The sequence below is a fragment of the Salarias fasciatus genome, chromosome 5 (genome assembly GCF_902148845.1).
Source record: "Salarias fasciatus chromosome 5, fSalaFa1.1, whole genome shotgun sequence".
NCBI lineage: Eukaryota > Metazoa > Chordata > Actinopteri > Blenniiformes > Blenniidae > Salarias > Salarias fasciatus.
In genome coordinates, this window is record NC_043749.1 from 16704088 (window position 1) to 16839157 (window position 135070).

The window sequence follows — 135070 nt, forward strand, 5'->3', positions numbered from 1 at the left end:
TAAGAGCTCTGCTTCCACCAGGCTCTTCCTTCCACACCGAGGAGAAGAAACACTGAAGGCATTAACGTGAAGGGATGCGCACGAGGAGTGGCTGCAGGATAGGAAGGTAAGTGCTGCAGACAGGGAGGATTTTAGTTTATCAGGGGATCCAACAGTTTTCACTTTTCTATACTTGCAACGAATATTGGTGCATTATGATGTGTTGCAAATGTGCACACATACTGTGTAGGTAATGTAGCATGCAACAATTCTCTTGACGTTGTTTTGAGCCACATACACTGACTGAACACATTTTTATCACACTGGTGAATTATTTAATATATTCTGAAACAATGTGCTGAATGACTATAGTGCAGCTAAACATAAATGAATATAAATTTAAAACACATGTTTGTCTTATTTGATACATTTACAACATTTAAGATAAAGTTTTGAGCATTTCTTTGATGTTTTTAGTTATGTACTTATAGACTGTTTTAGAGAAAGGAATAGACCTTTTCAAATATGAAATATTCTTCTTTGAAATAGGCTGGATTATTTTTGAATTTCATGAATGAATTGCAATTGTCCTGATTAAAATTAAAGAAATATTTAGTTTATATGCAATAAATCCAAAAATATCAAATTTTCACTGTTAAATATTTGAGAAATGTGCATGCTCATTTTTTTAATGTGCATCAGGTAAAGTGCACTAATGGCAAGACCAGAAGCAATTACAGTTTATGACTTTTGCTTTATTAAAGTTTTCTTCTTTAAAAAAGGTTCATAATGTGAAGTTAGATTAGTAACATGTAGTGAAAATCTGCAGTTAAATGTTCACACATTGACTTGGTTTTCTGTAATAATACAGAATTACATTGATTAACACAAATAATTTCTGTCTTATTTCACTCTCTCCTTTGACCCTGAGATTAAAAAACAGTGAAACAAAAATGGTAAGGCTTGAACAGGAATAAAAAAAATAAAAATAAAATAAAAGCAAAGATAAAAGAATAGCAGACTTGTATTATAACAAAAACAATTAGAATTCAATATCAGTAAGAAAATACTAAGAGTCATATATAGTTAAATATACCATGAAAGGGTGACAAATGAACAGCAAAATAAATAAATGAGTAAAAATTAGTGAAAATCCTGATTAGAAGGTGGTGCCTCAGCTTGGTTTTAGAGATGCCAATATTTTGAGCTGCCCTGCTCTCTTCAGTCTTCAGGCAGGTCAAAGTAATGACAGGCTGCCTCGCTGTGGGCCTTCACTTTAACTTTAGCTTTGACATAAAGACCAAGAACTGAAGACCTGGGAAGACTAAAGCATTTTCCATAGATCGGTAGAACGAAGACCATTAAGTGAAAATGTAATTGGGGAAATTAAAGTCTTGACTGATCACACATTATCTGCTAGTCATGTGACTAGTCACTGTAATCCACAGGTCTGCTTTGAATGGATTACACACAAAGGCTATTTAAACGAGAGACGGGCTAAGCAATGGCTGATTTATGATGTGAAGAAAACAAAGCTACATTCATTTAAATGGCCATTTTCAACATTTCAGTTGTTTAATTTCTTTCCTTTTTTTTTTGTACTTGGGGGGAAATGGTGAACAATCTACATCCAGTGGAACAAACATAGATCTAATAAAGACACACAGTTGAGGATATGTAAGTTAGATAGTACATATTATATACTGTATTTAACCAACTCAGGAGTGGATCTGATCTGAGGCTGAAGGCAGGATACAGTCTCACCAGTCCATCACAGAGCAAGCACAGGCAGTCACTCGAATTGTCACATTAAAGTTTAATTCTGCAGTCACATTGACTACATGTGCTTGGTCTGTGGGAGGAAACTTGAATCCCCGGAAAACTAAATCACGTGCACAGGTAGAACATGTAAACTTCACACAGAAAGTCAACAAGACCAGACTCAAAGTGGGTATTTTCTACTACAAGACTGAATACGACAGCTCCTTAATCATAAATGTTTCAGAAACAGTCATTTATATGTTTCACATGTACATTTTTTTTTTAAATAAAAACATGACAACTGTTAGTTTTTAACAAAATCACATTTTTGTGAGATCAACACATTATATCATAGAAATGCACTCGATGTCTTATTGTTCTTATTTTCTTTAAATAGATAATTAAATATATATTATGTTATGATGTCATTTTTTAAAAAAAGGTCCCCTTTCTCTTTTTCAGCATCAGTCGCCAGGGGGCAGCATCACACAAGCTGAAAACAAGGCAACCCAAACGCCTCCTCTGGCTGTCAGTGTAAGAAAGATGTCAACATATGTTGGATGATATTAAGAGTTATGTTTCAACTAATACAGTGTTGAGATGAATATCAGCTATTTATTTGTCATCTGTTTTTTCATTTCTTTCTTTATCTGCAGTAGCGAATTGAATCTGATGTCAAAAAGGTAAAACTCAGTGTAAGTGCTCAGCCCACAATTCTTAATACTCATAAAATGATCATATGTATAATTTTTAGAATTTTAAATTTAAAACGTGTGCATATTCTCTAAGTTTTCTAGAGTTTAAAGTCATAAATTATTTTTTTGTGTGTGTTTTGTCTCTGCTTTTATGACTTTAATCCACATTTGCAGAGGTGCAAAGTCCTGCCAACGAACACTGAAAGAAAAACTGAGGAGTCTGCAATGGTTTTGGTATGTATCTATCCGTCCATCCATCCATCCATCCCTCCATCCATCCATCCATCCATCCATCCATCCATCAATGCATGCATACAGTACATTTGAGGAAACGGCAATACTAGGACAAAACCTATGTATACAAAAACAAGCCCAGTTCACACTGAAAGTTCCCAACCAGACTCAAACAGGGGACATTTCCACTGTGAGGCCAGAGTGCTTACCACTGCACCATCATGAGTTCCCATACAGCCACTTGTTTTCTGCACTAATTGACAAAAATAAATGCAGTATCGACTCTCAAAAAGTCAAATTAGGCTGCACGGTGGTGCAGTGGCTCCCGCTCACATTTCACTGAAAAAAGGTCAGGGTTCAAATTCTGTCTGGAGGCTTTCTGTGTGGAGTTTGCATATTCTCCTGGTGTGTGTGTGTGAGTGGGTTTCCTCTGGGTACTCACACAGTCCAAAAATCATGCACTTTGGGGTCCTGAACAAGACCCTCAGACCCTACTAACTTCACCCAAGTGTTATGTGCCTGCTTAATAATGGGTCAGTTCAGTAAAGAAATGTCACCAAGGGGATTGATATAGTATGTCAAAAGATTTTTTTTTTCATTTGAATGTTATATTAATGAGGGTTCGATGAGGACCTCTGGCATGTTTTATATTGCATTTTACAAGTGTTAAGACAGATTATTGCCCCAGTATAGCTCGAAATAATTAGGTTCTTTAAATTAAAGTGTTGTCTGGCAACATCCACCAGTGAATCCATCCAATCTTATTACTGATTTATCCTAACTGGCGTCAGAAGGGGATGAAGACTATCTCTCTTTAACAATGCCAAATAAAGGCCTTAATTTTTACACACAGTGATGTAAACTAAGTTTTTTGGAAGTTTTCAATCCCATTTAGCAAACCTTTTTAACCCTGCAGCATGTCCTGGCCGGTACACCTGTGAGTTGTCACATTCGTAGCCGGCATACAATAACCTGATTAGATGGATTTTGTTTAGGCGTCTTTGACGGAATTAGGTCCTCACAGGAAATTGTGTGTGGTAAGTCCTGAGCGAGGGTTAAGGTGGAACAGCAAAGGACTGTGACATTAATTCCCTGAGCTGTGCTGATGCAAGCTCCTGCTGGATCATGGACTATTTAAGTCTGACAGCCCCTGTCCTCATTAAAGCGCCCATCGGCTTTTAAAGGAAGGTTTCACACCTAAAAGGTTTGATGGGAATGCTCCTAATGGTAACCAAAGATTTCGAGATTATGGGCTGTCTTTTCAACAAAATCTATTTTTTGTGATCACAGTCTCAGGACAAAGATAACATATTAACAAAACAATAACAAAAAGTTCTTTTTTTCCTACTGAATGGTGGTAGGTCAGGTCGGTCAGGCACTTGTATGAAAACAATGAACGCTTTTAGTGAAAAGTTTTATAGGATGATATTGTACTGACCCATACAGTGCTTTCTATATATGAAATATCCACTATAAAGTACTCAGAACTTACACAATTGATTGTAATGGAACAGCTCTCAGGCTCTATTAGAAGGAAACCAAAAAGTAATACTCAAATAATAGTGTTTAGCTTCATCAACATCTATTTCAGGCATAGCAGGAGTCACTCACTAGATGAAAAGTCAAGAATAAAAAGAGGCTGCAGCAGCGGTGCAGGGTTTAGTACTGTTGCCTTAGAGCATGAATATTTATCTGGGGAGTCCAATTTCCATCCACAGTTCAAAAGCATGCGTTTGAAGTTAAATGCTGAATCAGATGTGACTGGTGATCTGTCCAGGATGTACCCTGCCTTCAGCCATAGTGAGCAGGGATAAGCTCCAAGTCCCAATGACCCTAAATTGGATTAAGCAGTATAGGAAAATGATTCATGTTGCCAAAACACTGCATAAACATCAACAAAAAACAAAAACAAACGAAAACATTTACAAAGATTTAAGTAGCTAAAGAGTGAAATCCTTCATTGAGAAGCTGGTGGAGGCCGACAGAGCAGTAATTGAAAAACCAGAAAACAAATCTATGTTTTATAAGAGAAACTAAGGGTAATGGGTCTTGTGCAAAATATACAAGCAGAGTCATCCCAAAACAGCTCGCACCAGTGATGTGTGAGAAATTGATGCTTTCACCAATTTTATTTTATCCTTCTATGGGGGATGAGAATCATAAATGAATCTATACATCTATGTTGTTTGATTGGTTTGCTGTTTTCTGCAGCAAATATAATCAAACAAATCTGCTTTCCAAAATCTTATTTACTACCCCGGTGTCTTGACTACTAGTGTAGGAGAAGAAGACCAACGTCATAATTCAGTGACACTGTAAGGCATGCATCGTGGATTACTGGACTGTAAACATGTTAGATGTTCAATTTCTGCTTTTTTATTGTGTTTAATTATTTTGATAAGGTTCATTAAGACAATGCTGCAAAACTGGTCCAAAACACTATAAATAGTTGAGTCTCCCATTTGACCAAAGCCTAAATAATGACAGTAAACAATAAATAAACAGTCACCACAAAGCTGTGGACTTTTAAATTTATGTTGTCATTGTAATTAGACATGCTCAGCATTGCTGCCTAGTTGGTTCCTAGAACTTAGGGAAAGACCTTGCATTACCGTAAACAGTATTATCTGACTGGTGACTATGCAAATGAACCTGACTTCACTCAAACACAGTTGTTGTCATGTATGCAATTATCTGGACTTAAGAGCATTTGTTGAAACTCACATGGACCTCTTATAAGCTCCGACTTGTTTGAAGGAAGGTAAAAGAATGGGAAAAATGAAAGAGGAAATATTCCATGAGGCCCAGTGAGGGCCTGGTAGAGCGGGCTCCCTGCCTGCAGTGAAGGGAGCCATATTTGATTGGTAGCCATTGGCAGCCTCATCTTCAGAATGCACTGCAAGAATGCTCTCTGCCTACTGACTTCCTGTTTCTTTTTTCTTTTTTTTTTTTTTTTCTTTTTTCCCTTGTCCTGTTCGGCAGCTGGGGCGTGCAATATTGTATGATTGTAGCCTTTTACTATCCGAACAGATTTTAATGTTAGCAGCAGGACGAGACTGAGTCTCCTCCTGCTGCTGCCTTTATTTAAAGCTGGCATCCGGCATGGCTGCCGGACAGGACCGGGACGGAAATGCTCAGAGAGCAGGAACAGAAAGAGAGAAAGATAAAGAGAGGGAGAACGGAAGAGGGGGGGGGGGGGGGGCACAACCTATGTACAAAGTCACAATACAAAACAGTGTTGTCGACGCACCACACGCAACCTAGAACAATCCCAAACCCCCAATCTAGACAACACCAAAACAGAGCCGACAACCAACACAGAAAATTACAGAACCATACATACATTTTTTTTTTCTTTTTTTCCGAACCATATTAGTGAACAGACCAGGCCACAAAAATAAAAGGAGGTGTAGGGGAGGAAGGAAATGCAAGGACACCACAAACCGTTTTTTTTTTTTTTTTTTTTTTTTTTTTTTTGAATATAGCTAGTTGTAACTAGTAGTAAACTCGGGGCGTGCATCAAGAGAGGTCAGCTACAGATCACCATTATTCTAACCACCACAAGAAGACAAGGTAACCGAGTATGTGAAGAGTGATTAAAGATCAACGTGATCATGTGAATATGATGGTGACAGTGATGGTGATAGTGATCATGCATATATGACCTCTGACCTCTGAGAAGGCCAGAAGCAGGCCAGAGAGGCCCTCAGAGCCCAGACAGCCCGCGGACATCACAGAGCCCGGATCCAAGCCGCCCCCCAAGGCAGACGCCCACGCTCCAGTCCAGAAACGGGGCAGAGGAAAGCCCCGGCCGGGGACCCTGGCAGTCCCGGGGCCCGGGACTTCCTGTTTCTAGAGTTAGTCATTGTGATGTGCTGCGGGCACATCGTGTTTTTTTTTTTTTACGTACAGTTTCGCTGTTGTTTTTTTTTCGTTCAGGTATTTAGTTAACATTGATTCTGTTTTGTGTTTTGTTACCTTTTTTAAAGTAATTATCTTTTTTCTTTTTTCGGGCTTTGATTGGATCGAGTCGTGCCGCCGTGCTATAAATAGGTGCGTGGAGGCGGCGCTCTTGTTCGGGTCTGTCTCTCTCTCTCGCTCGCTCTCACCTCGTTACACCTGCCACGCCAGGTGCGCTCGCCGGCGCGCCTTGGACTCCGGCTCCGACAGGCAGTATGGTGCTGGCCAGGTCATGCTAGCCGACTAGCCGGTTTCGTGTCTTTTTCCTTTTTTTGTCCTTTTTTTGATTGCTGTCGTTGTTTGTCCAGGTGTGACCAGCTGTCCTGTTTTCATCTTTCCTTTTGTTCGGGTTTAGTTGGGGTTTTGTCTTTAGTTTGGACAAGGGATCAGCTGTGACGGCTGCATAGCAGCTGGACTGTGAACTCTACTTTTTCTTAAGTTTGGCTGGCGCATCTGGGCCTCCTTTCGTTTGATACTTTGTTTCTTTTTGATTTAACTTTTTGGGCACGGGTGATGAGGGTTCGTTTCTTTCCCCAGAGCTTCTTCAACTTACAGCTCGGAGACGCCAGCTCATGGGAAAAGTTGAATAAACACTTGAACTCTCATCTTTGCTTGTCCTGTGTCCTTAAAGAATATGTGTGACTCTCCGGGTCATAATAGTCATATTAGGGAACAACAGTCCCCCAAACACATTTCAATGGTTGTTTGCACTAAAGTCATTGAACACAAGGTGGCAAGAAAGAACTCATGTATGTCTGACAGACTTAAAGGTATAATGGACGATTTTCTCGAAAAAGTCGAAGCCAAACGTGTGTTACTCGCTTTTTGAAAAACGCGAATGCGCCAGACCATCCAACCTGCTCCACTGCTCCCACAAGCGCGTTTTGAAGGTGTTACGCAAGCATTTCTCCAGCGTGATTGACATGTTGGAGGACCAATAGTTGAGATTTGCATCACGCAATTCATTGGCTAAAACATCGTCCATTATACCTTTAATTGAAAGAGGAGAGATATCAGTCGGAATGGGTTGATGGATGAAAGATCTGCATCAATGTTCTCTCGTCATTGATGTTGTTTTAAAGATGTTTGAGTGTTGGGTACCTCAGACCTCAGAGGAGAATGCACTTTACAGTCAAAATCCTCCTGTTCTTTAAGTACTATCACTTCTCCTTTGACATTCTTTCATTTTCACCTTTAGATAATTAAGATCAATAGAGCAAATAACGCTTTAATTACAGAAACTACCTACACCAGCTGGCATTGCCCATTGCCCATGCTCTGCTAGGAAGCATTCCAGTTCAAGTCGTTAAAGTTGCTTCACCTTTTTAGCTGCATCGGAAGACTAGTGGCTAAAGATCATAGCACTTAGGGTAGCTAACTGAAGCATATAATAAAGATAGTAATAAGATTGGTATAAGATTGGTGTTTTGTATCTAAATCACTTCCTTCCTGAGACTTTCTGCTTTTGTTGGTGTTGTTATACAGTAGAAGACCAGTGTACCTCGGATTTGTCGGGCACTGTCATCTTCTGCCCTTGTTGGACCGGTCCATTTGGAGTTTCTGGGATATTGTTCAAGTCCAATGTATGTTGATGTCTTTTTGTGTTCTTGTTTATTGCAGTACCTGAAGCTGTTTTAGAGAATGGTGCATTGAGGTATCTGGAAGGATTGTCCACAGTTCTTCCTTCCAGTTCCTACTTCCCTTTTCACATCTTGGCAAGTCGGTCCCACGTGGCGCGAATAGGAGATGAGCCATCAAGGTAAGGATATCAAGTCAAGTCAAGTCAGGTTTATTTCACAAGTGCTGTAATTCAGCAACTGACATCTATTGCACAAACTGTGTGTGTGTGTGATAAAGTTGACTCATTGATCAGTCTGGAGTGTGGACGATTCAAAGCTGCTCCAACAAAAGGTCACACCAGAACAAAGAGCATGTTTGTTGGATTTTAACTTGACTGAGTCTGTGCCATTGCTTAATATAACTGAGATCTTTGCTGCTTCAGTCACAAATTATAATGTACGCACTATATGCATGAGTATTGACAACAATTTAAGAGTCAACTTGGTTAAAGCAGAGAGCTATTCCATGACTACTGGGTGAAGCCATTGGACATCCCCCTTTTTCGGACAACTTTATTGAGCACTGTAATCCTAAAACTTGATGTCTAAGTGTCTTTTATGTCATGTTCCCATTCTTCCATGTCAGAAATCTGTTACTTTTGATTTGTATGTCTGTCTGGTCTGTAAGGAATAGTCTGATGTTGTGTCATATCCAGATGATGCCAAAGACCGCCAGAGATGCCGTTGGACTGTTCCTTCAAGCTGGGCGATCTTTTTCTAGGAGAGTAGGGAGGATTGTACGGTAAGCAGTCGCCAACAAGTAGTGTAAGGTTGTCTGTGGGTGTCAGGTACAAAGTGCTGCATTGTTAGGCTTTTAGTTCTGCATGTTAAGATGTGTTTAGACAAGGGATTCGGGCGCCAAGTGTGACTTGCCTTAGGCTGAGGGCTTAGCAGGGATTCCTTGTGTTCAGCAATTTTCAGGCCATGCAGGAGTTTTACAATTGGCTGTCATAGACGTTTCTTAGGAGGTAATGGAAGTGTTTCAGTTATCTCTAGCACTTTGAGTCTGAAACTCAGATTTTTCAGGCTAAAGCGTTATTAGGAAGGAGATCATGTGTCACTCTTTCATCTCTGACACCATACCTGCTCCAAACGTTTTGAAATCTACCTGTATCACCTGAAGGCTCTGGAGGATATCTATTCCCACAAGACTGCTTTGATCTCACTGTATAAAAATGAGTGTATGGAGCTTCTGTCAGAACGATCACTACCTCCTTGTTTTTTCCCCCGTCATCTCATACATTTGACCTCTCACACAGTCCAATTATGTTTTCAGGTGCAAGCAGAGGCTTGGGAGTCAGAATTCAATGCCTAATCAGAAGCAAAGCCATGTCAGCATGTTTGAAAGTGGGATCGTATTTCAGCATGCCTGGACACAGTACAGTGAAAAGTGCACAACCCCACAAGTGAAAGATTATTCACGATTAAGTAACCCGGTAGGTGTTGCACTAAACTGTAACCAATAGAAACACTGAAGCACATATGTCCAAGGACACTTTTGCTGTTGTGTTGACTGTGGATTCTTTCTAAAAGGTGCGGATAACTTGTTATAGGACATTTAAGTGTTATTTTCCAATGTCTCTGGTCGGCACTCATAAAGTTCAACTGAATGAACTAGACTGCCTACCAACTAACCCCTGGATAACGGCACCGTTTGGCCTACTCCTGTCACAAGGGGTCGTCGGAGCTGGGGGTCTGAACTCTTAGTGCCTTCACTGAAGAACTCAACCATCACACTGACAGTTAAACACAGCCAGTGAAAAATGATACAGGACTTGATCAGCCTGTTTATTGATACTAGTATTTTCAGCTGAAAACACCAAACACACAAGTGTAGCGCCCTCTGCTGACCAAACTGTAAATCACTATCCCATGAGGGATTTTTCACCACACTCAGCCTTTATTTACTTTTTTTTAACCCCATCTTTATTGATAAAATCAACTGTTGCTCACATGAACTTGATCTTTTTTCTACAGATAGGACAGTTTGTGACTCTGGACACCAAAGACGTGAGAGGGTGGTGCCCCTTGAAGTTCTGTGACAAGGAGCGCATTTTCTGAAATGTCGAGGACTTCTTGTAGAAAATAGTGAATAATATAAATCAAACAAACATTTAACCCTTCTGCTCACAACTTCATGTTGCTGGTGTCTACATGACAATTTTGGGAATACATTCTTGGGAGTAAACGTGAGTGAGTAAAGAACATTATCGCAGTAAAGTAGGCATCGATTTAATTGGATTGCTCCGTAGTAATGAGTGACCCTCAAGCTTATTACAAGAACAACGCCACCAAGTGGTAAAACTGTGAAGTCTGAATCTGATGCTTTGTTTTGTAAACACTATATGTTGTGTCCCTCCAAACATATTGTCACAACTACTTCATAGTTTGATAATGAAAAGAAAATGCCAGCTATATTATTTAACAATTACGAGCGTCTCGGGAATTGACAACACGGACAAATTCAATTGTAAATTTTTTATTTTATTTTATTTTATTTTATTTTATTTTATTTTTTATTTTATTTTTTTTTTTTTTAAAGAAATTGTGAAGCAAGTCCAGTGTATTGTGATATTTCATTTTAAAATATCTGATATTACATTTTTATGATTTTCTTTTGAAAAAATATGGAAAGGGTTTTAGGAAAACTAAAAGTAAAAGTGCAGTTGCAACAGTTTTTGTTGCTGTTGTTGTTGTTGCCGATTAATTTGTTAGTTTGTTCGATTGTTTTCACTTTTTACTGTTTTTTTTTTTTTTTTTTTTTTTTTTATCACACTGGCCCCAAAACTATCTAGTATCTAGTAGTTGCTCCAACCATTATTTCTTGGTGTAAATAATGGATTTGACTTTATAGCAGTGTGATGCACTGGCATTCCATTCATGTGTGTTTATAGGAGTTTCATGAGTAAAAGTGTAAGAATTTTCAGGCCGTTTGAAATGAAATGCCCTGGATTGCAGTGGAAACGGAGTCAGAAGTAAAGCTCTGGATGGGTTCACATCAAGGATGCAGGATATTGTGCTGTAATGAGGTGACTCTGATGTAACGCAGCGAGGTATAACCGGTAACTGGGTCTGTCGTAATGGGATCATCCTGTGGATTTAAAAGTTATTTGAAGTACTGTGCACATTAAAGCAAGCATAGAGACAGCATCGCTCATCTCGGTCTTGAAAAATGCCCATGAAAATACAACTAAAATTCTACTTTCTGTCCATAATTATTATTTTTACACACCGAAACATAGCACAACTCCATATAAAGTAGTTACAACATGTAAATACGCATATAAGCAGTTGAATAATAATAAAAAAATAATAATCATTTTAATCATACAGCATTTTCGATCAAAGTGCAGTTCATAAGGATTAAAAACAGGCACTAAAAACATCAATAATTAACAAATGTATAAAAACTTACAAAAACATTTAAAACACATCAATAAAACAAACATTTTTAGACTCAAATTATATCCATTGAAATCAACTAACATTACAACCCGTGATAGAAGTCTTTCAAGTAAACAAATCCTGCAGCCAGGCATTTGGACTGAGCATCAGATCACTTGTCCACGTTTTAAATTCCTGAATTAAATAATTGGGAATTTTTTTTTTGACTTGTCAATAGTGAGTGTGTAACTTTTAAGCATTTTTGGAAAAAAGGTTCCATTCTATGACTGCTACGATGTGAGAAATACACAGAAATACAGTGTGTCATAAAATAACAGGCTTCATTGAGCTAATTGGCGCATGTCGCTGTTGGTGCACTAATCTGAATGCTCCACATAAACAACGCGGTTGTTTACTGGTCACTAGCTGACTGCCGGGCCAAAGGAGAGAGTGTGAGAGGAGGCTCTTCCCACGTTGTCCTGTCATGACACTGTGGGGGACGAGCCTGATTGACACCTTAACCCTCCCCGGGGGATTTGCGGGATTGCGAGTGGAGTGAAGGATTAGGATTTCGGTGGCACACAGCAAACAGTTGGTCTGTGGGTCAGTGTGTCAGTGTATCAGTGAGTCAGTAGGCTTTTTATTTTTCTCGGAGTAGGTCAGATATTTGCTTTCCATGAGCGAGGTCAGTGCAATTACTTCCTGGTGTCAAAGTGTACTCACCTGCTCACATGTTGTTGTGGATGTGCGCTCCTGCTCCTGCTCTGAAACATTCACACGTGCTGCTGCACACCCGGCCGTTTTCCGCCCTAAACATCAGGTTTCCGAATGGTGTTGGATAGAATGGCTCAGTACACACTATATTATGGTATAATTGTTTTAATACTAATTATTTCATGTTAAAGGATTATAGTGACTAATGAAATATTCTCAAATAATTTGATCGCCACTCAGAAGCTATTTTATCTCACCAGATGTCTTCAAACCTGTCTTTTTTGATGGATTAGTTATATAGCTTTAAGAATTTGAAAACTTCCTTCATGAAATTCCCCCAAGCCCAACTGAGACTCAGACTGGGACGTTCTCACTGTGAGGATGGAGTGCTAACCACTGCACCACCTGCAGTTATCAGAAACTGCTATTTTAATCCAGAATAGAACATAAACAACATTACAGATAGTTGACATGTGAGGACTAAAAGGAGGTGAAGGAAACCTGGAAAAGTAAGCAATCAAATAAAAAAAGAAGGGTAAAAGGAGAAGAGGTTTTTTTTTAATGACTTTGATTACAGAAAATTTGAACAAAATCAGTTAAGTAAAAAAAAAGCTATTTGATAACCATGAATTTTAGAAACACAAAGTGAAGTGGAATATAGATGCATAAACGCATAGTCTACTGTATATGAACATATATATGCAGATACACATACACAATATAGCACATGCATACATTACAGTCCTAGAACTCACATAAGACACCTTCAAAACACCACACACGAACAAACTCCTCGACGTTGTTTGTCCATCTGTAAAAGTTCAAATCAACCTTTAACCTGCCTTTCATCAGCCTCACAAAGAACACACTAACATTACAGTGCAGAGATTTCTCTAATTTGTTTATCTGGTTGAGGCGTACTTTGCTCGTCCTGGAATCAAATGAAAAAGTTGGCATTTTTTGTTTGTTTTTCTTGCTACAGCTGTACCTGTGATGCACATCTTTTTGGAGAAGACTTAACCAACTCCTGGAACATTGCATGAAGCAGTTGGAGGAGAGCTGTCAGTCTTCCGCACTGAGTGTCTAGATAGCCACTGAGTTCTCTGTTCAGAACGTTCACCAGCAACCTGAACATCACTTTCCCTGTTATGGTGTTCAGTTTGTTCTCTGGGGATTTTTTTAAAAACACCAAAGTGTTCTTTAAAATCAGGAACAATGAGAATCTCAGGAAAACGCTCATTGGTCAGTGAAAACATAGTGTCCAGCACAATAGTCTTTAATTAAGAAAATGTTAATTTCAGGTCAGTTTAGACTTTATTGAATGTCAATACTAGATACTCCAGATCATTGAAGCAGCTGTTTGGAGATTCCAGTATTCTCCTTGTGCCTGCTTGGGTTTCTCAGCTTGTTTAGACCCCTCACACAATCCTAATTATTGGGTTAATTGATGAATATAAATTGTTCTATGATTGTATTTCTCTTTGTTTTCCCTATATGGACTGGTGACCTGTGACCCCATTTTCTCATATTTACTTATTTGTGCTTTTGTCTATATCCAACATGATAAAATAACCTTTTCAACCTTCCCTCGAAAGTTTTTTTTTCTTTTTTTTTTGACAGACTCGGGTCATTAGAGCAAAGGTGAAGGTGTTTGACTGAGTTGTCATGACTGTGTCCACAGTTCCTGACCTTGATCACTTCAAGTTTTCTCCTTGTTGTTTTTAGGACTGTGAATTCTCCAAGGGACAAACTTCCATTCAACTGCTTCGTCCAGTCCTTTCTTTGGGTTGGGGTGGGGGTGGGGGGGGGGGGGGGGGGGGGGGGGCGACAGACCAAACCCAGACTGACCAGAGGCAAATAACTGCACCAGAAATGAAGACACGCGGAAAAAGTATGTGGAGCCTTTGGAATGTACTAGTTTTTGACATCAATTGGTTACAAAATGTGAATCAATATATACTTGAGTCACAAGTAGATACAACATGGTTAACCAATACCACACAGTCAATCCAGCAGTGGTGGCAAAATGGCCAATGGCCAATGTACTTTACAGTGCCTTGCAAAAGTATTCCCCCCCCCCCTTGACCTTTTACCTAATTTGTTACATAGCAACCTCTAATTTCAATATTTTTTTCCAAAACAGAATTTTATTTGATGGATCTGCACAAAATAGTCCAAGTTTTGAAGTGAAATGAGAAATATAAAATACAAAAAAGAAATTTTAAAAATGAAAAACTGAAAATTGCCATGTGCATATGTATTCACCCCCGTTGTTATGAAGGCCCTAAAATGCTCTGGTTCAACCAATTACCTTCAGAAGTCACACTATTAGTGAAACACAGTTCACCTGTGTCCAGTCTAAGTGTCACATGATCTATCAGTATATGTACACCTCTTCTGAAAGGTCTCAGAGGCTGCAACATCTAATGAAGAGGCGCCGCTAACCAAACACCACTATGAAGACCAAAGAACTCTCCAAACAAGTCAGAGACAAAGTTGTTGAGAAGTACAAATCTGGGTTAGGTTATAAAAAAATATCTAAATCTTTAAAGATCCCCAGGAGCACCATAAAATCCATCATCATCAAATCGAAAGAACATGGCACCACACATGGCCGCCCACCCAAACTGACAGACCGGGCAAGGAGGGCGTTAATCAGAGAGGCAGCCCAGAGACCGAAGGCAACCCTGGAGGAGCTGCAGAGTTCCACAGCAGAGGCTGGAGTATCTGTCCATACAACCACAATCAGCCGTACACGCCACAGAGCTGGGCTTTATGGAAGGGTGGCCGGAAGAAAGCCATAACTTTCTGCTAAAAAAAAAGAAGGCACGTTTTGACTTTGCTCAAAGGCACGTGGGAGATTGTCAAAATGTGTGGAGAAAGATGCTCTGGTCAGATGAGACTAAAATTGAGCTTTTTGGCCATCAAGGAAAACGGCATGTCTGGCGCACACCCAACACCTCCCATCACCCCAAGAACACCATCCCCACAGTGAAACACGGTGGTGGCAGCATCATGCTGTGGAGATGTTTTTCAGCAGCAGGCACTGGGAAACTGGTCCGAGTCGAGGGAAAGATGGATGGTGCTAAATACAGAAATATTCTTGAGCAAAACCTCTATCAATCTGTCAGTGATCTGAGACTAGGACGGAGGTTCACCTTCCAGCAGGACAGTGACCCCAAGCATACCGCCAAAGCAACACTTGAGTGGCTTAAGGAGAAGAATGTAAATGTGTTGGAATGGCCTAGTCAAAGTCCAGACCTCAATCCAATTGAAAATCTGTGGTCAGAAACTATTGCTGTTCATAAGCGCAAACCATCAAACCTGAAGGAGCTGGAGCAGTTTTCCCTTGAAGAATGGGCAAAAATCCCAGTGGCAAGATGTGGTAAACTCGTAGAGACTTATCAAAACGACTTGCAGCTGTGATCGCCCCAAAAGGTGGCTCTACAAAGTACTGACATTCGGGGGGGGGAGGGGGGGGGGGGGGGGGGGAGGGAACTTATGCACAATGATGTTTTCTGTTATTTTGTCTCATTTGATGTTTGCTTCACAATAAAAAACATATCACGTCTTCAAAGTTGTGGGCATGTTCTGTAAATTAAATGATGCAAACCCTTAAACAATCCATTTTATTTCCAGGCTGTGTGTGGGGTAACAAAACACGAAAAATGTCAAGGGGGGGGTGAATACTTTTGCTTGGCACTGTAGATTCTTCGTGATTAAACTGACATTTCAGACCAGCGCATCAACTTGAAAATGAATAAAGACCTCAAATGGCCTGAAAAAAAAAAAAAAGGAAAAAATATTTTGGTGCCAGGCTGGATTCAGACAGATTATAGTCCATTTTGGATGGTGAAACTTCAGCAACACTGTTGGCTGCACTGGACGTGTTGGGACATTTTCCCTGGAAAGAACATTATGTTATGACCTATGCTTTGATATGATAAGTAATTAAACACTGAAATATATGTGTATTTATATATTAATAATCATCTTTTAATTGTAATTTAATAACACTATGAATGATGCAGCGTCATGTGTTTCTTGATAGATAAAATATCAAAAACACAGCATGACTGTTATTTCATTTCCACTTCATTTAATTGTCCTGACACCTAATCTTCAAGAAATGAAACCAGTATTGATGATTTCATCCTTTCATCCTCAGATTCCGATCAGTCCAAGATGCAGGTGCGTGTTGTGAGAGTGACGGCATGCCAAGAGAATGAGACAACTGTTTACCCACCAAACACAGACGGTCCATAAAGCCACTTCTACTGTTTGTATGAGCAAACACACCCTTTGCCTCAGAGACAGCACCAGCGTGATCGCATGGCAGGTACATTGTTTCTCATGCAGGTTAAAATTCAGATTTTACGTTTCACACCCCAGGAAAAAAAGTGTATGTTTATTTATATGCAACATAGTTTACGTAATTAAATTGAAAGAAAGAAACGAGACAACCTGAGATTCATAAACCTAAAATGTCTTTCATAGTAAATTTGAGCAAGTGCTATTCCAAGCTTGCTTCTAAAAATTGTCCAAAAGTGACCCGCCAATGCATTTTACATGTAGCTATCATGGAACTAATACCTTTGCTTTAATTTGTGTTTGCATGGTGCAAAGCATTTGGTCTACATTTTTCTTGTGACCATTCTTCATCTTCAGGTGGCTGTGACCACCTTTCCAGTCTGATATCCACTGAAATCATGCCTGTTATCATTGACACAAGACTGAATTTGTACAAAAGCCAAAATTGTGAGGGTAATTTGAGATTTAGGTGATGAGAGAAATGAGTTAAATGTGTTTTCTTTCTAATTACAACAAGTTAAAGTAACAAAGGCAAACGGCGCCCTTTCTTATTCTTCATTTCAGCTTTTCTCAAGACTGTGTGTTGTTCTGAACACTTCTTAAATGACGATCTAGAGATCTTGCAAGAAGAAGAAGTAGTTTTAAACTTTTAACTTATGAAAAAAATAAGTCGAAGAGATACTAACTACAATGTAAATATGATTATTTTAACTTCACAAACATACTCATGGCATTGGGCTTATCCACGCCCCGTCGTTACTTTTTTAAATTGCGGGGTTGCAGGTTCAGTTCCCTGTTTTGCCAGTCCTCAATTGCTCCCTTTATTAATGGCACCACTTGGAATTAGTATGAATGTGAGAAACTGCTGTAGCAATTAAAAAATAAGACAAAAAAGAGTGAAACAGTTTGATCCGTTTTATAATATTTTCATTGTTTATTAAAATATAAAACTTTAAGAGTTATAATCTCAATTCCGCATTTCAACAATAAACTGCTATTACAAATCAGTTTTCCACATAAAATATAGAGACGTAGCATCATAGAAAATAAAGACAATAATTAGATTGGAACAGAATTGAAATATCGACTGCATTTAAGCCAGGTGCCTGGATCCCTGCGAGGACATACAAAACCACACATTTAAACACTACTAAGGAAAATACAATGACGTTTGCTTTCTGTAGGCCGTCTTTTCTTTTTTTTTTTTTTTTGGTTTTTTTCATTACAATGTAGTTCGTGCTCACCTGAGTTAGAAGTACAGTAGACCCATTAAGCAAAGCTTTCCTTAAAATACAGTAGGGCGATAAAGTGCTTAGTAAAATGGCACCTCAATGTCGCAGTCACAGCTAAGACAGGAAGTGCTTTCAAAAGAAATTACACAATAATACATACAATAAACAAACTGCTGTACACCGGGGCGGCGCGGTGGTTAGCACTGGGGCCTTGAGGCAAAACGAGCTGGTTTTAGATTCTCCGGGACTTTTATTGAGGACTTGTTCACTTGTTCTCCTTGATCCTGGATTGGTTTGATCTCCCCTGGCTTGAATAAGGCGGATACAGAAGATGAATGGTTTTAAACAGCTCGTGTCAATGCAGGTGCAGCTTTTAGAGACAACAGAGAAGAATGAAAACTGTTTCATAACATATTCAGCAACATCTTGGTGATCGGCGTAGATGAGAAAAAAAACTCGGACGAGAGTTTCCGACCTATTTTCCCAGATTGCATCGAAGAAAAGCTGCAAACACCCGTTCTTTTTTTTTTTTTTTTTTTGATTGTCCAATATTTATAAGAGAGTGCAAATAGTGACACACACACACCCACACACTCAAGCCTCAAAGAAAAAAGTGTCTTATGATTTTATTTACCAATCCAATTTTGGCAACCTCGGGAGCAGGGGAGTTCCTAATTTACCATCAACCCAGAGAACTTTAGACTTTGGGAGCTATAAATGCCAACGTGCAACAGCACATGCTTGCTGACCCACCAGCCCCACAGACCTTCACATCACCCACGACTGATGCAATAGCTGAACGTTTGATCACGCTGCTGAAAAGTGACCCTGGGTTCATATGCTGTCAGAGCCACAGCTGCCCGATCGATCAGCTGACCTGTGTAAATTTACAGTGGAGATGCTGATTAAACATATCTCAGCTGCGTGCAGCCGAGATATGAGCTGTGGGCTGCATAACGCTCGCAGACGCCGGGGCGGACTCTACCGGCTCGATCCATTTCGGTTCGCTGTTTGTTTTTCTGTGCTATAGTGAGAACAAAGTGGAAATGTGACATTGCTTGTTGGATTTGAAGGAAAAGTTCAAATCAACAGTCCGATGTGGGCAGTCACATGTCCACATCACACAAGAGCTCTGTTAGCCAACAGGCAACACGTTTCAACTGGAAACATTACCATTTCACCGACACCCTGATCGTATTTTCCACCGCATGTACTAAAGTTGCACTTGTCAAGTTAAAGAAGAAGGCACACTTAAATCTAGGGGTTTCTTCCTCATTTTGAAAGCCCTGCTTTAAAACTGCAGCATTTAAATAGACTAAGAGAAGTCCCACAAAATCATGGAAATGCAATCACACATGCATCTGACTCAGATTCTGTATCTGCAACATGAAGCAAAGCTTGGAAAGAGTTGGAAACTAACAATTTGTAAAAGACATAACATGAGAATTTGGCTGACTCCCAGCAGCTTTAATAAACTACATGTACATTAATGTCTTTTAACCTAATCAGCACTGGCTGGATGTACATATCACCTGTGTAAATCAACTTTCTCTACTGTGTTGAATTTGTGATTTAGGAATTATTCTGCTCTTCTTTCCATCCTCTTTCTGAGAACTATAACTGTGTATCTGATTGTTTGAAACTTTTTTTTAAATAACTGTACAAATATAGTTGGTTTAATTGTTGTAATTCTAGATAAAGCAAACTTGACTGCAACCTTTGCATCTGAGAGTAACAAACTCTTATTTCTTTAAAGCTGCTAACTGTAAAATGTAGATAATTTGATACCACATCAGTCTTTGTAAATATTTCACCAGAATTAAACAAGACAATTTCACATTGCCTTTGATGTAATGAACATTTCTCAGTGTGTGGCCTATGATATCTCAAAAGTTAACATACCCCTCAATGTTCATGTGTGTTCTGGGTGGATTTAACACAAAACAGTCTTTCACTCTGTCCTTTATGTGCACCCACAGGACTCCACTATCATGTCCGGCACGTCGGTTTTGACGATGCTGTGCTGAGAGTTGAAGTAGACCATGGACAGGGGCCGGCGCTCGGTGGGGATGCAGCATGACGTCGTGGCTGTGTTGATGCCGTTGACTTTGAGCTGGCTGAAGACCGTGGCGTGGAACGAGGACGCGATACCAGGAGACCCGGACAGGTGCTGGGGGCACTGGCCCATGCAGTAGTTCATGTGGTAGCCCTCGGGCGCGATGATCCACTCGTCCCACTGGATGTCCTTGAACTTGATGTAGAAGTCTTTCTTGCAGCACACCGTCACGTGGTCGCCGCAGCGCAGCGAGCGCTTCCTGATCGAGTGCTTGGCGTGGTTCTCCCGGAGACGCACCTGGGCCACCATGAAGGGCTGGTAGGTGGAGTCGGCGGGGCCGCCCAGGGAGCACAGGTTCTTCCCGTCTTCTTCACAGCTGACCTCCAGACGGAGCCGGTGCTGGCCCCCGTCCAGGAAGGCCTGCAGGGTGCGGGTGATGGGGAAGGTGTGCCAGTTACTCTCCTGGACCTCCAGCATCTTCTCCATCACCAAGGTGCGATTGGAGGCCGAAGTCCCGCCCTGCGCGGAGAGGAAGACCCGGGCGTGGAGGCGAGAGTCGCGGTACGGGTTCTCCGAGGAGCGAGCGTAGATCCACAGGGAGGACTGGAGGACCTGGATACTCTGGCCTCGTTCCTGCAGAAACTGGAAGGTAAGGCTAAGGCTGGCCTCATCGCCAGTCTCTGTCTCATCTACAAATCAGATACAAATTAAAAACAACACATAGGACGTTAATATCAGCGTTTCAGACAATATCACATTTTCATATACTGCTATATTTAAGCTTTTTTCAGTTACAGGGAGAATCAATATGTACGACACATTCCTCTAAAAATGCAAGTCTAAAAAATTCTGTATGTTGAGCTTGTGTTGCAACTGACATTTGTTATAAGGTCATAGAGGCAGACAGTCACATGTAAATATTTAGGCAAATAAAATTTTGATTTTTGAAGTGAAACACCGAACAAACCCTGCAGCAAGAAGACTTCCTAAACATTGCTGACTTGTTGCTTTATTGTTCATATAAATTGTGGCATGAGTAAATCTTTGGACACTCAGTGAAGTTAGTATCACTCCAAGTGTGATATCAGCTAATTCCACACGTTTTTAGGTCACGCTGTTCTTGCTTTAGGCTTTTTTACCCAACCTTGAAAAAAGAAAATAGACATGAAACTGCATGCTCAGCATATGTGAGGCTTACCTACAGATTTTCAGACCTACCCACAAGTTGTATGAGAACTTTCTACCAAGAGGCTTTACCTCAGAAGTGTTTTGAAATCTCCTGTGGATGTTTGTGTTGTAGAAGCAAGTTCCCATTTCAGTTTCTGGACTGACATTAATAATAAAATAAAGTACCACATTTTGTGGGATGAAGCCCCTTTTTTTTGCTTACTTATAATTATTTTCACCCGCATGATTTCAGTACCAGGGGAATCATCAAGGAGTTGCACCACTTCTCTCACTAGATCTTTGTATCCTTTATCTCTTGCAGTCATATGAGTGCTTTTGTTTTACCTGTCTGCACAGCAGATAGGGGCTGAATGAGGTTGTCCACATATCGTCTGGACCACCAGCGCTCCCCTTATCCGCCAGCTAGAAGAAAGTGCACGCTGCAATCTGTTTATATCCTTCCCCTGCTCTGAAAGCATCACTTAACTTCATCCTGAGATCATCGTGTGCTCTCCTGGTGTCACTGCAAGGTTAAAGCCGATGTTCCCAAGGCAGCTGGTTGACCTACCTGACACTGCCCGACTGTGTTAATCAGACTTAACATCTTTCTGAATTTCAGAGACTTTAGGAAACATACATGCCACAACTCCTGGGAAAACTAGGTGTCATAAAAGTTTATGAAAGATAATGCTTCAATAACGGAAAAAGCTCCATTTAAATAATACTCACTTCAAAGATCAATCAAATTTGCACAGATGTGGCCAAATATATGTAACTTGCCTATAACCAGCGGTGGAATGTTATCTAATCACGTTTTCTAGAAGAGTTCAGCATCTTAAAGTGCTTCGCACTGAATATTTTACGCACGCATAAGACGCGCTCATTCAATGTTTTGGTAAAGTAAAAATAATACAATGCAAACAGTGAATACCGAACTTACTTATATCTGCAAAGCTCACTATTTCATAGCCTTGGTCTTTGGTCGGGATTTTGTTTTCTAGTTCAAGAGTGCCATCCTGTCTTACGCGCCCCGAGTGCAGTTTGCGCAGCGCAGTGAGGAGAGCCGCTCGCGGCACCGTTTGAGTGATGTTTGGCTTCTCTTTCAGGTGCAGTTTGTCCAAAAGCTGCTGCTTAGCAAATTCAATCATCAGCCTTTCTTCTGCGTCTTTGTCCAAACCCGTCATTGCGCAGGACGCGCAGCCCGAGGACGCACGCACCGAGAGCGTCTGGAGCAAAAAAGGTGCCAGAACAAGAAAAACGGAGAGTAGTGAAGTCGGCGCCATCCTTTTTCTCTGAATAAATCAAAAAAGTTTTGCACCCGGAATTACAGTTGAGAGATTAAAAGAAACTTCTCCCTCCAAAAAGAAAAAAGAAGAAGAAGAAAAAAAAAAACGCTTCCCCGTGAGTTCCTTGGAAAAAGAGAAAAAGTTTCAGAGGTGTTGTCAGAGGTCCCGGCTGACAGGTGGAACGCCGTGAGTGAAGGAGGTGAAGGGAGCGGAGTGCGTTTTCACTCTGCTGATGATGAGGATATCTGGGGTAATCCACAAAAACTGGTGACACGTTGGAAGGATGCACCAATGAGCGCATCGGGGCACCGTGGAAATCACTGGCAAACACTCTATTCCTCTCACGGAGCGCACGCACCCGCACGCACACACACACACACACCCACTGACTCACAATATCTCCTTTGAATGTGATTCTTTTGTCAGGGACACACCTGATAGGTGATCTCACTCGCCGCCTTTGTGTCAGAAAATGCGTAAAGTGACTGATTTTGGCACATTTTGTGCAAACAGTCTGGACACTGTTTGGTGAGTTTTCGCGTTTGGCGCGACAGGTAGTTCCTGTGCCACGTGCCATCCAAACTTCATCTGATCAAAGTTGATATCGGTCAACCTTTAACCCAGTTACAAAATGAGTCGGACTCTTTGGCACTTAACCATTGAATTGTTGTTGAAATGGTGCAAAAAAAGCGCTGGAGGCTACGAGGCGGGGATCCTGACGCGGTATTTCAAACAAGCCCAGTCACGCCTGCTGCACGGTGGCACAATAAATCATCCCGCAAGAGTGAGGTGAGTGAGAAAAGAGACAAGCGGGATTAATGAACCCTGTCTTCTGGCTGCCCGGACAAGTTTCAAACCTTTTTGTTTCTCATGATGTTATCCAACACACACACACACACACGACGCAGCTGACTTCACTTTTAATTTGATGATCGTTTTGTAACGCAAACGCAAAGAGTGCAATTAGAGCTTTTACAGCTGATTTATGATTGAAAAATTGGCCAATTACAGGCCAACAAGATACAGTTCATTCCTCCGTGTAACTGTTTGTGTATATCACTGGTTGTGACATGCAAACAGAGGGGAGAAAAGATTCAGACTCGGATGGAGAACTGATCAGAGACAGAGTGCACGGACCTGGACACTAGTTGGAGTCAACCACATTAAAAAATAAAAAACAAAAAAAAAAAATCTGTCGAACTTGTATGTATGTGTGCGTGCAGGTGTTTGGTAGTTTCAGGGTTAAATAGGAGTTTGACCGTCAAGACATTTTCGTTGCAGAGGAGTACTCGCCTGCCGACCCGTGGAGAATTGAGGAATGACAATTGCTTCACAATTTGACTTCAACCAAATAATAACAACCTTTTTGGCTGTGGGTGCAAAAAATCAACAACACTTATAACAATAACTACTGTTGCTCCTTATTTTCATGGGTAGTCATATTTTTTTAAATAGTAATTGTTTACTTTGATTTAAACCGGGCAATATGTAGTTTGTTTTTTTTTATTTTTAGGGAGCGTTTGAGTATGTTTGAGTTTGACAGTCCTGACATTTTGAGTCTCAGTGAGTATTCCATCATCACCAGCTTAGTGAAAGTAAAGTAATTTTCAAAAAAAGTAAATTACAGCGTTAGCAAATATTGGGGACTTCGCTCCAAACATCAAAGAATCAACCAGGAATTTTTCAAAGATGTTTTCCTGTAATTTATGAAAAGGATTCACAGACGATGTATGGATTCCATTTCAAAACACTGCTATCAGTCACCAGGAAGGAGAAGAAAAAGGACTTCAGTGCATCAAATATCTAAACAGCCAGTCATTTGGACCAGAAGTGTTCAAGCGGTGACCCACGACCAACTTCAGTCAATGATTCATAGTTTGCCTGTAGTAGCTGGCAAATATAATGGAATTCGTCTCTTACATGAAAATCGCAACTGACTGTATAATGATTCAGAGTTACGACCTGAGGCTGTGCTTGTGTTTACCTTCTGAACAAGACAAGGCTAACCACAGAAACATGCTGCTGCTATTAACCCAAAATAGCTGAACTAAATAGATAGCATGCAAGTGCAAAACATTTCAGACAGCTGCAGTTTATATATGTTTCTGTTAGTGGCTCTCAGTGAAAAAAGGTCTGGATACCCTTAATTTAGACTGCAGCTTAGTGTACTGAGGCTACCAAACATGAATAAATAAATACTAATGCTCCTAAAACATATTGCACAGAGTGGAAATATCAAATAGAGAAATTGTAGCGTGACACAAAAAAACCCCATGAAACACCCACACTAACATTTCAAACATGTTTAAAAGCAACAGTAAAACCACAACAAGCTGATATTAGAAGGTATTTTCTAGTGATTTGAAATTGAGGTTTAAGGTGAAGTCAGGATACTTTTTTATTTTTTAAAAGAACTGCACAGATCTTGTCAGAATGTTCTTCTGAGTTTCCGCAGACAGGCCTCTGCCAGTGTGCCGTGACTTATAATGTGGCTCGCATCTGTGATGTTAATACAGGAGCACTGATTAAAGTAATAACAGGAATGTATTTCACATTAGAATTTGTAGCCATCCAGCTGGGATTGTCTCCAGCGCCACACGACCCTGAAAAGGATAAGCGGTATAGAGGATGGATGGATTCAGCCATTGGGCTCCTATTTTCAGTTTCGAGTTTCACTGGTTCAGCACCATCTCAAATTTAATGATCAGGTGAGATTATGTCCCTTTTAAATGATGCCACATTTTAAAGAAACATACATTTGTGGTTCTTGGATTGTGTGGAGAAGACACAGAGAACGCTCCACATATTGCTGCGATGGAGGCAAACCCAATGCAGTATCAATACAGCATTCTGCAAGCAGTGGGATTCCGATACGACAGTCTGGAAGCAAAATAGCCTCCAGGATGACAGCGGTCACCCCCGCAGAGTGGATTTATCTGAGACCACCTCCAGAATTTGGAAGTGGAAAGGATGGAAGAGGCTGCCAGTCGTCCAGACCCATTTAGAAGTTGCGGGATCGGCCTGCGTGTGCTGCTGGCATCAGACTGACCAGCACAACCTTGTTGGCTGATGTAAAACAAACGCTGGTCAATAAATAAGAAGCATCGCTCAAGCAGTGTGGGAGCAGGCCGGTGACCACCGTGACGAGGAACTGTCCGGCTGTTGTGGCTGTATGTGGTTCTTCCACACGCAATGCTCCTATTAAATTCATTTATAGATGAATTACCAAAATATTTTGTTTTTTTTTAAGACTTCACTCATCCAAGTCCTCAAACCACACCAGACGAGTCAACAGCAAAGAAAAACTTAAACCATTTGGCTTTGGTAGAGACGGTTTGGCATTTTTTTTATGGTTGCAGCCAACATTCTTAGCTCTGCTGCTCATCCCACAGATATGTGGTGCTTACAAGTGTTTCATCATTTAAAATGGCAGATAATCAGGCTTTCCAATGGTAGAACTTTTGTTGCCAAGATGCATTGATCCAACAACAAAATAATAGACCAAACTCAAATTTAATGAGTTTTTGTGGTTAATTTAGCTTTCTTAAGTCACCATGGTTTAGAATGCTGGGAGACATTTTTTAATGCATTGATCTTTTGTCGTGTCCTCACACCTCCCACTCACATGTCACCATTGATTGTCAGTAATATTTATTACCTCCGCCAGGAGGTTATGTAATCACGTCGGTTTGTTGGTTGGTTGGTTGGTTTGTTAGCAACATTACAGAAAAAGTTAAGGACGGATTGCAATGAAACTCTGTGGAAAGGTGGGTCTTGGGCTAACTTAGAATCCATTAAATTTTGGTGATGATCTGGATCACTGTCTGGATCCAGGAATTTTTTTAAAGGGTTCTTTATCATTGAGAGATAGAGCAGTCTTTGACATAGTTGGGCATAACTCAACAGTAAATGACAAGGCAAAAAATTACAGTGTAAGTTCTTCAATGACTCGAAGAGATATCAGCTGCTGATCCAGATCACAGAAGTATTACGGATACCAGGATCCACAACAGACAAAAATAGGGGGATTCCGGAGTGTCACTCACTGTGAGGCAACACATTGAGATATGAACATGCAACAAACAGCTTTCTCTCATACATTGTTTGTGTTGGGGAGAAATAAAATGTTTTTTTTTTTTTAATTATATATGGTGTTCTTATTGTTTTTGGTGAGTGATTTGAGCTGTGGCGGAGGTCTGCGCTCTCTGAATGCCAAATTCTAGTATATTTATTCATTTGGTCGCTCTTATCATTAAAACAAATTCGGTTCTCAATGTGTTTTTTGATTCAAATGATGTTTTTACCCTCCACTCATTACTTTTTTTAAAATCATGAGATCTTTTCAGAAATTAAAATGAAAAACTATTCTCAGGAAGTGTTAACCTGCTACTGTAGTCTCTAAAGCTCCCTGAAGCCACCAAAAAAAAGAAAAAAGTGTTTCCTTTTTACTTTTTACCTGCTACTTTTTACACGCTAAAGGTAAAATTGAACGTGCAGTGCAGAAATAAGGAAATCTCACAAACAAGAATCACTCATACTTATGTTCACACCTACAAGTAACTTAAATCACAATTTAATATCAAATGCATGTTTTTGGCCTGTGCGAGGAGGCCAAACTAAATGTAGAAAACCCTTGAACACACAGTGAGTACATGTACGGTCTGCACAGAAAGCACAGCTCGGATTTGAATTAGAAATATTCTCACTGTCAGGTGAGTGCACAAATCATTAACGGAGGAAATAAACACATCAGGATAACAATACTGTGTAGTACTTCATATGACTGTATGATATTGCAAGTGTTATGACCCCGACCATCTCGTATTACATACTGTTTTGTATTGCTGTGTACTTTAATCACACAATAGTAGGAGAATAACGTGTCCTGTCAGTAACAAATTATTACTTTTTACTTTGACCTGTAAGCTGGTGTATGTCCATTTACCAACTGTTTCATCAAAAATGTGTCAAACATATGGTCAGTGGACCAAAAGTGGCCCCACAGAAGATCACAGAGAGGCCATAACTGCTTTTTTTTCCAGATTCAAATAACTGCTAGTATTAATTCGTCCACTAGGGGGCTTGATGCACCATTTTTGTGACATTAGCAGACAACATTGAGATCCTGAACTGCACAGCCGAAGTGCTGCAGTGAAAGCTAGCTCTTTTCAATCAGTGTATTTCCGTTCCTGAAAAGTTAAATTTGCATGCATGGTATGAACAGGAGGGTTTCACAAATGTGAGTTTAAAAGTACGGCTGAAAGATCTGAAGGTTTGTAACAGCAGTAATGGACATTTAGGGGTCAGGGGAATACTTTTTCCCACCAGGATTTCTTCCTGTGAATTGGTGAGAAGGAATTGTCAAGAAAAAAAAAAACATAAGTGAAGCGTAAAACCTGGAATAATGGCATTAAAACACGGTTTAATTGCAAAATTTGTTGAAGGTGTCTAACAACCAATGATTGTGGAGACTTTAAAGCCACAATGGGAAGAAATATTTGAGGCACTGTTGTGATGACTTATGCCAATACCTTGTTAAATTATTCTCTGGTTATTACATTACTAAAGTAGCATTAAAATTTCATTTGTCAATATACATTTTCTTATGTTTGGAAGTGACCTTTGTGACTTCTCAAAGTCCCACATCCGCAATCATTTCTCAAAGCACATCAACAACATCATTGAATTATTCTGGAACAATTTTTTTTTTCAAATAGAATTTCCCCATTGCATCATGATTTGATCAGATTTTTAATTTTAGGTTTGACTGAGATCCAATTGATATTATGATTTTATAGTAGCCTAACCCGTGGTATTCTTGGGATTGAGGATTTCAGATTTGGAGAAATATATTTGGATGTATGAATTAAAAAGTTAATAAAAAGTTAATAAAAAAAGAAAATGTAAAGTAAAAACTGCAGCCATTAATGTAATAATGGATAAATATTGTAAAGCGGTATTCACATCAACATACAAAATTGAAAACCAAAACACACAAAATTGAAAACCGAGCTGTAAGACATAAAGCTCGTCAGTCCTTGGGCGCCCTCTAGTGGCCTGGAGCCCCAATCGGCTCTCCGAAAACCTCCACCTCTCGAGGTAAACATTTCAAAATGTGCAAGATTGATAGATTACATAAGTATCAACTGGAGAAATTTCTAAATTGTGACCATTCTATGCTAATTTGTATTAGTAAAATGCACAGCGTGATCGACGGATCTTTGTGCAAATAACGGATCCAGTATTTGTGCAGCGCAAAAACAGCGCTTCACAGATGAACTAGTCATTTAACTTATTTTTGTTGAAAACAACAACTTCTCGATAAATGTTTCTTGGGTGATACAAATTATGTAAATGGTAAATGAGATTTCAGATTGCACCTAAATAAATTCCCATTTATGAAGTTGTAATTCTTATGACTTTATTATTTATTATTGTAGTCATTTTCCTGGAGGCCTCTGGATGACTTTGACACTGTTATGTTGCAGACTGGGAGCTGTCAGACTCTTCTGGTGACCACAGTGTGTGTGAAAAAGGTGCAGGTGCGGCACGCGGCTCTTGTACATTTTGTTGGAGCGTCCTAGATGTGTCCGTGCGCCGTTGACGTACGTACACACACGTACACACACATACACACACACGCACGGAGCGCAGAAGAGGGGGGGATTGCGTTTTCTTTCTTTTTTTCTTTAATTTCTCCTCCTTTTATTATTTGACGGTGTCGTCGTTATTTAGCAGGACTCCCTTCGCGGAGTCGCCTGCCTCCGTCTGCAGCCGCTCTCTACCTGACGTTACCGTTCACGCCGCTCTCTACGCTCAGGGCGCTGTTTTGACAGTCAGTGAACCAACACCATTATATTAGCATCGGTAAGTCATTCGCGGAGCTGGCTAACCGCAGCGGCTACCTGTTTCGGCGCTGGCGCGCGTTTATCACAAGGTACGTTTTGCTCTGGCGGTGCAATACTCCGCCGGCTAGGCGGTAGTAATTCAAACGCGGGGTTTTTGTGGACGCCTGGCAGCTGGCGTACGCAGAAAAGAAAAGGCTAACTAGCGGGCTAGCGTTAGCTACATGGCTAACACTGTAGGTGGCTAATTATACTCACGGACGGCACTGAAGTTAGCCTCCGACTCGTGGCTTCCGATTTAGAAGTGAAGGTAAAAACTTAACTTTTTCGTTGCCGTGTTCCCCTCGTTTCACACTAAATAAGCCCCTCTGCTGACTGACACCCACGGTTTCTATACGAAGTCTCTGCTGATTTTGAATATTTTTGAAAGAACTTATTCAAATAAAATTGCTTGTCCTGATTAAATCTGATGCAGATTTGTTTGGACAACTCTTGTGATTCCAGAAACTCGTTCTCTGTTGAGATGATCTTATTTAGCTTACGAACTGAAATTCGCCATATCTGATGATGTGAATACTTTCCCCAGAGAGGCTCAATGTTCATTAAATATCCAGTTTCACATTTGTAAAAAACCCATTTGTTGTTTGTGGTCATGTGAAGGGAAAATGCCCCATATATGAGGTAAAATCAAAACAATCTGGATACAAACCTTTATTGTTAGATTTGTCAAACGTAGACTGAATTTTATAACACAGACTACAGTTTGGTTAAAGACAGTCTATGTTCAGTGAAAATCTCATTCAGCTTGTTTCAGAAGCAGAAATTATTGTTTTGATTATTCGAAACCAAGCACAGCTCTTTAATTTTAAATGGATCATCAAGGATTATTATTGTTTATTACCTTGTTGATTATACATAATTGATGTCCTAGGTTGGTCGCTTTATTTAAAAAAATACTTTAATTTTTTGTCTTTCTGTGGTGAATTTGCACAGATACTTCGAGTTTAATAGGTATTCAGTCTAGGCCTGGTCTTTTATGGCTCATATGAATCCAATGAAATGTCAGCTTTAATGGTTTCATAAGTAGAACACTGTGTGCATCTTGTTGGACTTGTTTTACGTAATTATATATGTATAAATAATTACTAATTATGAGTCTCTTTGAGATGATCCAGTCCAGACTTGGAAAGTTAAAATTAAATAGAGACATTCATATATTACTTTTTTACTAAAGTGAATTTTAGTATTGAAAAATCTTTACGATTAACGCTCCATTCTAAATATCTGATGTAGTTTCAATCGTAAAACGTGTCTTTGAAAAGCTGCGAATCTGCCGCATGTCGCTGAAAGTGAAGTTTTCTCTTCACTGCTGAAGCGGAAGCGACGAATCGGAAGCCAACTTCGGCGCGCCTGTTCGCCGGAGGAAGGCAGCTAATACCGTGAGCTAGCTATTGTTGGCGTGTGTGCAAGCTAATATCTCTAGTCAGCTGCACAGCCACGACTCTGACCGCACTGCCATCTGCTCTCTACAGACACAACTTGAAGGATTCTCCCCACAAGAGCCCCGGACACACAGCCACCGACACGGTAAGTTGCGCGGCGGAGACGAGCTGAGATAACTTGGGAATCGATGATCTGCGATCAGCACTCAGATGTGAAACGTAATGTTAAGCACCATCTTTAAAGTCCGCCTTCTCCATGCCACACACAGGCAAACACATATATTTATTTATATACACACACACACACACGACATGACCATGTTAATATTTTATTGTCCCGATCGCAACTGAGGGAGCTTTTAATGAAAGCAGTATGAATGAAGTGATGAACTGCTCAAATGAATCAGAGTGAAATGTTTGCAGCGGATTGTAGAGTGGTGACCACACAGTGTTATTTATGGAATTGTAACCTGGTTTGTGTGAGTGCATGTGTTTTCCGATTGGCCAGAAACTGCATTTAAACAATATATAAATGTATCGTTAAAAGATCCAGAAGTTACAGAACTGTAAATGATTGAATGATGGTGGGTAGTGAAAGCCAATTTAGATATTTGTCCACTGATAGTTCCACTACAGTGTAACCCTGATGCCATTGCTTCAGGGTGATTATTGTGTTCAATATGTTCTTATGCCTGTAGTGTCACACTCCAAACTAAGGTAATATTGTTCATCATGACATTGCCTCTTTGTTTTTTTGGCACTCATAATGAAGATAGGCAGCAATACTGTTGTGACAAACAAGTTGGGATGACTGCACAGGCGAACTGAGCTGTGATTCAAACATCTGCTCTGGGAAAAGTAACTGTGAGTGTGTGAGAGAGCGCGAAGGGGAGAGAGAGATGGCATTGGCGAGTCATGTGATCCTGGGAATTGCCATCAGCAGACAGACACTGCCAACACAGTCGCAATTGATGTTGAGATTGTCATGAAAATATCACAATTTGTCACTCCCTGTTTGCAGACTGAGTGAAATCGATGACAGCTCAAGTAGGCATGTCCTCCAGGAGCATGTTTTTTTTTTTCCCGTTTGAAGCCTTCATTGACTGTTTTTTTAAGAATCATGTGCATCTGCACTACAGCACTGCGCTCCTCCAAAACTATGCATGAGGCTGTTTGTCATTTTTCAGCAAGACTGAGTCCAGTCGCTGGTGTAAGGGCATCATTGAGAAAAGGCTTATCCATTGTAAGATCTGGTGGAGGTGAGTCATTGAATCAACAGTCTACTGTTGCTAAGGCCACCAATAAGACAGATGAAGTATTCTGCCTCCCAGTCACCATATTCCCCCCCCCCATTATAACCTGCAGCTTGGGAATTTTTCACACATATCCAGAAACTTTGTGTTGCCTCTGAGATTTTCAAATCTCACTAGATTGTTACATAAGGATATTGCAATCAGAAAGTCAAAATTTTGACTATTCTTTAAATGACTAAAGATTTTTTTTTCTTTCCAGGTTGTCAGTTTGCATAAATAGACGCAGGTTTTTTTTTTTCCATGCACCAGCAGAACGTGTGATACTGTGTGTCGGGGGTAGTCGGCTTGCTTTTACTGTGTTCACATCCTACAATCAAATATTTATACACCACAAGATGGTCCGTGTTAACATGTTTTTAATACAGTATTTTTAGGACTGATGTAATGGAAATAGACAGCTGTTATTCAATAAGAAGTGGCCTGTTTATTTGTCAGCCAGGTATCCATATCTGCTTCTGTCTGGATCTCTGTTTGCAGCAGCATAAGTAGAAGAGTGGCTTTTTCTAGAGAGATTTGAAGAGCTATTTATAGATCTCTGCCAGAGCGCCGAGCGTGGTGCTGTTGCTGCTGCTGCTTCTGTCTCTTCTCTTAACCGCTCCTGCTTCTGTTTCCCTCTCCATCTTTTATTTGTTCCCTTAGCCTTTCCCGTTTTCGTGCATTTTCTCAGCTGCCTTTTCTCATCACGTCTTCCCCCTCTCAGCGTTTGTCATCCTTCAGTTTTTCCACAACCACCCGCCTCAGCTTGCTTTGATGTAAATTATTGATCAGAGCAGAAGGGAGGTGACTGGTTGCATGGCTGTAAGTCTGGCTTCAGATTGGGTAGATCAGTCTGACTGACTTCAGTGCTCCTGCAGAGCTGGGGTGCTTTCTGCACAAGAGTCAAAAGAGGAAATTAGCTGAAAGTTTGTCACAAGTTGAAAGATTTGGCATGAACAAGTAGCGTTGGCCACATTTTCAAAGACGGCTCAAGACACTTGTAGCTTCATGTAAAGATTTCGCGGTTAGTTGAGTCCACTTAACTCACGAAGAATCACAAGCCTGAAAGAAAGTGTTTATCTCCATTCAGAGTTGTTGGTACAAACACCTGCTTGTACATTTATGCTTCAAATGAGAGACTTGACCAGTCTTTTCATGCCTGGTGCTGCATGTAGAAACTCCTGCTCCTTGCTAGTTGACTGTGTTCACAAATGGCCCGTCTGTGGTATCTCTGGCTACTGATCCCTGTTGGACTCCTCCCCTCTCTTATTCCGTTAATGTCACCCCGTCTGCTGTCAGCCTGGGAAGGACACTACCTGACTGCTCAAGTGCAGAAGAAATGGCTGGACTGGTTTTGAGGCATTAGGTGGCATTAGTGCATGGCATCCCTCTTTATCCCAGTCATGTGGTCAACCTGAGACAAACCCTTTTTCCAAGGCCACGCAAGGTTCGCAGAGTCATTAGTTGCTTTCCTGTCATGCCATAGCAAAGTAAAATTTATATTAAAAAAAAAAAAAAAAGCAAAATGTGAGGGAGGATCCATCACACCTTTCGTCCTCTCCCTGTCGTTAGACTCGGTTGACGGATCTCAGCTGTGTGGAGGTGGTTGTGTCGATGTTGCAGCTATTGTAACTCTAATGAATTCGAAGTGAAATCTACTTTTACATTGAAAATCTCTTTAAATATTTACAACCAATATGATCCTGGTGATATGTGCAAACATGAATCATTTAGCCTGAAATTGCTTTCCATATTGTGATGTGCTGCGGGCACATCGTGGTTTTTTTTTACGGACAGTTTCACGTTTTTTTCCCCCTTCAGATATTTAGGGAATATTTATCCTGTTTTGTGTTTTGTTACTTTTTTGAAGTAATTATCTTTTTCCTTTTTTGTTCGGTTCTGATTGGAGCGAGTCGCGCCGCCGCGCTATAAATAGCAGCATGGAGGCGGCGCTCTGGGTCGTCGTCGTCCGGTCTCTCTCTCGGTCGCCCACCCACCTCGTTACACCTGTCGCCAGGTGCGCTCGCCGGCGCGCCATGGACTCCGGCTCCGACAGGCAGGCATGTGGCTGCAGGGCATGCTAGCCCACTAGCCGGCTTTGCGTTCTCTTTTTTGCGTTTTTTCCCTTCTTTTGGATCGCTGTCTTTTTCCGTCCAGGTGTGACCAGCCGTCCCGTTTTCGCCTTTCTTTTGATCGGGTTTAGTTGGGGTTTTGTCTTTAGTTTGGACGAGGGATCAGCTTCGACGGCTGCATAGCAGCTGGGCTGTGAACTCGTCTTTTTCTTAAGTTTGGCTGGCGCATCTGGGCCTTCCTTGGTTTGCTACTTTGTTTCTTTTTTTGTAATACAGTTTTGGGGCACGGGTGATGAGGGTTATCTTTCCTCCAGAGCCTCGTCAGGTTCCAGCTTCAAGACGCCGACTCTGGAGAAAGTGTTAAATAAATGACTGGACCCTCATCCTGTTTGTCCTGTGTCCTTTAAAAATGTGTTTGACTCTCCGGGTCATAACATATTTTTGGGGGCTCGTCCGGTAGTTCGGCGGCAGGGCGGGAAGATGACGTCACCGCGTCGGAGCCGCGTGTGAGCTTGGCTGCGAATCGGGAGGAGCTGCCCGGAGCTGAACCTGACACGGACGGGTTTTCTGCAGCGTTGACGCAGGGACGGTTTTCTAATTCGGTGGCGTTGGAGAACCTGCCTCTCTTGTTCTCCCACCTTGATTTTTCCCAGCAGGCTGATGTCACTCGTTTGATCCAGTCTTATAAGTCGCTGTTTGCCGATATTCCCACTCAGACGCGTGTGCTCAGCCATGATATCGATGTGGGTGATTCTAGACCCATAAAGCAACATCCTTACAGGGTGAATCCAGACAAACGTCGCCGTTTGAGGAGTCAGGTGGAGTACATGGTGGAGCACGGCATTGCTGTGAAGAGCAGCAGTGCGTGGAGTTCGCCGTGTCTCCTCACGATCAAAGCTAATGGAGAAGACCGCTTCTGTACAGATTTCAGGAAGGTCAATGGGGTGACTAAGCCGGATTGTTATCCACTGCCTCGGATGGAGGACTGTGTGGACCATGTTGGGGCTGCCCGGTTTGTGTCCAAACTGGATCTGCTGAAGGGGTACTGGCAGGTGCCTCTTACTGCACGCGCCCAGGAGATCTCCGCTTTTGTCACACCCGACGACTTCCTTGAGTACACGGTCATGGCTTTTGGGATGTGCAATGCCCCGGCGACTTTTCAGCGGCTTATGAATGTCGTCTTGTCTGGTTTGCCATTTTGTGAGGCTTACATTGATGATTTGGTTATTTGTTCTGCCACATGGAGTGAGCACATGAACCATTTGAGTTCTGTTTTTGCGCGTCTGAGTGAGGCCAATCTAACCATTAATCTATCCAAATGCGAATTTGGTCAAGCAACGGTGACTTATCTGGGAAAAAGGGTTGGGGGAGGTCAGGTGCGCCCTGTTCAGGCGAAGGTGGAGGCCATTCTCTCTGTTCCGGTTCCCACCACACGGACTGAGCTGCGCCGGTATCTGGCGATGGTGGGCTACTACAGGGGTTTTTGTAAAAACTTCTCGGCTGTGGCTGCCCCTTTGACGGACTTGCTTAGTCCGAAAGTCGATTTCCGCTGGTCCGGCCGGTGTCAGTCCGCGTTTGAACACACCAAGTCGCTGTTGGTCAACGCTCCTGTCTTGTCCGCCCCTCATTTTGACTTGCCATTTAAGTTGGCTGTGGATGCCTGTGACTCCGGCGTGGGCGCTGTCCTGTTGCAGGATGGATCTGATGGGGTGGAGCATCCAGTTTCATATTTTTCAAAGAAACTCAATAAACATCAAAAATGGTACTCCACCATTGAGAAGGAGGCGCTGGCGTTGGTCCTGGCGCTGGAACACTTTGAAGTTTATGTTGGTGGTTCCAGTGCTCCCACAGTCGTCTTCACAGACCACAACCCGCTGGTGTTTCTGGACCGCATGAGGAACAAAAATCGGCGCCTCATGAACTGGTCTTTGCGGCTGCAATCATTTCACATCGTTATCAAGCATATTCGCGGGAAAGATAACGTGGTGGCTGATGCTCTCTCACGCCTGTAGATGTTTGTTTTGCACTGAATAGGTCGATCGTTATGGGGTTTTTTTTTTGCCTTGCTCGATCCTATTCAGTGTCTCTGGGTGGGGGTGTGATGTGCTGCGGGCACATCGTGGTTTTTTTTTACGGACAGTTTCACGTTTTTTTCCCCCTTCAGATATTTAGGGAATATTTATCCTGTTTTGTGTTTTGTTACTTTTTTGAAGTAATTATCTTTTTCCTTTTTTGTTCGGTTCTGATTGGAGCGAGTCGCGCCGCCGCGCTATAAATAGCAGCATGGAGGCGGCGCTCTGGGTCGTCGTCGTCCGGTCTCTCTCTCGCTCGCCCACCCACCTCGTTACACCTGTCGCCAGGTGCGCTCGCCGGCGCGCCATGGACTCCGGCTCCGACAGGCAGGCATGTGGCTGCAGGGCATGCTAGCCCACTAGCCGGCTTTGCGTTCTCTTTTTTGCGTTTTTTCCCTTCTTTTGGATCGCTGTCTTTTTCCGTCCAGGTGTGACCAGCCGTCCCGTTTTCGCCTTTCTTTTGATCGGGTTTAGTTGGGGTTTTGTCTTTAGTTTGGACGAGGGATCAGCTTCGACGGCTGCATAGCAGCTGGGCTGTGAACTCGTCTTTTTCTTAAGTTTGGCTGGCGCATCTGGGCCTTCCTTGGTTTGCTACTTTGTTTCTTTTTTTGTAATACAGTTTTGGGGCACGGGTGATGAGGGTTATCTTTCCTCCAGAGCCTCGTCAGGTTCCAGCTTCAAGACGCCGACTCTGGAGAAAGTGTTAAATAAATGACTGGACCCTCATCCTGTTTGTCCTGTGTCCTTTAAAAATGTGTTTGACTCTCCGGGTCATAACACATATCAACAGTGAAGTATATTTACTTCCTATGCATATTTTAAGTAACAAAAATCTAATAGTGCTTGATCTTTGTATTGCATGTTTTATGATTGAAACTCATGTATCGAGAAGTAGATACCCCTTTGAAATAAATTGCGATTTTCCTGGCAACTAATTGCTCCAGCTAAATGAAAGCTTCAATTAGGGCTTAATAATTAATATAAAAAGACAAAGATCAGAAAACAGTCAAGATTTAGCACACTTCATAAAATATTTTAAACATTCTTGACAAGAAATGTGAGTCTAACGAACCTGTTTAAAGCTTTTGATCTCAGTGTTCAGCAATCATGTTGGATTTAATGCTACTGTTGTATGAGGCACGTTTGTGTCGAGTTGTAATTTAGTTAATTATCTTGCGTCCTTCCATGGTATATTCAGGCATGGCTGAACTTCCTGAAGCCTTTGCCTTGAACGAAGTGTAAGCAGATTTTGCTGGGTCAATGTCGTGATGGTCTGCGTTATCGTCTCCGAGATGATAAGATTACAGTGTCTCTGGGTAAATGATATCACTGCTAGCATTAGCTGTTATTCTGAGTGATTTAAAATTCAAACGCTTGGAGTGAATGCGGGTGTGCATTGTTCAGGTAAAGTGAATATAAGACCGTTTATGTCTATGACACATCCTGTATGCTACCTTATTGGCCTTTTCTGAAGGAAAGTGCTGACAAAGCGCGTTATTTTATGAGAGAACACCTCGTCAACCTGCTTCAGCTTTTTTTTTTTTCCTGTAGCCCCTGCTGCTGGGTGAGATGCTCTCCATTCAGTATCTGACCCCAACCAGCAAAGGTGCATGCGTCAGGTCATTTGGCTAACTTATCATGATTATTCCTTATTCTAGCTAGTGATTTTGGAAGTGTCGTCCCATGGGAATTAAACATAAGAAAACCTGTTAGAGATTGTTTACTATTTCAATTTGGCTTTACAACCTGAAAGTGTTTTCTGAGCTTGTTTTATGAATGATCACATGCGTGCTTCCCCTGATTAATCAACTTCTTTCAATGAGCATTATGAAGTACCTAATCTACTCTCCTAACATTGCTGGTGCCAAGAGTTGGTCCACTTTTATTTTTTTCTTGGCTCCACTGGAGGTGGATCCACTATATTTCTGGTCACCGATGTGCTGTTTTTCAAACTTTCACTCCATCTTTACCCTTTACATCAGTGGAGTCGAATACGACTGTCTATTTGTAGTCATTATTCATGCCTCTTGTACTGGTCTGTCCTTTTATTGTTCATGTTCATATTTAAACCGCGTCAGCCTGACGCAGTTGGCCACACGTGTGCTTAGTTTACTGATTTGCACTTTGAAACAGTCATGCTTCATACATATGATGGTTATAAAACAATTAGGGCACTAAAAGTGAGAAATTAATGATCGCCATTGCAGAGGTAGGATTACAAAATATTGGCCGTGACAATCCCAGCGGGTGATTGAAATGAATTGTGCTGGGAGTTCAATTTGGAAACTGCGGGGCTGGTGCTATTGCTGGGAAATGAGTTTGAGGCACCTGGTTGACTTTCAGAGGTGATCTCTAAGGTAACATTTAGTTCTATAGAGCCATCATTTTCAAGTTAATGCACAACTAGATGCAACCTTGTCAGAGCAAGGAAATGGGACAGTGTTATGTTCTGCTGCAGTGTGTCTTCATGTACTTCGGTGCACCATTACGTACCCATTTGTTTTGACGTGTTGTGTGAAATGTATAATTGCTTCTCAAAATATAACTGCTGAACTGTACACTGCAACCCCATGTGGGCTGAGCAGGAAAGAAGATGGATGATCGATGTGTTTTTCATACAGACAGTGTCTTGGACATTACACTGTTTAGAGTTAGTCCATTTGTCATCTTGTTCATTTCTGTTGCCAAAAAAAATGAACTCTGCTGATTAAAATATTGATCTGTTGTCTGGTTTGTGGTTGTCAAGTGTCAGCTGAAATACTGTCTAAGAAGGCTACAACTTTTTGAATAAACAATGAAACCTGGACACATGCTGTCGAGCTACCGACGGAACCGACATCCCTGCCACTTTCTGTATGCTCCCAGTTGACATTTCCTTTGATGCTGAACTTTTGACTGCCTCTTCTGCATCCTTCAGCTGCTGTTTGCGGTTAGGGGGCTGCAGGGAGAACATGCAAATGTTTTCTTAGGGGGGATTAAGGGTTTTTCCTTGCTAATGAGCTGCTGTGATTAGTTCACTCCACTATCTTTACTTCAAAACCCCTCTCATTAAATTGCTTTATTTTGACCGGTGCAGCAGTGCTCTTATTTCACCAGCAGCTGTCAGTGCTTTTAAGCTGCTTCAGTTTAACCAGGGACAGGCAACAGATAATGACTCCAGATATTTCCATAAAATGGAGAGCGGTGAATGTGACGAGAGTGTGTTCGGTCTGTGTCTTCTGCCTGCCTACGGATGGATGCAGGCTGTGCGCTTCGTATAAAAACTCTTGAATCTAAACTGAAGCTGTGAGGGAGTGAATGTATTTACTGTAAGCTCTCGTTCTGGAGTCCTGCTGTTGCGTTTCGTGGCGGAGTAGCTGATCCATGCAGCCCTCCAAACCGCTGGGCTTCTTTCATGCCCTGGTTTGGTTGTCATTGCAATTATATTGTTTCACAGAAGCCGAGAGCAAACAAGATATGTAAGAGTGAGAGAGAGAGAGAGAGAATCCACACAAAAAGGGAGGGCTGGAAGAGAAGGGAGCGCTGCAAACTGCGTGCATGATAGCACAGGAGTGCAGAGAGAAAGAGGGAGCCAGCTAGCAAGAAAGGTTTTCTGTTTTAGTGTTGTGCTTGTGCTTCATTCAGAAAAAGAAAGGGGGCAGTCGAAATACTTCTGACCGTTTTCATGAAAGCCATTAAGAAAACAGACCTGCTAGAGCCTTCAGATTGGAAGGGAACAGAGCAAGCATGATGGCGAAGAAAGGAGAATGATCTGAAGACAGTGGCAGACCTCAGCACTCTTGAAACTGCTGTTTTCCCGACGCACAAAATGGAAATTACTCGCTTCTACTACTTACAATAGGCAAAACTCATGTCAGCGCTATCTGGATCCAGAGCTGCTTCTGCTGCTGATTCTCCTGCGATAATGTGCTTTTATCTGTGAGACACCTGATCCGACTTGGCTGGAGATCCAGAGCTGAACTCTAAATACAGTAAGGACGTATATATCTGTGTGTCTTTGGCAGTGGGTGTTAATAATGTGAAGGTGAAATGCGGTTCCTTCAGCTGAAGAATTGAGTTTTAACATGCAGCCTTTGCCACAGTGTTAATTGCCTCCGATCATGGCACATTTCATTATTGCTCATTGTAAAGTTCCTGCAGCAATTCTTTTAATTATGCCTCATTAACGGTGCAAAATTCATGTGGCAGTGTTCACTGTGAGATACTTTGATACGGCTCCTACTCTTGCATAAGTGCTGCTCATTTTATCAATGTGTCAAAGCTGGAAAGACGATCATGTTTCGTTTTGCATAGATTTTGTTTTATTAACCCGTCAGACCGTGTGTTTCTGTCCTTTTAATGTGCTTTCTGTCTAGTGGTCAGTTCACGCTCACGTTAATGTAGCGGCACCCTCAAAACATGTTTCGTGAGGCAAACGCTGAGGTAATGAGGAATTCCCTTCCACTGTGCCTGTGTGGGAGGGTGGAGGTGGTCTGGTGGGGTGTAGAGTCACTGAGAAGTAGGCGTCGCTCTGCAACACTGTCATACTCAGGAGGGAGGGAGGGAGGGGTGCAGGGAAGAAGGACGACCTATAGCTTTACATAAGGCATGTGGAAAGTCCTGTATTCACAAACTTGAACTTTCTCCCCGCCGACCCTCTCGATTTGAAGCTGCCGTCATGAGTTGCGATTGTTAAATAATGCATCGAACATTTGGAAACACTTTAGACTTTAGATTTGTAAGTACACTTAATCTATATGGCTGCTTATGTAGATGTGTTTTTTTTTTTTTTTTTTTTTGCCTGTTTATTTGTGGAACACAGTGTGCACGAACGGAGAGAATAGAGAGGTGAGAGAAGGAGAGGCAGCACAAGCGTGAGAGAAAGCACAACAGCAGAGCCCTCTTGAATAAAAAATCTGTCGCTATAAATAGCAAGCCATCCTCATGGCCCGAGCTCTGTTTCAGGCATGGAAGATCTGGCTTTCCCTCTTCTTTGCTCCTCTGCTGGTTGAAAGTTGATCAAATTTCATATTTACAAACCTCCCCATGTTTTACTTCCTTAATGTCTTTTCGATGAAACTTGGCCCAGATCTGTCTCATGCTGGATGTGGCTTGTTTATATAATGTCTGTCTTTTTGTGCAGGCGTATGCATCACTTTCAGCCTTATGATGAATCAACATGCATCGGTGTCCTAAGCCGTGCATTCAAGTAGCTTGATGAAATAATACCGATCACATGATTCTGCCGACTTGTCAGTTGCAAAAGATAACCATCCGCCTAAGCAACCCCAAATTAGATAGAAGCAGTCCGCTTGGCATCGGGTTGCCTGAGCTAATAACACTATCTTCCTTTTGTCAGCTCAGTTGACATGTTGGCCCTTTCCTAAACAAGGCATTTCCAGGTACAGTTACAGCGACTACAGTCAGGTGGTCTACACTGGCTCACATGGTGACGTTAAGCCCCCTCAAACTAGAGAAGGATTGTTTAAAGAATGTTTATATTTGTGTGTGTGTGTGTGTGTGTGTGTGTGTGTGTGTGTGTGTGTGTGTGTGTGTGTGTGTGTGTGTGTGTGTGTGTGTGTGTGTGTGTGTGTGTGTGTGTGTGTGTGTGTGTGTGTGTGTGTGTGTGTGTGTGTGTGCATCCCTGTCGATGGATGTGATCGCTACTGTTGTTGTTTGTGACTTTGAAGCTGTGCTCCCCAGGTAGTCGGTGCCCCTATAGCCTCACTCCTGCATTCTAATTGCCAATGCGTGGGAAAAAGTACTGAGTACGAAGGGGAGGAAGCACGAGAGAGTGAAGTGAAGGGAGGGGAAAAAAAATCAATAACAAACCCTGGAGTATAGCTGCTGTAATTGCCTTTAAGTCAGAAGGTTCACACTTTCTCATCTGGAGCCTTTTCAAGAAAGAAGTGTACACTTCTTTGGTCTAAGTTAATAACTATGACCCATGAAAAAGGTACCGAACCGTTTCAAAAGTTTTAACAATCGCTCCCCAGTTTTCACAGTGTACACATATCAACCACCCCCAGTCCGAAGCGGAGGGTAAGGTCCGCATAAACCTGTTTAGTTGGCAGTCAGAGTGGGATCAGGGATTGTGCTAGGCTACCGTAGGAACAGCTTCCGTGGTGAATTGATCTTGTTATCAACGCCTCACTTTATGGTTACATTTTTTAAATTCTAAATTAATCGTTCTAAATTATTTAATTTATGATCATTTTTTTTCCGTGTTTACATAGGAATAGTAATTTCGATTAAAGGTTTACATGTAAAGCACGTTTATTCACCTTTATTTAATTCTGATTAAGCTCTGGGGAGGTCTCTAATTGGACAGGGGACCAAAGTGACATATGTCTACCGGAAGCAATTAAAGTCCAGTTACAGCATTTTTTTTCTTTCTTTCTCGGTTAACTTTGACACCACAGCTTTAAAAAGATACACATTTTTATGCTCCTGCCCTTCCACCCTCTTCATTCTATCCATTTCCTCTACGGCTCCCATTAAATAAATTGTCTCTGCTCGAGTACAGCACTTGCTTTGGGCAGCCATCTTGGAGCATATGTGTCCTCACGACAACAAGGTAACGAGCAGGTGTAGAATGACCAGGATCAATTCAAAGAGGAATGAAGGGATACGTGATCGAGTAATTGTTTAATTACACTTAAAATCCCAATAAAACCGCCTCTTCTGTCAAAATACAAGTTAATTCAGAGTAATCATTTTCATCTAGAATTAGATGTTTACAAGGTCATTTTAAATCTTTTTAAAGCGAAATTTTTTTTTATTGGGAATTAAAACTCATATAAACATGACTCCGTGTGGTTAAGAAAAACCTGCTAAAATGGAGACGTATGATGAAGGGGTTTCTGCTGGTTTGGAGCTTGGACATTTTGTCAGCAGTCTTTGTTTACCTCGCAGTATTTTGTTGCGACCTGGTGACAATAACGTAACGAAGTCACTCTTCGCACACAAGGCATTTCAGAAGTTTGCTTAACAGATCACTTTCATTGTGAAACATGTATGTAGGTGTGACACCTTTTTCTTAGTTGTGTTTTGATGCATTTTTTCGAGCCTGCTGATGGGAGTATATATAAAACAAAAAAAGGGAACTAAATATGAAGGCAAATTGAAGGTTGTTGGCAGGGACAACAGTTATTGAACCCAAGAAGAGCTTTATCTCCAATTCTCTCAACCAGCAATTAAAAATTGTCGTGTAGATAAAAATGCAGGCATTGGATCTACTACTGGATTGTCTACATAGAGAATACTTTGGGCCTGACGTGTGAAAACAAATGACAGTGTGGTGCAAATTAGGCCAGCCCGACCTTGTATCTGCTGCATGCTCAGTTGAGACTTACGAGACACATACCCACTGTGCGAAGGGAGCAGCTTAGAGAAAGCATAAGGTGTCAGCAAGCGGTCTCTAAAGCCAATCAATCGCCTTTACAGATACGCACAACTAGTTTTCTTTTCTGTTATAATTAGACGATTGTGATGATGCAAAGAGCGTCAAAAGAAAGAGAGACAGAGAGGCAAGAAAAACTGGAAAAAGGTGGGGACCATTAAATAGCTGCCCTTAGTCAGACGGAGGTATTGGGAGTGGTTGGCTTTCACAGGTAAACAGATGGTGCGGCACCATGCAACACTGACCTGCCACCACTGTCAGGTCAGCTGTGTGAGGTAGCGACTCGCTGCCATGTGCGGTTTCTCTAATTAATGCTTCCTCCTAATCTGAGCTGGGGACGCAGCGTTACCAGTGCCATTCTCACACATTGTATATAGGTAGATTTAAAGCACCTGTGATGCAGCCAGTTTGATGGCTACATTAGGAAATGAATAACTGTATTCAAATATAGTGTATTAGCCCTGCTTATTCAAGCTTTCGCGTCACCCAGATACCACACAGTTTGAATCCCATTTTGTGTCTCCAGCTCCTACAGCCAGGAGCAGACCTGTCATCATCTCCCCATTTTCCTATTTTAGCACCGTCTCATCATTGTTGAAACATCCCAGTTGCCTGTTGCAATGATAATGCACAAAGGACAGAGGGCATGTTTGATCTGTCTGTTCTAAATGTCTCCGTTACTACAAATCTGTTTTTTCTGCTTTAATGGCTCCAGCGTTGATGGCTTCTGCAGCTCTCATCTGTTGTGTCATAGTGAGATTTGTTTGTTGGGAATGTTTCTGTTTTATTAATTAATTTATTTTTTTAACCTGTGCTGTGGCCTGTGATTGTGCGGGGATATTCAGCTCTGGAAGAGGAGTTAAAGGAGGATGTTCAGTCGCGCACTGAACTTGGCAGCACGTTTGAAGGTTAGGCTTTTGAATGACTGGCAATGTTGCCTTCCTGCTGGCTATTCCGAAGAGCACAAGTCACGTTGTAAGACACCACACTTTGTGCTGGCCCGACGGAGTCAGCCTGGCTCCATGCCTGACTTCTGGGTCAGGCTGGTTGGCGAGCAGCACTCAAGTCTTCATCGCTCTTGTTGGATGGCCGGCCAGGAAGCCAGCTGTCAGTAAGTGTGGTTGTGGCAATGGAGGTGTTTGTGCAAATCAGAGAGGACATTTTTACCATTTGGACATGACAGGTGTTTGCCAACACATTATTTAACTCATTGAAGTTACAGCTTATTTTTGGGACCATGTTAAAAAGTAACTTGAAGGGCTGCTTGGTGAAAGTGTGTTGTTGCACACACTGCTGCAAAGATGCAGTGTGATCCAGAAAGTCTGGTTTGGACTATTCCTATGCCCAAACGATGCACAGGTTTTATAGTATTGTCTACTAGGGATATATTTCATTGTGTGCATTACTTTCCTGGAAAAGTTACACCAGTTGCAACTTCATCTCTTGTGACACTGAGTGTTCAAGACGGATCTTTAAGCACGCTGCCAGCAACAGGTTTATTTAATTTGCGGAGCGTGTCTGGGTGCTGGACTGATTGCTTGGACTGAAGTTGCTTTTTATTAGTTAATGAAACACTTCAGGTGTAAATACGGAATAGCTAATGAAAGCTAAGGTGTTATTAATTGCTTTAAATTTGTTAAAACTCATTTCAGAATGATCATGGACACAACGCATCAACATTTTGACCTATTTTTCACCGGTGTAGTGTTGAACAGTGTTGCTTCATCTTATACATTGAGGTAAAGGGTTGAAGGTAAACTTGGTTAAAAGTTTGAAATGTGCGTACGCCTCTGCTGCTCTCTCAAGTTTTTACCCGTGTACTCACTGACATTTCTTAACTTTTGTTTTTTTTTCTTATTCCCTCCACCCTGCCTCAGTTGTTTGCTGATTGCACTGCCTTGATCTACAGGCAGTCTTGTTCACAGTCGTGGCTGAGAGTAGCTAACATGTTGTCAGTGTTGTCAGCATCAAATATCTGTCCACAAAGTAATTGACCAATAGGTATAAGTTCTCCAATAGGGGAAATACTTGGTCAACTAAACACGCTGATCCCTACAACTCCTATGCTCAACCTAACAGTGTCTGTCTCTCAAATACGAAATGGTCCCAAAATGCACACCATTACATTCTCTCCCTCCTCTTCCTGTGAGAGGCTGGCTTTTCACTGAACTGTGTCGCTCGACATAAACACTTTCATCCTGACAGGATCAGTGACATCAGCCTAATAGCAAGTTTTTAATAGTCATCATTTATCCTTGGAAATGGAAAATAAATATAATTGGTGAGAGGCTGAGTGGAAGAGCTTGTAGCAAAACAATATCACAAACATTCTTGAGAATATTATCGGTTTGGACTAAGGCTAAACAATTTTTTGGAAAAGTTTTGATTTTTAAATCAGGTTTTTCTTGAATCTGTTCATTTTGGAGTGTAATCAGGCTTTTTTTTTTAATTGCTATGCAAATGATTTCAAATACATAATGAAATATTCTCACATTTGGTGAACTCCAGGCTCATGCTGTCGTCACAGCAATATAGGGCCGCTGACTGTTATTGAAACCCTGGTAATATATTGTGTAACATACTTTGTAAGTCAACATCTTTGCCATGCACTAGGTAAGTTTTCAGTTAAGTAACCTATTTTGTGTAGCACTGTAAAGTGCCTTACACATAAAATGTATTGTTATTGTTGTTGTTGTAATTATACCTGCAGCTCGGTCATATGCCTACTAATCTGTGGCACAGGGGCAACAGCCAATACGTCAGCCAATAAAAAGGTTTCAGAAACTGCTGAGGAGGGATAGTTGCCAAAAAAGTTGTGTGTTGACCGTTACTTTTTGCTCCAGTAGTCGGCGGTGGTCCCTCCTTCAGGGAGCTGCTTCATGTTAGTGACTGAGTGAGGAATTCCCTGAAAGACCCTCTGACTGAGTAGTCGATGAGATACTGTGCTGTTAGGCTGAAATTATAAACCTTTTCAAGCACCCCCCCCCCCCGCAAAAAAAAAAAAAAATACAAAAAAACCCTGCATACTAATCTTAACGACAAACTGTGTGTCATCTGTACTGCTGGTAGTTTTTTAAAATACAAATTGCCTTCCACTTGTTGCACAGAGCAGCTGTAAGTCTGATAATATCATGCGTCTTCATCTCATGAAATCGCTTCTTGACACCGAATAATAAGCAATAAGCATGTAGTGCACACATGAATCACATTCACCAGAGCCAGCACCTTAAAACATTACCGCCTCAATAGTTTAGTGTTTACCTGTAGTTCAGACACATTGTCCCTAAATTTGTCTCATCTTTGTAAGAATGCCTTGATCTAAACCTCTCTCTATTTCATTATTTTTCTTGGCACTTGTGTGAAATTAAAAAATAACACATGGAACACTGATAAAATTTAGGGATGTTCCATTTATACTTCGGAACTGTTATTTCGTTGACAGTATTTAACTGTACTTGTTTTCAGTCCACTCCACACAAATGTTAGGAGGATGTGTGCCTCTGCGTTCATGTTGGCGTAGTTTTTCTGTTTTTATTAGTTTTTAATGTCACTCAGTACGTTTTACAGCTAACCTCCTGTTGAGGTGGAAGTCATGTTATTTATTATATACTATATTGTTAAAGGTGTAATACAGGATTTTCTCGAAAAGATGAAGCCAAACGTCTGTTACTCACGTCTTGAAAAACGCGCATGCGCCAGGCCATCCGCCCGGCTCTCCTGCTTCTCTCAGGAAACGCGGAAGCATGCGAGCGCGATCTCCTCTTCTCCGGGCGTGCACGGCTCCGTTTACAGTTTCTGCGATCGGCCTCGCTCATAAAGCTTGTTTTCCGAAACAGTTACAGTTTCATTATGTCAGACTAGCCATCGGTAAGTACTAGCTGAAACCGAAGCTCACTGGCTACATAAACACTCTGAATACGCATGCGCAAAAGGGAGAAGCTTATTGGGAGCAAGCAGCTCGTCAGAATGATTGACAAACAGACCCACCAGTTATTTAGATGATCCACCCGGAACTCAATGCAAATAGAAAATCCTGTATTACACCTTTAAGTTTAATCCTGTAAAGTTGGCAGACTTATAGAGTGGTGGGTTAATACTTGATCTTTGCGGTGTTCTGCTCCTACAGCATTATTGTTGCTGTTATTATGAAATACTTCTTCTGCTCATGTGCAAGAGTGGCATGACTCGTACTCCATATTCTAGATTTATAACCTATATTGGTATTTTTGTAGTTGAGATTCAGCCTAATAGCATCTAATCTGTTGTCCGTAACTTTCAGGTACTCTCGATTGTTGACATTTGTAGTGTATCTTTCTCAGCACGCATCTAAGTATGCTTTTAATACAAAAACAACCCACAGTGCCACCTCATGTCCTGGCATGCTAACTCCATCATTTTCAGTGTTTCTGCCTTTGAGATGTAAACGGAAATCCTTGTCAGAACGTTGCCTTGTGAAGGCAAAGCTTTTCTGAGACACAGGAGGCCTTGTCACTTTAAACATTGTCGTGTTAACGGGGCCTGAGAGTCACCAGCTCACCGTAAGCCCACACTTGACTGTGAGAGGAAACTTTAGTTCCTAGAGAAAACCCATGCATGCACAGGAAGAACATGAAAGCTTCATATCTTAAGCCAGGCCCTATACCCTTGCTGTGAGGTGTGAATGCTAACCAGTAAATCACTGTGCAGCCTGTTTTTCTGTCTGCTACATGTTCAGAGAGGAGAAAAGTGAATGTTTTTAGTTATGATGGAAGTTTGTTTCCACGTTGTTGAGCTCAGTCGGTTTAGTTCCATCAGACCTGATAGTCAGTACGAAGTGGGACAAAAGTCATCACTAATTTGTATGTTTTGTGTGTGTGCGCGTGCGCGCGTGCCCTATGACTCACATTTTGATCACTTTTAAAGCCTCCTGAGGTATGTGTGTTCCTCTGCAAACACCGTTTGACGTGTGTTTGTTGTGTCTGTGTGACTGAGCTGTGTAGTTCAGGCAAGTAACCCATGATGCTGCCGTATCATGTGTGCGTTTTGTGTGTCTGAGTGTGTTTGTTTGCCGTTTTATGTCTTTATGTGAAAACCCAATGATGAATACATTGGGCCTTGTAATTGGGGAAAGGAGGGGGGTCGTGAGAGAGAAAGGGAGAGAAAAATATGGGGGTGTTGAGGGATATGGCTGCTTTTCTCTTGGTGACAGAGCCTGTTGCCATGGAGCTGGTCCTCCCATTGGTGGAAGTCTGGTCCAATCGCTTAACAGTGCAGATTGTTTCATCATTGAGAAGTTTCTCCTCTCTTCCTGTCTCACTGGCCACCTCTTGCTCCTCCATCTTTCTCTCTTCTTTCTTTTCCCTTCTCTGTCTCCCTTACACCGTCTTTCTCTTCTCGCCGTTTCTGACAATAATGAAAGAGGCTGGTAAATTACATAAGGATTATAATGAGTGCAGACGCTGCCATTCAGTTTCTTTTCCTCGCAGTTATTCATTCATTTAAAATAGCTCATGTGTAGCAGGCAGGATCTTTAACAAAAGTTAGAGTGAAACATTCTATTGTACTGCTGAGAAATGTCATTTGGAGCCATGGTCCTCTCTATCCACAGCATTTTAGGGCATAGGATACCAGATATGGCATTTAAAAAAAATAGATAAAAATTTGGGGCTACTTGCCCACTGTCTTCTGTATTAGTTTGATTGAGATTATAATAATTCATGTCATTTATTGTTTGTGAATTGTAAAGTCTGAAACTGCAATATTTAAAAAAAAAACTTTGATTCAAACAGCAGAGCACAACTTTGTTGTTATCTTGTGTCGTTCTCAACAGTGTCCATAATGTTGTTGGTACCGATTCTTGCCAAAAATCAACAAATAATATCCTTCTTTCTATTCAGAGGTTGGGGTCACTTGGAGTGAAAGTAATGGTTACATTTTTAGACTGCTGGTCGTGTGTTTTCAGAATGATTTTATCTTTAACTTGGCATAATTGAATCAACTTTTCATCACCAGTGTGATCACTTATTCCTTTTTTTGCGTTGTCTTATACTGATCTACAGTTTCCCCTCATTGTGATTCATTTTTTTCCCCTCTGCAGTCACTCAGTTTCTTTCACAGCGGTTGCTCACATGTGAGGTTTTTTTTTTTTTTTCCAGCCTTCGCTTTCCTGTGCTCACTTGCCTTTCGTTGATGCAACCTGGGTATAAATAAAGCAACGCGCTTCAATGCAGTGGAATCTCATGATGATGCAAGTGATGCATTGGCGTCATGTGACAGAAAATACAGACTTGTGAATGAAAACATGTCCCCCTCCCCACCCGTATGCATAAAGGGATGAATACAGTCATCAGCCATGTAATATATCTGTGATTATGGAAGGCTCCATTCATAAAATCAGATTGGTTTTGAAGTTGGTGTTGAAGAACTTTGGTTAAGATGCTATTTCATTTAGTTATTGGCAAAAAAAAACAAAAAAAAAAAATCAATGCAGTAGTTCGAACTGTTTTTAATTTTCCTGGTAATGTAATTTATGCACACAGAAAAACAGTTATTCAACTGTTAAATTTTGGCCCACATAGATTTCACTGTTTCTCTCAGTCACCCACATTCCTGCACTCTGTGCCTTCATCAATGATGCATGAAGGATCAGGATCCCCTCTCGGTCTTCGCTGCCACTTCGGCATGCAGAAAAAAACAGACAGTTGCGTAGTTGGACAACATAACTTCCTCTGCATCACTCGCCGTTTCCTTGGGCTTTTCGTCATGTGACGACTTAAACCTCTCCATACAGCGCGTGTTTGTTCATACGCAGCACAGAACTATACATAGTTTCTAAGTAGCGAAGGAAACCTGAGGAGAGAGAGGGAGAGCTTCAGAAAGGTAGGTAGGTAACTAGGGAGGGAGAGGAGGGAAGGAGGGAGAGAATGAGTCATAGCTCGTCCCACAGGACTGAGTGGGCTGGCTGAGTGGAGGAGGATGGCGTCAGCAGCAGGCCTGACAATTTAAGAAGACACATTAAAAGAGGAAGAAAAGGAAAGGGAGAGAGAGCTAACATTTAGATGTGGGTGGAAGGAGAGAGAGAGACATTGATGGGAGGGGTTGACGTGGAGGGGGCGTCAGGCAGGAAGGGGTATCCTCACAGCATGGAGAGAAAGGAGAGAGGGGGTGGCAGGGAGGAAGACAGAAAGAGACATAGATGGAAGAAGAGAAACCCTGTCTTCCGCTTCATTTGACCATTTATGTTCTGTTCACTTGTGTATTGCGCCTCAAGGACTTTTTTTTTTTTTGCCTGACTTTGTTGCTGTCGTCATCTAAGTTCCCTTCTCTCCTTTTTCTCGAAGCCACCACCGTCACCGAATCCCCCTCTTTTTATTTATTTATTTATTTTCCCAAAGTAGCTTATGTTACAAAACAGTGCTCTGAACATTTCCCAGATTATGTGTCCACATTTTGGAGGCGGAAGCACAGATTCTGTTTGATGGCTGCACTGTTCCTCCACAGTCTGCGGCGCTCTGCCAGCCCCCCTCTTCCCCTCCCTGCGTGAAATTGTGCAACCGACGCAAAGGGGAATCCTCTCTGACATAGGCGAGCTCTGGCGTGCGCGCGTACACGCACCCACTGCTGCTGATATATGTGCAGGCTCTTAGCTTGCACAAACTCTGCCGTTACCACACACACACACACACACACACACACACACACACACACACACACACACACACACACACACACACACACACACACACACCAGCCTCCACTCTGAAGACATAACCTTGCTGCCTTTTGTGAAATGGATTCTCTCTGACGTCAAATGGGCGAGGTGCGCTGCTGAATACAGAGGAGCTGAACTGGGTCGAGCTGCCTGTGTACGTCTCTCCCACTGCTGTCTGTGGGTTTGTAACATGCCTGCTCGCTCCCGTTCGCAGCGGTCCGGGCTCCCATTCACTTCCATCTTCCATTCAGCCCTCTGCAGAGAAAATGGAGAGGCATGTTTGTGACACATGCTCGTTCATTACGAAATTCAAAATAATACTGTGAATGAAGTAATAGATTAGAGTGACAGCTCTTGATAATTACCCACGTGGAATAGAGAAGAAAGAGGCCATGCTTTTTCTCTCTTCAGCTGCACTTTGGCTGCCATTGATAAAAATGAGCCAGCATGCGACAGCTGCTGTGCCCATTTGCACTCTGTTTGGTGGGTGTTTTTATCATTTTGATCAAACACCGTCTGATTAGCATTGGTCATGGTTTGATACCGTCTAATTAATGATGATGCGTCAAGAGGTTGAAAAGAACCCTCTGGTATTCACTTTGTAATGATGAGTCAGGAAAAAATTCCACTAAATAATCCAAACCAAATTTTTTTTTATTTTTCGAAACTAATTTGCTTTCACTTTCATTTTGTCTTTGATAATGGAATCCGACTGGGGATTTTGGATTTCTGCCAGATTATTTCCACTGTTTAATCAGATATTTCAAATAACTGATAAGTTAATTAGTCACTAAGACTTGATATAGACGCTGTTTCCACTCTTACCAACTGCCACGCAGAATTCCTCTCATTTCTCTGGCCTGCCTCGCTGCTAACTATTGCCGAGACCCTGACCCAGCTTGACCGGGGGCAGCTAAATTTGACAGTGAGCTCATACCTGCACAAAATATTTAGTCCGGCTGGCCTGCAGTCTGCAGTGGTCATATATAATCTCTTACACACTTTGTTGGCCCAGCTGATGGCTCTGCCAGTCTCTTTCAGTCTCTCACGCACACACACGGGCATATACAGACACATGCATGCACAATCGCACAAACAAGACTCCCTTTCATTTGCCGTTTTTGAAAGAGTAACTTGACCCAGAAAACTGGGGAGTGTGTGACCCGTGTGCCTCAGCTGGTCATCTGTCATCAGGGTCCCCGTAAGTCTGCAAGGTGGGCAACAATGTGGGTGGGAGCGCCTCTTCTTTCTGACGGCTGATGATGGATTTTTTTTTTTTTTGTCATTTATGGAAGACAACATTTTTTTTTCCCCATGTGCTGTCTTGTTGTACAGGTTCAAGACTGATAAAATTGCATTAACAGATTCTGAACTGTAGTGTTATTTTTGCCCAGATATGCCAAAAACAGATGATTTTAAAAGTTATCTATTGCCTCACCGTATTTTTTTTTTGTTGTTTTTTTGTTTTTTTTGTGAAGCACTCTAGAAAAGGAATATAACTATCAAATGCTTGAATAGGATATTAATATCAACCCTTAAATGTCTGTCAGACATGGCTATCCTGCTGTCTAGCACTCGTCTGTTTCTCATTTCACGAGCCAGCTTGATGTGGAGAACTCTTCTCCTGTGATGTAACAGGCACAAGTCCTGTGTGAATCAGCTGCCCTGCTGCATATCTGCAGACAGTTGGCACAAAGATGTCCACATCAGGCCCACCAGCACACTGACTGAACTGGGACACAACAAGCAGAGAGCAGGGCTGGATTCTGCAGTGTGCAGCTGATATGATGAGATATTGCTGTTAATTCCATAGCCTTGGATACCCCTTCATAATAATACTGTCTAACAATAAAGAAATGTGGTATCAGTCCCAGAGCTGCAGCGATTTGTTGGCGTAATCGACTAGGTCGACACAAAAAATTCTTTGATGTGAAAATTTCAGGAGCGATGCGCCATTGTTATAAATTGCTGTATTAGAAAATAAAGACACACTGGCCACTTCATGTTCTTCTGCCACTACAGTGCGCTACTTGAATTGCTGGGGGCGGTATCGCTCACTTTATGTTCCACAAGGAAACGGAGAGGAACACATCAATATGATGGAACAAACGGATGAAAACCCCCCCCGCAAGCATTCAGTGGAATATAGGGGGTAGAAGCTCGAAAACTCTGACCCATTTTCCAAAGTTCGGGAACATTTCGCTGAAAATAAACCAGCAAAACACATTAACTGCAAACTCTGACAAGCTCAACTCTCATTCTTTAACACCACAGCCATTCCTGAACACCTTAATTACTGATACCCTGGAGTCACTTTGCTGTATCATCACGAACCACAGAGAATAGGTGCTTAAAAGTAAAGAAGATAATCGTTACTAATCGAAAAAGGAATTGATAGATTAATTGACGGCAAAACAACCATTAGTCACAGCCGTCATCAATACTTGTTACACTAAAAATAGTGTTAACATCAACAGCATTGAGCAGTCATAACTATTTATGTACTGGAATTCATGGTCCAAATCCGTCTTCTCCTCTGCCATCCAAAGCATTTGAGATGTAGCATTTTTAAAGCCTTGACACAGTGTGATAACGCCCAGCAATTGTAGCTGCCTTCTCATCCACCGGTATGATCATTGTTCGTGCACACACCTGACATTTCACTGACTCACTCAGCTCAGCACGTTCCTATTGTGTGTGAACTCACCATGCTGTTACGCAGAACTCTACATACTAAGAGCGGAATATTATTACTTGTTCCTCATCTGTTTCCCCTGAAATAAACCAGTCTTTTTGTCAGACCAGTCTGGTAATTTTTGTCAAAGAAATAAATCATCAATACAGGTTTTGGAGTAAGCGTGGTAAAGATCGTGTCACCTAGGTTAGTCTGAGACTTCCTCTTTCATACATTCTGTGATTCAAGCAGTTGGTTGGAAGTGTTTTAATATACTTCCACCAAAACCTTGCTCAATCTGCAGTGGTGTTTCAGATTCATAGCAGTCGAAGTGGATTCATTTTTTTCAGCCATGATACAGTAATTGATTTTGGTCATTGATATTTTTTTTGACTCTCTTGTTATTTGACAAATGTTCAATGTAAACAGATTCTAATCAAAATGTGGATACTAGTGCATAATTATTAATGCCAGCAACTGTTTCCCAAAGGACATTTGTTGTATTTGAGTGAAGGGCTGTGCAATTAATCAATTTTAATGCATAAATAAATTATTTACTGAGCCAGGTGTTTAAAAAAGGGAAAATCGACTTCTCGTTAACTGTGTTGATCACAACATGAGACACACACACACACACACACACACACACACACACACACACACACACACACACACACGCTCTTTCTCTCACTCATATCTTTGAGCAACGTTCATCCAGGCCACCGTAGTACGTAACCACTTCCTATCAGAGCTCTACTGACATAGCGACTGAAGCTAACAGTTACGGAGAGCGCTCGGAGAGTTCAGGGCGAAGCCGCTAGCTTTACAGTGCCCCCTCGCTTGGAACTGGTTTCACCTGAGTAGGGTGCTCAGAATCTGAATTTAGTTTTGAGCCAAATTGTGTAACCTTCAGTGTGTGTATGATTGAGGCGTGTTGCTTCTCTTTGTGTGTTTTTTTTTATTTATTTATTTTTTTTTTTTTGCACAAGAAATTTTACGCAAACGAAGAAGGAATAAAAACAATTTATCAGTGATTGATTCAAAATATCTAATTTAGCAATTCTTCCTCTGTCTGTAAGTATAAAAACCTGTAGCTTTTTAGTTTAGCTGTTTCAGGGCAGAGTGTCCTGAACAATAGTGACTGCCCTGAGATAATGTGGGGACCGGCAAAAGGATTTGCGCCTCCTGAAAGTATCCTTGCTATGTCATATGATGGAGACGGTTTTCTTTCCTCATCTGAAACTTTCTGTCGATTTGGATGAACTAATTTTGAATTTGACTTCTTGATAACCAACATTATTGCATTGCAGTTTGCCTCAGCGAAGAGGAACTGTAACAGCAGCTCTCTCACCACTTGCTTTCACCCTGTCTCTTTTTCTCCGCTCATCTCTTTTCATTTCTCTCACTCTGTGCTCTCTGCAATCCGTGTATTTATTTTTAATATCATTCTTCTCCCTTTCCTTCACACTGGTGCTCGCTCGACACAAATGGCAGCGGTTGAGAATGACATTACCATCTCCTTGGCAACCGAGTGTGTGTGTGTGTGTGTGTGTGTGTGTGTGTGTGTGTGTGTGTGTTAGGGGGAGTGTTGAGAGAACTAAAGGAACATGAAAGAGGAATGGGTGGAGGACAGAATAGGTGAAGCAGGTTTATTCATAAGCAACCTTTTACTGTCTCTGATTCACAGATTTCCCTGCAGCCCCTCCCTGCCTCTCAGAGACGACAGGCTGCTTAGCCCTGAGATTTAGGATTGACACCTGAAGTGATTGACCGTCTCTGCTTTGTAATCCAAAGCCATTCACTGGTTTTGTGTGAGAATTTGCTGTATGAATGCAGTCGAGCAGCAGGAGGAGGAGACTATCGTGACTCGGTGAGGTCTGCATCACCGTGTGACTCTGCTGTGTGCTGCTGGCTGCTCAGTAGGTTTGATCAGGCGCAGGAGGGGTTGGGACATGTGGGTGTCCTGGTCCGTGATGCAGTGCCATGCTGCTGATGCTGATAAGGCCTTTGCCGTCGCATCGCCTGGGTTTTTCCCACACTGGGAATCCCTCCCTTGTTTGTTCGCTCATCTCGTTTATTCTACAGCACAGCGCAGCGGTACAGACAGAGACATGCATGGCTGCCGCTGATCTGTGCTGCGTACATCCATGCTGGTTAACACACTTGTGACACCAGGATCTGTGCTATTTGGAGTGTTATCTCACTGTTGGGTGCATTAAAGAAGCTGTTCTGAAATCCTGACTGAGCCAGACCTCTCTCTCTACACTTTAGTTCACATTTAGTGAACAATTCTGCCTTTTTATTCATTGAATTTTTATTTTATTCCTTTTTTAAAATATTTATATTTAACCTTAATTCGCTCGCTTCAGTTGCAGTTTACTAACATGCTGCTGTAATAAGGAGCGCCAGCATTCACAATTATTTTATATTTCTAAATTATCATATTCATGCACATAATTCTATGTGATATATTATATATTTGGATGTAAGATAAATATGATGTATAAAAAATATTTAAATCATTTCAAAGCTTTTATTTTAGACTTCTGTTTGTTTTTTTTTTAAAGTATTTATAATTGACAATACATAACTTGCTCGTTTGGACTCCCTTTTATATTTAGAACAGCCTTATCTTTTTTGTAGCGTTGATTCCTCAGGCTGCTGGAAAAATTCCTCAGTTCGTGTTAATAAGGTGGCATCGCACAGTTGCAGCAGATTTGTCGACTAAAGACCCACGATGCAAGATGTTCTGTCCTCCATGTCCCAGAGATGCTGTAATCCATTGGACTCCAGTCACTCCCCACGATCAGCAGAGCTCAGTTAACCTGTTGTCATTTGAAAGAAAAGGGTTGCTTGATGTTATGGCACATTATCCTGCTGAAAGTGGCAAGGCTTACTGGCGTCTGTGCTTTAAGGAGTTCGTCTGGAAAAATGGCAGTTTGCCTCATGAGCTCATTTTGAGGGAAATTAGGCAAATGAAGCAAATTATAAAGTTTTCACGATTTTGATCATCAAATAGCAGAAAAGTGGGAATACACACACTTACATAATTTTTAGTGATTTCTACTCCAGTGTTTAATATTATGCTGGTTGTCAAATTTTAAAGTCAGTCATTTAAAAAAAAAAAAAACAACTGAATAAAACCTCATTTAACACCATTTCATTGTGCATCTGGCTTTTCTTTTTGTTTTTGCTTTCAGCTCGCTCTTCCTCACAGAACATGTTCCCTTTCGATCAGTAGTAGTTCCCACAGTATGGAAGCGTACATTTTAAATAGCAATAAAGTCAAATAACTAACAATTTAGCATGAAGGTGCTGGTTTTTAAAAGCTGCGTGACAGTAGACTGCGAGCTTTCAGCTGCTTTGTCCCCCTCCCTGCTAGAATTACCAGCAGCGGCGGCGGCAGCAGCAGCAGCAGCAGCGATGAGTCACTCAGTGTGTGAAACATGACGTCACCCGTGTCTTCCTCCTCTGCTCTTGTTGTCCAGGGCTCCTGACTGTAGGACAAACCATGCTGCTGCACTGAGCCGGAGGGAGAGAGAGAGAGAAGAGAGAGGCCCCAGAGGAGCTGAGGTGCTGGCTGGCCTGCTGGTGTGCCCCTCCCCCTTGTCTGGCTGGCTACCTGCTGCCTCTTCAGTTCACCTGACTGCTGTAAATATGATATTTTTCTCATGTATGCATGTTTTTCCTCATATTGTTCTAAGGTGTGTTTTTCCTAAGGTTGAAACTTTCTTTCACCACGATCAGCTAAAATGTGTATCTATTGTTATGAGTGGATGTCACGCAGCAAGTTTGAAGTGTGATGTTTTGTGTGTTAGTTCCTCACAGCCCCATCCCAGAGGCTGAGGCTTGCTATGGACTGCACTTCGCCCCCTGCTGCCGCCCTGCCCTGTACACTACCTTAGTGGGTCCCCCTCGCCTTCCTGTGAGTGGCTCCTGTCCAGCCTCGCTGTACAGAGTCCAGCACAGATCTGGTACCACCTACAGGTAGATGTTATAGACGTGCATGCTCACACACAGCCGTCACACGTGTTTGGTTTTTTTTTTTTCTCCCCAGGGTGTGTAACAGAAGTCACTCTCTCAGCGTTTGGACTTTCTCTCTCTCTTATCTTTCTCAGCCACTCCCCCTGGGTCCTCAGCCCAACCCCCTCCCCACTCCCACCCTCTCCCCCTCCCGTAAGAAGATGTCAGTGAGCCTGACAACAGACATCCAGCAGGAGGGAGAGAGTGGGCCACTGATCGAGCCCTGCGGTCGAGGCAAGACCTCCCCTCAACCACAGGGCACCAAAGAAGGAACAGGAGAGGGCCTGGAGCCTGATGAGAGCGCCCCACAGGATGCACAGGTACAGGCACAAGCTCTTAGGCTATTTGCAAGAAATGAGCTAATCCAGGTTTCAAGTGATCTCTTATATTAACAGCATTCTATGTATGATTTTTATTCTCAGCTGGAAAAAATACAGCATTGACAGGTTATCCAGAAACTATTTCAGTCACAGGTGCATCTTTTATTCCAGCTTCTGGTGAAATCTCTCTCCTTTATAGTATCTTAACAGACAAGAAATGGGGTTCTTGGAGCTGCTTTCTATGCAGACGATTTACTTATTTAGAGACAATACACAGTATAAACAATAAGCAATCTATTCAGTTTCAGGTGTGAATGCTAGTGCAACAGAGTGGGCATCACACATGGGAGTGAATTGTGCTATAGGAGCGCTGGTAGGTGAGAAGCAGTTATAGCTCTCTGAAGGAACAGGAGTGATTTTGGCGTAGTAGGTGAGACTGTTCAGCTATGGAGGAAAAAGAGATGAGGATGCCACACAGTCCTTGGATGATGTTTTGCTCCTGTTTTTTTTGTTTTTGATAAGTGTGAACTTCAGTGGATTTGAATGGTTGGATTCGATGGCTGCAGGTCAAGAATGGCAAACCACACTAAAAGGGATCAAAACAAACCTTGAAATAAACCTTGAAATCTTGTGCATAAGAACCAGTGTTATCTCTGTGGAACATTTAGCTACCTGTGCTGCTTCACTTATTTTTAATTGCTTATTTAACTTATTCCTGAACCCCTTATTTTTATTACATTTTCATTATTTATTTTTGATTGCTGTCACTACATCTTCCGCTCTAATGCTGTTTTGAACTCTGAAATTCTCCGAAGAAGCTGATTTCTGAAAAGAGTCAATGCCTCTTTGGTATTTCACATATTTCATAATTTTCAACTCGAGTTCAAACCACAATAGCTGGGTTGCATCCTGCCTCTCGCGTTACCCGTCTATTGTATGTAACTTGGAATGTCGTCACATTGGTGTTATAATCACAGCTGCAGCAAAACAAAGGTAAACAAAAGCCGAGTCACGGCTCCAGTAACTCGCTGATCACTGCAGCTCACCAACTTCAGTGATATTTTATCAGAATATCAGAAGCAGTCTAGCAAAGTTCAGACATAAACCACTGTTTATTGATGTTTGGACAGAAGTATGTGGTTGTTGAGTGTCATCAGTTGTTAGGATGTCACAGTCCAGTTGGTGTTAACAAAATAGGAAACTAAAAGTTGTTGGTTTAAGTCTTCTTGGTGGCTTATTTGAGGAGTGCTGGTGATCGCAGCTTTTGCACCCAAATGGACTGGAAAATGAGCTAAACCTGCTAAATGAGCAGACTATGGGTGTAAAATCTGTCATCAGCTCCCGCCTTGTTCAGGTCAAAATGCAGCTTCATGTTTGGGCCCTGGACTCAGCCTCTTCTAATTCATACATATCACGTTCTCCTATATTCTTCAACTTTATTAATGATTGTCTTTTCGTAGTGTACTTTGGGACAGTTCAGCCCATTTAACTTGTGTTTTATATCAAAAATGAGTAGAATAACGAATTCTTCTTTCAGAAACGGGCTCCCAACCACAGCCATGGAAGGAAGAGGGGGAAGGTAAGAGATTTTATTAGTATTTCTATTACATCTGGCCTGTATTTACCCAGGTTGTCTCATTCAGATCATCTTGTCTTCATTTTCAAGAGGGAACGGTCAAATTAGTTACAGACACACAGGACTCCAAACAATAACCTGTTGAGAAGGATTTTTTCCATACTCTTCCACTTTGACAGAAACATCACCGCCGTCCAGCAGAGGTGTCGAGGTGGCTGAGACAAGATGTTTACTGGTCCTGAATTCAATGCAGAGTTGTGTTGAAAAGAGCCTGTTGGTCTGCTTGAAACTGTTCCCTCAGTCCACTCGCAAATTATTCTTAGTTTATTTGGAAAAGTCGGCAGACAATCCGGCAGAGCAAATTCAGGAAGTGAACCAAAAAAATTTTGAGCAAAGGTAGAGAAAGAAAAAGTTAGGGAAACGTGTCATGTTCAGACACAGAGTATTGACAAACTGCTCAATGATGAATGGTCAGATGACGATATATTGTGCTTGCTCATGGCCTTTCACAACAGCAGTGACGTTAAACTACTCCGTAGTTTATCCTTTCTTGTGAAGTGGACTGAATGAGCCGGATTCTTTTCTTCCTTCTGCTTTTTTAATTCTTAGTAATTCGGCAACCATGCCTTCGCCATTTCCTGCTCAGATTGAATTGAGACTACCCTCGTGTAAAAGCACCAGAACAAAGACCTGATCAGTATGTGGTTTAACAAAAACAACAACTTAATTTTAAAGTCACCCCAGTGACTTCATAATCCGACTCCTGGGAATAACCTTTGCCCCTTTCTGCATGACCTTCTGTTTTAAACACGTTAAGCTCCTCGGCATCAGTGGACCACCTCCTTTCTATCGTTGGCTTAAATTCTTAAATCCAATGAGAGGATTAAAAGTAGACGTGTTGCCGTGGCCTCAGTGGCTCTCTGAGAGTGCTGCTCATTTATAGCCAGTGACATTTTATTTGTAAATGACGACCGGCTAAAATCCACGGCGAACTTTGTGGCTCAAGACTGAAACTTTTTGGTTCATTGCATCAAGTTACTTCTTCATGTTTAGCATATGAAAGTGATTCTCTGTAATTCTCCTTGTAGCTGACCATATCCTGCTTATGACTTAACCTATGGAGACTGTTTTAGTGGCGTCTTCACATCGACAAGGTGTCGGTTCAGTATATTCTCCTGCTTCGTGCTGAGAATATAACTCGACACTGAGTGCATTCAAAATGACCCAGTGTGACCCTTCGTGTTAACCCATTCATAATACCCTTTATGAAAGGACTTACACCACGTTGTTCTTCGACACTAAAAACTCTCTTCAGATGCTCATTTGTTTTATTTTGCACTTGGTTTTCATACATAATCCTCAAAAGGACAGTGTCCTTATCAGTTAGGCAGCTTTAATACTTTTTGTGTCCGACTTCAGCTGTTTTCATTATTCAGGGAACATTATTATCACTTGTTACTCAAGGTTTTATGGAAGATTTACTCTCTGCCTCAGACTTGTGACATATTTAAGCTCCTTATTAGCACTAAATTGAAGTTTATGTGGTGTTGAAAAAGCCACCCGGTGTTTTTTTGTGCTTCCATAATATGAAGAGAAAGAAATACTGGAAATTACACATGTGGTGAAATAATATGATTTTTTTTTTATGTTTTATATGAGCAATACACCTTTTGAAACAGTCCTGTAATAAAATGCAAGCTTTTCATTTGAGGAAAAAGTTTGAAAGACAGCTTTGACGATTCTTTGGAAGTCTGTTATATTGTTTGATCATTTATTTTCTTTTCATTTTGCTATTATTTTTGACAAATAAACTGTTTACAAAAAATTTAGGCATCACAACGTAGAGTATTTGTACCAAACTGTGTCGGTGTGGTTTGTGTTCACAACAGCAACTTAAAATTAATTTAGGTTTATGTTCACATCTTTCTATGAATATCCTTGGGACGGAAATTTTAATCTTCCTTGTTTTGATCATTTTTCAGCCGAATGCCAAAATGAAGCTGGTACGGAGTCTGGCAGTGTGTGAGGAGTCCTCCGGTCCATTTTCCAATGATGGACCTCCAGAATCGGTAATGCTCCTCTTATATGCACCCCGCCTCAACTAGGTTTACTGTGTTATACTTCACATTTGATATGACGTTCAATCTCATGGTAATTAAATATGAATTTCTAGGATATCATCCAGCTTCATATCAGCTGCCCCTCTGACAAGGAGGAGGAAAAATCTTCGAAGGACGAGTATGAAAATGAAGAGAAGGAGAAGAAGGACAAGGCTCCCCGGAAGATGCTGTCTCGTGGTAAGATGTCATCCGACACAAGAAACTCTTAAGTGCTGCACAATCACACTGAAAGCTGAGTTACAGTGTCGGCCAAAATCAATCTCTTTCGCAAAGCACGAGGGGAGTTTGCAGTGTCACAACAGTTATATTTAATTATCTCGACTCTGTTTTCATTGTCCAATTCAGAAATTAGACAAAGTAATTTCACTGGAAGATGCCGGGATGTCGCCCTCTTCTTTAATCACCCACCTCCCCCTTTCCTGAGCAGAGGCCCTCCGGTGTCAGTAGACCAAGAACAGCAGAGATGAAATGGCTAGCACAACTGTCTAGTGTAGTGGAAAATGATCCCCTGAAGAGTGTGTGTGTGTGTGTGAGTGGTAGCACAGAAGAACAGCTACCCAGCATCTCCTGCTATTTGCTTCTGATGTTTGTCCTCCCCGAACAACCTGGAATGTCGCCGCTGGTGTGTCGAGGTGCCATTTTAGTAGCTGTGCTTGGCAGCCTTCTGACTTGGCTCTTCCTATCTGACTTTGACTTTCTGAAAATGTCACGCTCTCTTTTTTTTCTCACCATTATTGCAACTTTTTTTTCTCTCTCTCTCTCTCCTGCCTGCCTGTCTGCTTTTCCCCTCCATGTAAAAGACTCCAGTCAGGAATACACTGACTCCACGGGCATCGACGTTCACGAGTTTCTGGTCAACACACTGAAAAACAATCCCAGGTATGAGGTTACCCCAAAACGCTCACTGATTCGCCCAGTAATTATGAGAGGGGGACAGCGAATATGAACTAAATATGTTATGAATACTCAATGTAGATCATTGGTTATATATAGTATGAGTAATTTTATTTTAATGGAACAAACTACAGGAGTTTATTAAGAAATCTTATGACAAAGGTCTATCTGCTTGGTATTTTTTGTGTATTTTAGATATTAACATCCAACATCAGCTGGTCTTTTGGTCACTTGTTAAATATTTGCACCAGATGAATGAAAACAAACATGTTCTTCATGCATTTGATTTGTTTAAAAGAAAAAAAAAGGTTCTAGTGTTGATAATTTTATCTGCATGACTGCGCAACATGAAATCCAGCATGTACTGATCCAGTAGTGCACATTTAAAACATGATGCACACACTTGGGAAACTTATATTACAGAGTTAATTGTTCTTTCTTGGCTGCTGTTTGAAAAGTCACGGCTCAGGTCCAGTTCTGTGCAGGCCTTTGCATTTAAATTGTGGATAAAAGTTTTGCTGCGTCACCCAAAAATGACAAATAAGAACACAGTATTAAAAACATTGTGTGGAAAACTATGGAAGGATATCATTATGGAGGATTGCAATGTGGGTGTTTTCTTACTGACTTGTAGTCACCAGCTCACTGACCCCCCCCCCTTCTCTCCCCCTTCCCTGCTCTGTTTCCCCCTTTGGCCCACCAGGGATCGAATGATGCTGCTCAAACTAGAACAAGATATCCTGGAGTTCATTAATGACGACAAGTAAGCCATGCTCTTCATAACACTTGCTTGTATTTAAATTTATCTCCCTGCATCCAGTCCGTGTTATTTATAGCTTGCTGAGGTAACAAGATAAATATGTCAAGTTGTAGTTGACACATATTTCCCTCATGGGAGACGTTTCGGATGACAGTATTTTGGCCGTCACCCTGTGTTTCCCTGTTACCCAAATGGTGCTTGAAGAGATATATTTCTGGACGAAACATGTTGGCACGTTTACATTACGTTGTTTGAATATCTACAGAAATGACCCATTTAAAATTATCCTCTCAAAATTACATGTGTGCGGTTGTGGCCGTGGGGTGAAAAGGAAACTAGAACTTGTCCTGCTACTCATTCCTTTATCTGTGTGTCTCTTGCAGTAATCAGTATAAGAAGTTTCCTCAGATGACTTCTTATCACCGTATGCTGCTGCACCGCGTGGCTGCCTACTTTGGCATGGACCACAATGTAGATCAGACGGGGAAGGCGGTCATCATCAATAAGACGGGCAACACACGCATGTGAGTGTGCTTCCTGTTTCTTTGCTACTCGGCACTTAAACTTTATTTCAATCTGGTGAAATTAGTTGGGTATCTTTTTTTTTTTTTTTTGTCTCCCAACTTATTCATAAGACCTTGTGCTATTTCATTTCCATGTATTTCTTTATTTTGTATGCACAAACCCAGATACCACATACATGCACACCAAACAGTGTAAGGGCACAAATGTGCTTCCATTTGGTACGCGCATTTCAAATGTCATTCGTTCCTTGAAACTCCCATGTGTCCCTTTTGTTAATAAATATACTCGGTAGAGAGCAGTGCTCATTGCTGGACATTGGTTCTAATGTAAACATCAGTGAAACGGGTTCAGAGCACATTATTGTCATTGTCTTCCAAGTTACGCAGTCTATTCCATTTCTTTTGCTGGTCACACATGAGTTATACTTCACAACACTGCCCCCACAGGTCATCACTGCTATTACTCCATTTGCTACCCATTCGAAAACTCCTTGGAAACATAGCGAATTATGCACGTAATGAACACAGAAGACTTTCGACAGGTGCGTCTTTTCATTCAGCGTCAACACTGCCTTTATATTTCCACATGGCCACTGTGTTGGGATGAGTGTTGAACAATGGACCCCCAGAGGGCGCTGGTCTAAGTTAAGTAGCACTGATGTTGATCTGGAGAAGGAAACTCGATCAATCCAGGTCTGTGAGGCTGTTACTTTAAGATGTTGCACAGCTACGGTACACTTGGAAAACTCAAAAACTATTTTTAGAGAGTCTAACATCTCAGTGGAAACATGAGAAAAGAGTGAGCGTATTAGAATATTTATTGATGTATATTTTTTAATGTATATGTTGGAAAAGTTGCTTCAGGCTTAAGAAAATGGATGCACAGTATTTCTTTTCCAGTGTGGTTTAAAGGGTTTGTCATGTAAATTTGTTGAACAAGTCAACCTGAATATTTTGAACACCATGAAGTGAAAATACAGCACGGAGCCGAGCAGGGCCGGCCCGGGCTTCAGAGGCGCCCTAGGCGAGCCCGAGACTAGCGCCCCTTGGGAGCGTGTTTTTCGAGCGGTCCCAACATTTGTTGAGCGGGGGGGGGGTGCTGAGGAGCGATGCCAAACAATACCGATCAGTGCCGGGCAGGGCCGAGGACGAGGAGCGCGGTGCATCGGACCGCTGCACAGCGGGGCACACGGAACACAGAGCGTCGTGGCGCCCCTTGTACGACCGCGGCGCCCCCCTTGGGACATGGCGCCCTAGGCGGCCGTCTAGTTCGCCTATGCCTCGAGCCGGCCCTGGAGCCGAGGTTATATAAGCCAGTGTGATAAAGACGGGAAACAATGTGAACTGTAACAGTGAAATACAGCAGCAATAAAATATAATGCTGTAAAAAACTCTGAGTAGAAAGTTTGTTTCTAAATCAGCTCCATCTGAGAAATGCAAGTTTAGTTTAAACCTTTCATGGACTCAATCAGTTCCAGTTCAAAAGTCGATGAACGGCAAAAAGACTTCACTTTTCTCTCTGAACGTGCACTTGAGACATTAATTTATCAGCCCGCGGTTTGAAGTTCAGTTATATCCCCCAGCTTTTCCCTGGAGTCCTCACTCCAAATGTTTGATGCACAAAAATGCATAATTTTTCTTCCCTGCCTGGAATAAGTTGCTAGCTTTTTTTTTTTTTTTTTTTTTTTTTTTAAGATGAAAATCATATCAAATATTTATCATTGAGGTCCTCGCTTGCAGCAGAGCTTCTGTCAGTTTTTTTTTTTTTTTTTTTTAAATGCTGTACATCACAATGCCGTATTTTAAAATTTGGTTTGTTGGTGATTAAATAATTATTTAATAAATCACTGGAATCTGAAGTACGGTAATAGAAAAAGTCTGTGGCCAAATTTGGACAAAGTGTTTTTAGGAAGCTCTGAACTCTGAACGTTTTGTTGGATTATAAACTTTAAAATTACAGTGTCAGGTTTAAAGGCGTTATCTAAGATGGAATTTTTTCACATATATTAACATAAACAAATGATGAAATAAAAAAAAATAGAAGAAAAACACCATCATAAAATCAAGTTGTATTTCACTTTCTTTCACTCTTTTTTTCTGCCTTAATCATGTCTACCAGTTTGCTAACAGCGTGTCTGTTCTTTCCTCCTGCAGCCCAGAGCAAAGGTTTTCCGAGCACATCAAGGATGAGCGCAACATGGACTTCCAGAAGAAGTTCATTCTGAAGCGAGATGATGCTAGCATGGACAAAGATGATAATCAGGTGAGCACACATCCATTCAGCTTTATTCAACCGAGGATCGTCGGGGCTGGGGCCAATCCCAGCCGACTTTGGGGTGGAGTCGGGGGATGTTTTCAGCAAGTGGCCAGTGCATCACAGTGCAAACTCAGAGAGACAGACAATCACTCACAAACACGCTAAGAATCATCAATTAACTTTACATGCATGCTTTGTGGCGTGCAGGAGGAAGCTGGAGAAAGCTCACACACACATAAGAGAAACAAGCAAATTCTGCAAAGAAAGAGCGCTAACATCACTACGCCAAAACATCACTGAAAAACTAAATTGCATTACAAAGTCTGAAAAATTCAATATTTCTCACAGTGGTATTAGTTTTTTTTTTTTTGGGTGCAGGAGAACGGTGCAGAGCATACATGACGGAGTTATCTGTTTTCACAAAAAATAAATGATTAGTACAGAAAATTACGGCAACCTCAATATAAATTCAGTAAAATACAGTGAAATGTCGAGGAAAAAAAAAAAAAACTTCTCGTATAGCTGTTGCACTCTGCATGTTTTTACAAACTCACCCTGACAGCCTGGCTTTGAGGCGAGTTCGACAGCAACGTTCTGTCATAGCTGCATTACAAAAAACACACGGTTAGATTTTGTGCACCAGCTACAAAAGTCACAACAGCAGCAACATCCTTTTGATTCAAAGCAAACTAAATTCCTCTCTGATGATCATCTTGCAGTCAAACCTGTTCCCTTTAATTGAGAATGGAAGCCATGAACCTTCAGCCACAGAAACCGTTGATGATCACCATTAAGATTATGAAGATTCTCATTTCTGAATAATCTTTTCTTCCTGGGTTGATGTGTGATGCAAGTTTCTCACACTGCTTTATTTGTTTCGGCAGGATTTGTTAGAAGCGGTGACACTTTCCTTTGGCGCCTAATGCCTGCACAGATTTGTCATATTCGTTTTGTATGATTCTGTTTTATCACGTTTGTGGTGCTAAACCTTCCCACGCCGATTGCGTCTCTCAGAAACACTCACTTCGCACAGTCTCCGTTCTGCTGTCTTGTTTTGACAACAGACATCTGCTCTTCCTCGCATGCTATTGTTGTTATCATGCAAGTTGTTGCTGAGTTTTCTCTCCAGCAGGTTGCACAAACATCGACTGCAACAGTGTTTACAAGTTTTTAGGCGGAGATGCGTGTTTATTTAATTGAACATGTTAAGATCGATCCACTGAGTTTCGAATGTCTCCCTCAACGTTAGATTCGCGTGCCGCTGCAGGACGGGCGGCGCAGCAAGTCAATTGAAGAGCGAGAGGAAGAATATCAGCGGGTACGAGACCGGATCTTTGCCCGAGAAGTAAGTTTTGACCCATGATGAGAGGGCAGCAGGAGCAGGAGGGCCAGAATTCACTGCATGCTGTCTGCAACAATTTGGGAACTGTCAGAATAGATATGGGGAAAACATTCTTATTGTAAGTACTCCTTGAAGAATGATGCTTTTCATAATGTGCAGGTGTCCTTTTATTTACAGTCCTCTCAAAACGGATACATAAACGACAACAGGTAAGAGGAAGTCTCCTCCCACAGATTTCAGTGTGTGTCATTCATAGCCTTCATCCCTCCCACCTCTCCTGTTAACATGTTTGTACCTTAGCTTTCAGCGACGGGTCAAGATAGCATTAACTCCTCACAGGTTTCCTCCTGTGTAACATTATTTGAATATGAATTATCAAAGCATTAATATCAATATTTTTTTTCGTCATGTTTGTAGTGTTTTTTTTTAAATATTTGTTTGATAATTTTCTTTGAGAGACATTCCGTCTTTCAGAAAGATTTACAAATGGAAAAAACAGTTTTATGGGGAATTAATCAGCGTTGGTCTCCTTCCCAAAGCAGTGTCTGTCAAAATATTAGGACTTAATATGTCCCCAGACAGAAGGCGGGGGCTTTTCCAGAGTTTCCTCTAAGTGTGTGTTTTCCCTCCACACTTTCACAGCTAAGCACTGTGGTTACTCCACCCCTCTCCTCTTTTACCTCACCCACCTGTTCTCCAAACCCTCCCCCGCTCTCCAATCCAGTGCTGTAACCTCAGCGTTTTCTCCTAATGTTAACCTCAACAGACTTTCCACCGAGGGCTACTGCTCTAGCTCTCAAAAGAGGAGGCAGATCTTTAGGTATTGGGGTGCTGCCTACTGGCTTGTGTGTTGCCATGTACATTTTTTTCAAAGTGGTTTGGTGATGGTAGTGGTGACTTGTGGTGGTTCCTATACTTGCTTGGCGTAGTCGGCTGATTAATGGCTATTTCCAGCATTGCATTGTGGGGTTTCCCGTGACCCATGCATGGCTGCTTTGTGATTTCACCGGGGACTGATTGACCTACTTACCCTTCCACCCATCCACCGTCAACTACATTTTTATATGAAGTAACCGCATCACGTTCACAGTAACCTGTTTGTTTTGTGGTTCTCTTAGTCTCATGATTTCTGTTAACATGTTACTTGTTTCCTACTAATTCCATGAAGATATGGGAGCGTTTCACACAAAAAGAGTGAATCTGGAAAGGAGGACAACCCAGCAAGTGAAAGAGTGATAACTGTTTGAAAGTGAAATGAGCTGGTATCATTTTAAGGTTTTTTTTTTTTTTTTTCCCAATATTCCAACACCGTGAATGTTGAAAGGATTTATCGTTATGAAGACAGAGACTAAGAACATTAGTAATACATGCCTAATGCTGGGATCAGCTTCTGTGTGAACCTGTTGATCACATGTGGGACAGGGTAATTAAATAATTTAATATATTTCATTAATATCATAGTAATAATAACAGCAGTGGCTTTATGCTCAACTGCTCCCTTTGTCCAGGCATCACCAGAGCAACTCACTGCAATTTACACTGTGCCTGGCTAATTTATATGCTGGGCGCACTTCCTGAGGCGACCTGATGCTTCGCTAGAGATGATGAGGATGGTGATGATTAAAATTAATAACCAGCCGCTGACAGTTATTTCTAGAACCTTACTGTAATGTGTAGATTTGAACCTGTAGCTGCTTTTGATTGACGAACAGGCTTCTAAATTGAAACAGCATTTGATTTAACTTGTTCAGTGATTATTACCATTATTAATTCATTTTGGAAATTTTTTTAATTTGCACATTTTTTTGCCAAAACGTCAGCTGTAAAAAGCGAGCCCTGTCGTTACTGACCAGGATTTATTTATCTTCTTATTCTATACATAACCACATCTAGTTATTTGCCCTTATTTCTGATGTTAAACCATTGTATATCATTGATTCTGACGTTTTTATTTACAGTGCACACTAGAATTCTTGGTAAAGGTCCATGAAATATGCTAAAAATCACTTTGTTATCAAAGTGTTCATAAATCGTGCAAACGACGGCTGCAGAGTACAGAACTACAGGCTGCTCTTGATGTGAAGGTTTATAACGTGCACTCTGTTGTGAGCTGTTTTTTGTGTACAAAATATTATTCAGAGCTTTAAGATTACCTGTCAAACACAGTCCTCTTTTCATTGTGCCTTATGTCGCTGTAAGATTTTTTTCTTTTAATCCTCAGCCTCTGTCCATATTCAGTAATTCCATTTCTATTACCTTTATGCTTACGCCTTTTAAACAATACATTTGTATTTAGCTTCACGTTGAATCTGAAATTGTATGAATGATGCGTGTTTCAGATGTTTTCTCATGAAACCATTACCGCCATGGTAATTTCATCAACTCGTGACGAATGAACAAAAATAAGATCTCTGGTTGGTTCAGCGGCCAAGAAAAAACATGGAGAGTGGCGCACAGAGCAGCAGCCTCTCTCTGTGCGTGCATGTGATGGGGTTTGCTGCTGGAGACGAGGCACCATGTGATCAGCGGCAGAATCTCTCCTCCTCTCTCCTCTCCTGCTCATCGTCTGCAGAGCGAAGTGAACAAGTGTGCGCCTGCCTGTGCAGAGAATGCCAGAGCACCCACCCTTCCTTAAAATAGGCTGTGCAGAGAGAGGCCTCAAAATAGATCCTCCATTAATTACCGTCTCTCTGAAATATTTATGAGCCACAGCCACCTTTAAACACTACTCGCTATTACTAGGGTTTTACAACCCATACCGCATCTCTGTTTTCGTCACGGAGATTCCCCACAAATTGTCGTACATATATTCAATTCATTCTACCCTTGTCTTTTCCCCCCACCTCTGTTCGGACATGCTCTGCTCACACCCCCCCCCTTCCTGCTCTTAGAGGATGAAAAAAGCAAGTGTTTACAGCTGACTGAGCTGTTCTTTTTTTTTTCCTCTGCTATCCTCAGTGCAGAGTCGTAGGTCTGTCTTCACCTGCAAGGTTCAACGTGCAGCTTTGTATGTATAGCATTACATGACATTGTCCTTTATTTTTTTCGTTTTTTTTTTTTTTTTTTTAATTCAGATTCATTATATTTTGAAGCTTAGTGTGCTGTGTTCAGATTGGACCAACATGGTGACAGACCCACCCATTCACTTGTGATGCAGGGGTTTCCCAAGAGTGGTGGTTGCGCTTACAGTGTGATCATTGGTTTTCTTGGCAGCTGCCCTTATCCAGGGTGACAGCATCACAACAACACAATGAGTGCTTATACAGCGATATAGTCTAAAGAACCATAGTGGTGAACCAGTGGTAGCAAGTGATTATTTTGTAGTTTTAAGTGTGAGTGTCTGAGTGTTGATGTACTACAGCTCTAAATGTCTGAGTATTTTTTGTGCATCCTCTGTCAATTAAAATGAAAAATATACATGTGTGTCTTGGTTTGTGGTCATAGTTTGTCTTAAATGAAACATATTCCCAGTGCATGTGCTACTGTCTTATGTATTTATATGTGTTAACATGTATGTTTGCATTCTGTGAGTCCTGTGTGTGAACCGTGTCTTTCTCCTGTGTGGAATTCATGGACGTTTGTCTAATCTGGCGTCACCGTGATTTATCCTCACACACCCCGGTGTGGAGTAAAGCATCGTTTCTTCCCTGCATGTGTGTTTCCCTACATGGATGGGTTTGTGTGTGTGTGGATGTGTTTTGTGGTCGTATGTTTAAAATTGGAGATAATATCATTGGTGATATGTTGCCTGAGTTTGTATTGTGGGTTCACTAATCCGGCCAATAATGCATCTCTGTTGAATGCCCCATCCTGAAGCCTCCAGCTGACTGTGTGTCTTTTTGATCTGTGATGGTCTTATTCTTCTTGCTCTTCTGCTTTTGCCCCCCTTTCTCTTCTCCTTAACCGTCTCTCTTCCACCACCTGCTCTCTTCTCTCCGTTACATCTTTTTGTTTTCTCATCCTACCCATCTAATTTTTTTTTCTGTCTCCTGTTTCGATTCGCATCTCGCTTCTTTTTATTTGCGCATATCTTTACTGTGACCATCCATTCCCATCTTATCCTCGTTATGTCACCTCTCCTCTCTCCGTCCTCCCGCTCTCCTCCTGTCATCTCTCAGAGGGAACCGCGAGAGCTCCAGCCGAGCGTCTAGCAGTCGCCAGAGCAGCACGGACAGCGACATGAAGTGCCTGGAGCCACGGCCCTGGAGCAGCACCGACTCGGACAGCTCCAACCGCACCCTCCGGCCGCCCGTCACCAAGGCCAGCAGCTTCTCCGGCATCTCCATCCTCACCAGGGGCGATAGCCTCGGCAGCAACAAAGGCTCGCAGGGAAGCTGCAAAGGTTCTCGCTCTGGTAAGGTCTGCAAAGAAAAGTGTGGCACCATGAAAATGTGCTGAGGTCTTCCTGAGTTACTTTTACCTCTATAAATTGAAGCAGTGCATCGTCACGAGTCTGGAGAGCTCTGCAGTGACCCACATTTGAGGCAACTCCACTTGTGGCACTTGTCCAGGTTTTGTCATCAGTATAAACTGATTTTTGTCTGTTAGTGTTAACTTTGCTTTATTTTCGTAAAAAGAGTGATAAGCTTAAGAAAATGACTTTATTTGGGGGGAGAAAAAAAACATTCTACTTGGTCGTCCTAACTTGTACTGTTCATAAGTTTCATCATAATGTTGCCAGTCTGAAAAGGCATTACTTATATTTTAATTTGGTAAAATAGTGGTTTTGGACACAGAGGAAGTCCCTTTGTAACCAACACGTGGTTTTTCTCTACTATAATAAAACCTGTCAGAATTAAATAAGAAATTAGAATTTTAGGATTAACATTTTTTTTTTTTTTTTTTTGTCATAAACATTTTGTCTCTCGGACTGTTGCCTTGTCTTAAATATTGTAATCTGATCTAAGCAGCTCATTTCTGGTTGAAGTGTTCAACAGTCAGTTGCACATCACGCTGCAATAGTTTTGATCCCATCATTCAACGCAAACTGACCTCTGACCACAGCTCCAATGACAACAGAAACTAACTGCTGTCATGTTGTTGGGGCCGGAGTGTGAAACGAGACATGCAGCAGACTTAATGAATCCGGAGAAAGTGGTGCATCTGAAAAAGGTTCATTTTTAAACTACTGTGGGCCCATAATTTAAGTTCATTCCCTGTATGTTTCGCGCCTCCTGCATCTCTGGGCCTGTCCCGACTCAGTCCTGATGTGTCCCTCACCCGCAGCCTCCCAGTCCAGCCGTAGCCTGCTTCCCTGCCCGTCTCAGCAGCCGCCGCAGCCGCCCCCCCAGGCGCCGCCCCAGGCTGCCCTGCTGCCCACCCCACAGCAGCACCCGATGAGCAGCCACTTGATCGCTCAGGTAAGGACATCCGCCAGCAGCGGCACCAGCATCTTCAGTGAAGCCATTTTTCAATTTTGGCAGTTTTTAAATTAACGTCGAGTTCACAGTAGAAACCTGGAACAATCTAAGAAATGACAACACTTTGGTGTCTCTGTAACCACTTGTCTTATAGCAGACCTGCTCTTTGTTTTTTTATTTTATTTTGAGTAGTCATGATTTCGCTTTACTTTGTAAACAGTTTTGAGTTTATATAACAATCAAAAATGATTTGATTTCCATTACTATCCTGTCAGCTCATTAACAACTTTCCCTTTGTGTTCTAACCCTCATATTTTCCTCCTTTGTCTTAATTTCTCTTTATTCCCTTTTCTCCATCTGCCTCTGACGCCTGTCCTCTCACTGCCCTGCTGCACTCTCTCTGCTCTGCCTCTTGACTTCCTCCCTGTCTCTGGTGTGTTTAGCCGGTGGCGTCTCTGCAGCCCTCTCAGCCTGTCTCCTACTCCAGCCCCTCCTGCCCCCAGGTTCTCCTGCCAGTTTCTCCTCCCCAGCAGTACACAATGGTACTGGCGCCTCCTATTAGCTTCATCTTTGTGTTTATCCAGTTAAAGATGACATCAAGACTGACATCTTCACTTTTCACACTGAGCTGATGCTGTACTCTACTAAAAAAAAAAAAAAAAAAAAACATTTTGCACTCTGTCACCCTGTTCTTATTAATATCAGACATTTCACTTCATTTTGGATCGCTAATGTCTTTTCTTACCGCTCTGGTATTACTTGTTCCTCGGCTGTACGCGTGTGTGGCAGCGCCTGAGAGGATGTAGTCGGACAAGAAAGTGTGTTCCTTGTAACGGAGTGTTGAAAATCATTAGCACCGAGTGCTAGTTCAGCTTGAGCGAGCGCAAAGAAGACAACTGCAGAACGCAGCGACTGACAGCAGCTTTATGTGCCGGCTTTATGCATTCACGTTCATTCACACGTGTTTGCATCAGATGGGAATTCCCTCCATTTGACTGGTCAGGTGATTCCTCAGTTGCCTTCAGGTTAACTGGTGCCAGTTTGATTGAACCAGCACAGCAGCGGAGGAGGGAGAGAAGATAAGTTGCAGTTGACAACGATCCCGTTATGGGTGCTTCAAAATTTTTCAGAAGAAATATTGCAAGTCTCACATGATCACACGTAGCAGGTTCTCTGCATGTGGTCCGACTAATTATTGCATGGCTGTATGCAGTTTGATCTGTCAGGAACTACATGCAACTTCCTAAAGCTGGCCACAGGCAGTGGCTCTGCAGCATGTCCATTCAGCCACAGCAAGTGACTGCAGCTTCAACTTTCTTTTATTAGTTCATCTTTTTTTATTTGGATTTCCTCCAGAAGTCACTTTGAGTTTCTGTGATATTACCAAGCACATTTCTTTTATCACCCAAGACAGGAAAACTGTATTGATTGTCTCATGACTTTATACAATAGCTGGCTAGGAATTTAAAAAGAAAAAGCCAAAGCTGTCGATTTAATGCTCATATTTTCAGGTCTTTCACATTGATATGATTTTAGGATTGTATATCTGACGATCGCACAAACTGCAGCTCCAACTCTGATGTTTGAACCCCCTCCTCCGCCCCTCAGGGAGACGAGCTGGCGCCCCAGTTCACCCAGATGACGCTGAGTCGGCAGGGCTCCAGCGAGAACCCCGAGCCTCCCCCGATGTACCCGGCTCCTCCCACGGTGCTGTCGCAGCACCCGCCGCCTCAGACCAGCTACATCATGGCGACCACGGGTCAGCCCATGCCGCCTCCATCTGGCTACCAGCCCGCCACCGGGCACCCGCACCCTCCACCTCCGCCGCCTCCTCCATCCCAGCCGGTCATGCAGGCTCCTCCACCCCCACAAGGCTACATGCAGCCCCCTCCGCCTCAACAGGTATGTCTACTGCTGTCAGACCCTGATCCACTTTTTCCACTGCTTTTAAGCTTTCAAATATGCTAAAATGTGCTCATTCATACTCCAAGAAATTATGCCTGAGAAGAATTTATTTACATTTTAAATCTTTTTCGCCAGAGGAATGTTTTAGAGTTTTAAAAGTAGCAAGATATAATCGGTCTGAATTACTGATGAGAAATGGTTATTGTTTGCTGAAGGATTCTGAACTTATGTCATGGCAAACCAGGACAAGCCTTCCCAGTTATGTTGTCGGTTATGTCGCAAGCTTCTCAAAATAGTCTGTTTTACCACTTGAGACTGGCAGGGCGCTCAGTGTGTCGCTGCTAATGGTCCGTGTACGAGTCTGTCAGGAATTATTACACCCGAACAGTGTAAAACTTCTTAAAAGGACCAACCTTCTCATCACAGTTTCAACTTTTCAAAACATTAACTTTTCTGACTGCACTTTTACTTTCTTGACAAAATGTAGCGTGCTTAGTGTTTGATGAGAGGAAAGGGTACTTGCTGTGACCGTTTGAGATTTTATCATTGAACATGGACTGATCCAACTCGGCGTGGGTTTCATCACAGGAACCGAATTACAGCAGTCAGTCCTCATCCATCTCCTCTCTCCGCTTAATGAAATAACTCCACATCTGATTACACAAGTGCTATCCAACATCCAAAAGTTTCTATCATTAGTTGTTGTCATGGTATCAGATATGCATCTCAACTAAGCCGCAGAGCTTATGGTTTGGTCGTATTTATCAACCCATTCATCTTCTGTGGCTCTATTATTCAAATCACCTCAGCTGGAGCCTGCCACAGCCTGCACACTGCTCTCCAGGGAAACTGCATCCTGTATGGCCACTGCAGAGCTAACACAGAAGGACAAATTAGACCTTTATACCCACAATCAATCCATCACTAATAGGCTTAACAAGCGTGTCTTTGGATCGTAGGATTAAGCTGGAATACCTGCAGAAACAGTGGGAACATGCAAACTCTCCACAGATTCTGGATCTTTCCTGCTGTGAAGTGAAAATCGGAGGAAGTTTGGTTTAATCTCTGCGGGCGTGGGACTGTCTTTCACTTTGACGCCCCGTTCACACAACATTTTCAAATGAAAACACAAAAGTCTCGTTCTGTTTTGGAGGTCGATTTACACCTCAACGGTGTTCACAGCCACCGAAAATACAACTTTTTGAGACTGGCTCCCAAGGTGGAACTTGGGACTCGGTCTTCAACATTCTGAAAACTCTTGGTCTCCATCTCCATGTTAACAGTGGATACGATGCTGCTGTGCATGTGCACTGCGGCCATAGTAAATAGTTTTTCTGCACATGCATGAGTAGATGGACAAGAAGAACGCTGTTTGTCCTCAGAGTGCCGTGACTCTCAGACCATGTTCTCTTGGGATTTGGTAGTTTAATAGCTGAGTCACCCATAATAGCAATTCATCTTCGTCCTCTGTCCATATGAATGCGCTCGCCATCGGTAATGTTTCTTGCATATTTTTCTTGTGAGAGAAGAGTTCTAACCACCACTCCACTCTGCCTCGTTGGGGATACGTGTGATCATTTGAATGACAGATTGTCTCAGTGCTTTTGTGAATTTATGCCAATATTCTCTTCTTGCAAGTACAGCTTATCTGCATGCTTACGGAATATCTAAATGAAGGCTCATCTAGAAAAGCCTTTGACTACTTATTAGTTAATAAATCAAGTGTTTATTCTTTATCGGAGGTATTACAGCAGATCCAACTCCACTGACTGATATTTAAGGCATTCTTGTTCAACCATCTTGAAACAAAGCCTTTCTCAACTCCAGGATGCCAAGAAACGAAGTCAACAGAATAGAAATCCCGTGTATGAATTTCATGAGTGTGGCTGAGCAGCTGTTGGAGTTTGATGGTCGCTCTGACAGCTGTGCGTCACCTTCTTGAGCTCGGTCTCAGTGAGTCAGAAAGCCACTTGTGGTAATAATGCGTTCTCTCACTCTGTATTCCTCAGACTTCCTCTCCTCAGCTCTTTGCTTGGATCCATAAAGAAGTTATAATTAATTTGAGGAGAGAGGACTAAATTCACCTGGTCATTAAACACCCTGTGGGAGATATTAGGTCCTGTCGTGCTGCTCTGGGACTCGGCTTTAATAGGTTAGTTTATTTAGGAGAGTTTTTAATGGAGGAGTTGCTCCTTTCTGTCCAAACTAGCAAAACTTTTGTCTTTATTAGAAAACCACTTGGTGTCAATTTAAATTGACAATTTTCACCATAAAAGACAATTCCTCGACCAAACTGTTTCCCATCAGGTCTAAAAGAGAAATGGTTTCCAAACATCTACTGCACAATGACCGCAGCCTCATAACGGCAGCATAGTTTTGAATCCATTCTTATTTTTTAGCCTCCTGCTGCACTGTCGAACTTGTTCTCATCTTTTTTCATAACTGATCCATTTTTCTGTTTTCTCCATTTTTTTGGGGGGGGCTTTCATTCTCTGCGTTTTTATTTTGTAGTTCCAAGCTCTGACCTATATAGACGGTACCTTTTGGTGCCTTTGATCACTCCACAATACTTGTGCAAACAGAGCTGGTCGGGAGAGAAAGCTGCACTGTGCTCGGCGTGTGTGGGCGGTCGAAAGTGTAACAGGAGTGCAAATCCTGACACCGCTGCAGCCTCTGGATGGGCTTTATTGTTGTCATGTATGCATATAAAGGTGGAGGCAGGAACTATCGATCTTCCTAACATTCAGCTTCCCCTCTCTGTGCCTGTGTGATGTCTCATTTGGAGTTTCTGTATGCTACATTTAGCACAGTTGTATAAGCTTGAACACCCCTGTGTCTACTGTTTGTTTCACTTTACATTCAGCACTGCTGCTCAGACTCTAAAGAAAGTAAAATCACTATTATTGTTTCCCGCAGCTGGAGAGGATGTTTGCACTTCAGCAGTTTGTCATATTTCAGATTAGCGTCAGTCCTGGAATCAGTTTAAGATCATATTAGAACAAACTGATGGCCGCAGTGTTTGTCTCCAGATGTTTCTGACTCGCATACCACCATGTGGTCTGAGAAACGCGTCTCAGTCTTTAACGTTTTTGTTCTCTCTACAGATACAAGTGTCGTACTACCCTCCTGGTCAGTATCCCAGTTCAGGCCAGCAGTACCGTGTCCCCCAGCCGATGTCCCACCAGGTGTCTTATCCTGCCCAGCGCACACAACCCATGCCTCAGCCCACACAGCAGTCAGGTCAGTCCAGGAAAAACAACTGCAATTCTTTAATTCTGCATTATTTTATTGAAAACTGACCCTATTTTTTTAATGTTTGCATTTCCATTCTCTAATGACTTTCGAGATTGAGCTTTTCTTGCAGTTACTTGCTTCGCAATATGTGGCGTGTCGTTTATACAGCACAAAGGTACAAAGTGATTTTCAACAAATTCATGAAGCACAACAGGCAAAATGACTCGTACTTTAAAGTACGTATGTTGAAAACTGCAAATTCATGTTCAGTTTGCAGTTGGTGAAAGGCTGAATGTGAACAACCTTCCCCCTGCAAGTCAAATATCCTCAGACAAATACACAGCCGTTTTACTTTTTCTGAAAAGCTGTCAAGTAGCAGGATCGTCCGTCCGTCCCTTTAATTTGTGGTCTGTGAAGGTTGGCTGTGTTTATACAGTAAGTGACAGAGAGACATTGCCGACAACCTAAATGGACTTGGGTTCATAATGGAGGCCTGCCAAGCCCACATAGCTCGTGAACACTCAGGTCAGGAAGACCTTGCATCAGTCCACAGCGACTGCCTGGTTTAAAATGAAAGTTTTACTGCCATGAGGCTGTTTCTTTTGAAGTGAGAAGTGAACGCACTTCAGACGGTGATCTTCGTTGTGGTGCATCGCTGGTATTTCTACCTTTTTTCTACTGTATGTTTGTGAGTAACTGCAGCTCACAGCAGCTCTAACACTGCGATGCGTAGTGAAACAGCAGTCGTGAAGGTTGTCTGAGGATTATCTATCTAAAGTGTATACCCGCATTAAGTCTGCTAAGGGCTGTTAGCCCACGTGAGGGAAAAAAAGCAAGTCCTGAGAAGCCAAAGGCTGTGTATGCCTCCCCCCCAAAAAATTTAAATAGCGGAAAACCAGAAAAACACAAACATCTGAAGGGAGTAAGAGGTATTTATGCTGCAGTCATGGCGCTCGGAACTGTAATAGAGTTTGGCAAGGTCACATCTCTCAGTGAAGTGTTCACATGGCAATAACAAACAACATGGCCGCCTCCAGCAGTGCTCTGTGTCCCGAAATGAGGCGAACACCTCGTCATCGCGAAGATCACCTGAGAGGAGAGTGTAATGAAACACAGGAGGTGAATTAATGCCAACTTACTTACTTCCTGTCTTTATAACCAATTCTCTGAATCATGGTAGTTGCAAACAGTTCCAAACGGTTTCATTCAGGTTTGAGTCAATGACTCAGTTTGTACAAAACCTCTTATGATGTTGACAAAGCAGTGATTACAAATAACTGCTTTAAAAACTCTAATCAGTTCATAAATCACTCATGGCAGACTCCCCCTCGGTTGTAATGGCTTTCACATTGCACCTGTTGAATGTGTCTAATTGCCACCAGGTCTGCAGACCATGATGCCCAGCCAGCAGCCGAGCTACCAGGGCTTGATAGGTGTGCAGCAGCCGCAGAACCCTGGCCTGCTCAGTTCACAGAGGACAGGTATGGGAGGACAAATGCAAAGCATCATGGTCCAGTACCCCCAGATGCCATCTTATCAGGTATGGACAGCAATCCGTAACATCCGTTTTTTAAAGTCTTGACTGTGAACCGCTCGGTATCAAAGGTCAGTTTATCTCTAGTTCCAGATGCCACTATAAATGTTAAACAGTTTAACCACAGTAATCCATCGCTGCTGTTTACATAACTCCAGACTGCCTCAAATAATCTAAAAAAAAAAAAGAAAAATGTCTTTCTTGATTTCAGTTTGTGCTTTCATAAGTAAAGGACGAGATTGTGTAGTTCATTTCAGTTCCACTGAAAGCTCTAAGGAACTCGATCTCCCACTGATCTCCCAAATGAATGATTGCTGATTTGTGCCAGTCTGAGATGAGCTGAAATTTTAACCCACAGACACACGTGACTCACTTCAGCAGGTCAAACAGCGCCATCTGGTGCACAGTTAAAGCACTTTGTTTGGAAGAGTTTGAAGTCAATAGACCCAAAAGACTTTTGTTTATTAATCTCATTTAATGCGGATGATTAATATGGAAAAAAATTACTATAAATATTCTGTAGTTGTTGATCAAGACTACATTTTAGATTTGATAATCCGGGTAAATGTTGTGACTGGACACGTATTTAAAGCTTCTTAGTGTTATAATATATTAAGAAGATAGATTTAACAGATAATATTGCAGTAACGGCCAATAACATGATGATTTGGTCACTTTAAAATGTCTCATCAATAATGTAACAATGTTTCCATAGTGGAATAAAATATTTGAGCCAATATCATAGCAGTAGATTGGCAATTTAATAAATTGTTCCATTTGAAAACGCATAAACAATACCTACAGCCAGTTATGTAAAAATAAACGAAGCTGTATTTTTATGCAGGTTGCTTTGCAAAAACAGGCACAGTGGAAAATATAGCCTCCATTAATTCACTGAGGATATATAACTTACAGAAATCTCTTGGAAAGTCATCACCTTTGACTTTAAAATAGCTAAAATTAATACATTATTGGTATGTGTTAAATTATCGATTGTTTCAGTTTTAGCAGCACTGGGCTTGAGTTCATCTCGGTGTGATTCCAGTAATGCTATTTTAATCAGTGATGTGCGGAGTTCAGGGACACAGCGGCCGTTGTGCCTTTGTGCCATCACGAACCTAAATGAGCAAACAAATCCACCATCGAAATCCTGAAAAGGAGAATGGAATTTTAAGTTGCTGCTACTTGGCGGCAACTGCAAGGAAATAAATTCCCACTTGACTCAAACACACCACGAACTGAGGACTCACTCTGAGTACAGGTCAGGCTTCCTTATAGTACAATGGGAAAAGTGATGCAAAACACGCGTTACTCGAGCGTCACTGAATGAATTCCTAACACCGTCAGCTGAAAAGGTCTCAGGTTCCACTTCTTCTGTCGTATTTGGCGACAGCTCAGTGGAACCGTTTCTCCGTTTTGCTGAACGCTCTCCTCTTTGGAACCCTCTGAAGGTGCCGGTGGGAAATGAAACTCAGCAGGTGGTGCAGCAGCAGTACCAGCAGCAGGTGATGGTACCTGTCAGCCAGTCGGTCCAGGGGCCCATGCCTGTCTACTACAGTGTTATCACCCCCACACAGCAGAATAGCACAAGGTTTGTGGGAAGTCGTCCTATTCATGCAAGAGAGTTGACCGTGTCACAGAAAGTTTCTTCACATGAATCCTCTCTGGCTTACCTACAAAACTAATTTATCAGAATTTTTAGTTCAGACAGGTTCTCATGTTTGCATGCATCGCCTTCTTCTGTTCTTGTTGCGTGTGTCCTGCAGCCCGTCGGTAGGTTACCTGCAGCCCCCCAGCTCCGAGCAGTATCAGATCACACAGTCGCCGTCCCCGTGCAATCCTCAACAGCTCCAGCAGCAATATTCAGGTAGGTCAGGAGAGGGAACCTCGCCAACATGTCAACAAACGTTTGCTTTTTTATTTTTATTTTTTTTACTTTTGTGTCTCATATTTCCCCACTGCAAACAGCTGTAGTTTGTATCTGGGTTGGAGCCTTTATTCATGCAAAATATACAAAAGACAGTCAATCCCAGAACTCTTTACATGGCAGATGAAACATGGCCTGGCAGCACCGCATGCATCATCTCCTGCTCTGTTTGCCTCAGTTTTATTTGTCAGACACATCGATCAGACTGCGTGGATTTCCCAGAATAAACCGATGCTGACCTTCAAACTCTAGATTGACTGATAGTAGAGCTACGTCTGTTCTTTATGAAACGAAGTGAAAGGTTAGACATGAAAAGAAGTCATGCAAAATCAGTTTCATTGTTCTCACGTCTAGGCTTTGAGTGGATGTTGATTAAGGTCACTTTATCCTTCAACTTTAATGTCTCTTTATTTCATTGATACATGTTTGTGATTTACAATTTGAATGAGTACATTGACTCTCTTTTTCTACTCCAGGAGTTCCTCCTCCTGGTCCCGGGGTGATGGTCATGCAGCTCAGTGTCCCAAATGGACCACAGCCTTCCCAGAATCCCCCTCTCGTCCAGTGGAACCCCTGCAAGTACTACAGCATAGAGCAGAGGCCCAGCAAGCCCGGAGAGCTCTACAAACCTGACAACACTCCACAGGTGCCCTGAAACCCCCCTACCCATAGGAATTAAGACTTTATCAATTCTCCTGTTTGCCCCCTAGTGGCCATCTGTGATACTGTTGAGCTGTTCACGTCGCTTTAGATGAAGTATTTCAGATCGTTTGTGAAAAATGCTCTTCCTTCTCCTTTTCCTGTGCGTCCAGGCCAGTACTCAGCTGACGAGTCCCCTGGCCTCCCCCACCCAGTCTCCCACCCCGTCTCCCTCAGGCAGCGTCAGCAGCGTCTGTCCGGGCCTGGGTCCATTGCCGCTCATTTCCCAGTTTCCCCGGCCGGGAGGACCGGCTCAAGGTACGAGTACGACGTGAGATACAGTCAGATATCACACAAAACCCCACAGTGGAAATGTGTCAGGTGTCCGGATCCAGGTGAAAATGACAAAATAAGCCTGTAAACAACGCAGTTGTGAATGAATGTGCTGGTATTTCAATGAGCTCATGATTTAATCCAGTGAGTTATAATATAATATTTCAAGTTTCATTCATTATTTTGATTTCAATATCTGGTTTTAAAACTGCTCAAAATGAATGCATCCAGTTTACAGAAGTTTTTCACAAATCTAAGTGAAGTGATTTTTAATTTAAAATTAAAAAAAAAAAAAAAATTGAAAGACAAACCAAAGAAAACAAAAATCATTCCACAGCTTCTGAGGGCTTCCTGCTTGCAGGTAAACACAAAGTTCTTCTGAAACTGTGTTTCAATCTTTCATCAGCTTTGTCAACCTTCACCCATTTCCACAGTGACCCTGTGAAACCTGCTCTGAGCTGTGACCGCGTTCTCTCTGATGGTTCACGTGATTGGCTCTTCGCCACTAAATCCAAGCTCATGTATCCCCACATCACTTCACCTCCTTTCTGTGATCTGGGCTTTTTTTTTACTCTCCCAGGCATTTATGACAAATACATTGTGAGAGATTTATAGTGACGGTCGGCATGATCACCCGATTTACTGTGTTGTCTTCTAATCGGTAGAACGAGGAGACCGACTTGTCATCAGCTACAGGAGAACTTTGCTCCCACCGGTTCTGGGTGTATATTTATAGCACTTTTTGAAAGTTTTATTTATTTTGACTTGATGGTGACCTCAACCAGGCGTGATCAGCCGGTGGACACGCGCACGTGCCACCTCCGTGCATGCTGTGTTGCACCAACCATTTCTTTAATAAACAAGAACAACCCTGGTATTATTTCTCAGGTATTATAAGGATGTTTAAACAGATTTACATCAGGAATCTGATCTTTCTTTAAAGGTGCATTAAGGAGTTTTTCAACTTTAAAAATTCTTATTTTCCACTATAAATGTGTAACAAATATTCAGAGACGTGTACAATGTGCCCTGACATATTCATTATAAGTACCGCTAACAGCATTAAATTGTCACTTGAAAGTTGCAGTGCCATTCCGGCACCAGAAATTTTTGGGGGAGAATTTGAGATGATGTGACGTAATGCGCGATCCAGCTGGCCTGATTTCCTTAGCTTTCGTTTTGTCCGCCATTACTCCGCCAGATGCTTAGCAGCAACAACTGAGCAGTATTGAGGATGGAGCTTCCAGAAAGTAAGAAAAGACCGACTTCTAGCTCTGCCACAACTCCAGCACAGACTCCACCAGGCAAAAGAAACTTAAATTTTACTCGAGCGCTAATAAAAGAGCGAGGAAGGAGTCCCCCTCTTCCATGCACATACATGCAAACTCCTTAATGCACCTTTAAGGTAGAAATTATATAAGATCCATGCAGCTTGATTTAAATTTGAACTATACGTTGCTCATAATTCCTTAAATTAGCAGCCTCTGTTCTCATTTATTTATTCATTTATTTATTTATTAACCCTCACAGTGAGTGAGGTTGATCGTCTTTGGCCTTGAGGTCAGTGAAGCGAGCCTGTGACTGGAGGTTTGCTGGTGTAAATCCCACTGATAAACAGACCTCTCCAAACCCCAAACTGCTCTGGATTTGCCTCAACTTTAATACCAGAGTCTTTTCTGGATCAACCGTTTGACGTATTTAATGACTGACCCGGTAAATATCCCAAATGTTGCTTTTCGCTTTGGTAATTCTCTAAGCCGAGTTGCATGAATTGACGGTTTCGCGTTGTGTCTGTGTGTTGCTCAGGTGACGGCCGCTACTCTCTGCTGGGGCAGCCCCTCCAGTACAGCCTGTGCCCCCCGCCCCTCATGCACGGCCAGTCCTCCTACAGCTCCCATCAGGTCAGCACCGCATCGGAAATACCCTGCTCCGGCCAACAGCGGGTCAGGGCAGGCTGTCCATCGCAGGGCAAACACACACACACACACACACACACACACACACACACACACACACACACACACACACACACACACAGAGGTAGCAATCACCAAAATGTAATTTTAATTAGCAGCTTGGGGTTGAATCACAGTGTGAAATAAGCGGAGTTTAAGAGTTGAGATGAGGCTTCAGATAACGCAGCCTCAGGTGATCTGCCTCTGCGGAGATTCTCCTTGACGCCATCATGCCCCTCTAATGTTTTTACTTCCAGCCATCGAAGGCCAAACATCGAGGTTCCCGCTGATCTTGAGCACCTCTGCTTAGCATCTCATTGCGCTGCAACGTCGAAATAATGAACCTTGTAACATTCCTGTGTTGTTCAGGGCCAAGGAGTAATGAAACACGGAGCACGAGGGAAAAAACAAACGCTCAAGTCCGCGTCGACGGATCTCGGCTGCACTGACGTCGGTAAGTTAGAAATGCACCTCTCACGCCCGATCGCAGCATCTGCGAGTGTTGCAGCCGCTTCATTTTATGTGAAGAACTGGAGATTTAGTGGTTTTAAGGATGCGAGTTATTCTCACGTTGAACGTTGGAGGCACTTTCTGTTCTCATCCTTGCGACTTCGCTTCTCGCGCCCGCCAGTGTTTGCAGTTCAGGTGAAAGTGTGAAGAGAAAATGTTGAGGAGGGAGTGTGATGGGAAACTGTGGCGATGGAATAAATTTAGCAGCTTGTCACAGTGTTTTCTTTAGGGGGTTATTTTGCAGAGATTTCCTCTCAGACTGCTCTCTAATGCAGAGCGATCAGATGAGCCGATAATGAATTGACCTGCATGTAAAGAAGGCAGGATTAAACAGATCTACACAACACACCGAGGCTCCAGGCCACATTTGGATCTTTTCTTCTACTGTTTGCAACATGAACGAGTTTCTGGCTGTAAATCCCAGAGCAGCAGGATTTCACCTCCTTCATGTGTTTCTCACTTCATTTCACCGGTTTCTAGTTTTTATGCAGATATGTTCCAGTCAGTGCTTGCTCTTGAGGGAAAATTGCTTGAGTTAAAAATGTTAGATCAGCGTTTTCTTAAACTTTTCACTGGGTCCCTTTGTAGCTACTAAACTTGTTTCGGTTTTATTTACTATTCAGGAAACAGCAGCCACAATGTAAAGAAAGAGCATCACAACGAATCTCTTCCAATAAAACCAGACATAACAAGCTGATAGAGAGCTCAAAATAAGGGAATGTTGATGATACAATGTGGTTTCCGTGCTTTCTATTGTCATTCTAGGGTTTATTCTATTTCAACAATTTTGCAGTTTAATTTCATCTCCAAAATGTATTGTACTCTGTGTACCGCTAGAGGGCGCTGTTTGAGAATCAAAGCGTTAGATGGCTGTGCAGGTGCTGCCTGAATGATAAAGCTGCTGGTTAGAAGAATTAGTTCACATAAGAAGTTATTTCTGCTGTCAGATTTAATGAGATTCTTTTAAAATGCATCTTTCATCTGATGATTTTTTTTCTCCTTTTTTTTTTTATGTCTATCGTGCCATGATAGATATTCTATTGAATCATATTTTCTGTCCGGTCTGCAGCTTCAAACTAGGGCTGAATGTATCTGAATCGCCTTAATTTCATTTCTAAAACAAGAAACGTCATCCTCTCCTTGAAGATTAAAAAAATGCTTTTTTGGCCTTAGGCAACATTCGAGGTGGTGTCAGGTGGAGGTAAAAATGTCTCTTCTGGTCATGAAGGTTGCAGACTGCTGGTCTAGAAGCTGCTCAGCTAATAATTATCCAATTCCAATATAAAAGATGAAAATGTTTTGAGGACTACATCAGTTTTATTTAATAGTTTTCAGATAAATCTGCTTAATTTAGGTTTTCTCTTCTACCTGTGTTTGCCTTATGGTGATATTTGGTTTAAATTCTGTGTGTGTGTGTGTGTGTGTGTGTGTGTGTGTGTGTGTGTGTGTGTGTGTGTGTGTGTGTGTGTGTGTGTGTGTGTGTGTGTGTGTGTGTGTGTGTGTGTGTGTGTGTGTGTGTGTGTGTGTGTGTGTGTGTGTGTGTGTGTGTTGCAGTGGTGAGTCGGGTTCTGGAGGTGACAGACCTGCCGGAGGGGATTTCACGTCCGGAGGCCGAGAAGCTCTTCAACCAGCTGTCGCTGTGCGGTGCCAAGATCCAGTGGCTGAAGGAGCCCCAGGGGGTGCGAGGGGGACCGGGGGTCTGCGGGCCCTGCCCCGGCGCGGGGGCCACGGCGGGGCCCGGGGCCGGCCTGGTGGGACCCGGGGGGATGAAGGGCGACTGCGGCGACCCGGCCCACCTCTACACGGTGGTGGCGGTGTTCCCCAGCACCATGGCCGCCCAGAGCGCCTCTTTCAAACTTAACAACAGCGGGGCCAGCCTCTTCAAACTGAGGGCCGCCAAAAAGAACTACGACCTCCGCGTGCTGGAGAGGTCCAGCTCTCAGTGAGGGGGCGGTGAGAGGGGGAGGCCAGACGGAGAGCCATACGGAAAGACAGACTCTCGGCGGACCGGCAGAACGGGAAGGAGGACTGAGAGGGGGGGCTGCTCTGAGTGTACAAAAACAAAACGAGAAAAACTTGAGTTCAAATCACGTGTCAAATGTAAAAAAACTAAAAAAAAAAAACTAAAAAAACTAAAAAAAAAAAGGGAAGAAGGTGCGAATCAGGAGGTGGCCGTCGTTTGGTTGCAGATCTGATTTTTGTTGTTTGTTTTTATTCATTGTTTTTGTTTTTGTATTTATATAGCAGAAGAGCACACAAGACACGCGAGCATGTGTTTCACTGTTGCCGTGGAATGTGTGCTGCCAACACACACACACACACACACACAAACACACACATACATACACAACACAACACACACAAAGCGCAGGCAACAGGGTCACGTAGCACATAACAAAAACACACTGGACAGTCAACCTCAGTCAAACCCTCTCCTCTTCCTCCTCCTCCTCCTGCCAGCGCTCTCTCTTTCTCTCTCTCTCTCTGTCCCTCTCTCTCTCTCCCCCCTCAGCTCTCGCCCAGTCGTCTCTCAATCTCACATATTTATAAATTTTCATACGCACAGTTGCGCACTCTCTCTGCTCCCCCTGCTGCTCTGCTCCTCCTCCTCTCCTCCTCTCTGGCCACGTCTCACGCTGCCTCCTCTCTTTCTCTGCTCCTCATGTCACTTTTCTCTCCTCTCTCTCTCTCTCTCTCTCGCTCTCTCTCTTCTCTCTCTCTCGCTTTCTGTTTGCCTTACTGCTGTTGTGGGTTTCCGTATTGCGCTGTTTTTCCTCCCTCTCAGTTTTCTTTTCTTTTTTCTTTTTTCTTTTTGTTTTTTGGGGTTCAATATATTTATATAAGTGATGTAAGGAATAAAAGAAATCTATATATTCAGTGATTTTTCTTTCTTCCCCCGCCCTGAGTGACAAAGTTTAGGCCTTCCTTTATCCTTCACTCCTCCCCTTCTTCATCCCTGCTCATCCTGCCCTCATTGGTTTCCTCCTTACTGCCCTCTACCTCACTTCTTCTTGCCCTCTCTCCCACAACTGCCCCGCAGCCCCCAAGCTCCACCCCCCCAACCCCCCACCCCCCCCATTGTGTTTGCGTTTTTCGTTGACAGCTGTGCAGAAAGTATCAGAAGAAGTAGTTAAAGTGCACAATGATTGCACACGTCTACTGTAAATTTTATTTAATCTGTTATTTTTTGTTTGTTTTTAAAAATATAAAAGTCGAGAAAAAAATCTATCAAAACATGTTTGTTGTCTTGTCGTTTGTTGTTTTCCAGAGTTGTGGGTATGAAGTTATTTTTCGTCTGCTCTTGAATTCACTAGAAAAAAGTTGTGACTGTCAGAATGGAAAAAAATAAGCTTTTCGAATTTTCGTTGTAACTTCTTCAGATTTTCATATTTTATCTTATTGTCTGAGGAAACGCTCACACTCTGACATTCTCACGAGTCGGATTAACTTTAAACATATGTTTTTAGACTGGCACCACACCAGAGAACTTGCAGAAAAAAGCAACACATGCATACGAAGAACATGCAAACTCCACTCAGAAAGGTCAGCTTGATTCGAACCTGAGACCTCCCTACAAAGGCACTGACATCTTTTTATGGAAATCTATTCATTATGATGCAAAAGTATCCGTTAGTCCACTAGCCCGTAGTTGTCCTGTCTTGTAGTAGCTCTTTTAACCACTAGGTGGTGTGTGGAGTAACTCCAGTGATCAGTCTGCTCTCAGTTCAATGCCAGAGAAGAGACTCTGGAGCAGTCGGACATCACTTACTGCTCTATGTATATTCAGTTTGGAGTATTGTTTATTTCCCTGATCAGAAAGACATTATCGTCCTACTGGATTTAGTTTTTGGGTTGTTTTTAGCTTCGTGCTTGGATTGAGAAGCACAAGTTTTGCCTCCATAAAGCGTTAAGAATATTATGATAAAGCTCATTATGCAGTGAGCCTCATTACAACCAGAATCTTAAGAAATTATTCTTGAAATTTTTCTTGCTTTATTTTTTTTTACACATTTAGACTAAAATGAACATCTAATGCATTTTAATTGATTTTAATTGAATTGAAACCTTTTTATATATTTTTTAAAATATAAAAAAATATATCTGTGAAATTCCTTCTTTCCACATTTACCCATCATGTTTCCAGGATGCAGCGGTGCAGCCTCCCGCGGGCTAATGGGGTCAGGGGTCTTGCTCAGGGACCCAGATTGGTGACCTGTCTGCTGTGAGACTCGAACCTGCAAACCTCCGAAGCCTCTGGAGCACCACCTCTCACCACCGCCCAAACATATCATGAAATATTCAAATATTTTTTGATGCCATTCTTTTATTTTACATTGTCTCATGATGAATAACTGGGTGACGACCATTACTACAGCATCACTGCCTCTCAACATCCACAGCACTGTTTTTGTCTTTCAGGAGCAGAATGAAGTTCTTTCTCACTTTCTGTTCTGAGATTTTAGTGTGTAATGTCTTTTGTTGTTGATTCTGGGTCAGAATAATAATTTTTCTCCATCTGTCTTTTCCCATAATGATGAATGAAAACATGTTTTTGCTAATCTTTGATGTAAAATTTCAACTTTTCTTGCCAGAATCTGTCAAAGCATGCACATTTTTAACCAACTCTTGAGGACACAGAGAAAATATTCAAAGTCAACAGAGAAGAGGCTCAAAGCCCCGGATGGAACACTGTTGCTGTGAGGTGAGTATTTCACATTACGGTTTAACACTACACACCTGAATATACTGATTCAACATCATTCCAATCAGTGTCACCTTTCTAGTTTTAGCTACATTGAACAAAATCCTTCAGTGAATTTCCAAGAACTGAGAGTCGTGACACGACCGCTTATCTGCTACAGTGGCCATCATGAGGAAACTCAACTTAAGTCTCTAAGAACAAAAATTCTGATGTCGTGCTTCTGCTGGAGATCACCTCAGCTGACCCTGTGTGAAGGCATCAGACAGTCTGGAGAATACACACACACACACACACACACACACACACACACACACACACACATGCACAGTCTTGTATTTCTATCCTTGTGGGGACCGTCCATTGACTCCCATTCATGTCTAGCCCCTAACCCTGACCCTTACCCTAACCCTAACCCACACCACAACAAAGCCTAACCCTAAAGAAATGTTTTTGCACTTTTACTTTTTTCAGTAACAACAACATGGTCCAGAAAACACTGTTTCTCCTACTTAGGACCGGAAAAAGGTCCCCACAAGGCACGTCGTTCCACGTTTTGCTATCCTTGTGGGGACATTTGGCCCCAACAAGGATAGAAATACGAGAACACACACACACACACACACACACACAGTACTACTCACAGTTCCATTCACAGTTGCACGTTTCTGGACTTTCAGAAGAAACCAGGATGAAGGAAGACTGACATGCAGTTTGAACTTTCAACGATCTCCAGGCCTGAAGCCAAACTGAAGTCGTAGTTTCCATAATGTCAAAGCATAAAGGTCCAAATTATTGATCGGATGTAGAAAAGTGAAATGAGGACCAGCAATTTTAACTTCTGAAAACATGAAATAATATAAATAAAAAGAAAATTCCCTCACAATTCTCCCATGTTTGTTGTCTTTGCTCATTCACTTCTTTCTTTTTCCTTTCATGAACCAATGGGGGGCTTTTAAAGAGCTCAGCTGTCCCCAGCAGTCACATGAACACACACACATGTGCGCCCATGCACGCTGGGCCGGGCCGGCCTGCTGGCTTCACTCACCCCAGCCCTCCACCTGTCGGAGCCTCATTTGGAAGGGCTGAAGAGCAGGGCCGCCACATCGAGCCAGAAAGCCGCAGGACCCTCAGTGACCGCGGGAAGAGGAGGAACTCCAGCCTCACGGTCAGTTCATGGACTTTAGTTTGAATGTTCTTCCAAACTGATGATTAACTCCCAAAAGGCCTTAATAGTTCTTTATCATAGGCGGACTTCTGAGTGCTTTCTCACACATGTTCCTGCGTGTTATAGAAACCTGAGGAGGAGGAAACCCTCCCAGCCATCCACGCAAACTGTGCCCGTATATTTTGTACCAGGTTACAGGCGAGTCCGGTTTTAACTCTGCGATCAGGTTGCCTCCTCAGAGCAGAAGACAGTCTGAGGCAGACCACTGCTACCTGAGTGAGCAGCTCGCAGGTTATTGAAGAGGCTGCAGATACTCACACACACTCCACACAGAGCAGTGATGCTTCTCTCTCTTCTGTCTGCAGCGCCACCTCCTGGTCAGGCATCATGGCTCATTATGACTCGTAAGTTCAGCTTGCATTGAAAAAGCATGCAGACAAATTTAACTTAATTTATCTTAAAAAAAAAGCAATGAAAACTTATGAATTTTTCAACCTCTGATAAGGCACCAACTGATATACAGCTTAAATCTTTTATGAAGTTCAAGGGTCAGAAATACTTCCTTTGTATAAAATACCTGTTTCAGAGTAAAAATGACGTTGGTCAGATTTATGAACGAAGTCTTTGTTACCCTCAGTATCACAGACCTGATATGCTTAATTACAAAATTTGCTTTAGTTTTAAAAACACAGAGAGCAGGTTTGTTTTCTCATTTTTAATTTAAGAACATATATTTTAAAGGGAACTATGAGAAGAACACACTTCACTGCAGCAAAGAGTGCAAAACATAACTGAAAATGTGAAACATTTTTTTATAGAAACAGAAATATTACCATTTAAAGCATGACTCTTATTAAAACTGTGACTTGCATGAATTGAGTTTTCTTGGTTTGCTTTAAAAAATTAATGACTCTGGAAGCTACCAAATATGGTGACTTTGTAATTTATATGTTATTGAGCCCAGTAGAACTACAAATTAGGCCATAAGTAATAATATTTTAATACCATCAGAAATGTATTTCAAAAATTAAATAAAATAAATTGAATTAAATAGACATTAAAACCTGGAATGATCAAAAAGCAGAGAAAACAGAGAAGTTCCCATCGCTGCATGACTCACACGTGGACACAGGAGCTGCATGTGAGGAAGGCGGAGGTTTGTCTTCTGAAGTCAAACATTTGCTTCTGGCTCTGACATCTGCTCCCCACGATGACAGGCTGGACGACAAGGACTCCGTGGATATTCATGACCACCCTCCGCTGCCCGATAACGTGGTGAAAGAAGAGGACAACACGGTGAGACGCCACATACCAGCCTTCCACGATGTGACACACACACACACACACACACACACACACACACACACTTCAAAAAACAGGCTGTTTCCAAGACTGTTCACATGGAGTAACCCTGAGAAGAAAGAGTGATGTTAGATTTATCAGGATATTTTTTTTTCAGTTTTAGACTGTTGCCTCACTACAAGAACATTTAAAATATTCAAAATCTCAGTTCAACCTGAATAAATGAATTACAAAAAAGAATTATCTGTGTAACATATTTGGTAAAATGAGACATAATTGAATTTTAAACTGATTTTTAGACATTTATGTCTGCAAATGTGGGAAATCGTGAGGATTATATATTCTATAAAAATGGATAGAGAGAAAAAGTAATAAAATGTTCATGTTCACGTAAAAAAAAATACTGCATCTCAGATACAAATAAACTGAAACGTCAGTACAGCAGTATTTGCAACAAAATGAAGAGAACCAAATGAACTGGTCTCACTCCTCTGACTAATTTCCATAGATACAGGAGCAGTTTTCCGTTAGAGATTACACCGAACCCGATTTCATCTCAAGTTCAGTAATCGATTCATGCCGTATCAATACCAGAAACTCCAAATGTCTGCCTTCATTTTACAGCAGAAAGATGTGATACGCACGTCCTGAAGACCTCTGTATTCAAACAAAACTTGACATTTATTTGGGAATGATCTAAACTCCTCTCAGCACATTTTCATCAATGATACACTTGAACGTTACAGATTTGATGCTGCTGTAATTTGTGGGCGGGAAGAAAAAAAAAGTAGTTTGCTGCATCAAATTGCAGTTGGTGCCTATTTTATCAGATTTATCAATCGGGTGGGCCACGTTGGTGGGTCGCTTTTGGCCCACTGGCCATATGTTTGGCACCCCTGCTTCACCCCCTGCCCTGCCACTGAACCCCCACCCTCCTCAGCTAGCAGCACCCCCACTACTGCATATAACCCTGACACAATGAATAACTCTGAGTACCGATAACAGTTACAGGCCACATAAACAAGCAGCAGCTGTTTTCCAGAATAAGAAATGACACACAGCAATAATCGCATCTTCATGTCCATCAGTGACAGTCTGGGTGCTCAGGATCCCCATCAGCTGCTTGTGTCCTCTCTTTGAATGTTTGAAACTTGCCTGAACGGGTTTGAATAGATGGGCGGTGAGCTGACATGTGCTGGAGAGACACGGTGAGCTGGTCCAGGAATCCTGACAGCTGAACAGAGCTGCTGCCGCTGCTGCTGCTGTAATGTGTGAACCATCCTCAGTATTATCTGTTATTGTCGCCTGAATCCAGCGACTGGAGGCCACCGAGAGCCGGAGCCTGCTCAGTCTGACAGGCGCGTGCGTTCTTGTATTTCTATCCTTGTCGGGGCCAAATGTCCCCACAAGGATAGCAAAACGTGGAACGACGTGCCTTGTGGGGACCTTTTTCCGGTCCTAAGTAGCAGAAACAGTGTTTTCTTGACCATGTTGTTGTTACTGAAAAAAGTAAAAGTGCAAAAACATTTCTTTAGGGTTAGGCTTTGTTGTGGTGTGGGTTAGGGTTAGGGTAAGGGTCAGGGTTAGGGGCTAGACATGAATGGGAGTCAATGGACGGTCCCCACAAGGATAGAAATACAAGACTGAGCGTGTGTGAGTGTGTGTGTGTGTGTGTGTGTGTGTGTGTGTGTGTGTGTGTGTGTGTGTGTGTGTGTGTGTGTGTGTGTTTGACTGGACTGCATATTTAGCAGAAGCGATGCTGAGCTTTGTTGCATTTAGCTGGGAATGCTGCTGCTCCCTGCCGAAAGCTATTTTGAGATCTTTTTTCTATCCCCCTCACCTGTGCTTTGTGTGTGTGTGTGTGTGTGTGTGTGTGTGTGTGTGTGTGTGTGTGTGTGTGTGTTCTTGTATTTCTATCCTTGTCGGGGCCAAATGTCCCCACAAGGATAGCAAAACGTGGAACGACGTGCCTTGTGGGGACCTTTTTCCGGTCCTAAGTAGGAGAAACAGTGTTTTCTTGACCATGTTGTTGTTACTGAAAAAAGTAAAAGTAAAAGTGCAAAAACATTTCTTTAGGGTTAGGCTTTGTTGTGGTGTGGGTTAGGGTAAGGGTTAGGGTTAGGGTTAGGGGCTAGACATGAATGGGAGTCAATGGACGGTCCCCACAAGGATAGAAATACAAGACTGAGCATGTGTGTGTGTGTGTGTGTGTGTGTGTGTGTGTGTGTGTGTGTGTGTGTGTGTGTGTGTGTGTGTGTGTCTTTATACAACAGATCCACCAAAACTCTCAGCAACATGTTTTTCCTGTCCAAACTGAAATAATGACTGTGTACATTTTGTGCTCAATGTGAGTCAGACTACAGTATTAATGGGATTGTTTTCATGTCAGTGTTTCAGGCTGTTCAGAATCCAAACGTTGTTGGGGTTAAATCAAGACAAACGGAGAAGGGGATCCACCAGCAGCAACAATCTTTCTAATTGTCATGATTGACAAGTTGATATTTTCCTTCCTGTATTGCACAGACTTCTAAAATCCTCATGAAATACCTTCAGGCCAGGAAGGGTGGAGCAGAAGACCAGGGTGTAGATATGCAAATGAGCAGCTATGCAAATTAGATGGTGACACGATCTAGAACTAAACAAAATACGAAAGGACTTATACGTGAGTGCTCACAGTCTGAATGTGTGTTGTGGGTGATCAACTCAGAATAAGGACATGAGGGATGTCGCCTGACCCAGCAATGGGGAAAACATCGAAAAGAGCTCCTAATAAAGACCACAAATAAAAGTTGTGGGGGTCCACGTGAGGAAATAACAGCAGCGTCTCTGCCGATTAGCACCTTACCAACACAGAGCGAGCGTCGTCACACGCTGTAACTCAAGCTGCGTCTTCAGCTTTTATCTGTTAACATAAACTCTTCCCAGTGTGTCGCCTGATTGGGAACACACATCTGACGTTCCATATTCATGAAGGCAAACGCGCTAAAATGAATCTGTTAAATTTTGTGCATCTATTAGTGGATTATTTCCATACATATGCACGAAAAGAAGTTAGAGCTTGCTTTTGTGGGCTAAACTTTACTATATCAGGCCCAGAGTCATGTTTGGCAGATTCTAACTCTTCGCCTTCCCATGTCTGCAGCTCTACTTCGTCTATGATGAAGAGGTGGAAGAGGAAGAGAAAGAGGAGCCTCCCCCTCAAGAACCGGTCAAACCCGTCAACGACAGACCCCACAAGTTTAAGGACCACTACTGCAAGAAGCCCAAGTTTTGCGACGTCTGCGCCCGCATGATCGTCCGTGCGTGCCGTTCAGCTCCGCTCCGGTTTCGTGCGCAGCAGACTGTGTTTCACATGCCTTCGCTCTGTTTCTCTTTCTCAGTGAACAATAAGTTTGCGCTGCGATGTAAGAACTGCAAAACCAGCATCCACCACCAGTGCCAGTCCTACGTGGAGTTCCAGAGGTGCTTCGGCAAAATTGTAAGATAAAAAACAAAAAAAAGGGGCATTGTTTTAAAACAAAGAGGCTTTATTTCCTCATGTTCAGTGCATGTTGTTGTGTTCTCTGTAAGCCTCCAGGCTTCAGAAGAGCGTACAGCTCTCCTCTGTACAGCAGCCAGCAGAACGCCACAGTGTCACAGCTGCTTCCCTTCTGTGAGTCCCGGCCGACTCGTCACAACTCAGCTCCCCTCCGAAAATACTGAAATGTTCACCTGAGCTCATGTGGCAGTACAGAACACCTGCCACTTGCCTGAGTCTGGTCCAGGTTTGAGGACTTCAATGTGTGGAGTCTGCATGTTGGTTTTTCTCCAGGTTTTCCTCCAACAGTCCAGAAACATTACAAAGTTCACAGGTGTCTCTAAGCTGCCAGTTGAGATCAGCCTTGTTTCTTCAACATTATCTTGCATAATCTTCACACTCATGGTTTTTGTTAGCTTTTACAGTGAGTAATCTGAAATGAGTTTTCATTATATATGTAAAAAATTAGTTAAAAAAAAAATCTATTATTGTCCCACTTACAACCCTGAAGCTAAATAGTGGAAATCGAGGCAACTATATTCCCAAGAAGGGTTTGATGAGCTTCAAGGGGGAAAAAAATCCTCTAATATCAAACTATTTGCCAAATCATCTTTATTAAAACAGCTCTTTTTTGGTTGTTGATACTTTTTCATTGGATTGGATTGGAAGAATTCAAGCTTATTGGCAATTTAACAGTTTATTGGATGACAGAAGCTCAAAGAGCCAAAAGGAAATGGCAAAGAAAAGCTGTTTGATTAATGCAAAGTTTTTATTATTAGTTATTATTGCTAAATTCTAAATCCTCTGCTGTTGTCTTTTCACAGATCCATTATATCGATCAATCGGAATCACAAAAAAGTCTTAATTTCCAAATCGTGATGAAAAACAATGTACAAAATAAAATGAGACCTGAGTTCCTTCAGTCTTTTCTAATTTGAGTCTTTTATTGCATTAAATCCACGTATACGTTCTCATCAACCTGCGTTCATGTTTTTCTGTTTGTTGCTCCTGTTTGTGTGGCAGCACAGTCAAACCGCACCGACCCCGTGTTCGAGACGCTGCGAATTGGTGTGATCATGGCCAACAAGGAGCGCAAGAAAGGCTCAGAGGACAAGAAGAATGTGAGTCACAACGACACTGATGGACACATTAAAACCAGTTGAAGCTTTTAAAACAAAGAGTCTCCAACAGCGTGTTAAATGTGTGGATCAAGCCTCATTTATTACAGTCAGATAATGGAGTTTTATTATAAATATTGTTTTTTTTTTTTTTTTTGGACCAGAAAGTCCAAAAACTTGAGACAATATGTGTTAGGGACCATTCCTCTCCAAAATCTGATGATTAATTAACCCAGTACTCAAATGAAAAGATGTGTGAAAAGATCAGATTTATATGATGAAGGAAAGCAAAACACAACTCTGTGGGATTTTCAAAGCTTCACGTCTGGTTTTTAATAATCCTATTAAATCCTCAGTGGTATATTCATCATGGTTTTGTCTTTACTGCCCTTAAAGTTTCACACTCAGTGCTGTAAAAGCATTTTCGTTCCTTTTCAGATGATGATGATGATGGAGGAAGAGGAGTCCCAACCCAAGCAGGAGGGTGAGGAAGATGAAGGAGGTGAGAGGCGCAGCAACGTGGTTTCATGACTGAGCAAGATTAAGGCTTGTCAGGGCTTTAAATGTGTGTGTGTGTGTGTGTGTGTGTGTGTGTGTGTGTGTGTGTGTGTGTGTGTGTGTGTGTGTGTGTGTGTGTGTGTGTAGCAAACACAGAAGGAGACAAGAAGGGGGACAAAGCTCCTGCAGACGACAAGGTCAGAACATGGAAAGCGACGAGTTTGATGTGATGATGGAACTGATTGATGGCAGCAGCGTCACGGACGGTGGCGATGACGGCCGAGCTGAAACCTCCTGCGTTTGCATTTCCAGAGTAAGAAGCCTCAGCCGGGGAAGATCGGCGTGTTCAGCCAGTCTCACTACTATCTGGCTCTGTATCGCTTCAAGGCCATAGAGAAAGACGACCTCGACGTTCAGTGAGTTTCTCTACTTCCTTTCATGCTTTTTCTTCTAACTCTCTGGGTTTCTCTCATGCTGGATTCAAGCTTTGCATGTTCACAGCTCACATATGCAGATCCAAACTTTAGGGATGAACCATAAATGGATATTTATGGTTTATTATGAGCATTTTGTCATCTTATGCTAGAAGTATGATTTATTTCTCTGTATGATCTTTTCATATTACATAATGGAAGAAAGCAGCATATGTATAAGCGTCTTGAGAAACAAATTATTTAGCAAAATACAGAAATCATGCGTGACGATGCACCTTTGTCATGATCTAATAGTCTTCAAGTTCCAGTATTTTGTGTGTTCCTCAGCGCTGGCGACCGGATCACAGTGATTGATGACTCCAACGAGGAGTGGTGGAGGGTGAGTCTCCTCTGTCTCAGTGGATTCCTAATCAAGGTGACGTTTGCGGCTCTCCGAAGGCTATGAAGTTTTACTGAGAGACATCCAGATGGTGAGAGAATCAATTAATCTGGTTTTGGTCATTATCAAAGCCTGGGACTTTTGCCATTGGACGATGATCCCTTTTTCAGCCAAAATAATTATGCTGGTTTTATGAGCTGGAAAAATCAGAGCCAAATGCTGTAACTTCCAAGAGCTTTGCTGTCAGTGTTTATGTTGTTAGTAAGGAAATTTCAAACTCAAAATAAGGCCCTGCAGGCCTGAGAGCCTTTCTGTTGATCCCAGTACAGATCAACTGAAGACTTCAGGAAAATGTTCTTAATTCTCCCAAAATCTATAAAATCAGATCATCAACAATATAGTCTTGCTCTTGAAGAGCAAGTTACAGAATCAGTGATGAGATACTAGTTACTCAGTTATAAAGTAGTTGGACTACTTAACAAATAACTGGAAATAAAATGTAACTGCTTAGAAAAGTAACTATTAATTTTCTCTTTCAGTTAGATTGTGTTGTTCAGTCTAATAAGTTCACTCTAAAACTAAAAAGACTTTAAAACTCTACAAAACTTCAGTAATAATTTGTAATAATTATCAGATATGTGTGTGATAATGCCAAATATAGCAGTGTTACAGTACTGTGCTGCTTATTATCACATTTGTGTAGCTAAACGGCGCCTCGGCACTTGCCAGAGAAACTTAATGAAGCTTAATATTCTTTAAACACTCAAAAGTTTGCAGCCAACACACAGCCAACGTGTATTTTTGGTTGCATGCTTTCATTCAAGCCCAGGTTTCCTGTAGGGAGATCTCCTCTTCATCGCTCGTCCAGCTATTTTCAACAGCCTCTCAGATTTCAAAGCCACTCTGGACAATATGTTCATGTTTAAATTGAGACATCTAAGTAATCTAGATTAGACCCCAAAGCTCTGGTGCCTCCCCCGTTAAAGCTCTCAATCCACCAGGGGAAGATCGGCGAGAGAACGGGCTTCATACCCGCCAGCTACATCATCCGGGTGCGAGCGGGAGAGCGGGTCTATAAGGTGACTCGCTCCTTCGTTGGCAACAGAGAGATGGGCCAGATCACCCTGAAGAAAGACCAGGTTACTGCAAAAACACACAGACATGAAACACTGCCCCTCCAGCAGCTTTCTACACAGTACAGCAGGTATAGCTGATTGACGGTGGCGATATATGTTCTCCAAACTTTCCAAAATGAATCCCAACACACCAACAAGCTGAAATGTGTCTTTGTGTATCCGTCTATAGCGGCAGGGACAGTTTATCCTCGCAGGCAAACAGGCTGCATACCTCGCAGACGAAAGCGCTGACTGATCGGATATCTGAGAAAGAAATTCCCTGTGGATGCGTTCGCTCCGTTTAGATCTTAATTAATCTCACACACAATGGAGAATTAGGATCACTTACCTCTAGAAGGCTTTAAAAAAAAATGGAACAATATCATAACGAAGCTCGATCTCGCTCACAGTTGACGACGTGACGACGGAATGGACGCGTCTCTCTGGCTCAGGCCTCTGCCGTGCTGACAAGCCGAGACAAATGTTGCTCTGATTTACTTTCTCTGACCCACAGCTTGGCTGTACACCCAACTGCCTTAGATTTAACCCTCTCTATAAATTAACCCTTGACTTTTGATTCTTGCTCCTGGCGATGTTCAGCAGCGTGCCTCGCTGTCTTCGTCTCTGCCCAGAGAGAAAACGTGGCGACACGAGCGACTGCAGAGTATTTGCCGTGTTTTCTCATCTCAGTCGATGGAAATATTCGGCATGGCGGACTTCAGACTTTGCTTTCAGTGCAGGTGCAGAGGTTTGGCGCTGCCTCAGGTGGGGAGAGTCGGAGTCATTCGCGAACAATTTGCTTGACTGTTCACTCAAATGTGACACGGTTTCTCACAGAGGGCCCAGTTGTTTTACATGCACGCTGCAGCTCTCACCCTCTATTGACACCTATTTTGCATTTTTTAAACAAGTCACTTGACACTCTCAAGTACCGAATCGCAAATTAATTTCTTCCCCTAATTATCCTGTGCTCTCAGTGGATTAGTTGTCGATGAACCAAACAGCAGAAACACAGCAGCGCAGTTACAGAAATGCAAAGCGCCCTCATTAAGCTTCCCAGTCCGAAGCCGTTTGTTGTGTTTTGTGTGTGTGTGTGTGTGTGTGTGTGTCTGTGTGTGTGTGTGTGTGTGTGTGTGTGTGTGTGTGTGTGTGTGTGTGTGTTGTCAGATCGTGGTGAAGAAGGGTGAGGAGGTGAACGGCTACCTGAAGGTCAGTACGGGACGGAAACTCGGCTTCTTCCCCGGCAATCTGCTGCAGGAGATTTGAGAAGGAGCGGCGATCTCTCCGGTTTCACCCCCCGCTGTGACCCCCCCGTCCAGGTCCGGAGCAGCAGCAGTTCACTCTGGAGTTATTTATTTAACCACATTTTGGGAATTTTCCTGGTTTTCCTTGCACAATTGCTACACTTTATGCCTGTATGCTGAATGTATTGAAAATGTGCCTTATCCTTCACAGAATACCACATTCTTGAAAATAAAAGCATGTTTGATGGGAAGCACTTTATTTTATCTACTGTTTAAATCATCAATGTAGCATCAAATTTGTGTGCCAAAGGTGACGTACCCACAGTATAGTTAGCTAGTTCCCAGTTGGAATACATTTCAGTAAAATAAATTGCTTCAATTTGACATTGAAATCCAGGTTTTTGTTGGGAGAACATGCAAACATCACACATGCTAACCACTACACCACTCCGCAGTCCACTGTCAATCTGTGATGAAAAAGTACTCAAGCAGCATGCAGAACCTTTTGTTTCATCAGTTAATATTACAGGAGCAGTGAGGTTTTACCTCCTTGAATATTATATTGGATTATTTATGCAGACTTCACATTTGTAGAGGGGGAAAGAGAGAAAAGTGTCATTGTGTGGAAAGGTGGAGAAATGATTATCGCTCAGATAACAATGATAAATGCAAATGCGGATGCAGGAATGCGTTCGTTTCCTCACATTTTGAGGAGCTAATGAGGCATTCGGATGAGATCGAAGAATTTCTGGACCTTCAGAGGGACGCAGAGCCGTGTGCGTATAATTTCTGAGTGCAGCCACACGCTGAGTGCCGGGTGGCCTCAGAGTGGGGAGGGGGGGGTTTGCTATGCAAAGCGCCGCCTCAGGTGTCAGGAATGGAGGGAATGGCATCTAAAGGTCTAAGGAGACATTCCTGTGGTGTCGGCAGCAGTGAAGAAGATGACACCAAGACACACACAAGTGTTCATGTTGGCGTTTTCCCCCCACATGCACTTCTTCTCTCTGCTCTCTCGTCTCTGATCATCTCACTGAAGACAGAGCTCTTTAATCATTGTAAACCGACTCTTTCATCATTTTTTTCCCCAGGATTACAGAGATTTTCTCATTTATTACCTCCCTGTTTGTGTGGTTTCCCCTCGCTCACGCGGTCACGCCTCCTCCTCTCCTCTGTTTTCTGTCAGAGCGAAGGAGCGTCGCGGCCCGAGCAGGTAGCGCTGCCAGGCTTCAGCAGCCCTTTGATTGAACAACAGAGCACCCCTTCAGACACGGGTCACTTCTTCCTGGGAGCCAGCCTCTCCTTCATGCAGCTTCCGACCGGGAGACTGTGAGGAAGGATGCTGTCATCCCCAACCCCCACGACCCCGCCACTGCAGTCTGGCAGGATGGAGGAGGCACACCCAGATATTTGTGGATTTGTGTGGGCAGATTATTTGATATATGTGTGCATGACTGCGTGTCTGTTTAGAGTGAGAAAAAAAAGACCAAGAATGTGACAACAGATAAATCCGTTCAGTTCGTTCTGAGCTAAATTTACCGTTCAACTGCAAACAGGTTTGGAAATTGTGAATCAGGCTCAGAAGTGGAGACTTTCTGCTCTTCTATTTGGGGTAAGAGGACAGAAAAAGTGCAAAAATCAGCACCTCAGGTATGACTTGAAACAGCTGTTTGTACTGCATGTTCTGCTTCAGCAGGCTTTACTGTTGAAGAAGCACAATGAGAAGAACAAACTTCACACATTTTAGAAATTTGTACAACTGTTACTATCCTTAATCTGTACTCTGTTATTGGCTACTGAAATGCAGAACAGCAAGTTTATTAGAATCCTGGCGTCAGTAACAGATTTACAGGCCTGTACCTGGTTAGATGGTGTAAAGTTAAGCATAAGGACGAGGTCAAATGTTACTCAAAGTCCAGATACCTGACAATATGACACATTCTTACAGTATTACAAGTATTTGTTGTTTATCTCATGCATACTTCAGTTCATTCTCATCAATAACCAAGCACAATGTCACCAGACTGAACCGCTGGTGTATTATCACTTCTACAAACGGCATTTCAATTTCTTTTTTCATAAAGACACAAAGAACGTTGGCATCCGTCACCTTTTCTCAATGTTTAAATGATGGTAACATGTATGTTTGTCACTTTAATTCCAGTGAAAGACAAAAACACAGTTCCAACACACTGAACTGCCACGTTCACCTTGTAATGGTGTCTTCACCCAACAGAGGTCCCTGTTGCATCAGATATGGACAGAATTCGGCTGAACCTCTCACAGAGCCGACCTCCCGCCACAGGGAGCCAGTGTGATTATTGTTAATAACAGATGCGATGGTGAAGCTGTTGTGCGTCCTTATCCCAACGTTGTAACTGAGACGTGTTATTTTTTCAGCTGCTGTTTAGAAGCTGGTTTGTTAAAATCACTTTGGGAGGAAGCTGTTTGGCTTCTAAAACTCCCTTCAAAGGTCAAATTCCCACAATATGTGTCTGCCTGTGTCATCAGATACAAACATTTGATTAATAAAAGCATCATCAGTATGATTAGTTTCTTTTAGGTGGTAATCTCAAAATAACATTGGAAGTTAAATAATAATTCTTGTATCACAACAATAAGGACTTAATTTCTCCTAATCACAGAAGATTCCTGGAACGTGTGATACGTCGTTTGCGGCACGCCCAGGAACGACTTTAAAAAGCAATAAAACTTAGCGAGGTGTCAAACTGCATTTATGGATGTTGCAGAGAGTGACGCATCCCTTTTTAGGAGTGCAGGCTCTGCATCATCGCATTGAACCACCACGTTCAGAATCACATTTGCCATCCAGTCGAAAAGAAAATCTATCTCCCCTCTGCCAGCCGCTGAGAAATGCAGCAATGTGTGAGGAAAAATAATAACATAAAACTATATTAGAGATCCTCTTTGCCTAGCAGGGAAGGTATTGATTTCTGGAGGAACGTTTCAGAAAGTCTCCTCCACGGGCCGATGCTAATGCTCCTTCTTTTCTCACACCTCATCGCTGCAACGCAACATTTTGGGCCTTTTTACGAAGCTCAGGGACCGGATTTATTTTGGGAAAGCTCTCCCGTGCTCTTTGTTTCTTGTGACGTACAGATGTGAGTGTGTGTGTGTGTGTGTGTGTGTGTGTGTGTGTGTGTGTGTGTGTGTGTGTGTGTGTGTGTGTGTGTGTGTGTGTGTGTGTGTGTGTGTGTGTGTGTGTGTGTGTGTGTGTGTGTGTGTGTGTGTGTGCGCGAGCGACAACACAAATGTGCATCAAGGCTCACATTTCCTGACAGAGCCTGTGAAGCATTAGATTAAAACCCCGACATGATTCTTTCAATAACTGTTGCAGGATAACACGCCTTTTATTTCCCTCCATTTTTCATCGGAGAGCCAAAATTCAATTATCTGATCTGATTTGTACGATTATTAATCTCCATTACTCAAACAGACACAGTGACTTTTTTTTTTTTTTTAAGTGGAAATGTAATGAGGGAGCTGATCTGATGGTTGGAGATCGACTCATTTCGGTTCACGGGTCACAGTTATGGACAAGACAGACACGGATAGAACTCAGAACGGTTTTCTGACCGGCGTTATTAAACAATCCCAGGTGTTAATAGACATTAGCTGCCAAACAGACAGGAGGACAGGGGCGAAATATTCCTCCGCCTGTTACCTCAGTACGGCGTTTCACTCCTGCATCTTCACGTTTTGTGAAAAACGGAGGAAATGACAGTTTATACACGCAATTTCATGCTTGTGCAAGAAAGGAATTAAAGATGGTGACGACATACACGCAAACACAGCGAAAGACAAGTTTACTGAAAAAGTCCTGAGGCCCATGGAGGGGGGAATAGTGGGATGGAGGCAGAGGAACGGTGGGGGGAAAAGGCTGGAGAGAAGACTGCAGGGTTGGAACCAATTAGGCCGGGAGAGGCTCCCTCCACCTGCACTGCCAGGCCCCCAGGGGAGCGCCCCAGTGACAAGATGAGGGATCATCATCATTACCATTATTTATTTGCTAAGCAGAGGCCGACTCTGGGGCCAATCCTGATAGGATTCGCGAATTACAATGAGTGTCTCGCTTTTGGGGCAGGTAGGCTGCTGGAGGAAAGGGGTGGGGGTGGGGGGTGTTAATGCATGGATGAAAACGAATACACATTCGCAAACGACTGACTTATGCTAAAACAAACACCTTTTAATCAATTAGGCAGACCTATTAGAGGCTCTGAAGCTATCATCAATAATAAATGTGGTGTCACTGGAAGTTTGGTACATTATGTGAAGGCAGCAGGTCAAACAAACCGCTGGAATCAATTGTGCAGGAGCGAAGCCAGAGAGCGTGTAAAGCCAGTGACTCCGTGGAGATTTAAGGAATGTAAAGTCAACTCCTTCATGCAAAATTATCAGATTTTGGAATCATCACTAGAACCAGTGTCTTCACTTTTTATTTCTGCAAAATACGCTGACAAGGCTCACACACATCTTCTTCGTCTTCTTCATCACACACATTTCCTTTTTTTCCCATGAAATTCTGTCTTCAGAAAATCAACTTAGAAGTCTCAGTAATTCGAGGTGAGATAGCATTTTGTACTGTTAAAAACTTTCAATTATGATGCATGGTGTGTGTTAAAGCGTGTGTCCATCAGTATGCGCGGAGTCTCTCTGCTTTGGAGTGGGGCTGGCTGTCAGTATTAGAAATAGTGAAATGGTTATGCCTACAGAGAGAACACTCCCAGAATCGGTAATAGATTCATATTGAATCCACATGTATTTGAGAGAGAATTGTGTGGCTTTAACCTGTTTAACGAAAAATTACACGTTTCTGTACTCTGCCTAAACAAATCGAACAAAAACAACAAGCCACAGAGAAATTAATATGTGAAACAGACTTTTAGCTTGAACTTGGAACTTTACAACTTGGCTTGTATCAGTGAGTTGAAATGTTTTGAAAAGACAGCAACAGTAAATCAAATAGCTATCTTGATTTACAATAGTTTACATACATCATTATGATATCACAATTAATTTTGGTGGAAGAAATGATTTGTTCACATAAAAAAAAAAAATCTGCTTTTTTTGTTTCACGTTCCACATTTTAAAATTGTCAGAAGTGTCCTGTGTCATAAGTAACATGTTTGCCATTTGAAACAAACCAAACCAGGTGAAAAATATGCAACACACACCATCATTGAAGAGGTCTGTGTATCTATTGGTCAATGTCTACCTGTGAGTGTATATAGATGAAAATATGTGGTTCACTTTTGATTGTTTGTTTTCTTAAAGTACTGGTGTTGATGGATGACAGCCATCCATAAGAGAAATCCAGGGAAATCGAAAAGTTTACAATTACTACCACAATTTCATTTTCCTCAATTCACCATAAAAGGATGAAGGACCTCCTTCTTCCTGTTTGATCGTCTGCCCTGGAAGCTGCTGGAGCGAACAGGAAGAGGGGCTCAAACATTCTAGAAGCAAATGAAGAATAAGAGCAAGCTCAGTAAGTGTCTTCTGATGTTTGGGATCAATATTCCAGGATTTCAGTGGGAGTGAAGTGAAGGTAATGTGTTCATTTACAACCAATTAACCAAACATGGACATGCGAGGCTTGCAGGCCGAAGCCTGTACTCTCTGCTCACCATCGCTCCACCACAACACCCGGCGCAGAACCTTCAACCTGCTCACAGGACACAGGCTAACACTGCCACAAATCACAGAAGTTACTGAAAGATTCATTCACAAAAACAAAAACATGCAAAATGCTGTAGATGTTTTAAGCTTCCTTTGAACTGTTATTACTAACTACATCTCTCAGATCCTCAGGAAGATTGACCTGCAGTGTTTTCACTGAAGGACGTCTCACCAAAGGTCTTTGTTTCACATTTTTTGTAGAAATAAAAGGGTGATACCTGAGGACCTCAGGAGTCCCATGTTCAGGGACAAAAGCATGAAAGTGAGTAAAATCATTGAAAAGGGAGGGACAAATATGTATTCAGTGGAAAATCTGAGCATTTGCCAACATCAGAGGAAACATATTTAGTCACTTCCACACACAGTCCACCTCAATGTTCATGAAAACATGGCTCATTATTAAATGAGCCATGTCTGCCTGGAGGAGAGACAGCCAATCTGTTCGGGCAGGTTTTACTTTTTGAGTCAGGCGTTTGTCTCCATGTACTTTGATTTTAGGGTAGGTCAACAGCAGGCAGGACTCCACGTGTGTCTCTGTCTGCACAGGAGGCGTTCAAGTACCGGGCGTGTAGTAGGTCACTCAATAACATCAGCTGGAGCGATGAAAGGTGAACTACGGATGGATTTAGTTTGTTAAACTTAACAGACGTATCGAGAGAGAATGGAAAGCTCTGGAACTTCATTTAGAGAGCTGCTAAAAGAAGTATTTTCTTTTATTATAATCAAAGTAGAAATGTGAAAAGTTTGTATTTACTGTCTTGTTTGTTTTCTTTTCTTGTTCTTTATAAAAGTTCAAAATTTATAGAATATTGTTCACAAAACTTTCAAAGTAATTGAATAATCCAGTATGAATTAGTTTATTTTTAGAACTGTAAATTGTAACATAATTCATGTAGTACAGTGAAAAATTGCAACGCTTCCCTCTGAAGTGGGTTCAGCAGTGTGTATGAGAGGCAATGCATTCATACATATAAAGAGCAAAGTTCACAAAATGAAAAGTAGACATTCAAATACACTGTGTTTAATGAACTCCTTGATTTTATATTTTTAATTCATTTACCTTTATTTATTTATTTTTTTTTTTTTTCAGGAAGGATCACTTTTTTTGGGAGTGTTTATGAACCAGATCGGCCGGTTTCTACTGCTTCACTGCGTCTGCAGCACACAATGGCTCGCCTCCCGGGGAACGGTACGTACAACAGATTTTCCTTCATTTTCTATCAACATATATTTGAATCTGTCATTTTTGTGGATTGGTGTCTATTTTTCACACGCAGTTCATGTTGGTAAATCACGGCCGTTCCAGTCGCTGTGAGTCTGTGATATACCTGGATTGCAATAAGAAGGAAACGGGGACTGGAGTCAGTACCGGGTCTGAATCTTCTTACATGCAAATGAGCTGAAGTGAAAGCACACAAAGTTGTACCATGACGCCTCTGAGTCCTCGTTTTTCGAAATGAAGTCGTGCCCGCGATGAGCCGCAGATCATCCGTGAGTGTGTTGTCTCCGGCTGTAGTATGATCAATGTGTGTGTCCTTTGTTTTTTTTGCACACAGGGGTCGGTTTGCATCGGGGAAAACACTTTTCCTCCTTTGTGTTTGCGTGTGGATAATACCGTGTCGGCCTGTGATTCAGGTGTTGTGGAAGAGTGACTATAGTTAGTCCATAACTCATGATGCTCTCCATTCAGAAGACACCTTAGGGCCCGTATTACACCCAGTGAGACTCAATCACAGCCTACGCTAAATCGATAATCCTGGAGATAGTTGGCGGGAGGGGGGGCGGCAGCGGTGGAGAAAGATGGAGAGAAAGTGGCTGGGGGAGATGGAGAAAGGGAGGAGGAGGAGGAGGAGGAGAAAAAGGAGACGGGGGATGAGAGGGAGAGAGAGAGATGAGAGAGGGAGAACAGGGCCAGGATGGGAAGATGAAAGATGAGGACTGATTTTCCCACAAACTCCCAAAGGCTCCTCTGCTGACTGTGTTTTTATCTCGGGGTGTGAGGACGTTGTTGAGGTGAAAGAAGAGAGAGAGAGCAGAGAGTGACTGTTTGCCAGGAAAAAATAAAAACAGCGAAACAGTGCATCCTGCCTTCCTAATCTTAAAATACCTTTGGAAATGTTGCTTCATCGTGTGCACAAAGTCTTCAGTCGGACCCAACAAAGTGCCAGCCAATTCACCAATACTTCCATTCATATAAATCCATGAAAAACATAAATGTGTGACAGTGCTTGAAAGAAAAAAAATGGAGTTGAGTAATATCCTGCATGCTTGAATTTCAAGCAAAACGTTACCCAGACAGTTTTAAATAGCACACGACTTTGGAGCTATTTTTATTCCACATCTGTAGGAACTGAGTCAAAATAAACTGCAGTGGTCCGGGCCGGTGTAATGAACCGGTGTCAGTGGGTTTCGTGCGCCGGCGTGTTTTGGTGGAAGCGCAGAGGGGGACGGGAGAGGATGATAAGTAGGAGCAGTGGAGCTCCGGCGAGATTCGATCAAAGACTGGTGGGAGATGGCGGGACGCTTTCTGTAAGACATATGCGGGCACAACAGGCCGGCGTCAACAGGTTGGCTCCGAGATGGGCAGCAGAGAAACAGATGAAAACCTCCATCTGTCTCTTCCTTTCTGTCGTGGCACTCTCCCCTCTCTCCATCACCCCTGCGCCGTCTTTTCACCCTCTGTCTTTCATTTACTTTGCCTCACACGGTCCGACTCCGTCTCCAACCTCACTTTTTTCCCCTCTCCTCCCTCCCTCTCTCTCTCTCTCTCTCTCTCTCTCTCTCTCTGAGGCATCGGCGTATGCACCCCCCCCCCCCCTCCTTCCCCCCCTCCCTCCGTCTCTCTCCGTGACTTGCTGTTGTTTTTGAGTGATGTGCGGCTGATGGCGAACGCTGGGCGATGACAGATGGATGTGACAAGCAGATGGTTTTGCTTGTCGTCTCTTTAATCACACAAATTCAGTCGGCCATGCAGTCGAAGCTCCGTCTTGTCAAAGCAACACAAAGTGGAGACAAATTTATCCAGCGTGCCATAGATTTTGATACAGAAAAAAAGTTCAGGCGCTTTTTTTTTTTTTCTTCTTCTTTTTTAAAGGAACGGGGCTCAACATAAATCGGGGTCTTTGTGTTGAGGTCTTCCCTGATATTATTTTGATGAGTGTTGACTGGTGTTTGGTTGAATTGCACAAACTTCAACTTTTATATGACAGCCGGGATGATGTAAAACTGGGCAGAGCGGGATAAACAATTGTCCTTGCCGTTGTGGTTGTTGGATTGCTTTATTTATCGCATCAAATGTAGTCTACAGCAATGTACATTGTCGGCGTTCAGGCGCTGTGTTTATTGGAAAGCTGAGAAGACGGAGAATGTACTGAGACTCTGGATCAGATGCGAACGTAGACGGGTTTATTGAAAAGTTGGAACGAAAATCAGCTGCACCAAGTGCCAATCCAGGTCTCCAGCTGCTCCCAATCATACTTGTATTTATGGTTAAGCTGAGATGAGAGCTGAGCAGGCAGGTTCCCTGTTGTGATTTTGCACCTGAAGCAACGACACTGGTTAAATCGTCTCGCTACTCTTTGCTCAAACGTATAAACGCTGCGCTAACTTGAGAGGAGGCGAGCTTTAAAGGTCACATGGTTGAGGAGCGCTGTGGCCACAGAGGTGCTTTAACTGAGTGAGAACTTGTGCAGCGTCCCTTGAATATCTTTGAAGGATATGTAAATACTGTAGGTTTTTTTAATTAATTTGCCACATTTTTCTTTTCGGTTTTCTTTTAATGATAACCTGTTACAGTCGTGACTGAATGTAGAAAGACATTTAAACAAACGCACCTCCAGTCGATCTATCCATCAACAGACACTAAAGTTCACTGGAAATTCAGAGACCACTCATCCTCAAACACGTGGACAGATAGAACATGCAAACTCCACACAGGAAGGACACCAACTGGAGTCAACCCTGATTTGTTACGGGTGGGGTCGGAGGCTCAGGCGCAGACGACACGGGAGAACAGATGGCGGGCAAAAAATGGATTTATTTTAACAAAGGTGAGCCCAGAAGCAGAGCCGGACCAAGCTGGGTCCGGGATGACTCTCGGCAATTCTCAGTCCAAGGTGAGATCCGAGTCCGGAGGAACTAGGAGCAGGCAGGCGGCAGGAGCGGCAGGCGGAGCGGATCCCCAGACTGCGAGCAGAGGGAAAAAAAGGTGAATTCACAGATCACGAGAGCAGGTCGAAGCAGGCACGTCTAACACACTGTAGCAGAGGTTAAGATCCAGCGCCGATCCCAGCCAAGGACGCCACTTAAATAGGGACGAGAGCAGCTGACCCTCATCTGGCTGATGAGCTGGAACCACGCCTCCGAAAACCCGCTCCAGTGCCGCCCACCTGAAAAACAAAACAAACGGCCTCCCTATGAGGAGGCCGGGGGGCTGGCCATGACAGTACCCCCCCTCCTACGTGTGCCTCCAGGCACACGCACCAATCGCCCAGGATGGCGGCGATGAAACTCCCGGACGAGACTGGGGTCCATAATGCGGCCCCGGGGAACCCAGGAACGCTCCTCAGGTCCGTAACCCTCCCAGTCCACCAGGTACTGAACCCCTCGACCCCGGCGGCGCACATCCAGAAGCCGCCGCACCGTATAAACCAGGCCGCCATCCAACATCCTGGGCGGAGGCGGGGCACGGACAGGGGGGACCAGGTCACTCTCGGCCACAGGCTTGATCTGAGAGACGTGGAAAGTGGGGTGGATGCGCATGGACGAGGGAAGCTTGAGACGCACCGCGCAGGGATTGATGATCCTCTCCACTTCGAACGGTCCCACAAAGCGAGGAGCCAGCTTCCGAGATTCAACCCGAAGGGGCAGGTCCTTGGCCCTCAACCAGACCTTCTGTCCAGGGGAATAGGTGGGGGCGGCAGTCCGCTTGCGGTTGGCCTGCTGCTCCATTCTGTGGGAAGACCTGAGCAGGGCGGTCCGCGCCCTCTTCCAGACCCGTTCACATCTCCTCATCGCAGCTTGAACGGAAGGAACGGCCAACTCCTGTTCCTGGGATGGGAACAGAGGGGGCTGGTACCCCAGGGAGCACTGAAACGGGGACAAGCCTGAGGAGGAGCTAACCAGCGAGTTATGCGCGTATTCCACCCACGGCAGGTGAGTGCTCCAGGCCGCAGGATCCTCCGCAGAAACACACCGGAGCAGGGCCTCCATCTCCTGATTCAGGCGCTCCGTCTGACCATTAGACTGGGGATGGAAACCAGAAGACAGGCTCACCTTGGCTCCCAACGCCGAACAAAATGCCCTCCAAACCTCCGATGTGAACTGTGGTCCTCGGTCGGACACGATATCCACAGGGATGCCATGAACGCGGAACACTTCAGTGACGAGCAGGTCTGCTGTCTCCTTGGCCGATGGCAACTTACAGAGGGCGACAAAGTGGGCAGCCTTGGAAAACCTGTCCACAATAGAGAGGATTGCGGTTTTACCGTTGGAGGGAGGCAGGCCAGTGACGAAGTCCAGTGCAATATGGGACCACGGCCGACTGGGCACTGGCAAGGGTTGAAGGAGGCCAGAACAGGGCCGAGTGGATGTCTTATTCCGGGCGCAGACAACGCAGGCCGCCACAAACTCCCGCGTGTCCTTGTCCATCGATGGCCACCAAAACCTCTGTCGTAGAACTCCCAATGTGCGGGTGACTCCAGGGTGGCAGAAAAGCTGGGAAGAGTGTCCCCACTGCAGGACCTGAGAGCGGACAGAGCTGGGCACAAACAGGCAGTTAGCGGGGCCGTATTATGGACCCCAGTCTCGTCCGGGAGTTTCATCGCCGCCATCCTGGGCGATTGGTGCGTGTGCCTGGAGGCACACGTAGGAGGGGGGGTACTGTCATGGCCAGCCCCCCGGCCTCCTCATAGGGAGGCCGTTTGTTTTGTTTTTCAGGTGGGCGGCACTGGAGCGGGTTTTCGGAGGCGTGGTTCCAGCTCATCAGCCAGATGAGGGTCAGCTGCTCTCGTCCCTATTTAAGTGGCGTCCTTGGCTGGGATCGGCGCTGGATCTTACTGTTACGGGTGGGGTCGGAGGCTCAGGCGCAGACGACACGGGAGAACAGATGGCGGGCAAAAAATGGATTTATTTTAACAAAGGTGAGCCCAGAAGCAGAGCCGGACCAAGCTGGGTCCGGGATGACTCTCGGCAATTCTCAGTCCAAGGTGAGATCCGAGTCCGGAGGAACTAGGAGCAGGCAGGCGGCAGGAGCGGCAGGCGGAGCGGATCCCCAGACTGCGAGCAGAGGGAAAAAAAGGTGAATTCACAGATCACGAGAGCAGGTCGAAGCAGGCACGTCTAACACACTGTAGCAGAGGTTAAGATCCAGCGCCGATCCCAGCCAAGGACGCCACTTAAATAGGGACGAGAGCAGCTGACCCTCATCTGGCTGATGAGCTGGAACCACGCCTCCGAAAACCCGCTCCAGTGCCGCCCACCTGAAAAACAAAACAAACGGCCTCCCTATGAGGAGGCCGGGGGGCTGGCCATGACATGATTGATTTCTTTTTTATCTTTACTGTGAGGTGAGACTCTAAGCACCATCACCAACTCCTCCTTTTCTCTGGAAAATACTGCTACAAAAGAAACTGCAGAGGTTTTCTTCAATTTTTTTCAACTTTCAACTATAAAGACACACACACACACACACACACACACACACACACACACACACACTGGTAAAGATAGCTTTGCAGAGCTTTCAGATGAGAGGTGTAATTAACACCTAAATGATCAACTCAGCACAATCGGCGGGTAATTGTCTGATAAGGTGTAATGTTGAGCTCACGAACAGACCACAACACCCCCGCAGAAACATATCGCACGCTAACACCGTTTATCTTCACTCTGACAAGAAGATGGAGCAAGTGATTTGCACTGGTGTGGAGATATGGTCGATCATTTCCCCCCCCTTCATCCTCCCGTGCGTCTTCTTCTGTTTCTCCGTCTCGCCGTCAGCCCTCTGTGTCGGAGCGACCACAGCTCCCAATATGAAGGTGAGGCTGGCAAGGTCAAATTGACTTTAGATTAATTAACTGTCAATTAACGGAGGTAATTGTTTCATAATGTGGCGCGGCCCCGAGGCGGGGTGTGTGTGAGCGGGGCGGCGCTGTCAGAGCTGGTTTAACCCGATAAGCTGGTGAGTGAAGCCTCTCAGAGAGGGAGGGGGAGGCGGGATACAGGTGCACGTGTGGATGTGTGTTTGTGTGAGAGAACAGAGGTCTGCAGTGTGTGTCTGCGTGAGGGAGAGCGACAGCGATGGCGACCTTTAATGAGCGGAACGAGCGATACATCCTCCATTATCCGCCGGCTGCAGCGCCGCTGGACCGTACTCTCCTCCTCTTCGGCGGCTATCAGAGTGCAGCAGGTCACCCCGATGTGGCTCCATATACATCACAAAAACACCAGCGCACACCTGAGGTGGCCACACACACTCACACACGCGCGCACAAAAAAATTCCCCGCCGCAGCCGCGCTCGCTCAAATCAACATTCATCAGCACATTCGGAGGCTGATGAATGGATGTATCCAGCGCCACAGTCTACCGAGGCACGGGGAGAGCAGCTCAGAGAGGGAGAACAGTGATGAAAACAGAATGAAAATGAGAAAAGGAGGAGGAAAAACAACTAAGAAGAAAGAAGACATGAATAAAAGAGAGAGGGGGAGAGGCCGTGCGGTGAACGTTGATGAAATGGTGATTGCCTCTTGGTTGCTAATGGTCGGCCTGGAGGGGTGTCAGAGAATGACATGTGCAGCTAAGCTCTTCCCCCGGCGTTCGTCTCCCCTCCTCCTAATATTATCACTGAGGTTCGCCTTTAAGACATTTGCAGATGGTCTATCGAGGGGACAAGCCAATAAGAATTCAACACTTTTGTTAATTGTCTGGAATGGCAGACTTGGCAAAAATCGAGCGTTCAGTTTTTCATCGGGTGGTTTTGGTTGACCGAACGGAGAAATGTCCTGAGCACAAGTTATGTTGTTGATGCATTCCGTTAAACGACTCCTTATTTGCCAACAATTGCAAAAGACAATATTAAACTTTATTTTGGAAACTGACCACAAAAGCATAAATTCCAAGCATTTTGTATGAAATAGTCCTAAAACTCGGGATGAAGGAACATTTTTAATGTCAGTCGCCCCAACCACAGTTCAGTGATTTAATCAGTTTGTAAAATTACTTATTTGTCTTAAAATAAATGACGGCCTCCATTCATTGCAGCACAATACCGTTATAACCGAGTTGCATATATGCAAACATCACCCTGCAGATTTACTGGTTTGTAACATTTTCCAGGTGTTGCTAAAAGAAAAGATCTTTACAGAAGAAGATAACTCACTAAATCAAAGGACAGATTGAAAGTGTATACCTTTTTTTTTTCTTTTTTCATACTGTATTCTTCAGCTTTAATGACTGCGCTCAGGCAACAAACACATCAAGCTGGTGTGCATTTAGGAAGTTTGTTTTTCATAACAAAACCAAACACGATACGACAGACAGAATAAATCAGAAACTAAGGATGCCTCCATTTTCGGTGCCCAATTCGATTTTTAAGATACTTGGGGAGTTAGTTTGGCTACAGTTACTGTAAAACACACATGAAGTCAAACTTCTGAGAATGATGTAACTGCTCATTTGTCTCGTCCATTCAGTCCAGTGTTATAGAAGAAACAATAAATATGAGAACTGCTTAAACTGATACAGAACAGCTCAATAATTCACGAGAAACTGAAATAGAAAAATATTTTATGTGGTACATCTCCAGACAGGTGGCATCTAAAATGTGATGTTAACGCAAACCAAAATCTTCAGAAGATGGTCAACAAATCAATTTCCTAGCACAGAGACGTCCACAAGAATGAGTTCGTCTGCTTTTCCTGTCATCTTTTTGTCCTTGTTTTTAAAATCCTGTCTGCTGCTTCAGTACAGTAACTTTCCCATCTGTCACTTGACTGAAATCGTCGTACCGCTTGTTTACTTTTCAGCTGATGTATCAAATCAGTTATATCTTTTGAAATCTTAGCAATACAAATTTATTGTGTGCCATATTTTAAAAACCTGGCTGGTGTCTTGTGACGCGCCGTCTGACACTGATGTTTTTTTACTCTTTGCAATCCTCGGCTCATGTGGAAAAAGTCCGGAAGACATTTTAAACATCTGAGCTTTATTTTCTTTTTCCGACACAGTTTGATATTGTACTAAAAATTACAGGGAGTACAAATTAAAGAGAACCAGACTAATTACTGTGATCCAGTTGATCTGAACAGCAGCTGGCAGAGTGGAGACACCCACAGACGGCGACGCCGCGCGTCACCTCGGGGAAACATCATCCCGAAAATCTCTGCTACCACAATTAAAGCGCCTTCATTAACAGGAAATACACATTTTAAAGCCTCTATGACGATACTGTGACTCTTTATCTGCTTTGTTTATTTCACACAAGCGCTGGAGAACTGTACGCAGCCCGAGATGATATTCCTTGAACCCTAATCTATTTCAATTACTGGGTGTTTCTGTGAGCTGGTAATTGATTCCAGTGACTCCAGACTCTCTTGGTAATCAACTCTATCGCTCATGTTTTCAAATGTCCGTACATTGTTTTCTACAAGTGCTCTTAATTGTTTTTTGCTCCCCCCCCACCCACATCTATCGAGTTACGCGAGTGATTGCAGCTTTCTCTCGCCATTGATCGACGAGTTTGTCTGTTTTGTGTTTGTCTGTCTGGATGTGGAACATTAGGACTCGTTGGATTCATGTGAAACACTTCAAACAACTAATGGGGCAGTCTTGATGGCACCGCTGGAAACTGATGGAAGTGTGTGTGTGTGTTTGTGTGTGTGTGTAGATGGATGGATAGATGATAGACAAATGGGTGAATGATGGGGAGATAAATGGATGGGCAGATGAATTGCTGGATAGGTGCACAGATGGATGTGTTGATGGAGTGATTATCTGAAAGATGGAGGACAGGCAGAAGAATAGTGGATCGGACCGGGTGGATAGTCATCAGATGAGTCTGATGAATAAATGGGCAGACAGATAGGTAGATGGCCGGGCAGAGATTGATAGGTGTTTTCAGTGGGCCACCTGCATCCTCAGCATTTAGAAGAGGCTGGAGAGTAGATACTCATCTGTAATAGGGGTAATGGAGCTCAAAATAAACTCACAAACAACTCTATTTCTGTATTTCTCTACCCTCCCGCCCCCGTTCACCCTCTCAGCGCGCCCTCACCCCCTCTCACACTCTCAGGAAGAACATTTTCCGTGTACCAGTCACTCCATTTGGTATTTTCTGAGGGGCTACACGTTCTCAAAAGCAGAAACAAGCTCAAACGCTGGAAAGAAAGAAGAAAAAAACAACCTGATGCAAGTATTGTAAAAATAACAACCTGAGCTGCAAAATGTCATATCTTCCTGAGCTTCATTCTGTCATGATCAGTTTTTCCAGGCAGTGTAAACTTATGCAGAGTTCGGTTATTATTTACATGGTTATATTGGCCATCTTTTAGAAAAAAAAAGGCACTGGTTTTATATGGAGCCTTTTGTTTCAGTGAATTCAAGGTTGCTTACAATTACATTATTCATTCACTCCATCCTACATATGTTAGACCCTCCAGAAAAATGCGAGCAAAAATTCTTGATTATGCATACTTAAATCTCAGATTATGCGAGCTAAAATGCTTGATTATGCAAATGAATATGCAGGGTTTTTATGCCATTTTATGTGGTAAAATTGCGGACAGTTGTGAAGTATGCTGTGAAATATGCGAAAGGATGCCAGATATGTAAGTTACCCACTCTCTCTCTCTCTTTCTCTCTCTCTTTCGCACGCATGCGCGTGCGTACACACACACACACACACACACACACACACACACACACACACACACACACACACACACACACACACACACACACACACACACACTAAATCACATTCATTTCATATTAGTTCGTTATTTATCTTAAATAACTCACCAATGCTCATCAATGGAACACACGCACACACACACACACACACACACACACACACACACACACACACACACACACACACACACACACAGGTTTTAGCAATTGTGTGTGTGTGTGTGTGTGTGTGTGTGTGTGTGTGTGTGTGTGCAATTGCAAAATGCTAAAACCCATCAGTACGGTGTTTCAAATGAACTGGTTTCCTTGTTACCTGACTTCCTTCAGCACTTCCTGCTGCTGCTGCTAATAGCAGCAGATGTTGAAATCAGACGCATTAAAAGTCTGACATGGCTTTTTGTCTGGTTTTTAACATCTATCAGCAACAAGGGACGTGAAAGAAACCCAGTCGCCAGTTAATAGGGAAACCAGTTCTTCCAAAACACTGGCTCCTCTCCGGTGTCTGGACACTTCTCCTCCTAGTTAGCTGCTGCGTTCAGGTGACTGGAGCAAGCTGCAGAAAACTGAAACTCCATCATTCACATGAAGGCAGCGGTGACAGCTGGACTCAGGAGACACTCAGGAGACACGTGAAGGAAGCGTGGACTATTTGCACAAAGGAACGGCTCTCAGACAGCTGTGATCCGGCTCTCATCATTCACTTAAAAGAACGTGTTCAAACGAATGTCTCGTTCATTGAACGTCACAGCACTTCAAGCGAGACCGTTTCTCTTTTTTTCACGGTAATGTGAGATTATTGCGGGAATTATGCGCCCTTTTGGAAAATATGTGGCCCCTGCATAATCAGCGGCAAAAGGGTGATTTATGCGTGAATTCATGCGATCGCATAATCGCGTTTTTCTGGAGGGTCTAATATGTAGCTACAGCTACCCTGGGGTCGATTCATCATTCACTTTTTTTCCTAATATATACAGAAGTATCAAATGTAGTTTCATGCAGTTCAAAGTCACAGCTTAAAATGTTACCATTTAAGCTTTATACATCAATTTATCGAGCAACATAGTTTTCAAGTTGTTGTTTTTTTTATTGTGAGTATTTTCACGTTTATGTTCGTCCATCCATCTGCTGTTGTACCCACTTTCATAACTATGGTCAGTTTAGTTCAGTTCAATTTACTTCAGCACCATGATAAAGACACACAAAAATGACCCCCTCATAAAATGTTTGTTCCCAAATTAGAGTCTCAAATACTTTCAAAGGTCTCAGAGAGAACACGTAAACTACACATCAGGACAAACCTCTGACCAATACAAGATTCATGGATATTTCATGCCTCAGTCATGCATAAACAGGTATATTGGGTTATTTGTCCTCATCGACGTGGCAGAGAAGGACTTACTTACACGTAGAATCTGCTGACACATTTTCCATTCATGGCTGAGCTCTGATATTACATCCCGCTGGGAATCGGTGCCGAACACAAGACCGTGCTCCTGATTATGTTTCTGGGTGTGTTTTTCAGTTTTCTGTTATAACCAATTATTGTGTTTTCAGCCCTCAGAACAGGAGCAGTAACACATTCCTGTCATCCTCTCCTCTGCTCTCCTGCTTCTTGCTGTCCTCCCTCAGCAGATGGGCTGGACACACACTGGGAGCTGTATGGTTTGACTGGTGTGTGCACCTGTGTATATTTTCTGTAAGGCAGGATGTTGTTTTCTCTCTCTCTCTCTGTCATATAGCTGTTTGTAATGTGTGTGTGTGTGTGTGTGCGCGCATGTGCACCGTGTTGACAGGTGGCAGTGGAGGTGGAAATGCCACCAGCCACACACTCAGGATGCATTTCCATGTCTCCCACCCCCCACATCTCATTTGATAGTCATCCTGGTGGCTTCTGCATTCAGATCCAGTTATGTTAATGTGTTTTAGGCTCTCAGTCTGCCCGATCTTAAACCATTTGATATTAGCCCTATTGATTATGGCTTCGCTACCAATAATTGTGCAGATAACTGTTATCTGCTGGTAGAAAATGCAGAACATACAGATGGGCCGCACAGAAGTGAAGAGTCTGCAGGAACGGAACGGGAGTAAAAAATAAATAAATAAAGAAGAGAAATCAATAGAAGGTAAGCAGTTTTCATTCTCCTGAGAAAAGTTCAGGAAAACTGTCATGACACCCCTCTGCAAAACATGTTATCTTTCAAACCAGAGAAAAGTTTGAGATAGGTGAAAAACAGTCATTTCTGCAAGGGGAAAAAAAATCTCAGTAGGTTGAATTAGAAATTAAAAAACAAACAAAAAAACATATAGTTCGGACACTAGAGGTTAATATTTCTACAAGTATATTCTACAGTTAAATAGTCTGACATGATTTTCGGCATCAACATTTTTTTTCTAAAATCGCCAAAATGACATAAGTCAGAGTTGTATCCTTTTCAGCTTGGCTTTATTTTGTTTGGCTGTGTGAATATTTAAAGTGGTAGAAGAAGGTACACGCCTTTGAAGAAAGTCAGGAGTGACAGACTGAAAGACTGATGGGTACTGACTGTACTGTTTCAAGTCTTTGTCGTCACGTAAATCACTTGTATCGCTGAATGACAGAATGGTGCCGGTGATCAACACACACCCTCTTGAGAATACTCCCGTTTTCTATAAACAGATTCTGAGACTCAAGCTGTCAAATAAACACTGATGGATGTAGTTTAGTTACTTGTAGTTTAGATTCTACGAATCAAACCCGGGACTTCTCGAGAGGCGATAAAACATGGTCTGTTTGTTTCTCTTGGGCATCAGACGCTCATGTTTACAACAAAATCAGGTGATTTATTCAGGTTTTTCTTGAACCTTGCATTTTGAATAATTTAGTTTTTTAAATATAACACCTTAACGTGGCTTCATGTTTTGCATTGAAGTGATACCAAAAAGTTAAATTTTTTTCTGATACAATGCAATACAAAATTTGCACACAGCCCTCTTTCCTTCCCGCAGTTTTTAAAACTTTTCATTCATCATTCCCAGCAATACAGACTCATATGTTCCGCCTTACTATTAGTTAATTATTAATCTGTTCTGTTTAAAAAAAATTGCTTTATTGTACATTTAGCTTTTCATATGTGGACATTTGACTATTAAATACACAAATGTTATTGGAGGAATTGCGGACATATTTTAGTAAACAAGGAATTAGTTTGTGGCGTTATCGTTGCAAAAGTTAGATACTTTCCAATTTTTTACTCGGCGTGTAATGATGTTTCTCTCCTATTTTTACTGTGAATTATTCAGCCCTGCTTTTTCCCGCCTCTCTCCTGTGCATTTTTAATATTTGCATTTGTTTGTCTATCGACGTGCCAGTCGTCCATGCAACTTTTACCGCAAAGACCACTCAGATTTGTGTCCATCAACATTCTTGCTCAGGTAGAAAACATTCCATCTGTGCAGTTTTGTTTAATAAATGACTCCCTGGAGCATTTGAGTTACTGTTATCCAGCATCGTGCAGCGAGAGTTGACTCAAGTACTCCACATCTCCTGGTGACAGGTGGGGTAGATTGTCTTTTTCCATTGCCCAGGATTTCTATACAAGCTATTGCTGGTGTTGAATGTGCATGGAAACTCATGGAAACAGCAGTATGGACCCCTCATGTTATCTTCTTCCACCCAGCAAATGTGGAATTACCACTTTTTATTAAAGACCTCTTGACTACATCGGTGTTGACCTACAGAATGTGATGCAAATGATGATCTTAATGAATCCATTGCCATATATAGAGCATTATTAATATCATCCACTGTCCTTGCTTCTTTAGGCATTCAACTCAATAATTAAAAAGAAAAAAAATAAAGATTCCTGAAATGAGAAATAGGCAAGTTCGCTCAAATCTTCTTAAACACACATTTTTAGCGTAATTTGTGAATCAATGATAGTTTTTGCATCAGACATAGTCATCCATCAAAGTCGTGGCTTACTTATTTCCATAAGTCTTTGCTTTTTTGATATATTTGCTATGTGTTTCTTCCTGGTAAAATAACCTCACATCATACAAAGTGCAATGTCTAGTACATCCATCAGGGTGGGGGAGCATGTTACTAATCCATCACAGGGCAAACAGTGAGGCAAAGCACACACACTCATATTCACTCCTGTGGGCAATCCATTAGTGTTGCCATTTAACTTTCTATACATGTTTTTGGGACTGTTGCGACCTTCTTGTGAGAGCACAAACCACTGTTCCCAAGTACATGCATGTGTTAAAAATAAATACATACACACACACTCTCACAATTAACAATCAAAACTTAAAAACCTGACCACGGTCATATCTCCAGCCTCGACCTCCTTGCAAATACAACAATATCCCAACGGAAAAGGGGAGATAAAAATAAAGATTTAAATGCCAGGTGTCAAAAGTCAAAAACTGTATTTTGAATGTTTTTTTTTTTTTTTTTTTTTTTTTTTTTTTCATTTTTACCATGTTGGAGGGGGAGTGAAAACATTTACAGGTCAGTAACAACTGGATGAAGGTCACTTAGTTTAAACTGATGAACGGAGGTAGGTTAGTGGCCAAGTTTGCAGTTGGCAAAGAGACGTTGGCAGCTCTTTGAGAAAAGTAGCTGGCTGGCTGCATCGCTCTTGATAAACTGGGGAAATTTCATGCTCTCATATGCAAAATGCAACCGCAAGCTCAGCCGTCATGGCCTCTTTGCAGACTTTTTGTGTTTTAGTTAACCCTGAGGATAATTGTGCCGAACAGTGATGTAATGAAGACACTCAGATTAAATCTGATTGTGTAATGGAAGAAGACAGAATTGTGACATCCGGAGTAATTGTGTTAACCCCCAGCTGGGGAACTGCACCTTATCTCATATTGAATCCATCAGCTGCAGCATGTGTCTGTTGTGTATAATATCATGATGGCCTATCAAACGACACTGACACCAGCTTCTTTTTTTTTTTTTTTTTTGTCTGCTCCCAGCATGACGGTTCAAGGTTCCAAGTCAGATCATAATTGTCTGATCCCAACAACCTTTTTCCAGATTGCTCTGCAACAACCCATAAGTCACAGGAACCACATTAACAGCGTCTTAGTATGCGGTGACATGTGCCTTCCCTTCTCAAAAGAGTGTTTGTGGATGTTGAATGCCATCAGAGCAGGTGTTTTCAACACACTGTTGGAATAGAGGTGATGGGTTATGCCTAATGCAAATACAGATCCCAATTTATTTTATTTACAAACTGGCACAGAGACTCACAGTCTTCTCTTCACACACCAATCATGTCCGGGAGTGCCGTGTCAGTATTTATACAGTCACGACCTTCCCCTCCATGACCCCTTGATCTTCCTCAGCACGTATGGTTTACTAGCCAGCTGTCTGACACCGGATAAATCACATTTGATTTGCACTCCCTCTCTTCCCCCTCATCTCCTCAAATAGTGCTCTCCAGAGAAGACATGTGAATACCAACTAAAGGCAGAGACACAACAGACTGATGAGGACGAGACAGAATCAATGATTCCCAATGGCAGGCTGGGCCAAAAGTAAAATGCAGAGTAAGGTGTTCATTTGTATTCCTTTTTGTGTTCGGCTAAGAGCGGAGGTGCCGCTTCCGAATCCGCTGGTAAAAACTAATGGCGTCGTTTCTTCTGTGGTAAAATATGAAAAACACTTATATAAACTAATCCTGCAACAAAGTACTGTGACAAATGTGTGTGGGGTAGTCTTACCTGCACAGCAGGAGTGAACCGTAATCTACACAGTTTTAGGAACACTCTCAGCCAAAACATTATGACCACTGATAGATGATAGAAATACCCCTGATAGTGTTTTTGTTCTTGCAGTAAGTAGAACATATGAGGCCTCAATAGAACATTTTGTCCTTAAAGATGATGTGAGAAGCTGGAAAAATAAGCAAATATTCAACTCACGTTCAAACCGACAACTGGCATGGTGTTTCTGGTCTACAGGAGTCAATATCTATCGAAAGTGGTCCAGGAAGGAAAATCCGTGCATGAACAACAGGAACATAAAGGGTGGTCTGTGTTGTCCAGTACATTGTGCAGTTCGAGAAAAGTGATAATTTAAAGCACTTTGCCTTCGTTGAAAGAATAACCTCTAGTTAAAAAAACCTGGGTGACATCTATGATTCATATCAGGCCGAATGTCTCAAAAAGGGGAAAACAGGAAGTGAAGCTGTTTTTTTGTTGACGTTTTGTTGGTGGTGAATTTGTTTTCCTGTTCGCGCTGCCTATACTGAGACGTCTGTGGCATCTGAGGGACAATATTCTCCACAAATGATCTCCACTGATGTGTGATGTCCTTTAGAGGATCAATCATGACACCTTCTCAGCTCACAGCACAATGAAATCATTGCAGTTGTTTTATTGCAGCAACATGATTGTCACTTCTTACTATCCTTATGTCCTCGATTTAGCTCCTTTTTGACTTTTTCCTATTTGCTCACGTTTAAGTTCTGACTTCTGTTGACATATTAATGAACACAATCTTTCAAGAAACATTTCTTTGGACCACTACTTTTTGATAGTTTTGGAGTCCAGAGCATTGTTATCTATTGTAAAAAACATATCTTACCTGTATAAAGTTAAGAACTGAAAATATCAAGATTTCAGTCATTCAGAAAGAGGGTGACGTTCACCCATTTACCAACTCGAGCGAAGATAAGCAAGGCGCTCCGGGCCACGGGAGACCTCAGGAGACACATATTGACAAGAAAGGAATCTGAAAGAACCTATTGGAGGGTACAGAAGGGACGAGGACAAGATGGTGTGAGATGAGTGGGAAAGAGATGAACTCAATATGGCTACAGGCAGTTTTTGCTCAAAAAGTAGTAATATACAGAAATGTTTATGTATCTGTACAGTATGAGCTCCATCTCCAGCTCTCCAGAGGCAGGTATGTGTTCCTCATCAATGGCAGGTCTCCTATGTGCCCCTATGGGAGAAAAGCTGAATATATTTTAATGGTGCGCAGATATCATATCAACACACCAAAGGATGGGGTAAACATCTTTTTAATGCATTTTCCAGTCACCAGTTGAATTTTTTTTTTGTGATTAGTTACGCCCAGTTGAGGTTTAGAACGAGAAGAGGCACTCTCAGATAAACATATAATATCCAATCAGACAAGTGCCAAGGAAAATTAATGCATCTGTCAGTGTCACATTATAAATTCAGACACTTTACATTCAGAAGTACAGACATGATCATCAGGACCCGGGCTCTTGGAAAAAAAAAAAAACAAACAAAAAAACACACAAGCACTGGCAGCAAAAGCCTTTTTCCCTCATTTTCATAGGAAAGTAAATCTGATTGTGTTTCTGTATATGTGCAGTAATAGGAGATAAATGCTGTTTCAGGAAAATGAATTAGTTAGAAGAGCGTCTTGGTGAGAAATGGCTCTGTCACGAAGAGAAGGCACGAGGATGGCGATAATAAAGCAAAATGATTTCAGCAGCCACAGTAACTGTAACAAAGCTGTATGGATACTATAAGACCGTCAGTGAAGCCACCCATCTTTCCTTTGCGCCTGTTGTTCGATGTGTATTTTTCACTTTGTATTGACGAATAAATCCATATGAAGTTAATTCAGACATCTATAACTAAAGAAATGCAGGTTGACGTTACTTTCAGATGCACAATTAGACAATGTGCAGATTTTAACAAGGTAAGAACTGTCAGACTTTTACAAGAAGCAGGTTTAAAATGTTGTTCTTTATGGAATAAGGCATCAATATTGATCTGAAAAAGAAATTTGAATTAAGATTAAGAGACTTGCATGTTTTGTCAGCTGGATAAAATACTTCAAAGTAATGAACACACTCCAATTTTTTATACTGAATGGTGAATGTAGTTGAGGACAGTAAGACATTATGTGCATACAATGAACTTCCGTTACACACATTATTTTCTCTTTTTTTGACTTGTGAAGCTCTTCAAGGTTCATTCCATGTATAAAAGATGCTATTAAAATAAAGTTAATATCGACATCATCATCGTCGCATGTCTTAAAAAATTAAGAAAAAGTTAAAATTCTGTGTTAAAGGTGTAATACAGGATTTTCTATTTGCTTTGAGTTCCGGGTGGATCATCTAAATAACTGGTGGGTCTGTTTCACAGTCATTCTGATGAGCTGCTTTCATCAAGCCGTTGTGTGCTCGCTCCCAATCACGTTCTACGTGTAGCGCATTCAGAGTGTTTATGTAGCTGGTGAGCTTCGTTTCCAGCTGGTACTTACCGATGGCGAGTCTGACATATTGAAACTGTAACTGTTTCGGAAAACAAGCTTTATGAGCGAGGCCGATCGCAGAAACTGTGAACAGAGCCGTGCACGCCCGGAGAAGATGAGGACGCGCTCGCACGCGTCGGCCATTGATAGGTGTTTCCTGGGAGAAGCAGGAGAGCCGGGCGGATGGTCTGGTGCATGCGCGTTTTTCAAAAAGTGAGTAACAGACGTTTGGCTTCATCTTTTCGAGAAAATCCTGTATTACACCTTTAACAAAGCATTATGTCAATATAAATCACATAATTTTGTTTAAACCAAAAATAGTTACATTTGAATTCACATTCTGTTGACGAATTCTTTTAATTTTTTTAATTCTAGAAAATTTCTGAATCTCAAAAAGACAGTGAAATGTTCACCACTGTGCTGTTAGTTATTTTTTAAACTTTCTAAATAATCTTGAACGTCTTCTATATAGAAACGAAGCACACTGAGAATGGAGTAGCTGCTCCGGCCGCATTTTTGAACAGAAATGAAAAAGCTCAGTTTGGAAGTAGAAGGGATCTCTTGACGTGATCACTTTGCTTCTTGCACCTTTTGCCTCCTGATTTTTCGTCTTAGTTGTAACTTGTAGCACAAATCGCATTGTGCAGCATCAACAGATGGTGATTGTAAATTTCTGCTGCGATCAAAAAATAACCTCAGGCTGACTTTGGCCACACAGTGATGACATCGGTGTCACTTTTCGAAATGAGGAAACAGATTCGCGGCCATGACAAGAGATATTAGTCGTTTATCTTTAATCTGAGACGAGACAAAACTGCAGTGTTTCGCCTTTTTTATCAGCAGTCTGAGAGCACTTTGGAGGACCAAGGAAAAGAGTAGCATTCTACTTTTTTGTAGACTTTGAGCTGCTCTGCAGTTTAGTAAACATGAAATAAAAAAGAAGGTAAAATTAATATGCACAGTGCAGTTTAAGACCGGTTAAAGTTAAAGAAGTCACGTCAGGAACACAAACAAGACCTCAGCTTTGTGCCACTCCTGGTTGCCACAAAAACTGTGATCCTGGCAGTTTTTCTAAATGTGATTTAAGAATACCAGCTGAAGAAAGTGGGAATATCGCCTGTGACCATCATCAATTGTTCTCCGTTTATTCACTGATATCATGACGCATGCCTGTGCTCGGTAAATCGTACACCAGGGCTTGATTTACCAGGCGAGCATGCACATATGCACAGGCATGCTGATACTGGTTTACAAATGGCGTACAGACCGAGTGCTGGCTCTCTGGCCCCGGTCCTGTTCCAGCTGGGATCTTATCAGTGTGTGTGGTGGGTGGTAATCACAAGATATAACACATCAGGCAGCTGGCCGGCCCACCACAATGGAGGGAGCATCCCCCGCTCCAGCCACAGAGCCATCACACTCTCAGCAGCCAACGTGTCCTTGAAATGGAGAGACGGAGGTGGGAAAAAGTCCAGCACCCAATAATTATGAGCCTGGCCAACCCTGTCCAGACTTTGATTTAACACTTTTTTTCATACTCTGCCTATTTTTCAGCTTCATATTGGATTTGTCTCCCTTTGTCTTCTGTAACTTCAACTTTCCTACCAAACACTTCAAAAAATGAAGCGCTATGAAAAGGTAGTTGATAAAGGTTTTATTAGTATGAATTCAAATTTGAGTACTTTTCAATTATTGCTGATATTTTATCGTAATCACATTATTTTTAATCACTTTCAGACTTTAATTTAATCTCTGCTGTGTATGTTGTTCAGCAAAAAAAGAAATGTTTCAGATGAAACACTTATAATTTAATTGATAAAACATTATAGTGTTGACTCATGTCTACTCGCCGTTGGGCATCAGGGTGGCGTGATGCTTCTTCTGATGGACAACTGCGTGACTGCACTGTTGGGCCAGAAACTTGAGACCAGCCGCATTCTGTAAATAAAAAAAACGATGCGATTAATACTTCCGTTGAACACTAGTAAGGGGGTGCGCACATGTTTGAATGTTTAATCGACAAGTCGTGCCTTCCCACAGCCAGCTCTTGTGTATCAGAACTGAAGTACAAGCTCTGAGCTTTACAATTTCATGCTCATGAGAAAATGTTTGGTTATGCATAAAATACTTTAAATACTGTATGAAACAAGCCGCTGCCAAGCCTTTCACTCTAATAGGTATTCACTACAACCCACTGAATGATTTCAATTTCTCTTCATTGTATTTTTATTACATGCAGTTGTAATATGTGTGTTTCCATGAATCACATATTAAAGAAACTCATATTAAATGTCACACACAGACACACACACACACACACACACACACACACACCTCACCTCCTACAGGAATTCGGCACACTTTCTTCTAGAAAGGGTTCCTTCCTTTACTAGTATCACCTCTAATAACAGAACAGCATCAACATGGTGACATTGTGCGGTGTGGGATTGTTTAATCTAAATTCTCTTATTCCATCTGCTGCAGTGCCTCTCTCCAGGGGTCCGGCTGTGCCCCGGTGCTGGCTGTCACTGCTCTGTTCCCTGCCTGCCTAAATGAACAGCCCTGCCTGCATCTCAGGGTCACCTTCTGCAGCTCCAGTTCACCAGTACTACCACTACCTCCTCTCTCTCTCTCTCTCTCTCTCTCTCTCTCTCTGTTTTCACTTGCGATTTCGTCTTTTTTTTTATCGTCACACCTTTCATACTCAATAATGTTTCCTTTGCTTTGACTCTCCTCTCTGATAGGCATCGATACATCCATAGAAGATTGAAGATTGGCCTCAGAAGCAGAATTACATTTCACTGTCTGTGTTATCAGACAAGCAGACATTGATTATTTGACAACACAGAACAGGACTACCTGCCAGTTGAACCTCCTTGCTTCTTCATTCAGAAACTGCTTTGGCTCCTCCCTCTCTGGATGTACGCACAGGAATGTATTCGTTGCAACATTTCAGCACAATGGAGCCTGAATCAGAAGTACGAGGAACTCTTTCTTCTTCAGGGAGGAATTTGACAAAGCTGTGTTGGCATGATCACAGCAAAAAGCAGATTATAGCTGTGAGTTCAGACAAATCTGTAATCCATAGCTAAAAGCTGCTGTTGGATTTGATTTTTCTCCTGTGCTGCAAAAATCTGGAACAGCTGGTTGAGACTGAACTTGGCATTTTTCTTTTTAAATTCAGAAAACAATATTTGCAGAGATTTCTTTCGTTCACTTCAATATATCTTGACACATAAAGGACTTTCTTCTATCTTTACTAGTGCTTAACTTGCATAGTCATTTCACGATGAGCTGGATAACCTCATGCTTGAAGCTAGTTGGTGACACTTAAATGAGCTTGTGGTGTGTATTTCAGTGTGTATCCATCTCTCTGTGATGGACCGGTGACCAGGTTATACCCCGTCTTCATTTACTCATGGACCACTGGACTCGGCCCCAGGACCTTGAGTCTGATAAGGTGTGAACAATGGATGGATATTTCTTCTAAAAGTGGTTGAAATTAAAAAAGACACTGAAATTACATTTAATTATCTCATGCCACCATTTCCACGTATCAGATAGATTATTGTTTTTGAGTAAGGGAACATCAAGACCTTGATCAATACAAATGATGACATTAAACTTTCTTCTCATTCTGAGTGCCCGCATAGTTGGGGAGACTAAATGTGTCCTCTGCAAAACAGACATAATGTATCACGCTATGGACTGTAGGACAATAGACAGAGGGAAGAAGAGACTGAGAGAAACAACAACTTTGGATTGGGGCATAACGCGGTCTTTATTCCTCATCAGGACTATTCTAAGAACTTTATATCATGGCATGGTGGGGTCGTGTAATTCCGCTTTGGATTATGAATTCCAGTGAACGGTGGACAGACAAGATGGACAAACTTATTTTGGATTTGGGTCAAAGGGAGCCAGGAATGAAGTGGGGTTGGGATGATCAGGGAAGCTTTGGACTTTTTGGATATTTTCTATGCGTGGAAGTGCGAGTGTGTACAAGGGAGAGAGCGAGAGAACGAGCGTGTGTGCGAGCGCATGGTTGTGTGCGTGTATGTGAGCGTGCGTGGTGAGGGTGTGATGCGCAAGAGCCATGTATTTGTGTTTATGTGTGTGCGTGTGTGCGTGCAAATTCATGTCTGCGTGCTCAAGAATGGAGAATGCAAGAGAGAGTGGTGTTGGTTCAGTATAACAACCTATGCAAACCAAAATGAACGACATAATACTTGTGTGTACGCGCTATGTTTATGGCTGTGTGAGTGTGTGGGTTTGTGTTTGCGCTTGTGCTTCTCAATATTGTATGCAAGAAGGAGAGTGCAAGAGAGTGTGTGAATGGTTCAAAATTATATCCCATGATGGCAAATGAACAGGAATTCAATAACATATTATTAAATGATAGTGGCGATGAAATGTATTCTTTAAACAACAGTGAACGGTACTCAGAATATGAAGTTGATGATATGGAATTAAGTAACTGTTTACAAGGAAACTGCAAAGAAAACGAGTTTGGTTGTGACATAGATCCTGATGAAAACCTCTTTAACAATTTAATTAGAAAGTGCCAGTATTATACTGATGAACAATTTAAGGGTGTGAATATGGATGGAGCCTTTTCCATAATACATTTTAATTGCAGAAGTCTATACAAGAATTATAGTAGCATGAAAGAATATCTTTGTCAATTCAACAAATTCACTGTTATTGCCGTGTCTGAGACATGGCTTGATGAGGAAAAGTACTCTGAAGTACAATTGGAAGGTTATGAACTGCACACCATTAATAGGACAAACAAAAAGGGAGGGGGTGTTGCTTTGTATATAAATTCAGATTTGAGGAGCACCAAGATGAATAGTAAGTCAGTCTCTATTGATGGAATTCTTGAGTGTCTATCAGTTGAAATTGAATTAAAAAGGTCAAAGAAGGTTCTACTTAGCTGTCTGTACAGGACACCTGGATCGTGTCTCGACACCTTCATCCAAAACGCAGAACACTTGTTCAGCAATATAAAGAAGCACCATGTTTTATGTGGTGACTTGAATGTAAACCTTTTGAATCCTCAAAGAAGCTTAAAAATTACAGATTTTATCACATTAATGTACAGTCACAACCTTTTCCCGCTCATCACCAAACCAACAAGAATAACTACAAACTCAGCCACATTAATTGACAATATTTTCACAAATCTGATGGGCAATGAAATCACATCAGGACTACTTATAAACGATATAAGTGACCATCTACCTGTCTTCGCCATCTTTCATAATTTCATGCAAAAGGACAAAATACCTGTAACCACTCAGTATAAACTGATTAGACATACAACCCCGGAGGCTATGGCTGCCTTCAAAACAGACCTTTGTGCACAGACCTGGGAGGATGTCTATGCCTCTGTAGACCCAGACAGGGCCTATGAAGCCTTTTTAAACACGCTCTTGATGATATATAACAAACACTGTCCTATTAGAAAGCAACCTATCATACACACATCTAGACAGGGAAAACCATGGATTACAAGGGGGATAGTAAAAGCCTGTAATAAGAAAAAATATCTTTATAGAATGTACATGAAACATAGAACGAAAGAAACTGAACTTCGATACAAAATATATAAGAACAAATTATTAAAAATTATAAAATGTAATAAAAGATTATATTATTGTAAAAAGTTAGAACAACACAAGAATAACATTAAAGGAACTTGGGAAGTGTTAAATGGAATAATCAGGAAGGGAATCACAAAACAAGGATACCCAAAGTTTTTTACTGAGGGAAATCAAATTATCAACAAGCCTGAGGAAATTGCAAATTCTTTGAATAATTACTTCGTGAATGTTGGAGCCAACTTAGCCAAAGGAATTGTTCAACTACCTAACACTACTGGAATTGATGACAAAATAATCCCAAACAATGTAAAATCTCTCTTTATCACTGGCGTACACGAAAATGAAGTAATTGAAATTGTTACCTCTTTCAAAAATAAGAGGTCCACAGACTGCAACGATATGGATATAACCATGGTAAAAGAAATTATCAATTATATAGTTGCTCCTTTCACATATATCTGTAACCAAAGTTTCTTAACTGGCGTCTTTCCAACTAAAATGAAAACAGCCAAAATTATACCAGTTTTCAAAACTGGTGACAAACATCAATTCAATAACTATCGACCAATAGCTCTACTACCACAACTTTCAAAAATAATTGAAAAATTATTTGTTAAAAGACTTGACCATTTTCTTGACAAATATCAACTTTTATGTGAGCAGCAGTATGGGTTTAGGACAAACAGGTCAACATCAATGGCTGTGATGGATCTAGTGGAGAATTTAACCACAGCAATCGACCAAAAAAAATATTCAGTTGGCATTTTTATAGATCTAAGTAAGGCATTTGACACGATTGACCATTCAATACTACTAAAGAAATTAGAACGATATGGGATCAGGGGGGTTGCTCATGATTGGATAAAAAGTTACTTATCAGAAAGAGAACAATACGTACAACTAGATAATATAACCTCAGTTAAAAGCCCTGTTACTTATGGAATACCCCAGGGATCAGTACTGGGACCTAAGTTATTTATCCTTTATATAAATGACATCAGCTATGTCCTAAAAAATATTAATTGTATTTTATTTGCCGATGACACGAGCCTGTATTGCTCTGGGCATGACCTCGATAGTCTTTTGCATACTGCTGAAAAGGAACTTGATATTTTGAAAAAATGGTTTGATACCAATAAATTATCGATAAATGTGAACAAAACTAAATACATAATTTTTGGCAACAGAAAAATTAACAAACAGTGTTGCATTAAAATTGGCAGTGTAGAGATTGAAAGGGTGGACTCCACAAAATTTCTAGGAGTAATACTAGATAATAAATTAGGCTGGAAAATGCACATTAATACAATCAAGACAAAAGTATCTAAAACAATTGCCATATTACATAGAATTAAACACTCTGTGAATAAAAGTGCTCTTAAATTACTATACAACTCTCTGATCCTCCCGTACCTTAAATACTGTGTGGAAACCTGGGGGAATAATTATAAGACATATATGAATTCAATTTTTTTACTCCAAAAGAAGGCAATAAGAATTGTAACTCAGGTAGACTATTACACTCCAACCAATGATCTTTTCATACAATTAAAGTGTCTTAAATTTCAGGACATTGTAAATCTAAACACTGCTCTAGTCATGTATAAGGCTCATAACAATATGCTCCCTCACTATATCCAAGTCTTGTTTAAACCCAGAGAGAGACAGTACAGTTTGAGAGGGGACATGATTTTCAAAACAGCTTCAGTGAGGACCAGCTTGAAAAGTCGATGCGTTTCGTTTAGAGGTGTCAATTTATGGAACGATCTGGACGATATAGTAAAGGGCTCCAAAAATATTCATACTTTTCAAAAAAAGTATAAGGCCAGCATTCTAAATAAATATAGAACTACTGTTTAAACTAAGATACCCTGGAAACCATATAAAGTACAAAAATGACTGTAATCTAATTTCGTGTGTGTTTGTGTGTGTTTGTGTGTGGGTATGAAAAATTGGGTGTGATTTGAACATAGAATAGTGTGTGGGTGCGGGATGTGTGAGGGTAAGACACGCTGAGAGGTGAAATTTAAAAAAAAAAAAAAATAAATAAATAAATAAATAAATAAATAAATCAGGAGAAGAAGAATCAACAGCTGGATGAACTAGATCGGTTGTAGTTCTTTAGTTATTTTCTTTCTTTTTGAAAATATATTTTGTTGCTGTCATGGAAATAATTATGTTGCTAGGGGTAGGCGATACAAGTGATAAACTTCTGCCTATACCCTTTCAGTCAATGTATTGTTTTAAGTGTAAGAATTATGTTTCTTGTGTTTTCCTGTAAAAAGATGACTGAAATAAACTTAACTTAACTTAACTTAACTAACTAAGTTGCAAACCAAAAAGTCCAGTTTTTATTATTATTTTTACACTGTGTTAGATTGAAGTGAGATTTGGTTTCTCTGGGTTCATAGCGTTCCAAACTGCTTCAGCCTCAGCAGATCTGCACATACTGCAAATTAGAAACAAATTTCCTTTAAAATTGACTGTAACTTCCAATTAAACCTTGAATATTCAGAGTAATTATGCTGGGCTGAGGATTCCAATTTCCACCCAAGAGTCTTTTGATTGATCAATAGATCAATCCAGCAATTAATCACCTCATTAATTACATCAGGTGCTGATTGTGATCAGGTTGAAGGTCAGAACACAACGAGATGAGCTGATACACACACGCACACACACGCATGAACAGTTGCTGTTAAATAGTATTTCTCTTTCCCACTTTTAATAATATATCCTATTTGTGTGTGTTTTTTTAATAACAGGCATTGACAGTGGAATGCACTTCTGTTAGTGCATTTGGTAAGTGTAAAGAAAACTCAACATTACTATAATCTCTCGCACACACACACGTATACACATGACCTTTAAGTATTCATTTATCTACTTCCAGCAGCATTATTGGGAAAGAGTTTTAGAGTTGTGAAAAATGTTGTCTTAATGGGTTTACTCCCATCCTGTTGCTGCTGACAGCATCAGGTGCTTCACAACTCCTAGACTGTTGACGAGATCTGAAGGAGAAAAAAAAATTGTACCCAAATAATCCTGATTAAGGTGGCCCCCTGGACTCCCATCTTCCAATTACAGGCAAGATTCACAAGCATGAAACAACAGTAGCCAAAAAATGTTGAACTGTAGTTGAGTGTATTTCATTGGTGGAGATGCGGTTTGGCTGCGCTCCACCAGGGACGGCAGGTTGGATGTGGAGAAGTGAGCTGGGTGGAGGGTTTTCTGCAGCTGTACACATCAGTAGGGGAACCAACACACTTCCCCAACCACACCCTGTAAGCACAATTTTTTTAAACAATCCCTCGCCTCGTCGTCATGTGAACTTCCCCGTTTCATCTGGCGCCGTCTTCTGGATTTCTTCAAAGAAGTCGGTGGTAACTAATAACCTTCAAATATTAACATTCTGTACATTCAAACATTGCAGAAACATACAGTGTCTCTTTTTTATCCATGAATCCTTCTGAATCCAGACATTGGTGGATTAATTTTTGGCTCTTTATCTCCCTATTATGCTTGTGTGGCAGGAAAACACTTTTACTGGAGCCGTATCTCTGCCGCTGTGAACACTTCATAACGGTGGAGTGTTCATCAGATAAAGAGGCCTGATCGTGAGGGTAAAACTGAGTAAAATCATGCGTGATAACATCCTGGTTCACACTGATAGCACACATTTAATCCTTCTGTGTCTCCAGGTCTACTACCCCTCCAACCCCGAATGCTTGACTTAATAAGACCAACAAGGAGGCGTCATTCCCTCCTTCGCTTTCCTTCGTTCGCTGTTCTTTCATTTTGTGAAGCCCTCATTGTTTACACACAGACCCAAACGATGGGAATCCCCCGTGGGCAGCTCTCACCTCCTGTATAAGTGATATGGTCGCTGGATACTAATTGCATTAGCCCAGCGGGCTATTGAAGTTTTGCTCTGCAACTTGTGGTCAGCAGAGAAAAGATGGCCTCAGTCACCAGGCCAATCAGCAGGCTGAGCATCGGGGAACGCACGCCGGCAGGGCGATGAGTTGTGAGACACAGCGTGGGTCCCATTAGTGTCAACCACGCGGGGAAA

General features: G+C 42.2%; 3 protein-coding genes across 13 annotated transcripts; 2 read left to right on the forward strand and 1 right to left on the reverse strand.

Moving 5' to 3' along the window:
- Positions 1-17832: 17832 nt before the first annotated feature.
- Positions 17833-22671, reverse strand: LOC115388703 (inhibin beta B chain). The gene is made up of 2 exons (XM_030091960.1): positions 22053-22671; positions 17833-20634 (listed from the first exon to the last, which is right to left on the reverse strand). The coding sequence occupies exons 1-2, from the start codon at positions 22393-22395 to the stop codon at positions 19853-19855; spliced, it is 1125 nt and encodes a 374-aa protein (XP_029947820.1). The 5' UTR covers positions 22396-22671; the 3' UTR covers positions 17833-19852.
- Positions 22672-29066: 6395 nt separating this feature from the next.
- On the forward strand, positions 29067-108104 carry r3hdm2 (R3H domain containing 2). 11 transcript variants are annotated; one of them, XM_030091948.1, is made up of 28 exons: positions 29067-29335; positions 30776-30830; positions 57352-57514; positions 57682-57850; positions 57982-58206; positions 59744-59785; positions 61765-61851; positions 61956-62079; positions 62703-62781; positions 63500-63559; positions 63940-64080; positions 66235-66343; positions 67587-67682; positions 67839-67888; positions 68446-68499; positions 71798-72033; positions 72906-73039; positions 73483-73581; positions 74648-74941; positions 78049-78184; positions 79561-79718; positions 81164-81303; positions 81479-81579; positions 82116-82285; positions 82452-82596; positions 84418-84512; positions 84936-85020; positions 86631-87022. In XM_030091948.1, exons 5-28 carry the CDS (start codon positions 58048-58050, stop codon positions 87020-87022), a joined length of 3186 nt encoding a protein of 1061 aa, XP_029947808.1. In that variant the 5' UTR covers positions 29067-29335; positions 30776-30830; positions 57352-57514; positions 57682-57850; positions 57982-58047. The 11 variants fall into 11 exon arrangements, with proteins under 11 accessions (XP_029947808.1, XP_029947813.1, XP_029947810.1 ...); XM_030091953.1 differs by having other exon boundaries at positions 67857-67888; XM_030091950.1 differs by having other exon boundaries at positions 29067-29265.
- On the forward strand, positions 90785-100572 carry LOC115388119 (SH3 and cysteine-rich domain-containing protein 3-like). The gene is made up of 13 exons (XM_030091061.1): positions 90785-90943; positions 91070-91134; positions 92161-92239; positions 95388-95544; positions 95626-95723; positions 95816-95897; positions 96786-96883; positions 97319-97382; positions 97526-97575; positions 97697-97794; positions 98140-98191; positions 99193-99330; positions 100474-100572. Exons 1-13 carry the CDS (start codon positions 90785-90787, stop codon positions 100570-100572), a joined length of 1239 nt encoding a protein of 412 aa, XP_029946921.1.
- Positions 108105-135070: the final 26966 nt, after the last annotated feature.

Coding starts and splice junctions, on each gene's coding strand:
- LOC115388119 (XM_030091061.1), top strand. CDS start 90,785: ATGCACGCTGGGCCGGGCCGGCCTGCTGGCTTCACTCACCCCAGCCCT. Junction 95,724..95,815: donor AGAGGTGCTTCGGCAAAATT/GTAAGATAAAAA, acceptor GTTCTCTGTAAG/CCTCCAGGCTTCAGAAGAGC. Junction 96,884..97,318: donor GCTCAGAGGACAAGAAGAAT/GTGAGTCACAAC, acceptor GTTCCTTTTCAG/ATGATGATGATGATGGAGGA.
- r3hdm2 (XM_030091948.1), top strand. CDS start 58,048: ATGTCAGTGAGCCTGACAACAGACATCCAGCAGGAGGGAGAGAGTGGG. Junction 62,080..62,702: donor CCGGAAGATGCTGTCTCGTG/GTAAGATGTCAT, acceptor TCCATGTAAAAG/ACTCCAGTCAGGAATACACT. Junction 79,719..81,163: donor CCCAGATGCCATCTTATCAG/GTATGGACAGCA, acceptor AACCCTCTGAAG/GTGCCGGTGGGAAATGAAAC.
- LOC115388703 (XM_030091960.1), bottom strand. CDS start 22,395: ATGGCGCCGACTTCACTACTCTCCGTTTTTCTTGTTCTGGCACCTTTT. Junction 20,635..22,052: donor AGTGAGCTTTGCAGATATAA/GTAAGTTCGGTA, acceptor TCTGATTTGTAG/ATGAGACAGAGACTGGCGAT.